Genomic DNA, 144,179 nt, shown 5'->3' with positions numbered 1-144,179 from the left:
TGATTTTTTTCAGGATGTTTATTGATTTACTTAGCTGAAATCGACATGAATTCACAAAATATTTCTGTCATCCTGAACCTGCATTTTTCACCAAAAAAAAGTGTCAGTTAAAATCTTTCATCCAGTTTCACACAGTGGCAGTTAAAAACTTTCACTGTGCAATCCTACACCCAGTGCTTAACAGAACAGCATAAAGATGTGTCACTTGACACAGGCATCTCTCCAGTATCCAGCTGCAATGTCCCTCATTTGTTAAGGGCCAAAAACAAAGGTTAACCTGATTTATTTTGCTTGAGGCAAAGAGAAGCGGGTAGTGCAAGCATTGACTTCAAGCTCAGTAAGGACACTTTGTACACATAATTCCAGGAATGAAGCCACGTGCGTCTTGTTCCTTAATGCTATTTTCACTTTGGTATAAAAATGTTGCTCTCAATATTTAGCTGCTGCAGTGAGAGAAGAGGTACTGTTCTCTGGTAGAGATGGGGCCAAACCAAAACCCCAGAGCCAAGGACCCAGTAGATTTGCACAGCAGGCGGGGTTGTGATCTAGATCTCAGTGTTGCAGTCTGACCTAATTCCTATTGTGTGACGTCAATGATGTTCTCATGCACTGTTCTGAGTACCTGAATATTTCTCTTTGTGCTAAGTCTAAAATGAATGGTGGTTGTTGTCTTGTCCCTTGATCATATTAGGCCATGAAGTTTGAGAATGAATTTGGCAACTCGTACAGGGTCCTTTGTAAGGGCTCGAAGCAAGGTATTCAATCCAAAAAGTTTCACTTTTCCTTATAATATTGCATTCAAAAGCATGGGCAGATGTAAAAGCCTTCTCCTGCCACATCTTGCTGAGTGGATATATCTTGGTCTCATCTCTACTGATTTTCATTTCTGCAGCGTGCTGCATCCACAGTCTCACAATAGTGGATATTATTTTCTGAGTTGCTTTGATGTCAATCAGAGAATCTTTCATCTTTTAACCATTTATTTCCGCTAACATTTCCCTTGAAAGGATATGACTATCCACAACAGCTGTCATTCCAACCTGAGTTTTCAATCTTCCAGTTTTGGCCTGGTCCTTAGCTAGCTCACTCCCATGCACACCAACATTTGATGGAATCCACTGAAAAGTCAATTTATTGGCTCTCTTTCCAATCATCCGAGCCTCCTTGTGAATTGCGTTGTTGCTAATGTTCTGATTTCTTTGAAAGGAACAGAGGATCACCGACTGTAAGTCAACAAACATCACAACATCTGCCTCTATTTTTGACCTGTTTATTCCTTGCAGTACAGTGAAAATAGCTTTCAGTTCAGCCGTATAGTTCGAGCTAATGTATCCTGAACTAGCACTCTGTATTGTACGCTCTCTATGAGGCCGCTAGATGAAGACACTACAACTACCATTCTTGAAGGATTTGTCTGATGAACCATCAGTGTACACATGAATCTGTTTGACTCGTGACTGATACCATTGGTTAGTCTTAGCTACAATTTTCCCTAGTGTGGCCAAATCCATGTGTTCCTTTGAGCAAGGTTCCAAAAGGGAGAGATATTTACTAAAGCAAATAGTCATGCGGAGGAATTACTGGGCATACAAACTTCTTCATGTGCTCTAGTTTCCTAACATCATCAAATGCTTCCATTTCTTTAGTAATCTTTACATACCTTTTGAAACAAGATGATCATTTCAGCTTAATTTGGCTTTCCAATTTCTGAACAGACCTGAGTGGTGATGACATTCAGGTAGGGAATGAAGACAGTTTCTGTACTGAATTTGCTGTTCTTTTCTACAACTGAACATCAGACCCTTGTTCATAGATTGCTTTTGGAGTGTCTCTTACTGCTCCAATTATAATGAGACCTGCAGACGACAGCACAACATCAGTCTTAGCAACATTACCGGGAGCAGTACATGACCAGACAGGTAATGGATATTCAAGTTTTGGGCGAGTTATTAAGCAGTGTGTTGTTTTCAGTGTCTTAACATGTGAACCCCAGTTGGTACTGGCAATACAGCATAGAAGATTATAGCCTATAGAGCTAGCTTAAGCTATTTTATGTAGCAGCTACACAAGAAACCTATAGGCCTACATCTTGTAAGATATTTAGCTTAAGTAGTTAGCTTAAGGCTTTGAGGCCTATCTTCTTAGCATATGTGCAACGTGCCTCAGGTGGCATGTGACCAGGATTCATCACCAAATTTGGTTCCCTGGTTGGATCATTAGGTTCCCCAGCCCAGGCCGGGTACTAATGGGGAGCACAACATGAACGCTGATCCATGAGGCCTATGAGCCTTAGCATAAGTGAGTTACCTAATAGTGGCAGCCATCTTTCCGACTTGTGGTCCAAACCGTAGTTCAGTGTCCAAGGTTACTCCAAAGTATACCAGGTTCCTCTCAATGGCAATACCTTCTCCAGCTAGTGTCAATTTTGGCCTGTAGTTGAACCTCCTACAAAGTTGTGGTAAAGTAGGTGGACTTTATTTTTGCTGGATTCAGCTGGAATTGATGTCCCTTTGCCCATCTAGTTATAATGTCCAAGTCTTCATTCAATTCATTCTCCAGAACATCTATTTCATGATCCATGATACGAAGCATAATATTGTCTGCATATGGACGTACAGATGATTTCAAGCAGCCTGACTGTTCACAGGAGTACAGCAGGAAAAAGAAGGGGATTTAAAACTTAGCTCTGAGGAACTCCTACCCTGACTGGCCTTGTCTTCAAAAAAGTAGCATTTAATCTTACCGTTATTTTCCTATGCTATAGGAAATCTGACTTTCCCACTGATTTCCATCTCACTGAATTTCACTAAGAGCTTATCATGCCAAACTCTATCTAATGCCGCACTGAGATCCAATAAGCCTAAGTGAACAGCATGAAAGATTGAGTTGGGCACTGTTATGCAACCTAGGGAAATGTATTCTAACAGCCCTTATAGACACTTTTCAGCTTCAGAGCACTTTATGCCCATAATAATTATAGGAATATAAATGTTATTGTCTGTCTTTATGTTCTCTCTTAAAATTAGATTTAGAGATCAATTTAGATCAGATTATGCTCTCTCTCGCTCTCTCTCTCGTACAAGCAAATGGGGCACAACCTTGCTTCCACCCCATCCCATCCCAAACACAATAGTACAGCCAAATCACTACCCTTACTTATCCACTAGACCAGAGGTTTTCAATCTGTGGTCTGTGGACCCCAAGGTCCACAGACTATGTCTAAGATTTCCATAGGGTTCCACACCTCCATCTGAAATTTTTTAGGAGTCCACAAATGAAAAAAGGTTGAAAACCAGTGCACTAGACCACCCCTCCTACCAGTGCTATCTCACAGTGACATCTTTGTAGTTGTGCACATATAGGCTCATTAACACAGTTGTGTTTGGCTTCCTTCCACAAACCCACCGTGCACAGAGCTCCCTCTGACTTCAGTGGGCATCCCATGCGCAGAACGGGCCCTATTTTATACCTTGAGCATGGGGTCAACTCAGGACCCCAGCAATGGGTTTTTTTCACACTTAAAAAAAAATACAGCCCAAGGTGACTGTTAAAAAGGAAGACATGTGAGGAGGAGGGAGATCAGGGATCAGATCTGAGTGTTTTTTAAGGCAGTTCAAATTAGTGATCTTTAAAGGATTAGCTGTGTTCCTTTGGCTATCACTGGCTGATCTATAAAAGCACAGAAAAAGCTTCAACAAAATACTTCTGCCTGAAAACCACCAGGCTCTGAGTTATGAAGATGGGCCTGGCTTGTGTCCCGTTTTCTGTAGATCACAAGGCAGAGAAGTCACGTTACTGGCTGGGATCGAGTGGTTTTTTGTCTATCGCCTTTTGCCTTACCACAGCTAGGGTGCTAGCGTCAGCCTGAGACGAGTCTGATCAGATCTGCTTTCCACAGGATTATGCAAGGCACTGGGTGAGGTGCAACGTGAGGAACTACAAGTAAATGCGAACCGAACCCACTTGTATAACACAAATGGGATTGCAACATCCGTGTGACAAAACCCAGCATGACTCATCACTAAAGTGGAAACTTTCCTTTAATCACAGTGGCTGACAGTTGGTTTCTATGCATCCGAAGAAGTGAGCTGTAGCTCACGAAAGCTCATGCTAAAATAAATTTGTTAGTCTCTAAGGTGCCACAAGTATTCCTGTTCTTTTCACAGCTTGTGGAAAGACAAGGCACCATGCTGAGGTAAGGACAGATACAGGAGATAGCCTTAGATTTAAATGTGAAAAAAAATAGCGGTTCTGGTCCACTATCTTCACACTACAGAAACCATCCCTACAGTAGGCACTGCCTGGCCCCAAGGCTGGCAGCCTCATTAGATAGGCCAGAATTGATTGAGCACAGAGATGGAGACATCTCATGCATGGTCCCTCGCGCTATCTATGACTTACATGCCCTGGATAAATAGAGGACTTTGGTCACCCACGAGGCTATCAATCCAGCAATTTACTTACAAACAGGGTGACCGGATGTCCCAATTTTTTTAGGGACAGTCCTGATTTTGGGGTCTTTTTCTTATATAGGCTCCTATTACCTCCCCCGACCCCTTGTCCCGATTTTTCACACTTGCTGTGTAGCCACCCTACTTACAAACAACCACCATATTTACTTCCAGAGAGCTTGAATGATACTTCTGCCCATTAGTAATAAGAATAATAATAAGTATGAGATTTCTTCCTCACTGACTGAGTTCTAATCCAGCTGGAATCTCCTGCAGTGGTTGGGTGAGAACATTGATTAGCTCTAGTTAAGTGCTAAATTACATTATTGGAATTCAGAGGTTTGCAGCTTACATGGCAAATAGCGAGCAGTTTAACAGCAGCAGCTGAGACTGTTTTCTTAATATCTACAGACTGCAAGAGGGTGCTGGATGGGATGTAGTTTAATGACAATCAGGAGTTTAGATACGATCATGGCTGACACAGTGCAGAGATCTAGGCCAAACAATTTCTATATACTGTTTTAATTGCCTAAGTACATGATCTGCAGGCTTCTAGAGAATGCTTCCGGATCGGAGTCCTCGCTGTTTTGAAGAGAGAGTCTGGTTTCATGGCTTGAGGAGGGGACTAGGATCCAGGGCTCCTGGCTCTGCCTCGATTTAATTAATCACGTATAAGATGCCAATCGCTGTAGTATCTAGGCTGACTCACTGTGTGATCGTGAGCAAGTTACACAGGATCAAAGTCTCAAGAGCAGCCACTCACTTTGGCAGTGCCCAGCTTAAGATATTTTTGGCCGCGTGTCCCAAAGGGCTAAGCATCCCTGCATAGGGCCAGGTTTTCAAAGGTGCTTGGCTTCCATTTCGGCAACCCCAATGAGCAGCCGGCTTTCCAACAGAGGCCAGCATGCTGCGGGCTGAAGGGTTGTGAACTCCTGGCCAAAGATGCACAATACATCACTGTGGGGTGCTCAGCAGTTCTGAAAATCTGGCTTGATTTTGTGCCTAAATTCGAGCGGAGTTCTTTTGAAAATGGGCCCAAGGGTGCCCTTGAAGGGCCCGATTTGCAAAAATGGTGGGCAGCCAGAAGTACTGCTGAAGCCCATTGAAGCTGAGTCTTCAAGAGCCCTGAAACATGGGGGGAGGGATAGCTCAGTGGTTTGAGCATTGGCCTGCTAAACCCAGGGTTGTGAGTTCAATCCTTGAAGGCCCCATTTGGGGATTTAGTTGGGGATTAGCCCTGCTTTGAGCAGGGGGTTGGACTAGCTGACCTCCTGAGATCCCCTCTAATCCTGCTGTTCTGTGATTACCTCATTGACCCCTTCCCTCCCATTTCTGTACAATGGAGTACTACTTATCTCCAGCATTGGTATGTGTAATTCCCACCAAGATCCTTGGCTGGAAGATGCCACCTGCAGCTAAGTGAGTTATTTCTTGTCCTTTCTTTACAAAGGAGGGAGTTGAACCAGCTCCTTGGCTGGAGCCAGGCCTTTCTCCAGTTCTGTTCCTGTTCATAACCTAGGTTTCAAAGGGTGGACCATAGGGCTGTCAATTAATCACAGTTAACTCACACAATTAACTAAAAAAAGTTAACCATGATTAGTTGCAGTTTTAATCATACTGTTAAACAATAGAATACCAATTGACATTTATTAAATATTTTTGGATGTTTTTCTACATTTCCAAATATATTGGTTTCTATTACAACATGGAATACAAAGTGTACGGTGCTTTATATTTTTATTTTTATTTTATTTTTACTTTATATTATTATTTTTTTTCTAAATATTTGCACTGTAAAAGTGATAAACAAAATAAATAGTATTTTTTCAATTCACCTCATACAAGTACTGTAGTGCAATCTCTGTATCATGAAAGTGCAACTTACAAATGTAGATTTTTTTGTTACATAACTGCACTCAAAAACAAAACAATGTAAAACTTTAACGCCTACAAGTCCACTCAGTCCTACTTCTTGTTCAGCCAATCGCTAAGACAAGCAAGTTTGTTTATATTTATGGGAGACAATGCAGCCCTCTTCTTGTTTACAATATCACCTGAAAGTGAGAACAGGTGTTCGCATGGCAGTTTTGTAGCCAGCATTGCAAGGTATTTACGTGTCAGCAGGGCCGGCTCCAGACCCCAGCGCGCCAAGCGCGCGCTTGGGGTGGCATTTTACCGGGAGGGTGGCAGGTGGCTTCGGCGGACCTTCCGCAGTCATGCCTGCGGGAGGTCCACCGGAGCCGCGGGACCAGCGGACCTCCCGCAGGCATGACTGCGGAAGGTCCGCCGGAGCCGCCTGCCGCCCTCCCAGCACACCCTCTGCAGGCATGTCTGCAAGAGGTCCCCCGGAGCCGCGGGACCGGCAGCGCGCCCCCTGCGGCATGCTGCCGTGCTTGGGGCGGCCAAATTCCTAGAGCCGCCCCTGCGTGTCAGATATGCTAAACTTTTGTATGCCCCTTCATGCTTTGGCCACCTTTCCAGAGGACATGCTTTCACGTTGATGACGCTTGTTAAAAAAAATCACGAGTTAATGAAATTTGTGAATGAACTCCTTGGGGGAGAATTGTACGTCCTCTGCTCTGTGTTACCTGCATTCTGCCATATATTTCATGTTATAGCAGTCTAAGATGATGACCCAGCACATGTTATTCGTTTCAAGAACACTTTCACTGAGATTTGACAAAACGCAAAGCAGGTACAAATGTGAGATTATTAAAGATAGCTACAGCACTCGACCCAAGCTTTAAGAATCTGAAGTGCCTTCCAAAACCTGAGAGGGATGAGGTGTGGAGCTTGCTTTCAGCAGTCTTAAAAGAGCAACACTCCGATGCCGAAACTACAGAACCCGAACCACCAAAAAAATAAAAATAAAAAAATCAATCTTCTGCTGGTGGCAACTGACTCAGATGATGAAAATGAACATGCATCAGTCCACACTGCTTTGGATCGTTATCAAGCAGAACCCGTCATCAGCATGGACGCATGTCCTCTGGAAGGGTGGTTGAAGCATGAAGGGACATATGACTCTTTAGCACATCTGGCACATAAATATCTTGCGACACTGGCTACAACAATTCCATGTGAACACCTGTGCTCACTCTCAGGTGACGTTGTAAATAAGAAGTGGGCAGCATTATCTCCCATATTTTTGAGTGCAGTTACTTTTTGTACATAATTCTACATTTGTAAGTTCAACTTTCATGACAAAGAGATTGCACTACAGTACTTGTAATGGGGGAACTGAAAAATACTATTTTTTGTTTTTTACAGTGTAAATATTTGTAATAAAAATAAATATAAATATACTGCACACTTTGTATTCTGTGTTATCACTGAAATCAATATATTTGAAAATGTAGAAAACATCCAAAAATATTTAAACAAATAATATTCTATTATTGTTTAACAGCGCGATTAATCGCGATTAATTTTTTTTAATTGCATGATTAATCTTAATTAATATTTTAATAGCTTAACAGCCATAGTGGACACTAATATTAGACCTGACAAACACAAGCAGTTTCCTGTAACATTTTAGGTTATAGCCTCAAATGGGTCTTTAAACCACGATTTGAGGACTTCAGTAGCTCAGACATAGGATAGAGATTTGTTACAGGAGTGGGTGGGTGAGATTCTGTGACCTGCGATGTGTAGGTCAGACTAAATGATCATAATGGTCCCTTCTGACCTTAAAGTCTGTGAGGTCTCTGGGCACTAGGACATAACTTTGCCTGTTATTTTACATCTGACAGCAGAAACTTTAGGTGCAAAAGCCTGCAGCTACAGTAGAGCTTTCTGTGTCTACGGACTTGTCCATTGTGTGTTCTGTTGTTGAAAGGAAGAAGGGATTTATCGTGTCTGATCCGAACCGTTGTGTTTCAGGTTCAGTATCGTGCTTTCTACAGTGCCAACCTGCAGTACAGAATGCCAAGGCTCCTACCACCCACAATGCACTTTTGAAATTTTTCATCATGCGGCATACCTCTCTCCTGACCCCTGCAGCTTTTGCCCTGAAGCACAGGATTTAATCATGTCTACCACAGCAGCCAATCTTGCTTCCACTTGCTTCAGTGGCAGACAGATTGGGCCATTAGGATGTGTAAACACGTTGTGCATGGTCATGCAATTTGCCAGCTCCCATACCATATTTATCTGTAGGCCCAGCACTGATGCCTGCTGCAATGTGTGTGTATTCACTGGACGTGGTGAGAACCAGCATTTGCAGGGCAAAGGCAGCATGTTTTATTCTATCAGATGTAATTGTGAGTGTTCTCATTAGCTATATAAATATCTAATCCTACTAACCTCTTATCTACAATGATATCTTGTGACAGTGAGTTCCGCAGGCTATTTGTGCTTTAGTTAGAAAAATTTTCCCTTTATGAGTTTTAAATCCCTTTTGGCTTCCGCAGCGAATGAGGCAGGCATCCTACAGACAACAGCCTCATTCACTACACAAATTCAACTCACCCCAGAGCAGGTTCATCCTGGGCACTGAATGAGGCAGGGGTTCTGTGGAAAAAACAAAATGTGATCGTGTAATTAAAGACTGTATCCTAATACCTGAATTTGCAACCTCAATGTTCCTTTAACACAGGTTTTTAGGTAACCCCACCCTTCCAGATTCTATTGGGCTAAATTTGGGGGAATTTTCACAGGGATAGCAAAAGGCACACCCCTGACACCAGGGCAGCCACCCCAGCTCCCCTTCCAAAGAATAGGGGCACTAGAGTTTTTCAACCAAACAGCTGTAAAACAACATATTTCTCCCTAATCTTGTTTTCTGAAACAGCTGAGCAGTTTAAGGTGAAATTTACCAAAATAATTCAGTCGGAGACAGACACTCAGCATTGAAAATTTCAGCCCAAGCAGTTTAAATTTGGCAATGTTTTAAGAAACTGTAAACAGGATCTTCTAATGGGAAGTGTTAGGCAACTCCATCTGTAGACAAACACCATCTACCCCAAATAACAAGCAGAGAGCTTGTTACAACCTGAACTCCAGCTTGGCCTTTTCAAACCAACAACCTGTCTAGGGTGATTGCAGTTCCCATCAAGGAGCCCAGGAATGCCTTCTGTTTAAAGGCTCCAAGCGTCTCTTCCCTTTCAGGTCATTGCCTCCCAGACTAGTTATGAATTAGTGTGACGCTTTCCTCAGGGCAGCCCAGATTTGTAAGCCACTGTGTTACCGCTCTGCCTTAGCAAAGAGCGAGCTTTGCTGGAGATTAGCTTGTGTGTCAGCTCCCTGCCACACCAGTCTGGCCACTTCACCAGCAAACTCCTTGAGATGCTGCCAGTCTAAACCTTGCTTTGCAGGTAACAAGCAGTGAACCCCAGTTCCCAGGGACGTCTCCCTGTACCGTTTAGTTGCTCATTGGACACTCTCAGAAATTACTAAGGTCGCTGCCTCCGAAGAGACAGTGTGCTTGTCAGCCTGTTAGGTTAGCTGAAAACTCACTCTGTGCTTCAGTATAACAGCACTGAGATTGTTTATAGTAAAACTAAGAATAAGTTTGTTAATAAAGAACGGAGATTTAAGTGATACTAAGCGAGAGTAAGGGTCCATGTCTTGCACGCATACAGAAAAATGGAGATGACCAGTGCGTGCAGCAGTTTCCGTTTGGATTCCATGGAGATGTTCTTGTTTCTCCAGATTGGCTTTAGCTTTGCCACTGCTGCTGCTGCTGTTTGTACAGTTCTTGCCAGAATTTCTGCCTTTGATCCGTCATCAGTGACGATTGCCCCCAAATACTTGAACTGTTTCACGGTCTCCAGCTCTTGTCCACTGACAGTGATTTGTGAGCTGATCCCGTCATGTTTGTTTGTCATTGGCTTGGTTTTCTCTGCACTGATTTCCATACCGTATTTTGCGACAGTTTCATCCAATTGTTTCACAAGGTTGGCAAGTTCATCTTCGCCTCCTGCCAGGCCGTTAATGTCATCAGCAAACTGAAGATTCGAGATTGTTCACACACCCCCAGAGCTGACTGTGCATATGTGATCTTTTATGGCATCAGTCATTATGCTCTCCAAATAGATGTTGAACAGTGTGGGCGAAAGAAGGCAGCCTCGCCGGACTCCAACAGTGGTACAAAATCACTCTCCTATTGTGCCATTGATGAGACCTGCACTGCTGGCCTTGGCATACAGTTGTTTAATGGTAAGAATAAGCTTACGACCAACATTGTACTTCTTCATGGCTGCCCAGAGAGCTTCATACCATACTCAGTCAAACGCCTTCTTGAAGTCAACAAAGATGTGGTAGATGTCCTGCTGGTGTTGTAAGTACTTCTCACATAGAACATGAAGATTGAAGCGAAGGAGGCATTGAGCAGCTCTGCCTTCCTATCATTTTCCATAACCACTCACCTTCTCCATTGAGCAGTGGGTTCACACCATCCCTGATCTTTCTTTTTTGTCTGACATATTCTTTTGTCTCTAACATTTCTTGCCAGCTGTAACTCATTCTTTGCCTTTGCTTTCCTGATTTTGTCCCTACATGCTGGCACTATTCCTATGCATACTTCCTTGGTGACATGTCCCTCCTTCCATTTTCTGAATGTATCCCTTTTGGCTTTTTAGATCACTAAAAAACTCCTCTTGCAGCCACATTGGACTCCTGTGGCTTTTCTTATAGTTCTTCTGCATCAGAATAGCTTGATATTGAGCCTCTAATGTTACATCTTTTAGGAACTACCAGCCCCCTTACACTCCTTTTCTTCCCAATTGGTCTTTCCATGGGACCTTGCCTACTGTTTCTCTGAGGTTGGGTGAAATCCACCTGTCTGAAGTCCATTGTCCTTGTTTTGCTGTTCTCATGTTCTCCTTTCCATAGGATCTTGAATTCTATCAGATCATGATCACTTCCTTTCTTGAACCTCCAAAATTTTGAATTTTCCTCTCTGTTTAGAACCTATGATCTGTGAACAGGTTCTAAATGTGGCAAAACAACTTCTCCTTGCTTGGACACAGACACCTTTAAAAATATTTTAAAGATTGGGATAACACTCAACAGTGAGAACCCAATGACATCTGCCCCTGCACAGGGATGTCAGAAGGAGCTCAGAGAGTCCCTTCCACCTCATCCAGTCTGGCACAGAAGGCAGATGTAATTTAGCTAGAGGCTGTATGTATATGTGTGTGTGTGTGTGTATTGGCTAGCACTGATACAATGCTCCAGAAGGGGGGTGGGTGTCTAGGTGGGATCATGGCCCCGCCCCCAACTGCTTCCCTAGCTGCTTGCCGGGAGACAGCTAGCTGGCTGCAATGGAGTAAGCCCCATTGCTCCCCAAGGGGAGGGCTAGAGTCTTTCGAAAGCATAATGCATCCTGACACTGACATTCCAGCTGTCACCTGCTCCTGCTCTCCAGAACAGCTTTGCTGCTGAAGAAGCATAATTAAGCCCTTGGTGATGGAGGTTTTTTATTTGGGGCTATGGGCTTGATGACCAGGATAAGCAGGTATTTATTGTCTCTAACTTTTCCCCGCTGGGCTATGTAGTGACTCTGTTCTTTCCCTTCTCCCTTTAGGGAGTTCCCTCCCCACCTATCTAATGGAGGAGGCTTTCCCAACCCCTTGTACGGCAGCATCTGACATATGGAAAGGACAATGATGTCAAGAATGGTTGTCGAGGCAACAGAATGTCCGAGTGCACGTGCCCTGTAAAGAAATGCAGTGGTGGCTCAGGCCTGGCCTCTGGCTTAGTTTTGCATGAGCATGAATTTTTCCTGAGGAGCTAAATGGGATCCAGACCGTGGGTGAGATGTCTGGAGGCAGGCGTCAGCCAACTCTAAAGGGAGAACCACTCCAAAAACTATACTGGACACAGGAAAATGATTTTTAGACAGATAAGTGACTTCTGTATACAGGAGTAATTGGATCTCTATGATGGTGGGACCTCATCTTGGAAAAATGCAGTGACTGACAGCATCTGCATCTCAACAGAACCAGAGCAGAAAGAGAAAAGGGACAGAGACCAACAACAAAATGATTGCAGGCGGGGGGAGGTTCTGTAAGAGTTTGTAAACAGAGCTGTTCAGGAGCTGATCCTATGGAAGCCCAGCCCCTCAAGAGAATAGCTGAGTGTCCTCAGCTCCCATAGACAGCAGTGGCCCTCAGCACCTCTCCAAGAAATGCTTAGGTTCTTGCAGACTTGGTTCCATTAAACAGGAATACCCAATGGTATAGGAGAGACTAACTGGGTGTTCCTGAAGTCCCCATCACATTATGTAAGATTAAGAGACCACTCAATAAAATTAAAAGGGCAACGAATTTCAAAAGGGTAAACGAGAAACATTTTTACTAAGTATGTTGTAAGGAATCGGCTAGAGTTTGTACCACTGCTCTCTTTGCAGGAGAGAGAACGAGTCGAGCTGCTCAGCTGTGTGACATCAGCCTTATGTGGCTAATAACGAATGGAAATCCTTGGTTAGGGCAGGAGCCGGTGCTTTTGCAGTAAGAAGGATCCGAGTTCTCTCCCTGCTGTAGCCTTGAAGTTCCATGTGGCCATGATGGTGTACAGAATGCTGCTACCTGGGGAGGCTGCCAGATGGCCATAGCTTTATTATAGCATAACCTGTGGAACTCCCTGAAAGCTACATTGATGCAAATACTGAAGTATCATAAATTTCCAAAAAAGATCCACCGTCTATGAATAAGAATAGTGTCCTTCAGTTGCGTTAGCTCACCAAAAAATGATGAGGGCTATCAACAGTCCTCCTTTGAACTGTCAACTACTATCAGCTGGAATCACTGAGGAACCCCCAAGGCCCAGTACAAAATGTTGTTAATATGCTGTACTACAGGCTCAGCACTGTTTGTTTTTTACACATTTTCCACAGAAACATTTGATACTGGCCCCTGCTGAAGGCAATACGCAGGCCTAGCTGGAGCACTGTCCTGCAGCACCACGACCTAAGACAGTAACTCATGATTGCTTTTTAGCCTGAAAAGTTCTCTGGCTACTTCTCAGGACAATGTTTTACAACTGTGACTGGTTTCAGAGTAGCATGTAATTCGCCCCCATGGAGAGGGGTCATAGTAATGCTTAGGTCCCAATTTACTAGGCGCCTACATCCAAATCCACAAAGGGACTTGGGTGTGGTGACATTCAACCGCTATACAACGAATGGGGGGAGAGAGGTGCTTAAGAATGTGACGCACAAAAGTCAGCATGCTAAGTGGGGAGCTGCCTAGAGTAGCCAATGGGAAATGCCAGCAAGAGAGGTGTGTCCTAAGTCCCAGCCCTTTCTCAGAGTTAGGCATCTAAGTCCAGGGTAGAAGGGGGTGCCTCACTTTGCTTGTGATTCACAACCTGGACCCAGGGCGGGTGCAAGGATGTTTCGTCGCCCTAGGCAAAACTTCCACTTTGCGCCCCCCCCAGGCCTGTGGCAGCTCTCCGCCCCCCCTTTGCCCTGAGGGGCCCCCCCCGGCAGCCCCCCCCCGGCCCGGGGAGCCGTGCGGCAGCTCCCCGCCCCAGCTCACCCCTGCTCCGCCTCCTCCCCGAGCACGCCGTCGCAGCTCCACTTCTCCCGCCTCCCAGGTTTGCGTCGCCAATCAGCTGTTTGGCGCCGCAAGCCTGGGAGGGAGAGAAGCAGAGCGGGGCGGCGTGCTCAGGGGAGGAGGTGGAGCAGAGGTGAGCTGGGGTGGGGAGTGGTTCCCCTGAGTGCTGCACCCCCCCTTACTTGCTGCAGGTGGCCCTCCCCATGCCCCTCTGCCCCAGGTCCCTCTGCCTAAATGCCGATGACGACTGGGGTGGCCGAAGATCCGGCTACCACGGTCGCCACCGAAGGACCTGAAATGCTGCCCCCTCAAATGCTAGTGCGCGGTCGCCTAATGGGTTGCACCGGCCCTCCCTGGACCCCCTCTCCTGGAGTCAGGCACTGTAGGTGCCTAAAGTGTTTCTTGTGAGAATGACTTAGGCACCTGCCTCACTCTACCAAAACAGTAATGCTGCCCACCCTGTCACTGTTAGCCCTGTGGTTAGTGCACCCACCCCTGGTATGGTGGAGACCTAGGTTCTATTCCCCCTCCCCTACAGAAGATTTAGGAGAGTATGTGCTTAGCTTCAGCTACATTTTAGTCAATGGGATTTAAAAGTTAAACATGTGGTTCAGTGCACTGCTAAATGCAGGCCTCAAAGGGCACCCAGGGCAGGGAGGGGCAAAGGGCAGCTACAAATCTCTGATTCGGGTAGAGGAGAGTCAAACTGTTGTGTGTTCTTTACCCAAAAGACAAGAGAAGCTCCACTCGAAATAGTACAAAAAATCAGAGTCCACTCAGCCCACCCCTCAAAATACCCCTCACTTTGATACATTGATGCAGTGGAGGGTGAAGGCATTCTCACAGTTGCTCCAGTCTGACAAACGCGAGACAGCTTTTGTTAATGGAAAACACACGTGTTATGGATGCAATTGATCTGATGGCTATAGCGGAGCAAAGCTGATTAGCTCATTGTAACTATATGCAGTGAAGTGTCATTCTTGCTTTTATAAATAAAAGTCAAGCGCAAGGCACTTCCTGTTACTCTTGCTGACATGCGGCTGCCCTTTAATGATTCAGAGTCTCTACACGCTGCTTGGCAAACAGATGGGTTGTTGGTTTGTTTTGTGTTTGAAACAGTTGCTGACGTGTACAAGCACAACGCAGGATCTTAAAAGGACATGGTTAGAGCCAGGCAAAGTGCAAAATGTATTCCAGAAAACCTATTCACAAAAATCTAACCTCAGTAGAAACGAATCCGTACAATTGTTTACACTTCTAGGGAGATTTACTACTTTTAAAAGAATAACTTTTCCCTGCAGTGTTTGCAACACAAGCATTACATCAGCAAAAATGCTGTATGAGAACCAGAACCCGAAACTGATTAGAAACAGACAGCATCAAAATATTAATATCTTGCAGTTTACATAATGCTTTCATTTATATATCTTAAGGCTGTCAAACGATGAAAAAAATTAATTGTGATTAATCGTGTGATTAAAACAATCACGATTAATCGCACAGTTAATAATAGAATACCGTTTATTTAAATATTTTTGGATGTTTTCTACATTTTCAAATATATTGATTTCAATTACAACACAGAATATAAAGTGTACAGTGCTAATTTTTAATTTATTTTTATTATAAATATTTGCACTGTAAAAAACAAAAGAAATAGCATTTTTCCATTCACATAATACAAGTACTGTAGTGCAATCTCTTTATCATGAAAGTTGACCTTACAAATGTAGAATCATGTACAAAAAATAACTGCATTCAATAATAAAACAATGTAAAACTTTAGAGCCTACAATTTCATTCAGTCCTATTTCTTGTTCAACCAGTCGCTCAGACAAACAAGTTTGTTTACATTTGAAGGAGATAATGCTGCCTGCTTCTTGTTCGCAATGTCACCTGAAAGTGAGAACAGGCGTTCATATGGCATTGTTGCAGCTGGCATTGCAAGATATTTACATGCCAGATGCGCTAAAGATTCATATGTCTCTCTTCATGCTTTAACCACCGTTCCAGAAGACATGCGTCCAGGCTGATGACAGGTTCTGCTCGATAACAGTCCAAAGCAATGTGGACTGACACATGTTCAGTTTCATTATCTGAGTCAGATGCCACGAGCAGAAGGTTGATTTTCTTTTTGGGTGATTTGAGTTCTGTAGTTTCTGCATCGGAGTGTTGTTCTTTTAAGACTTCTGAAAGCATTCTCCCCACCTCATCCCTCTCAGATTTTGGAAGGCACTTCAGATTCTTAAAGCTTGGGTTGAGTGCTGTATCTATCTTTGGAAATCTCACATTGGTATCATCTTTGTGTTTTGTCAAATCTGCAGTGAAAGTGTTCTTAAAACTAACATGTTCTGAGTCATCACCTGAGACTGCTATAACATGCAATATATAGCAGAATGCGGGTAAAACAGAGCAGGAGACATACAATTCTCCCCCAAAGAGTTCAGTCAAAAATGTAATTAACACATTTTTTTAATGACAGTCATCAGCATGGACGCACATCCTCTGGAATGGTGGCTGAAGCATGAAGGGGTATACGAATATTTAGCATATCTGGCACATAAATACCTTGCAGTGCCGGCAACAAAAGTGCAATGCTAACACCTGTTCTCACTTTCTGGTCACATTGTAAATAAGAAGTGAGCAACATCTCCTGTAAATGTAAACAAACTTGTTTGTGTTAGTGATTGGCTGGACAAGAAGTAGGACTGAGTGGACTTGTAGACTCTAAAGTTTTACTTTGTTTTGTTTTTGAATGAAATTATGTACCAAAAAAAATCTACATTTATAAGTTGCATTTTCACGATAAAGAGATTTCACTACAGTACTTGTATGAGGTGAACTGAAAAATACTATTTATTTTATCATTTTTACAGTGCAAATATTTGTAATAAAAATAATCATATAAAGTGAGCACTGTACACTTTGTATTCTGTGTTGTAATTGAAATCAATATACTTGAACATTTCAAAAAACATACAGAAATATTTAATAGATTACAATTGATATTCTATCGTTTAACAGTGCAATTAAAACTGCGATTAATTGTGATTAATTTTTTTGAGTTAATCATGTACGTTAACTGCAATTAATTGACAGCCCTAATGCTGTCTTAACGCTTAACAAAAGTTTATAAGCACTGCTGTTTCTAACATGCAGATGACAAAAACAGAGGCACAGAGAGGTAAGAATGAGTTGCCAAAGTTCCCCTAGTGTGTCAACAGACTCAGGTTTCCTGATTCCCAGCCTGGGCCTTTGCCACAAAGGTAAAATTCACGAGATTGATTTCATTATCCAGGCAGAAGTGCAAAAAGCTTGAATGCAGATTTTAAGCTTCTTATGGGTGGGACCATCATTTTGTTCTGTTTGCACAGCACCTAGCACAATAGAGTCCTGATCCATGACTGGGGCTCCTAGGGGCTCCTGCAATATAAATAATAAAAAGCAAGCAAATGACATTAGTAGTGAAGAGTACATTTGTTTTTAAAAAATTCTATTGGATTTGATATCTGGCGATACTACTAGTGACGTAAGTAATGAAATCTTTTCTTTTAAAAAGTTGATATTTGATCCCAATAGTAGCGATAGTGCAAAACTGTGGGCAAAAAGTCTAATGCAATCCTTGGATACGTAAATAGAGAAATCTTGAATAGGAGTAGAGAGATTATTTTACCTTTGTATTTGGCGCTGATGTGACTGCTTCTGGACTGTTGTGTCTGGTTCTGGGGCCCAGCATTCAGGAAGGATGTTGATATATTGGAGAGGGTTCAGAGCAGAGCCGCAAGAATGATTAAAGGATTAGAAAATGTGCTTTATAGCGATAGACTCAAGGAGCTCAATCTATTTATCTTAATAAAGAAAAGGCCAAGGCGTGACCTGAGTACAGTGTATACATACCTTCCTGGGGAAGAAATAGTTAATACTCTTTGATCTAGCAGAGAAAGGTTTAACACGATCCAATGGCTGGAAGATTAAGCTAGACAATTTCAGTCTGGAAATAAGGCATAAATGTTTGACAGTGAAAGTAATTAAGCATTGGAACCACTTACAAAAGGTCATAGTAGATTCTCCATCACTGACCATTTTTAAATCAAGACTGAATGTTTATCTAAAAGATCTGCTATGGCCTGTGTTACACAGGAGGTCAGACTAACTGCAATGGTGGTCCCTTGTGACCTTGGAATCGATTAATCAAATTTAAATGATTAAACTTTAATTTTATTTGAAAAAAAAGTTTCCATTTTATATTTTAATTTAGGGTCCCTTACAGTAAAAGCTTTTTTTATCTGGCATGTTGGGAGAATGGGGGTTGCCAGTAAGTGAAAAATTCCAGTTAACTAAGAGGAAAGGAGTTTGGGTGTGGGAGGGGGTGCGGCGCTGGTGGTTGGGGCATGGGAGGGGTGTGGGGCACAGGCTCTGGGAGGGAATTTGGATGTGGGAGGGAGCTTGGGGCAAGGGCTTGGGGTGCAGGAGGAGGTGCAGGGTTGTGAGGTTCCGGATCTGGGCACGCTTACCTCAGGTGGCTCTCCGCAAGTGGCAACCTGTCTCTGCTGCTCCATGGCAGAGGCGTGGCTAAATGGATCTGTGCACTGTCCCCACCCCACCCCAAATGCTGGCTCTGCAGCTCCCATTGGCTGGGAACCACGGCCAATGGGAGCTGTGGAGATGGTGCTTGCGGGCGAAGGCAGCACGCAGAGCCACCTAGCCACGCCTCCGCCTAGGAGCAGCAGGGAGAGGTCGCAGCTTCCAGGAGCCACGCAGAGCCAGGTAGGGATCCTGCTGGCCCCACGCTAACCGGACTATAAACTGGCCTTTCAACGAAGATCAGAAATGCCGGTTTATCGATCTTTCCCGGTGTTAAAGTGCCGGATAACACAGCTTTTACTGTATATAGTGGAAACACAAGCTGATTATGATTTAAAGCTAACTGAATTAGGAAGGGTGTTCTCCCTTCAAATAAGTAGAAAAGCAATGACCCCAAACACTGCAGTAAACAGTGCTTTGAACAATTAGCATTTTGGATCGTGACTGACTGCAGAAGACGATAGTAGCTCTTTTTATACAGCATCAACATTTTCATTATACCATGACAAAACTTTGCTACATCTCTTATTCTGATAAAAAAAAACAAATGAGTTGATCCTAAACTTCCTTGCTGAGGGAGAGGTGCTAATGAGAACTGGGCTCAGATGCAGGAGCTGGGAACTGTAGGTGTGAACATTAATTCACATATGAACCATAATTTCTCTGTGATGTTTGGCCCTTTTAATTCATTTTTGTAAACAATGTTATTGTATTTTATTTTCTGTCTGTTCACTAGACTGTTCAGGGAAGTAGCGAGAGCCATGATTTCTCATGCAAATGCTTTCGGGTGAATGTTCACAGCCCTTTTATTTTATTATTACGGACAAAGGCCCCATTGTGCTGGGTACTATATAGACACATAATGAGACACAGTCCCTGCTATAAAGAGCTCACACGCTAAATAGAACAGGACAGAAAAAGGGTGGGAGGGGAAATAGAGGCGTGAGGAGCTGAAGTAACTTGGCCAAGGTCATACAACAGGCCAGTTGCAGAGCTGGGCACCATGGCCCTATCCACTGGATCATGCCACTTCAAGTAACTTATTCAAGGCTGCTTGCTTCCTGGTTAGGGAGCAGAAGCAAATGCCATGTGGTTAGGTCACAGAATGCAAACATCACACTAGAAACAGCAAATCATTGCAGCAATTCGAATAATCCATAGGCTGAAACTTAGTCGCCTAAAACACGTCCAACAGCTTGGACCAACTAACACATCTGTAGAAATCCAAGTCTATTTTTGCAACCTTTGTGAACAGGTTATTCCCTATACATAGTTTGCCCAACTCTAGTATTAATCCGAGGCCCCCAGTTAGTGATGGTGTTTGCTGAGATCACATCCCCATTCTTGCTGACCTGAGGTTCTTTTTGCTGTTGGCAGAAGAAAGCCGTTGGGATAATGTTTACGTGCTGTTTGTCTAATGTCACGGTAACAGGATGCTCAGCACCTAAAACCACCATGTTTCAACAGCCTTTTCTTTTACTCTGAAACTTAAAGCAAAAAAAAAAAAGTTTAAACCAAAACATTTAAAAAAAGCAGATTACGGGTATGTCTACACTGTGATTAAAAAACCCATGACACTGAGTCTGCGTCAACTGATTTGAGCTGGTGGGGCTCGGGTGCAGGGCTAAAAATAGCAGTGTGGATGTTCAGGCTCGGGCTGGAGCCTGGGCTCTGAGATCCTCCCCCCTCACGCGGTCTCATATGCTCAAGCCCAACCATCTACACTGCTATTTTTAGCCCTCCAACCCGAGCCCCATGAGCCGCAGTCAGCTGACCCGGGCCAGCTGCAGCTGTGGTGTGGGTCTTTTATTGCACTGGAGATGTACCTTTAGCGATATATGATACATAGACACTTGGTCAAATTCTAATCCAGCATAAATCTGGACTTAAACGGGTGTAACAGAAAACATAAGTTGGCCCCTAGTAATAATGATACTTTCTAGTAGGCTTCAAAGTTTACATTCCTTGTCACCCTTTTATCTGCCTCCGGATACTGAAGGATGTGTCCAGCTGAGGACTACGCTGGAATTTGGGCCCAATCCAAATTGAGTCAATGTCAGAATTTCCACCGACTCCAGTGAAATCAAGACTGTAGTGGTCCAGTCTACGGTCTGAAAAAGAAGAATAGAATCGGCCAAACTTTCATCCCTCCCTGACATGGAGTCAGAATTGATGGGGATTTTCAGGGACCCTGCATGCCTTGCCCCGAACTGTGTCCCAAGCTAAGCTAGCAACAGTAGGCCATGGCAGGCCAGCTTGACATTAAGGCATAGAAAAAATTTTGTAAGGGCTTGCTTGTGTGGCACAATCAGGGGCCTGTATGGCTTAATCAAAAGGCCAACAGGAGAAAAAGGGAACCCATGCCTACTGGTAATTGGGTAACCTGACCTGGGATAACAACATTTTAGCAGAAAAGTCTTGTACAATGAAAACCGCAAGCAGATGGGCATACAGTTAAAAAGTGCTTATTGTACAACTCTATTGGAAAATAATTGCATTAGGTAATTTAGTACTCCATAAAATATGCAAGAGAAGGTAACGCAAAAAGGAGGACGTGACGAAAGCAGGAGCCTCTAGGTCCAATAACAGGAAAACCCCTAGATGGTAAAGGATCCGAATCACGGCCCCAGAGGGGCTCTAATTGGCTTGCTGATAAAAATTATACCAAATAAGGCTGATAAAATTTGTAATGTATAATTACGCGTTGTGGTTTTTACCTTTATAAGCTTAAAGCTATGCGATTTATGTAAGGCGGCTGACCCCCCCTTGTATGGGGACTCGCCGACCTTCCCTTTATGCATAATTGAAATAAAGGTGCATCAGTGTGTGTCTGACCTAAAATCAAAGGTGTGGTCAATTTTTCCACGACAATTTGGGGGCTCGTCCGGGATTCACAGATGACATCCCTGGACCGGAGGACCGCGGGCAGTTCCCTTCCAACCCCGGGGCCCATCTGAGAGGTAAGAGACCTTTTGAAATCTCTGCTGCTAGGGGCTTGGGAGAGGACTGGTCCGTAGGCTCTGCCTGGGGTAAGTCACAAGCTGGATCCAACCTTGGGACATAGTCAGACACACTTGATGCCCTTGTTCAGGTAGAGTTTTCCGAGGTAGAATTTCCGAGGTAGAATTTCCACGACAGTACTAAATGAATGTCCTAGCACAGTGTCAGGGGCCAAGAAACAGATAGCAAATTGAGATCATGACTCCTTGTGGCTATTAAGGAGCTCATAAGGATTTTTATTTCTACAAGAGTAAAGTTGTCCTGATGTCCTAGCCAAAATCCAATCTGGGTAATTACCAGCAGCGGCTCCAGGCACCAGCGCTCCAAGCGTGTGCCTGAGGCGCCAAGCCGCGGGGGGCGCCCTGCCAGTCCCTGTGAGGGCGGCAGTCAGGCAGCCTTCGGCGGCTTGCCTGTGGGAGGTCTGCCGGTCCAGCGGATTCGGCGGCAATTCGGCGGCGGGTACGCCGAAGCTGCGGGACTGGCAGACCTCCCGCAGGCAAGCCGCCAAATCCACGGGACCAGGGACCTCCTGCAGGCGCGCCGCCGAAGGCAGCCTGTCTGCTGTGCTTGGGGCGGCAAAAAAAGCTAGAGCCACCCCTGGCAATTACATTCTATCTACCTAGAAATCCCTCTTTGGTTTCATTTGCACACAATATTCTTCCCTTCTTGACCTATTCTGTAGTGTGATGCTGCTTTCTGTGTCCCACTCCACCTGGCAATAGAAGAAGAGCACCAAAGTCCCAGTGTCCTGGTCTAACCGCTAGGCATCACTGCCTCCTTTTTGCACCTTCCTGGGAAAACATAACCACTGTAAAAAAAATTCTAGCAAATGTGTCATTCTTATTTTACCAGTACTGCTGCTTTTTCCTTCCTTATTCTACATGCTGGACACACATCAACACAGTCTGCAGCTTCTGAATTATGTTATAGAGATTTTAACGTCACAGCAGGCTAAATAGTTTAACAAAGGAAAATTGTGTGCCTACTTTAAGGAGAAATAGCTTGCTAATGTTCCCTTGGGAACCAGCCATCAATCTAGCTTGCTGGATTCCTTACTGAAGTGTGTGTGGGAGGGGAAATTCTACTTAGAAACAGTTCTGGTGCATAGGAGGGATGCAAGGTTCTTCGCCCTTCCCTGGTTTTTCAGCTGGTTGATATGGACTGGTTTTTGATCCTTGAAGTGCCCCTCTTTAACAAGTGGGAGGGTGATGCTCTGACATTTACTTACGGTGGCATTCGGCCGTGTTGCTGCCAGCGTCTAACCAGTGTGTGTGATGGAAGAGCAGACTTCTATAAATAATTAATCTTTTGGGGGATTTTAGCTCCAGCTGCCAGTATGAGGAAACACTGGAAATCCATTGATACCTGCTTTTTGGTGCTATAAACGAACTTCTGTCCTGGAGGTCAAGCACCGTCCCTTCCTAGCTGCCCTGAGGGTCATGTCGCAATTACTCTATTTCCACATTTAAGACACCTCCTGTTGCTTCTGTATTTGCTGTCTTTTTGTTTCCTCCATGCACCTGGCCCCTTTATACAAGGGGTAGCCTGTCTGGATGCTATTGCCGTTCTCCTATGTTGAATTTGGCTGGCTGGTTCTATTCTTCTGCCTCTCTTTTAAAATTCAGTAATGTTTTTATTGGGTCAGGTTCGTGATGCCTGGATCTGCCATTTTCCAGGTAGGGGAGCTGCTTCTACACCTCTGTGTCCCTTCCCATTGCCCCACACGGATGTCTGATTGGCCTGGATGCAGCATCCCAAATCTCCTCCCAATGGAGGGAGGAAAATGCTGCAAAGAGAATTTCAAGAGATTTCCTCCTCCCTTGTTTGTTTCAACCACAGGGTGACTTGAGCCATTGTTTGGTATTTAGATGATTTATCATTGTTAGATTTATTTACAATGCACTATTCCATCACTCTAGACATCTTGCAAAATGGTTATTGAATAGTAGTAGGGATTAGCCTTCCTTCATATAGCTGAATTACTGTAGTTGTGTATGAAACGGCAGATCGTGTAGAAGGCCTTTGAACAAAGGACAGTCAGTCTCTGTGAACAAGGTTTTTGGAACTAATCATAACTTATTTTGGGATATGCTTCACGTAGGATTTGAATGAAAAAAACTTTCAAAGAGAGACTGCCAGGTTTTTCAGGTCCCAAATGTGGGTGTTGTAGAAATATTGTCATGAAATTGCAGGAGGAGGTGGAGAAAGTCAATGAGAACTGGTTTTTTTTTGGATGGTCAATGTTCCACTGTTGTGTTTGTGACCCACATTCTGTAGCATTGTGCTAAGTATTCATCCATTAGCACTGCCTCAGGAAAAACAAATGTAGTAGTAGAATTTTGTATCTATTTTAGAATATTTCTCTCTAGCACACATTTTGTGGTGTAGCACTCTGCTCTACTTTTAGGTTTTGTCTTATAAGTGCTGTGACACGGGTAAATGAAGTGCTCTGGCTCTGGCCAAGGGTGTAGGCGTTCGCTAAGAACTGACAAACTCATAGCTGGAGACCACACCAGCTCACCTGTATGTTAGTTTTGTTCAGAATAGGTATCAGTCCTGTAAGAATGTATTTAGTGCTTAGATTCTATGAAACGCTTGTAAGTTGCTGTGTGCATTAATCTCACTTGTAATGTCTGTATTCCATGTGACAAGGTAAAATATAAGGCCAGGTTTACCCTACAAATTTACATCAGTATAACTATGTTGCTCTGGAGTGTGAAAAATCCACACGCCTGAGCAACAGTTATATTGACCTAACCCCTGATGCAGACGGTCCTATGTTGATGGGAAGGCTTCTCCCGTCAAGGTTGCTACCGCCTCTCGCAGAGGTGGATTAACTACGCCAATGGGAGAAGCTCTCTGTATTAGCGTCTTCACTGATGTGCAACAGCCGTGCAGCTACAGAGTTTCAAGTGTAGATCTGCCCTTAGTTTGTTTTATAATTGTAAAAATGCCTGCTCTGAACTTCTGAACTCAGGGCAGGTCTGCACTTAAAATGCTGCATCATCCAGCTGCGGCTTAATGAGGATGCTCTAAGCAGTGGTTCTCAAACTTTTTTTTTCCGTGGACCACTTGAAAATTGCTGAGGGTCTCGGCGGACCACTTCATGATCTTTCCGAATATTGTTGGTAACGTTAGCTAACTATTGTAAAGCGCTTTGGATAAAAGCGCTATCTAAAAAACCCTTAGTAATTAACAGTTTTTTGTTCTACAAATAAAAGCACACAACTCATATTTTAATATCAGTAGTCTGACCTTTTTAATGTGATGGATGTGCCCTCTCTCCCCCCGCTGCGGCAGCCCCTGGGCTGGGGCTCGGAAGGAGCGGGGTGTCTCCCCAGCCACAGAGCTGAGGCTGAGAAGAGGGTCATCTCTCCCCGGCGGCCGTGGCCCTGGAGCTGTGGAAAGTTGCCTCTTTCTCTGGCCACTGCAGCCCTGCACATCCCAAATCCCCGCCCTGCCTCTTTTCACCCCACTGCCCCCTCCCACCTACCCTCTATTCCCCTCAAGGCCACCATCTCACCTTACATGTGCATCTTCTCCAGGGTCCAGGCACGTAATTAGTAAAGCCATGCCTGCACGGCTCCAGTAATTAGGTGGGTGGCCCTTCATTCTCTTGTATGCAGCCGCCCAGGTGCGCACCTTAGAAGGAACTGTCCGTGGACCACCTGAATGGAGCTCGGTCCGCGGACCACAGTTTGAGAACCTCTGTCTAAGCCAACAGGAGAGCTCTCCTGTTGTCTTAGTTAATCCACCTCTGCGAGAGGCAGTAGATACATAGCACCGTCTACACCAGTGCTTAGGCTGGTATTAGTACGTTGCTCAGGGGTGTGGCTTATTCATGCTGCTGAATGATGTAGTTATACAGAAGTAATTCTGTAGGGTAGACCAGGGCTCAGATGGGAAGAGGGGCTCCCTCAGCCCATCCAGGAGGACTTTAAAAAATTAAGTGGGCCATCATAGGACAAAAGCTTTGTTAACTGCCTCATCCACCCACTGGGAAGTACAGGGCCGGCTCCAGGGTTTTTGCCGCCCCAAGTAGCCAAAAAAAAAAAAAGGCCGCGATCGTGATCAGCTCTACCGCCACCGTTTCAGTCTTCGGCGGCAATTTGGCAGCTGGTCCTTCCCTCCGACAGGGAGTGCGGGACCCGCCGCTGAATTGCCGCCGAAGAGCCGGACGTTCCGCGCCTCTCCGTTGGCCGCCCCAAGCACCTGCTTGCTGGGCTGGTGCCTGGAGCCGGCCCTGGGGAGGTATGTGCAGAAGGCCTCATCCCATCAGTTTGAACCCTGCAAGAGGGAAATAAAAATAGTTGACATGAAAATGTTTCATCTCTTTGCTGTTTGAACTCTCACAGGGCCAGACACACTAAAGTAAGGCAGAGATCCCTAGGAGTTACCCCTGGGTCCACCCTGAAAGACATTTTGAATTGACAGATTACTACCTCTCTGTTATCCTTCGGAACCGCTGATGGTAACTCATTTGTGTGTGTATGCTTGCTTGCTTTAACCTGTAAGCAACTCTTGTTTCTTTTTCTTAGTTAATAAGCTGTTAATTAGTTTATTACAGAACAAGCGCTGTTGTTGGTGTTTGATGTGAGATACAAATTAATTTGTGGTATTTGACTGGTCCCTTGGGACTGGAAGTAACCTGAATATTTTTCAGAGTAGCAGCCGTGTTAGTCTGTATCCGCAAAAAGAACAGGAGTACTTGTGGCACCTTAGAGACTAACAAATTTATTTGAGCATAAGCTTTCGTGGGCTACAGCCCACTTCTTTGGATGCATAGGATGGAACATATATTGAGGAGATATATATACATACAGAGAGCATGAAAAGGTGGGAGTTGTCTTACCAACTCTGAGAGGCCAATTAAGTAAGAGAAAAAAACTTTCGAAGTGATAATCAAGATAGCCCAGTACAGACAGTTTGATAAGTGTGAGAATACTTACAAGGGGAGATAGATTCAATGTTTGTAATGGCTCAGCCATTCCCAGTCCCTATTCAAGCCTAAATTGATTGTATCTAGTTTGCATATCAATTCCAGCTCAGCAGTTTCTTGTTGGAGTCTGTTTTTGAAGCTTTTCTGTTGCAAAATTGCCACCTGCAGGTCTGTCACTGAATGACCAGACAGGTTAAATTGTTCTCCTACTGGTTTTTGAGTGTTATGATTCCTGATGTCAGATTTGTGTCCATTAATTCTTTTGCGTAGAGACTGTCTGGTTTGGCCAATGTACATGGCAGAGGAGCACTGCTGGCACATGATGGCATATATCACATTGGTAGATGTGCAGGTGAATGAGCCCGATGGTATGGCTGATATGAATAGGTCCTATGATGATGTCACTTGAATAGATATGTGGACAGAGCTGGCATCGGGCTTTGTTGCAAGGATAGGTTCCTGGGTTAGTGTTTTTGTTCAGTGATGTGTGGTTGCTGGTGAGTATTTGCTTCAGCTTGGGGGGTTGTCTGTAAGTGAGGACAGGTCTGTCCCAAGATCTGTGAGAGTGAGGGATCATCTTTCAGGATAGGTTGTAGATCTTTGATGATGCGCTGGAGAGGTTTTAGTTGGGGGCTGAAGGTGACAGCTAGTGGTGTTCTGTTATTTTCTTTGTTGGGCCTGTCTTGTAGGAGGTGTCTATTTTGTGATCTTTGGTATGGGAGACCAGTTATCATGTCCAGCTTGCCTGGGTAGCAGGATAGACTGGAGACCCTAAGGGGACTGCCTGTGACTCCATGGTAAGACTGTTATAGTGATCCAGGAGTTTATATTTGTTACTGGGTTGGTGAAATCTAATTATAGGACATACCACCAATTTGGCGTGTCTGCCATTTTTGACAGACTGTCATGAGGTTGGCACCCACGGTCATGCTCTAATACATCTGTTAGTCTATAAGGTGCCACAGGACTCTTTGCTGCTTTTACAGATCCAGACTAACACGGCTACCCCTCTGATACTCGTTCCCTGTTTTGTATTTGTGCATTTGATTTTTCCTTCCCACATGTAGAACTTTCCACTTTTTATTGAATTTCATGTTGCTGATTTCAGAGCAATTCTCTAATTTGTCAAGCTCATTTTGAATTCTAATCTTGTCCTCCAAACTGCTTGCAACCTCTCCCAGCTTGGTGTCATCCATAAATTTTATAAGCATACTCTCCACAGTGTTATCCAAGTCATTAATGAAAATATTGAATAGTACCAGACCCAGGACTGACCTCTGCACGACAACACTAGATACACCCTCCCAGTTTGACAGTGACCCATTGATAACTACTCTGAGTATGGTCTTTCAAACAGTTATACACCCACCTGAATAGTAATTTTCATCAAGACCAGATTTCCCTAGCTTGCTTATAAGAATTCATGTGGGATAGTGTAAAACACCATACTAAAATCAAGATATACCACGACTACGGCTTCCCCCCATCACTAGGCTAGTACTGTTACAGAAGGTAATTAGGTTGGTCCATGGGAGTGGGGGTAGGATGAGTTATTTGGGGGACGGTGGTTCAGGATCCATTGGGTATTGGTTGGATGGTGATATAGGGACTATAGAGGGCTGGACTCGGAGGGTGTATTTGGGGAATGGTGGTATAGGGGACTTGGAGGATGGGGATGGTAGCATAGGGCAGGGGTTCTCACCCGGGGGTCCATGAGCCCTTTCAGGGGGGCTGCGGGGCCTGCGGCTGAAACCCAGCACTGGCGCTGAAGCTGGGAGCAGCGCGGGGCTGAAGTCGACACCCTCCCCGTCCCAAGCTGGGAGCAGCGCAGGGCTGCATCTGGCGCCCCCCCCCCAGACAGGAGCAGCGTGGGGCTTGAAGGCGCCCTCCCCCCCAAAGCTGGGAACAGCGCCCTCCCAAAGCCAGCACTTCCCCCTCAAAGCTGGGAGTGGTGCGGGGCTGAAGCTGTCGACTCCCGCTCCGAAGCTGGGAGTGGCCCGGGGCTGAAGCTGGCAAACCTCCCGCCACCCCAAGCCGGGAGCAGTGGAGGGCTGAAGCCAGGAGCTCCCCTTCCCCCCCATACACAGCCCCTAGATACCCTCTGCCTGCACCCTGAGCGGTTTTCAAACTTGTTGAACTGAGTCCTCGCTTTGAGTTATATTTTTTGGTTGCGTCCCCTCACAGCCCAGACATGCTCAGTGGCCCCTGAGTGAGTCGGGGGTGGAGGTGGTGCTCCCTCTCTGGATCCCGCTGTGCAGAACGGGCTCGAGCCCTGCCAGCCCTTGCTCGCCTCCCCGAAGTAAAACTATGCCTAAGGGATCCCCCCTTCCGCCCCGGAGCTCTGAGTCACCATATGCCCCCATGGCCCCTAAACAAGGGGTTCTCAACCTTTTTCTTGCTGAAGCCCCCCTCATGCTATAAAAACTCCAGGGCCTAGCAGAGAGCGGGGGCTGGGCTATGGTACCGCTGGTGTAGGGGCCATGGGGAGGCAGGGACAGGGCATGGGGGGGGGACCTGGCACTGGGAGGCTGGTGGCGTAGGGGTCAGGGGGTTGTACCAGGGTATCGGGGGGACTGAGGTACGGGGGGGAGGGTGCTGGGCCGCAGGGGCTGGGAACAGGGTACAGGGGGCAGGGTACCAGGAGGATGGTGGTGTAGAGCAGAGGTTCTCAACATTTTTCTTTCTGAGGCCCCCACAACATACTATATAAACTCCACGGCCCACCTGTGCCACAATAACTGGTTTTCCACATATAAAAGCCAGGGCCAGCGTCAGGGGGCAGGAAACAGGGCAATTGCCTGGGGTCCCCTGCCACAGGGTCGCCCACCAAGCTACATTCTTCAGGCTTCGGCTTCAGCCCCAGCTGGCAGGCTCACAGCCCTGGGATTCAGACTCATGTGGTGGGGCTCTGGCTTTCTGCCCTGGGCCCCAGCGAGTTCAACACTGGTCCTGCTTGGCGGACCCCCTGAAACCTGTTTGCAGCCACCCAGGGGGCCCCAGACCTCTGGCTCAGAACACTGAGGCTACAGGGCTGGGCCGAGGTATTGGGAAACTGAGGTATGGGAGGGCTGGGCCTGGGTAGTGGTTTTGTAGGGGCTGTGTGGGGGCAGGGTACCGTGGGGATGCTGGTGTGGGGGCTGTGGGGAGATGGTGGTGTAGGGGCTGGGCTCGGTATTGGGGGACTGAGCTATGGGTGGGTCTGTGCCAGGGTACCAGTGGTGTAGGGGCTGTGTGGGGGCAGGGTACCGGGGGGATGGTGGCATAGGGGCTGGGAGATTGGGGGACCGAGGTATGGGGGGCGCGCGGGGTATTGCACGGGGACTGGCTGGGGTACCAGGGATGGAGAGGCCGTGGGGAGAGGGGCATTGGGGGGGCAAGGTACTGGGGGGATGGTATTCTAGGGTACTGGGGGGATGTCGGCGTGGGGGCCAGGGGGCTAGGAGACTGGGGGACTGAGGTATGGGGGGGGCGCTAGCCAGGGTACCAGTGGTGTGAGGGCCACGGGGTACTGAGGGGGCAGGGTACGGGGAGATGGTGGTGTAGGGCCTGGAGGGCTGGGCTGAGAGATTGGGGTACCAATGTATGGGGGGGCTGGCCAGGGAAGCAGCGGGGTAGGGGTTGTGGGGTATTGGGAGGGGGCTGGCCGGGGTGCCAGTGGGGTAGGGGCTGCGGGGGGGGGGAAGGGTATGGGGGGGTTGGTACCGGGGGGATGGTGGCGGAAGGACCGGGGGGGCAGGGTGGGGACCGGGGGGGGATGTGTAGGGGCTGCAGGGGTGACAGGGTGTGGGGGGATAGGTACCGGGGGGATGGTGGCGGAAGGACTGGGGGGGGCAGGATGGGTACCGGGGGGGGATGGGTAGGGGCTGCGGGGGGGGGCAGGGTGGGTACCGGGGGGATGGTGGCGGAAGGATCGGGGGGGGGACAGGGTGGGTACCGGGGGGGGGGATGAGTAGGGGCTGCACCGGGGGGATGGTGGCGGAAGGACCGGGAGGGGGGGCAGGGTGGGTACCGGGGGGGGATGGGTAGGGGCTGCGGGGGGGGCAGGGTAGGTACCGGGGGGGGGATGGTGGCGGAAGGACCGGGGGGGGACGGGCAGCGTGGCCGGGGTGCCGGTCCGTGCTCCGGGCGATGTCTCCCGCTCGGTGCGGGGCGTGTCAGCTCCGGGTTCCCGCTCCCCCCCGCGGCCCCCGAGGCAGGGCCCGGGCCGGGCTCCCGCGGGCTCCGGGCCAGGCTGCCCGGCCGGCCGGCAGCGGGGGGCGGGCGGGCGCAGGGCCCGAGGCGGAGCCGGGGCGGGCCGAGCCGAGCGGGGAGGAGGCTGCGGAACAGGCCGCCGCTGGTTGTCGCCTCGCAGTGCAGCAGCCGGGCGAGCCGAGCGCCGAGCTGGACAGGCTGCAGGAGCCCTTCGCCGCCGGCCCCCGCACCGCCAGGTACCGCCCGGCCCCGCCCGGGGAACCCCCGCCGGCCCCCGCGCTTCTCGGGGGCGGCTTGGGAGCGGGGCGCAGCCTCGGACCCCCCCTTCCCAGGAGCAGCTCAGACCCCGGGGCCCCCGGTTCTGCTTGGGAGGGGGGAATTGGGGAGCTCTGCCCTGTAACCCCCCAGTCTCCCCTAAAGGACCAGAGACCCCTTCCCCCAGTACCCCCCAGTTCTGCTTGGGAGGGGGGAATTGGGGAGCTCTGCCCTGTAACCCCCCAGTCTCCCCTAAAGGACCACAGACCCCTTCCCCCAGTACCCCCCCAGTTCTGCTTGGGAGGGGGGAATTGGGGAGCTCTGCCCTGTAACCCCCCAGTCTCCCCTAAAGGACCACAGACCCCTTCTCCCCAGTACCCCCCCAGTTCTGCTTGGGAGGGGGGAATTGGGGAGCTCTGTCCTGTAACCCCCCAGTCTCCCCTAAAGGACCACAAACCCCTTCTCCCCAGTACTCCCCCAGTTCTGCTTGGGAGGGGGAAATTGGGGAGCTCTGCCCTGTAACCCCCCAGTCTCCCCTAAAGGACCACAGACTCCTTCCCCCTAGGACCCCCCAGTTCTCCTTGGGAGGGGGAAAAACTGTGGTGACCTGTGTAGTAACCCCCCCACCCCCAGTCTCCCCTAGAGTACCACAAACTCCTTCCCCCAGTTCTGCTTGGGAGGGGGAATTGGGGTGATCCATCCTGTAACCCCCCCCATTCTTCCCTAGATAATCCCCTCCCCCTTTCCCTAGAGGCGCGCATATCCTGTCCCCATTGGGCACTGATGTTCTGTCATAGCTTCAGCTGCCCCAGGAATTGGGGGGAGGGGGAGCTTTCACCCTGGGGACCTACATATGAAACAGCCTGTGTCGATAAGGTGATCAGATAGCAAGTGTGAAAAAGCGGATGGGGGTGGGGGGTAATAGGGGTCTATGTAAGACAAAGCCCTGAATATTGGGACAGTCCCTATAAAATCAGGACATCTGGTCTCCCTACTGGTAGATGTTATTCCTCCTCCCCACTTTTCAGAACCCTGCTTTGGTGTGTTTGTTTCCGATTCTTCTTGTGTCAGAGTCAGACTCCTGCCATGCAAAAGCTGTGCAGTTAGTGCTCACTGAGGTGCCTTTCTTGACCTCTTTATGGGCTTCTGTTGTTGATGTTGCAAATTGATGGATGGAAAAGCAGTGAATCCTGAAACAAAGCCGGTTCCTTTTCCCCAGTCACGTTACTACACAGGGTTTCGACACTGACTGCCGCTGTGTCTCACTGCAGTTTGAGATGTGCCCCACTTAGATAATGCACAGTGAACTCTGTTTGTGCATGCACACTCCAAAGTATATAATAACCATAATAACAATGGGTGTGTGTATTTTTTGGTGGGTTCATGTTTCACTATATAGAAGTAGTGAGAAATCTGTGTAATATCCAATGTAGTTCAAGGCCAGACTTACAAAATTGTCTTGGAAATTTACCAGGCACCCTCCAAAATTTCCCAACTCTTCTGTGCTTAAGCTTGATAATATTAAGGAAACAGCTAATTATGTTTTGACTCATGTGTTTTTGAAAAAAATTGCTCCGGGCAAGTAGAATTGTGCAAAGTGGGAGTGAGACAATTATTAATGGCTTCAACCTTATCTTTATGTCAGATCATAAAATAGTTATGTGGGGTTGGTTATATATGTATGCTAGTATATTTATATTAAGGAGTTTTTTCTGGTAATAGCACGACAATAAATCTCCAATAATAAATGTCATCGAAACTTCAAGATTATTGATGTAAATTATGATCTGCAAATGCTTCAAGTGTGCGTTAGGTGTTTCTTGTTTGTACATGGGCTTAATAATGCTGTGGTTTTGGCACTAGTTTCTGATCTCATGTACTCAAGTAATATAATTGACGTCAGTGGAATTACTCCAGTTTTACATTGGTGTAATTGAGATCAGAATTTAGCTCCAAAGCTGTAGTATTATAATACCTTGGTAGCATTATAATGCCAGAGTCATCATAAAACACCATATATAAATTACTGGCTACGAAAGCTTTGTATTTATATCAATAATCTCAGGATTATGGTGACATCATGAGAATAAAGCTCAAGTAGTATCAGCAGAAACATCCCAATAAAAAGTGTGTGTATTTGATATATCTATCTGTCTGTCTGTCTGTCTGTCTGTCTATCTATAGATAGATAAAAATAATAATACCCCACCTCCAAATCCACTTTGTAATCTAAGCAAGATAAAGTTGACGCTTATCAATAATTGTCCTCCTGTATATGATACAATTACACACACATATTAAAATTCATTTTGCGTATATATGTATAAAATTACACTCACCCACTTTCTGATCTGACATAAAGACAAGGTTGAGGCCAAAACGCTGTCCTTACCTCACCCTGGTGATGCAAGCTTTACTTAATATGCACAATATAGTATGCTGTTCTGAGAGTAACCAGGCTGGTTGAGTTAAGGACATGATGTCAGCCTAGAGACATCATAGTGTATTGTGTAAGAACAGTGTGTGTTTTGAGACTCCAACAAACTCAGTTTATTGACATACTGATAATACTTAGCATTTATATAGCCCCTTTCCTGCTTTTAGTGTTAACCAAACATTCATTAATTCCTTACAAAACCCTTAGGAGTTGGTGAACAGTTGTTACCATTTTATACTTGGGGACATTAAGACATGGAAAAGTCAGGTTCATAAATGGAGATTAGAGCCCTCTTTCCGTCATTACCCCTCTGGACCATGCCTCTTTATTGAAAACAGTCTGATATTGCCAGTCCTGGACAGGCCTGCCCACTGTTAAACTTGTATCTTAGCTGCTGCTGCTGCTTTTTTTTTTTTTAAAATATCTGTAGTGCTGAAGGTTGGCAAAGTACTTTAACAAGTTAATTACATTACCACGGAAATGCAACCACCTCTGCGGTGGAGGACAGCAACCAGCTTGCACATAATGTTGTCTGGGGTGTGGAAATTGTTGATGAACTAGTTTGAAAAATGCCACGGGATCTCTAATGTCCGCATTGAGCAGACAGAACATCTGCTTTTTATGGGTTCATTTGCAGGACCCTCTGCTTTAAATTACATGCATGGAGCTAACTTATCCACCTCAACCAGAACTAGCCTTAACGTTTTGGGTTTGGCCTCTGAGACAAGTTTTTGTGAGTCCCCTCTCCTAAAACGTACCGGAATGGCCTAAGAAGGTTGGAGAGGGTTAGTAGGGTGTCTCCTTGGGTACATGTACTCTTGAGCTGGTGGCATAACTTTCAGCATGGGAATATGTATATACTTTAGCTTTGATAGAGCTAGTGTGCTAAAAATAGAAGTGTAGCAGCAGTGGTGCAGGCAGCAGGGTAGGGTATGTGCCTGAGAAAGTACCTAGGGAAGGGGTGGCCAAACTGTGGCTACGGAGCCACATGCGGCTCTTCAGAAGTTAATATGCGGCTCCTTGTATAGGCACCGACTCTGGGGCTGGAGCTACAGACGCCAACTTTCCAGTGTGACGGGGGGTGCTCACTGCTCAACCCCTGGTTCTGCCACACACCCTGCCACCCCTTTCCGCCCCTTCCCCTGAGCCTGCCATGCCCTCGTTCCTCCCCCTCAGAGCCTCTTGCACATCACAAAACAGCTGATCGGGAGGTGCGGAGAGGGAGGGGAGGTGCTGATCGGTGGGGATGCCAGTGGGCAGGGGGCGCTCTGAGCCGGGGGGGGGGAAGCTGATGACTGACGTATTACTGTGGCTCTTCGGCAATGTACAGTGGTAAATTGTGGATCCTTCTCAGGCTCAGGTTGGCCACTCCTGACCTAGGGTCTTGGGGTGAGGGGTGGGGGGGTTGTATTCAGGCAGCTAGCCCATGTTGCTGCCTGCACTGTAGCAACCACTTCCATTTTTAGCACATTTTTAGCTTGATCAAAACTAGTGCACGTACGTCTACTTGAGCTGTAAGGTACACCTTCAGCTCAAGTGTAGACATACCCTTTGGCATACGTAACCGGCTCATTTTATACTAATGGTGGTTTGTCCATCCCGCTGCAGAAAACTGTCTTTCCAGGGAAAATGACTAGAGAATTTTTTTAAAACGAAAGCTGAGATTCTTTTTTTTATTTCAAATCAGAGTGGGAAGGACAAAAGCTTTGACCTCTGAAGGTTGAAGCAGTGAGTCAACCCTGCAGGGTCTTAATTTATGAGAGTACGTATTATATATCAAATGAAATATAAATAAAAATGCATCTCCCATGCACTGGGTGCCTTTGACAAAATACTAAAGATTCTACCACATTCACAGATCTACCTGCCTCTATGACCGCCATTAACCAATCAGAAAACTAATAAATGTAGAAATATCCTCACCCATGGCCATAGCCACCACTCCTTATCATGCTTTCTCTCCCCAAAAGGAATGAAAATATATTGAAATATACCTCTACCTCGATATAACGCTGTCCTTGGGAGCCAAAAAATCTTACCGGGTTATAGGTGAAACCGTGTTATATTGAACTTGCTTTGATCTGCCGGAGTGTGCAGCCCCCTGCCCCCGGAGCACTGCTTTACCGCGTTATATCCAAATTTGTGTTATATTGGGTGGCGTTATATCGAGGTAGCGGTGTATTGGGTTTCACAGAGTCCAGGTATTCCATACCTTGGAGCAGGGGGTGTATTTGGCTATGGATAGTAATAGTTGTACTCTTACAGTGGTCACCATGGCAAGTCTTTGCAATTGCCACTTGCAAGTAGCTAACATTATTCCTATGGTATTTCCTGTAACAAATTCCAGGAATAGTGTGGGTGGTAATGTGAACTATTTACAACAGAGGATTTTGATGGCACCCACTGCTAGAGCCAAAGCCCCACGTGCTGCACAGTAAACTAGTAAAATAGTGTAGCAAGATCTTTGGCTTCTGTATTACAGCAGCTTCATTTAAAGTGAGAGTCTACTCTGAAAAATGCCCTTGTAAAAATATTATTGTGGGGTTCTTTGTATCTCGGTAACTTCTTTTTCAGCAGTGCTCTGTATACATGTAAAAATATTTTGAGATGTGTGGTTCTCTTCCCTCCTCCCTCACCTCCCCCCCCCCCCAAAACCCTGCTAGCTTTGCAAACTCAGCCTGAGCTCTGTTTGCGCATCACACCTATAATAAAAGTCCCGCAGCTTAAAATAGCTCCTCATTGACACAAGTGCAACCCCATTGTCTTCAACTGGAATCGGTACCAATCACTTTTTGAATAAACTGGTGTCTTTTTTGTTTTAACTAAAAACAATTTAAATAAAAAGGAGGGTCTTTAATGAATTTAGTATCAGTGGCCTCTGTTCTCTGGGTATATTTATTTTGCATTTCCCCCACACTTTCAGTTCTTGATGTGCTGCAGATTTTTTTTCTTGACAAGCTGTAACTGCATCACAGAAGTTGTCAAGGGAGATGCTGCAGGGAGTGGTTAGGCAGCTGGGTGGAAGACATTTGGGGGTTTTGGCACTTGGTCAGTATAACTGCATTGACTTCAGAAGAGCTACACCAATGGTCTCCAACCTTTTTAAGCACAAGATCACTTTTTGAATTTAAGTGCAACCCAGGATCTACCTCAAAGAAAATGTAGAAATAACAGTAATCACACAAACCCAAACACACTTGCCCTGTCCCTACCCTGCCCCTTCTCCGAGGCCCCACCCTGCTCACTCCATCCCTCCCCCTCCGTTGCTCGCTCTCCCCCACCCTCATTCACTTTCATCAGGCTGGGACAAGGGGTTGGGGAGTGGGATGGAGTGCGGGCTCTGGTCTGGGGAGGAGGGGTTTGGAGTGTAGGTGGGGCTCCGGGCTGAGCCTGGGGCTGGGTTTTGGGGTGCAGGAGGGGGTTCAGGGCTGGGGCAGGGAGCTGGGGTGTGGGAGGTGGTGTGGGGTGCTGGCTCTGAGAGGGGGCTTTGGGCTCAGGCAGCAGGTTGGGGTGCAGGCTCTGGGAGGGGGTTGGGGTGCAAGAGGGAGTGTGGGGTACTGGAGGGGATCAGGGCTGAGACAGGGGGCTGGGATGCAGGCTCTGGGAGGGTGTTTGGGTGCCAGAGGGGGTTCAGGGCTGGGTCAGGGAGCTGGGGTGCAGGAGGGGTTCAGTGTGTAGTCTCTGGCTGGGTGCCGCTTCCCTCAGCCGGCTCTCGGGTGACAGCGCAGCTGGGCTAAGGCAGGTTCCCTGCCTGCCCTGGCCCTGTGCTGCTCCCGGAAGCGGCCGGCATGTCCGGCAGGGGCTCCTGGGTGGGGGGAAGGGCAGGTGGGCCCCCCCCATCCACAGGCACCGCCCCCGCAGCTCCCATTGGCTGCGGTTCCCTGTTCCCAGCCAATGGGAGCTGCGGGCGAGGGCAGCGCGCAAGACCCCCTGCCTCTCCCCCTCAGGAGCTGCTGCTGGACATGCCGTCCACCTCCGGGCGCGGCACAGGGCCAGGGCAGGTAGGCAGCCTGCCTTAGTCCCTCTGCGCCACCGGACTGTTAGCGTCCGACCTCCCTGTTTCGCCGTAGGAGGGTTGGCAACCCTATCGCGATCGACTGGTGGATCTTGGAGCTTGTGACGATCTCAGTCTCAGTGACTGAGACTGAGATTGACTGTCAGAGGCTCCATGATTGAGATCTGTCGGTTGGTGACCACTGAGCTACATTGATTAGGGGGATATGGTCTCATGAATTCATAGTTCAGCTGTGTTAAATTTCTGATTACAGGTTTTTTTTTTAAAGTGCCATATCGACTTTGTTGACATCCTGTACCAATTTCATTTAAATCTGCTTTCCTTTTCAAAATTAACAAGGTAAAGGTGTGTGAAAGGAGAGGAACCACCTGAAATAGAAAAATCGTCATAGTCTCACAGTTGATATAACTGCAGAACTGACAGACAGTGGTAGATCTCTTCCAAAGAACTGATAATTGTGCGTTTTGTTCTTCATGGTTCATTATTTTGCTGTGTAATGACAGATTTGTTTAAGATGTTTCTCCATAATCAGCTAAATTTAATTCACTGAAGGATATTATTGGCCTGTTTAGAATTACATGTTTTCATGCCATGAAGAAAAGAATAGGTTTTATTTTTAGGTTTAGTTCAACACTGAAGTGAAATAAACATGCAATTCACTAATGCAGAAATAGTCAGTTGCAGCTACCTTGTAGCTCAGGTGTCAAGAGAATAATCTATGTTGTCTCAGCAGAGAGAGCTGAAAGCAGTAGAGTCTTACACTACCCCTAATCCAGGTCTCCTGTACATAGGGAGTACTTATTCCTCCCCCATCCCCAAGAATTTAGGATCTGTAATGTAGATGTGCCTATGGCAGCCTAACTATGCCAGCATAATCTGCTAGTGTAGACAGCATATGTCAACAAGAGGAGTTCTGACAGCATAGTAGCACCACCCAAAGGCGGGGACTTCCTCTGTTCCTGGGGGTGCTCGACCTCCGCTCTGTCCCAGGCCCTGCCCCCACTCCACCCCTTCCCCCAAGCCCCCACCCTGCTTCTTCCCGCCCCTGCCTCGCCTCTTCCCTCCCCCTTCCCCCACCTCTTCCTGCCCCCACTCCTCTTCCTCCCCTCCAGCACCTCCGGCACACTGCTGAACAGCTGATTCGCGGTGTGCAGGAGGTGTAGCGAGGGAGGGAGAGGAGCTGATTGGAAGAGGGAATGGGCAGCACTGATCCGCGGGGCTGTCAGTGGGTGCTGAGCACTATTTTTCTTCCGTGGGTGCTCCAGCCCCGGACCACTCATGGAGTCGGCACCTATGCCACCACCTCCCTGAATGACGTTAGCAACACCTCATAGAAATTATATGATAAGATTATATGCCTCTGTTATTTCTAGTTTATTTGGTCATTCAAAAAGCATTTGACAAAGTTTCTTATAAGAGACAATTAAGAAAACTAAGTCATGGAGTGAGAGGCAAAGTACTATCCTGGAGAAGAAACAGGCTAAGGCAGAACACAAATTATGGCTAAATGTAAGCTTTCAATATGGCAGAATGTTAACAAGATTTCCCAAGGTGCTGTTAGAACAAATGTTGAATATAACAATGATCTGGAGGAAAGAGATCGTAATAAGCTATACCTCTAATACCCACTTGGTTAGTGGGTTGAGCACTGTTCCTGTCTTGGAGTCCAGGGCACACATTGACTTAACCGCGTAGTGTAGACCTGCCCCAAAAAGCAACCAAAATGGTGTGCTGCTTAAGGAATAGCATAGAAAATACCACTGAAAATACAAATGTTGTTGTAGCTGTTTTGGTCTGAGGATATTAGCCCTGGTCTACACTACAGAACTACTTCGGTATAACTACGTCGCACAGGGGTGTGGATTATTGAGCGACATAGTTATACTGATCTAAGTGTTGGTGTAGACAGCGCTGTGTCAGCAGGACAGCTTCTCCGCCGACATAGGTACCGCCTCTCGTGGAGGTGGAATTATTAAGCTGATGGGAGAGCTCTCTTCCATTGGCTTAGAGCAGGCGTAGTCAAATTTTTTTTTTCAAGGTCCAAATTTCTTGGTCAAGGTATAGTCAAGATCCAGCCACCAGAGAAATATTTTTCACACTGCAAGTGCCCCTGTTCAATGAATGCATACATTGCTGTGTAATATACCGAGGGCCTATTGCTTATTTTTAAGTGCATTACATGAAAAATAAAATCAAACCACTGTATAACCTGAAAATAACCTTCAAGAAATATGTAATAAATTACTTTGAGAAAGTATGTAGGTAAAATGTCAAATAGATGCAAATATTAGTATTAAAATACTTTCAGACAACTGTTTTAAGTTTTGAATGTGTTCTGTCAAATAAAATTATTGTATCCATATGTGTATATCGAGAGATAGATAAACATATTCAAAACTTTCAAGACTTTTGTGGTTTATTTAATATAAGTATCAGGGTTTGAAAGAAAATAACCCTTAGTACACATGAACTCTTTATCTTTTATGATTCGGGTCTTTCCAATAACAAATACACACCCACCTACGTGTGTATTAAGCAAAAGAATCATGAATAATTACTGTGAAGTATCTGTAAACACTGTAGTGTTACTACTGAAAATGTAATTTTATACGGCAATAGAAATTTAAAATAAAATATGTGTGAATAATGTATAATTATACTACTTGCCATCAGTGGGGAAAAGTGACAGGTCCTCTACTAGACAAGGGCCTAGAAGTTTTGCGTGAGTTCAATCAAGACAAGATGGAGGCAATTGCACAGATGATTATCAGTCAGAACGGAGCGTAGGAAAGATCGGAAGTATGGCAAGAGACCACCCTGGCTTAACCAGGAGACCTTCAATGATCTGAAACCCAAAAAAGAGTCCTACAAAAAGTGGAAACGAGGTCAAATGACAAAGGATGAATATAAATAAATAACACAAGTATGTAGGGACAAAATTAGACAGGCCAAGGCACAAAATGAGATTAAACCAGCTAGAGACATAAATGGTAACAGAAAAAGCTTCTACAAATACATTAGAAAGAAGAGGAAGACCAAGAGCAGGATACGCCTTTTACTCAATGAGGGGGGGAAAACAATAATAGCAAATGTGGAAATGGCAGAAGTACTACATGACTTTTTTGTTTCAGTTTTCACCAAAAAGGTTAATAGGGATTGGAAATTTAACATAGTGAATGCCAGTGAAAATGAGGTAGAAGCAGAGAATAAAATAGGGAAAGAACAAGTTAAAAATTACTTAGACAAATTAGGAGTCTTTGTGGCACCTTATAGACTAACAAATTTATTTGAGCATAAGTTTTCGTGGGCTACAGCCCACTTCATCAGATGCATGGAGTGAAAAATACAGTAGGCAGGTATAAATATACAGCACATGAAAAGATGGGAGTTGCCTTATCAAGTGGGGGGGTCAGTGCTAATGAGGCCAATCCAGGAAGATTGAAGTGTTCTCCTACTGGTTTTTGAATGTTATAATTCTTGATGTCTTATTTGTGTCCATTTATTCTTTTGCGTAGAGACTGTCCATTTTGGCCAATGTACATGGCAGAGGGGCATTGCTGGCACATGATGGCATATATCACATTGGTAGATGTGCAGGTGAACAAGCCCCTGATGGTGTGGCTGATGGGGTTAGGTCCTACGATGGTGTCCCCTGAATAGATATGCGGACAGAGTTGGCAACAGGGTTTGTTGCAGCGATTGGTTCCTTGGTTAGTGTTTCTGTTGTGTGGTGTGTAGTTGCTGGTGAGTATTTGCTTCAGGTTGCGGGGCTGTTTGTAAGTGATGACTGGTCTGCCTCCCAAGATCTGTGAGAGTGAGGGATTGTCTTTCAGCATAGGTTGTAGATTCTTGATGGTGCACTAGAGAGGTTTTAGTTGGGGGCTGCAGGTGGTGGCTAGTGGTGTTCTGTTACTTTCTTTGTTGGGCCTGTCCTGTAGTAGGTGACTCTGGGTACCCTTCTGGCTCTGTCAGTCTGTTTCTTCAATTCCCCAGGTGGGTATTGTAGTTTTAAGAACGGTTGATAGAGATCCTGTAGGTATTTGTCTCTGTCTGAGGGATTGGAGCAAATGCAGTTGTATCTCAGGGCTTGGCTGTAGACAGTGGATTGTGTGATGTGGTCTGGATGAAAGCTGGAGGCATGTAAGTAAGTATAGCAATCAGTAAGTTTCTGGTATAGGGCAGTGTTTATGTGACCATCACTTATTTCCACTGTAATGACCAGGAAGTGGATCTCTTGTGTGGACTGGTCCAGGTTGAGGTTGATGGTGTGGTGGAAATTGTTGAAATCCTGGTGGAATTCCTCAAGGGCCTCCTTCCCATGGGTCCAGATGATGAAGATGTCATCAGTGTAGCAAAAGTAGAGTAGGGGCGCTAGGGGATGAGAGGTGAGGAAGCGTTGTTCTAAGTCAGCCATAAAAATGTTGGCATACTGTGTGGCCATGCGGGTACCCATAGCAGTGCTGCTGACTTGAAGGTATAAATCGTCCCCAAATCTGAAATAGTTGTGGATGAGGACAAAGTCACAAAGCTCAGCCACCAGGTTTGCGGTTACATTATTGGGGATACTGTTCCTGATGGCTTGTAGTCCATCGTTGTGTGGAATGTTGGTATAGAGGGCTTCTACATCCATAGTGGCTAGGATGGTGTTTTCTGGAAGATCACCAATGGATTGTAGTTTCCTCAGGAAGTCAGTGGTGTCTTGAAGATAGCTGGGGGTGAAAGAATTGTAATTCAAAAACCAGTAGGAGAGTACTTCAATCTCCCTGGACACTCAATAACAGACTTAAAAGTGGCCATTCTTCAACAAAAAAACTTCAAAAACAGACTTCAATGAGAAACTGCAGAACTGGAATTAATTTGCAAACTTCACCCCATCAAATTAGGCCTAAATAAAGATTGGGAGTGGCTGGGTCACTACAAAAAATAATTTTCCCTCACCCCTTCTTGTCAACTGTTGAGAATGGGCCACATCCACCCTGATTGAATTGGCCTCATTAGCACTTAGGAAGGACACATACAAAATGGGAAGTGACCCTAGGAAGGAGTACCGTAGAAAGGGATCTGGGGGTTATAGTGGATCACAAATTAAATGTGAGTCAACTGTGTAACACTGTTACAAAAAAAGTAAACATCATTTTGGGTATGTCTACACTACTCACGGATTGGTGGGTAGTGATCGATCTATCGGGGATCGATGTATCACGTCTCGTCTAGACGCGATTCATCAATCCCCGAATGCACTCCCCGTCGACTCCGGAACTCCACCAGGGCGAGAGGCGTCGATGTAGCGCAGTAATGAAGACAAACCCTCACATGGTGAAATGGAGTTGTGAAGAAGCTGAGTGATTTGCTCAAACTTACAGAGGAGGCTTTGGGACAGCCAGGAATGAAATTGTGGTGTCCATATACGCATTCATTTGTTCTAGTAAGCCCATGTATCCTGCATTTACAGGGGATGGATTTAATAATAATATAATATAACAATAATTTGAGATATACCTATCTCATAGAGCTGGAAGGGACCTTGAAAGGTCATTGAGTCCAGCCCCCTGCCTTCACTAGCAGGACCATGTATTGATTTTACCGCAGATCCCTAAGTGGCCCCCTTCAAGGATTGAACTCACAACCCTGGGTTTAGCAGGCCCATACGCAAACCACTGAGCTATATAATATTACTATTATTGTTTGTGAAGCTCCATACCTATATATGGTGCTTTATTGTTTGGCAAGAAAATAAGGGCTCCACCGCCAAGAGTTTAGACTGCAGACATTGCTGGAGGGGAGGTCAGTGATTCAGTGCTAAGCAAATGATCAGTTATGTGTTAAGCACAGACAACGTGCGCAGGGCTGTACAAGACACAAAAGAGGTCCCAGCCTTGTAGATCCTTATATGCTGAAATATTTAAAGAAGGAGCAGCGAAGAGATTGCTTGGAGCATGGGAAAAGGGACGTTGCTCCAAACACAGGGTGTAGTGTGGAAATAGGCTCCAGATCAAAGGTAGGAGAAGGACAGAGAAAGAACAGTGAGTGTAGAGCCCGGGCACAGCACAGGTGGTGCAAGAGTGCCCTGACTACTATGGTCCTATGAAAATCATTGTAATAAAAGGAGGGGGCACTCATGAACTGCTGGTTTTCTAACTGAATAGTGGGAGCTGCGTGCTAGATTTTGTTCCTGGTATTCAAATGCAGGATTTCATAAATTCAGGTCATTTGTATTGCAGTGGATATTTCTCCTCTATTCCTCTTTTCGGAAGCAGAGAAAGAATAACTCCCAGTATTTGGTCACTCACAGCAACTATTACACACTTCTTTTCATATGGTGCATGGAAGTTTGCATGAATTACTGTAGAAACATTGAGGAGAAACCTTTTATTCTGGTGTCACTGCTCCTGTGTTTGTGTATGTGTGTGTATATATATATATCTTATGACTTTATATCTTTTGATGCACTATAAACCAATGCACAGAGTGGGTAGGGGTTTCACAGTTCATGGGAGCCAGGTGCTGCAGGAAATAGTGTTGGTAACGCTCTTCTTTATGAACTGGTATTGAACCAACTCCTTAACATGGTCCTCTTCTGCTTAAGATGCTGTCTCTTCTATGGGATGTAAAATGTAGGCCCCGACCAGCTGTGTCCAGTTAGGCTCTCCTGGCACTCTTCAGACTGTGCGGCGGACCAAATGATACAGAGTTACGAACACCTTGGGAATAGAGGTGTTCGTAACTCTGAACAAAATGTTATGGTTCTTTCAAAAGTTTACAGCTGATCATTGACTTAATACAGCTTTGAAACTTTACTATGCAAAGAAGAATGTTGCTTTCCCTTGATGCTACTAGTTTACATATAACACAGGACTGTACTGTGTTTGTTTGTTTTTTGTCTCTGCTGCTGCCTGATTGTATACTTCAGGATCCAAATGAGGTGTGTGATTGACTGGTCAGTTCATAACTCAGTTGTTTGTAACTCTGAGGTCCTACTGTAGTTTGGATAACTATGTTCTGCCCATCTAATCTCTCCTTTCAATTTTAGTTGGACAATGATATTCTGCTTCACTTCCTATCCTAAACTGTTACGTACCATAGTGTCACCAAGTGCTGTTAAACAGCTGATGTATCTCACTCCAGAAGTACATTTCAGTGGTGGGTAAAATTATTGCTTTGCATGTACAGTTGGTAATAGTTTGGCATTTGGGGATGAAAGATGCTATTTAAACAGAAGGCATTATTACACAGAAAATGTACGGGGACAAATGTTAGAAACATTATTTATGAAGATAAGCCACTAAACCAAGGCATGTATGAAATCTGTAACATATAATTGCAATTAAACTACATTTAAGCACATCATTTGAAATCACAGCTGTCCTTTAAATGTACATGATAACTTAAAATCTCAGCCAACCTCAACAGTAACATATTTAAGTGGTGTTTGATAATTGTCATTGCTTGATTATTATGTCTTTAGTAAAATGATTCTGAGAAGCAATTGAGTAACAAAGGAAGCAATTGGAGTGGTATTTGATGGCTGTTGGTGGTTCTATGTGAAATGAATTTGGTCTTTTCTGGTTCCAAATGGACAGGTGTCCACATCACACAACACCTCAGTGGCACTAGTTGAAATCCACGTGGGACATCTTGGATATTATGTTCATATAAATTATCATGGGGGTTTAAAAATAATTTTAATTATTCATGCACAAGGTAATAGCCCCACTGTAAACTGAAAAATTTAGATATATCCATTTGAAACTAAAGGGGAAATTTTATATAACAGAATGTCGTTATCCCCGTTGAAATTTAGCTGCTCCCATTTACAAGATTAACCTTTAATTCAGGTTAATTTTCCTATGTGTCCCTGGGTAGACAAGCCTCAACAGTGTACAAAGGTGTTTTTATGGGATTAACTGAGGGAGCTAACCCCATTGTAAAGGCTAGCCTGGATATTCCTGAAACATGCAAGCAACAAATGTTTGTGGTTTACCCCTGGGATTAGTTTATGTACATCACTTACTTCCACCCCCCTCCCCCTTCTTGCTATCAGGGAGGATTGATTTAAATCAAAGCAATTTAAATCACCAATTTTAATTGTGATTTCCATCAGCAAGCAGGAAATCTTGATTTAAATAATTAATTTTAATTGTTTAGCGTTTGTACTTTTTAGCTATTTTCCTAAAGAAAGGTGGATTCTCATTGGTTGGTAACTATTAAAAATATTGATTTGCAAATAAATATAGGCTTTACGCTAAATTTGGTGGTGCTTTTTGCTAACCAGGAGAATATACACATTTATTTAAATAAATCTATAGCTTAACATATATTTATTCAAATTCTTAATTTTTACATTATTATTATGTTAGAAAATGGTGAATGATGCATTTCTTATTGACAAGATGATTAATTTTGTATTTGTGTCAAGCTGTATTTGGATGGACATTCAAATTCCTTAAAAAATGCACAAAAACAGCATTTTAAAATTTTATTATTAAATAAAACTACATTAAAAGTTCTGGATACATAAGAAAAAAGTTTATCAAAGAGTTTATTAAAACAAGTTTTGCATTTAAAAGTAACTGATTTACTGAACAAAGGAAGTTATTGAATTGAACTGATTGTTTCTGGTCCCCATGTCCTTCAAGATTTTAGAAATAGAAGATCTCATAGTCTCTCACACCTAGTTTTTATTCATAGAAAGGAAGAGGAAAACAAGCTTTCCTGCTTTTTCATCTCCCAATTAGTTTCTTAATTGTGATTGAACTAGTCATTGAACTGAACTAGCTGAATAAACTGAAATGAAGAAAATATTCTCTCTATACCAGCAGAAGTGGCTACTGCTGTCAAAAGCTGGTTTAGCACTTCAGTAAACTCTGGTTGCAAGTCAGTGACTTCCACCAGATCAGTGGCTTGAGTTTCTTTAAAGCAGGGATCGGCAACTTCTGGCATGCAGCTCGCCAGGGTAAGCACCCTGGCAGGCCGGGCTGGTTTGCTTACCTGCCGCGTCCGCAGGTTTGGCCGATTGCGGCTCCCACTGGCCACAGTTCGCCGCTCCAGGCCAATGGGGGTGGCGGGAAGCCGCGGCTAGCACATCCCTCAGCCCACGCCACAAGTGATTTTAATTGTTTATCCAAAGGTTGCTGATCCCTCCTTTAAAGCTTCAGCAGCAAACATGTACTGCTTAATATTTTTTGTATTTAATTTAAATGACTTTAATGGATTATAATAAGTTGAGCCCTTATATAGGTTGTCAATTTCAAATTTAATTTTAGATATGTGTATTTTAAAAAATAAACTTTTATTTAATTTAAATAAAAAAATCCAATGTAAAATTTTTGAAAAGTTGTTTTTCTTTTTCTTCTTTTGTTTTTAATCCACCTTGCTTGCTGTTAGTTCTTATGGAGCTTTATGTGTCTTGTCTAAGCAGATGTAAGCTTTTCATATACATCTTTTATATGGTATCTTGTCCAATGTGTGTCTCCAGCTTTCCTAGAACTTTGAAACATCTGGCTGTGGTAGCCAACAGATACACTCTATTTTCTCCTTTTAAAAACATTGTTTTAAGTGAACTTAATGCTGGCAAAAGTAATTTTATTGACGATTTTTTTTGACACCAAAGTCCTCTTTTTCTCACCGAATAGGTACAGCACAGGCAGCTGCTGTGCAGACTTCCTCACCAATGTGTCTTTACCCTGATCTGCCGGGAGAGGTTGGGTGGAGTCCTTCTGACACGTTCAAACCTTATGCCTCTGGAGACTTGCTAACAAGGGTGTCGGTTAGGATGTATAACAGGAGAACAACTCTGGGCTTAAGTATCAGAGGGGTAGCCATGTTAGTCTGGTTCTGTAGAAGCAGCAAAGAATCCTGTGGCACTTTATAGACTAACAGACGTTTTGCAGCATGAGCTTTCGTGGGTGAATACATCGGCTTGCATCCGAAGAAGTGGGTATTCACCCACGAAAGCTCATGCTGCAAAATGTCTGTTAGTCTATAAGGTGCCACAGGATTCTTTGCTAACTCTGGGCTTGTCTACAGAGGGAATGTATTCTGGAATAAAATAGGCTGTGAATTTAAAAAGCAATAGCTCCCGATGTGGATATTTAAAAAGAAGAATGCCTTTTACTGATTTAGCTAATCCATGTGGATTCTGGTCAATTTCCCTGTATAGACAAGCCTTCAGACCACAATTGAGTTCTTATATGCCACCGAACAGCTGTCAGATACATGAGACTGTGTTGCAGCTGACTTGGCCAGATTTGAATTTTTGACCTACAATACAAGTGAATTATAGCTGTTGTGCAGTGCGAGCTTGTCTGAATTGGGTTGAGCAGATGGTGGTTACACAGTTTGCCATCAGAATTTAGTCTGATCGTTTTCTCCCCTCCCTTTCCCAACAGCCCCCCACCCGTGCCTGACTAATTGGCCTGCCTCGCTCAGCCCCCACACCAACTCTCAGTAGTAATGTAGTACACTCTGAGCGGTTAGTCTACAGTGCTAGTAAGAGAAGAGAAGAAACACTCTTTCCAGCCAGTCTAATGAAATTAGGTCATTTGGACAATTTAAAAATCAATTTCATTTATGCATTCCCTTATTGATTCTACATACTGGCAAAGAGTTTCTCCTTCTGCCTGTGTTGTTGTCTGGACACATAACCTGTTTACAGATGTTTAAGGCCTTAAGGGACCATTGTGATAATTTTATCTGGCCTCCTGCATAACACAGGCCAAAGACTTTCATCCAATAATTTCTACATCAAGCCATTAACTTTGTAAGGCAGGTTTTCTAATCCTTTAATCATTCTTGTAGCTCTTTTCTGACTCCTCTCCAATTTATCAACATCCTTTTTGTATTGTGGGCACCAGAAGTGGACACAGTGTTCCAGCAGTGGTCACACCAGTGCCAAATACAGAGGTAAAATAACCTCTTCACTCCTATGTGCGATTCCCGTTTATGCATCCCAGGATCACATTAGCTCGTTTGGCCACAGCATCACACTGGGATTATCCACCACGACTCCCAAATCTTTTTCGGAGTTATTGCTTCCCAGGGTAGAGTCCATTAACCTGTAACTGTGGCCTCCATTATTTGTTCTTAGATGTATACATTTACATTTAGCCATATTAAAATGCATATTGTTTGCTTGCGCTCAGTTTATCAAGTAATCCAGATTGCTCTGTTTCAATGACCTTGCCTCTTCGTTATTTACTGCTCCCCCAATTTTTGTGTCGCCTGAAAACTTGATCATTGATAATTTTATGTTTTGTTCTAGGTAATTGATGAAAATGTTAAATACCGTAGGGCGAGCAACCATCCTTGTGAGACTCCCCTGGAAACACACCATTTTGATGACGATTCCCCATTTACATTTAGGCGTTGAGACCTCTCTGTTAACCGATCTGTAATCCATTTAATCTGTGCCAATTTTATATCATTCTAGTTTTTTAATCAAAATGTCACTCTGTACCAAGTCAAACGCCTTACAGAAGTCTATTACATCTACACTATAGCCTTTATCAACCAAACTTGTGATCTCATAAAAAAAAAAAAAGATACCAAATTAGTTTGACAGGATCTGTTTTCCATAAACCCATGTTGATTTGCATTAATTACATTACCCTCCTTTAATTCTTTATGAACTGAGTCCCATATCTGCCACTCCATTATCTTGCCTGGGATCGATGTCAAACTGACAGGCCTATATTTACATAGGTCATGTGGTGGTAAGAACCATGTCTTTGCTACTTAGGGTTCCAGTCCTGCTTCTGTTGAAGTCCATGACAAAACTCCCAGTGGCTGGAGTGAGAGAAAGAATAACTTTATCTGCTTCTGTTGTGTAAACTTTGCTTGAAGTCACTGGGTCAGGTTCTGTTCTCTGTTAGACCAATGTATGTTTGTCTGAAATGTCCATAACAATTGGCTGGTGGGGAAGCGTCCTAGAGTTAGTTGAACATTTTTTGATACAACAGTTATCCATTGAAAAAGGCTGTGTCATTGACATTGAAATTTTTGCGGGAGGGTGTTGATTTCAATATAATTTTTGATGGTAAAATTGTTTAAATTATTTGAAATTGAAATGGGAGTATTTCATTTCCACTTCCTTGTTTCAATTTATGTTTTAAAATGTAATTTTAATATTTCGGTATTTACATTTTGACATCAGAACCAAACATTTCTGTCAGGGTTTTTTTTTTCATGTTTTCTAATTGAAATATTTTTGGAATGTCCATCCTGCACATTTTGCCATTTCGTACCAATTCAGGTTGAAGTTTTTTCGAAATGTCAGAATTTCCCATGGGAAGGAATTTCTGTTTTCCCACCAGCTGTAATTTGTCCATAAATGACTATGATTTTCAATGTGGGAATAAAAGGTAGGAGTAGTTGACTTCTTAAGCCACAGTGTGATGGGGTGTACAAACCCTACACTGAGCAACGAAGACTTAAGGGCTCATTTTGGGCTCAGCCAGCCCCGCCCTGCCACACCTGCAGAAAATGCTCCATTTGCTGGAGGAATGAAAAGGCAGCAAATTAGCTCAGTTGGTGAGCAGCGCTGAAGGTGAGCAGACCTGCAGCCCGCAGCTCCAGCAGAGCAGAGTGAAACCTAAAGGTTCTGATGCAGCTGCCCAGAGGGGCCCTCCGTGAGGGAAGGGAGGACCCTCCCCAGAGACCAGGAGAGAGGAAAGAATCCTGTGGCCCTGGACAGTGGCGACTCTCACTTTCTTCTCTTTGATTTGGATTTTCCCACCAGGTGAATGCCTTGGACTGAGGTGACCCCAGGTGGGGGAGACAAGAGGAAGAGGCCCAGGGAGGACAGGTCTTGGTTGCCAGGTTACTGGTAGCCCAAAGGGCCATGGGTCGAAGACTGGTGGAGTGGGAGGGCCTGGGCTCCCCTCTCCACAACAACCCATGGCAGTCTGGGGTTGTGGCCGTGACCACTAGGCCACGCTTCTCAACCAGACCCTGAGTGGAGACAATTATACACAGGCAGTCGGAGCCCAATTCTCATCTCACACTGGTGTGAGCTGGGAGTAATTCCATTTTCTTCAGTAGATCTACTCCCGATTTACAATGGTTTAAATGAGATCAGAACCAGGCCTCCATCTTTATAAAGAAGCACTGATAATTAATCAACTTTTTTTACAGTTGTGCCCAAAGACCCCATTCAGGATTGGGGTCCCATTCTTCTGGGTGCTGTGCAAACAACGGCATGGAGTCCCTCCCCTAGGGAGTACACAGGAGAAGAAAGTGAAGTGGTGGAGGCTGTGGGGCCATAACTTAGTACTCTGCTGCCTGGCTTGTCTAGTTTATTTGTTACCATTTGCATGCCCCTATTCCAAGGCAGATTGACTGTGATATACTGATGCAGTTATGAAGTGTACTTTCTATTATCCAATTAAACAACTAGCTAGACATGAGTAGCAGCACGTAGGCACAGAGGACAGTAGGCTGGTCCAGACTAGACATGTTCCTTATTTCTCCTGCACTTGCAGAAAGTGGTTTGGGGTTAGTTCAAAGACTGCTTTGAAGACTGATTTTGTATAACTGTTTAATTTCATTTTAGGCCCATAAATGCATCATGTTTGTTTCCTTTTGAGTTGTCACATGGCAGCTGTTCTGTTATGAAAAAGTTCTGAAAAATCTGGTTTAGCTCACATTTACGCTTCCAGCATCGACAGGGCAGACCTCTCAAATAAGTCTCTCCAAAGTCGGGACTGCCAATAATAATAGACCCTGTCTATGCTAGCAGCATAATTATGTTTATAAATGCTTACCTGTTGTAATCGTTAAACCCCATTTTAAAATCTTTTATTAAAAGATTAGCTATTTAAAATGGTTAAAACTCAGTTTAGACCCAAGGGTGTTTCAACAGTGGGAAACTACCATATAATAACATGGAACTCTGACATGTAGCAGAAACATGATCTCAAAAAGCTATATCATAATATGGAAGAAAATGCAGTGTAAACAGGGTCAGGAAGCTTGCAAAGACCAGAGTACGGTAATTGGAACAAACAATTCAGTACTCGGAAAAAGTGAACTTTTTAAACCTCATGAATGCTCCAGAAGTCTTGCTTCCCTTACTGAGAAGGAAAAAAGGGTGGTACAATAAAGTTGGCCCAGGAACAAATGGGTATAAACTGTCTATGAATAAATTTAGGCTGAAAATTAGAAGAAGGTTTCTAATCATTAGAGAAGAGAGGTTCTGGAACAGCTTTCTAATTGGAGTAATGGGGACAGACAACCTAACTAGTTTTCAGAGAGAGCTTGACAAGATTTTGGACAAGATTTTGTGATGGAATGCATGTGCTGGCAGGGGACTTAGTGACTCAGGAGATCCCTGCAAGTTCCTATGTTAAGGAGTTTTACCTCTTTGAAAAGGTTTGTAGATGGAATGACTTGTCATAAAATGTAAGAATCTCTATAGAATAGAAAGATATTGTAATATCCACGTCTTTTTTCGCATCAAGCTTTATTCTTTAGAGGTGCTTCCTTGGGGTTAGAGCTTTAATCTTGGTAATTAATGTAATAATGGTCATGATTTTCAAAAGTGACTAGTGATTTTTGAGAGTGTCTCTTTTTGGATGTCCAGTCTAGCATCTTAAAAGGGACTGTGTGCTGAGCACCCAACCTCTCTGAAAATCAAGTGCCATCAAGATGTCTCAATTTGAGCATACAAAAATCACTAGTCTCTTTTTTTTTAAATATTGACCTATATTTCTGAAGATGACATTGTAAAGAGGAGGAGGAGAACTTCAAATAGTGTGTTCCCAACCAAGTACTTTCTATAGAAAGGCTTGGTTGAGAATGTTAATCAGGACTTTTTATAAATTGAGGAGACTTTGCTTCCGCCCAAGTTTTCAAAACAAGCTTTCTAAAACCAGGGACTGTGCTTCATTCAAGTGTATTTTTTTTCTTTTTAAACTGGAAGCTAGCCCAGGGGGGAAAACAAACAAACAAACAAAACAAACCTCCCCAACCTTCTCTGTAGGACAAACCCTCATGGTTGCAATGGAAAAATGAGATGGGTCAGACTGGCAAAACAGGAAGGGGAAATAAGGGAAACTCTCTAATCTAAGTTTAAAAAAGAGTCCTCCTGTGAAATAACTTAGACGTGTGTTGTCTTTGAAGCATTTTACCTTGGTTGACATTTACATCTGTCTAATCTTACTGTATTTCTTGTGGACATGTCATCTGACCTGTAGTAACACATTCGCCCTGTAGTTTCGGGCTTGATGTAAGAATTAGTAATTGAAATTATATGGTCCTGTGTTAAGGAGATGAGTCTTAACATCTTAACTGTACACTTAAGGCTTTTGGAGCCCTTTACAAATATGAATGAAAACACCCTTTTGACGTAGCTAAATATTATCCCTTTATTACGCACGAAGAAACTAAAGTGTAGAAAGGATAAAGTGTGACATGCTGAATGCAATCAGCTCTCCTCAACATACATAACTTATTAGTTATGGTTAGAATTTTATGTTTATTATCCCCGATCACACAGGAAATCTGTGACAGGGCCAGGAATAAAACACAAGTCATCTGATTCCTAGTCCTCTGTGTTAGCCACGTGACCATTCTCCCTGCCCTGCTAAAACTTCCCCTATTTCTAAAATGTCACTTTTCTTCTTAGCCTATGCTTAATTTTTCTCTTTCTGCATAATTATTTACTTCTGGAAGGTGGGTTGGGATACAGTTTATTAAAGATGTGTAACACAAGATAAAGTTCCATTTGTTTAAAATGCAGTATATATTGGTAATCATTAAGAAATGTCACTCTGATTTAACCAGTGTCACTCTGATTAAGCCATGGTGGGGAAAACGGAAAGCTGTATTGTACAGATAAATAATCCACAGTTTATGTACTTCCTAGTGTACATAAGGCTGGGATCCATTGATCTCAATCCAAGAGCTCAGCTGGAGCAGTTTTACTGTCACCAGAGCCCCAAGATAGAATTTCAGCCGTATGTTCTGTTTTGGTGTACGTAATAATATGGAAACAAAGAACTGTCAGTTGTTACCATGCATTACTATCTCTTCCACTCTTCTCCTCTCTCATTTCACCAGCTAGGTCTTCTCTCTGCTCTGGGTCCAGGCACTAGTAATCATGAGGGCAGTGCAGAATGGCTTCTGGAGTTACAGCAGGGATAATTTGGGTTCTTCAGTATAAGATGATTTTTCTTCATGGTAACATAGTGATGAGTTGTCTTATTTCTGACAGCTGTCACCAAACAGTTAGAAGTTAGACATCAGCTAGCTAAAAGCTTCTACGTGCCTTTGCCACAGAAACATCTGTAAGATAAAAGGATGTGCATTTCATATTCAAAAACACACCCTTTGATCAGCACTGGGGAGATGCCTTAATCTTCAATAAGAGGCTCCTTGATTGAAACGTCATGAAAAAATTGGGAAGGAATCTAGTCATGGGTGTATCATAAATCTCAGAAGCCCATCCATCAGTTTTATCAGAGAATTTAGGTCTGGTTTACACTAAAGTGTTAGGTTGACCCAGCTTTGTCATTCAGGGGTGGGAAAAACCCATCCTCCTGAGTGATATAGTAGAGCCCACCTAACCCCCAGTGTAGACAGTGCTAGGCCGATGGAAGAATTCTTCTGTCAACTTAGCTACTGCCTCTCAGGGAGGTGGATGACCTATACTGACAGGAGGACCCTCCCATTGATTTAGTTGGGGTTGGTCCTGCTTTGAGCAGGGGGTTGGACTAGATGACCTCCTGAGGTCTCTTCCAACCCAAATCTTCTATGATTCTATGGTGTTGGTAGTGTCTACACTGAAGCATTGCAATGCTGCAGCTGTAGCATTTCAAGTGTGGACAGGTCATTTCAGGAAGCCTCTTCCCACCCCACCCCACCCTTCTTCAACAAATTGACCTTGTACTGTATGTTCTTCCTCTACACACTACCTTTGTGACACTTGCTGCAGCAAGAACTGCTTTGGATTAATGATAATTTTCCTCTGTAAGAAAATAACAGACTTTTGAAATAACATCTGCTTGTGTCTGTTTCTAGTTAATTATATCAGGCCTCCCTTCCTGTCTCACACCTGGAATTTTAAAGTGAGGTGGGGAGTGTTAAGGTTTATGTTGTAGGTGTTGCACAATCCTTAAGTTAGTCTCTTGTGTGGGGCTAGTGAGAATTTAGGATTCTGCTGCTTCCTCTCATGACGGTACTTGATGGGCAATTAGAATTCTAGAAGAAGTCAGGCAAGGGAGCCCTTCTAAATCCGTATCCAGCCAATGGGTCAAATTCTGCACTGATTGACTTCAGAGAAATAGGCGAGGTGTGAATGATATTGCTGTGGGGGTGAATCATTGTAGAATTTGGCCATGTATATCTTTGGTTAGAAGCCAGGGCTTCCATTACATTTAATTATTTTTTTTCCTGTGGTTTGCAAGGGAAAGGTGTGGTTAACTGCTTAAGGGTGGCTTTCAGTCAAAGACTCAGAATGTGTGCGGCTTTCAAATATAGCGTACTTGATGCTGTTTAGAGAACTGCTGCTACTTCATTGCAGTCTGTAATGTCTGGATTCTAAGAAGTGGTTCTTTTGATGTAGTGTCCTTAATGCGGCGTGTCCTGAGTAGGTGGTCCTGCCTATGCTGTAGACACAGTGAACATAGCTTCCTTAATTGACTCACCTCCCTTTACATTGGTGAGTTGTACTCAGAACTCAGGCATCGCTCCTTCGCTTACTGTAACTCGTTTACAAAACAGTCAAAATCCCAAAGCATTCAGAAGTGTAATGCGAATATGGGCATCGTCATTTATTTGATGCAGACCCCAGTTTGCTCAGCGCTGTATGAACATTATAACTGAGGTCAGGAATCTGATTTTAAGACTGATCTTATTGAGGTAATAGGAGAGAGAACAAGAGTAAGGGTAATAAAATCATGTGGTTATGTGGGCTCAGTAGTGCACAGCTGTTCCCTGGCTGTGCTACTGATACAGTCACCTAAGGGAACCTAGCTGCAGCACTGGTCCAGTTTATCTCAAAACATGGTTCCAGTTTCTAGTGTAGACTGACCCTCAACCCATTCTCATATTCCCACTTGGTTTATTCTCCAATTTACATAAGTTGTCTCATGGACCAAATCCCCTCCTGTTTGCAATTCCCAGGTGTTTTCCCTTCTGTTCATGATCTCATACCATCTCCATGACAACTACAGCATTTAGCATATCTGCCTACTTTACTGATCCAGGGATTTCCTGTCTCCTTTTAACGTGTCTTAGGCCTGGCCTATACTACAGAGCTAGGTTGGCACGAGGCAGCTTTTGTTGACCTAATTATGGAAGTGTCTATGCTTAAATTTGGCTCCCATCGACATAAGTACTCTGCTTCACTGGCTTAATAACTCTACCTCCACGAGAGGCGTAGAGTCAATGTTGATGTAATTAGGTCGACGCAGTATCAGTGTAGACACTATGTTGCTTATGTCGACTGTTACTGGCTTTCAGAAGCCATCCTACAATGCCCCACACAGGCAGTACAATCGATACAAGCGTTCCTGTTGAGGATGCGCACTGCCGACACAAGGAGCATAGTGTAGACACGCACAAGTGATGTAATTACTGCAGTATGCCACCGTAAGTTAGGTTGACTTAATTTTGTAGTGTAGACATGCAGCTAGAAATGAGGAGGAGAGTTAGCACCATGTGAGCTCAGAGCAGACCCCTAGGGTCCATGGACTGTAGTCTGAGGCATGCCAGCGTGTAACATAGGCTTAGGAATCTGGGGCTATATCATCCTTTTCTTCTCCTGAGGTAGAGGGGGAAGCTCCCCATTTCCTGTGGCAATGGGGACACATTGGAATGGTCTAGGAGTTGGGAAGTGCCACTTCTATGGCATTATTGCTGCTGCTTCTCCCATAGAAAACCACAGGTATTGAGCTGTAGCAGGAGATGATGTAGTGGGAATGGGGGATGGCTGCTCTGTGTGTTACTGTACCCTTCCCATCTCATAGGACTCTGACCCCTCAGCATTATCTTACTTGTGTTTTCCTGCTCCTTGTTGTGGAACTTTGGGGTTGAGGGGGAGCTGGGGATTCACTGGCAGCATTTACTTTCCTTTCAGGAGACACGTCTATAGAAGGATGTGGGAGAAACATAATTAACAGTAAAGGTACTCAAACAGTAAAGGCATTCAGAGTGAGGTGGGCTTTAAACTAGGCTTGATGGGGACAGGAGACTAAAGCCCATGGGTAAGACAAAACATGGAGACCTGGGGGAAGGGTCAGAATTTGGGGGGACCATGGGCAATCATAGTAGGGACAAAGGAGCGACAAAAGGGAATATAGAGGGGAAATCCAATGAACATCTTAGATGTCTGTGTCCTAACGCAAGAAGTATGGGGAGTAAACAGGAAGAACTAGAAATACTAGTGAGTAATCATAATTACAACACACAAGGGGCTTCACAGAAACTTGGTGGGATAATTCACCTGACTGGAATATTGGTATAGAAGGATACAGCTTGTTCAAGAAGGACAGGCAGGGGAAAAAAGGGAAGAGGTGTTGCCTTGTATGTCATAGATGTTTACACTTGCTCTGAGGTTGAGATAGAAGTGGGAGGCAGACCTACTGATTGTCTCTGGGTAAGAATAAAAGGGGTAAAAAACAAGGGGGATGTCATGGTAGAACATCTAACCAGAAAGAAGAGCTGCAAGGGAGGTTTAGGTTGGACATTAGGAAAAACTTCCTGACTGTCATGGTGGTTAAGCATGGAAACAAATTGGCTAGGGAGGTTGTGGAATCTCCATCACTGGAGATTTTTAAGAGCAGGTTAGACAAATGCCTGTCAGGGATGGTCTAGATAATACATAGTCCTGCCTCCGTGCAGAGGACTGCACTAGATGATCTACCGAGGACCCTTCCAGGGCTACATTTCTATGATTCAGTGAACTGTACCAGGGAAAGACCACACTCTGCCCAAAGTTATACCCTTGCTGCAATTGTAAAATTCTCTTTAACTGCATCCTGTTTAACACTGAATCCTCTGGCACATTACTCAATGAAGGACCATTGCATAAGTATTCTGACCTCATTAGCTGGGTGGACAGGGGAACATTTGTAACCCAGGCCACAGAGCATAGGAGAACTGTTGTCTCATTCCAAGACAAGCCAGCAACCTTTGGACGTTCAAAGAGCTAAAGGTTGCATAAAATGGTATTGAAGGGTTGTGGAATTGAAGCTTCTGCAAGAGCTGGTTGACAGCAGCTAGTCCATCCCCTGCCAGTGCAGGAGGCCTCTGCAGTATGGTCCTCAAACCCTATTAGGTTAATTCTTAGCTCATACCTCTGGGAATCATTGCAGGATGGTCACTAACATCTGTGCATATGGCTCAAGACTTCGTATCATGGAGGAAAAATCCTCTAGGATTTACCACCTTGGTTTAACTTCATCCCCACTTATCCTCAAGCTCTGCATGAAGAAAGCTGTCCCTCTGGCTGAGCTCCACTCCAGGAGCTAGTAAGAGGGGTATTTAGAGAGCAGTGCAAGGTGCTCCGCTCACCCGCTGGAGCTGGCTGAGCAAGCGGTATCCGCAGCACTCCTGAGCCTCAGGAGCAAGTTGAAGAGCCAAATGTGGGCCACCCAATTACTTTTTTTCCCTCTCTCTCTCAGATCAGAAGGTGCTGAGAAAACACACACAGGCAGGTTTTAGGAGTGTTCTAAACAGACTTGAGTCACACTCTGAGCACCTGGCATGATGTTCTTCAACTTATTTTTTTGCTATTCTGCTAGTTTGGCGCACTGTATGGAAGTGCCCTTTGGCAGACAACCTGCCCTGCCCATATGTTAGTTTTTGTTTTGTTTTTTTTAAAACAACAGGGAAGTCTTTAGACTGCATGCCAAGATGCTTGGGAGCTTGTTAAACATCTTCAACTTAACAAAAACTGAATTAAATAAGCTGCTTTCATGTGAATCAGCTTCAGATGAGTTCATTTTACCCCCGTGATGTTTGAAGGCAGTAAAACAAGTCCAATCACACGTGGTAAAAATGTGCAGTGCTTTGATGATCAAAAGCTCCATCAAGTGGCCTTTGTTTAAAAAAAAGAAAAACAGTCTGGAGCAGGGATATTTTACATTTAGCAACTTTCTGGTGATGTTTGGGAGAGCGGGGAAGGTTTGTTGGGTCAAATGCTGCTTAGCAGATGCTAGGAAATTATTAGAACCATATGCTTAGTATTGACTATTGTAGCTATCGTCACCCTTCTTCTAGGGGGATCCCAAAGCACATTACAGTCTCAGTAAAGGCATTGCTTCACTCAGCAGTGGCCTGTGGATTGCAACACGGTAGTTCTTTTTGATGCTCAGCAACATTACACAATGATATAAGGAAGCAAATGAGGAACCGTTACTTATCTGACTGAAACTGCATGGAGTGCTCAAGTAGGGAAGAAGTAATTACCCTGACTGGGACTTGTGTAAGATGCCAGGTTAGCCTTTTGCTTGCAAAAAATATCACAGTGTAAAAAGCACAAAGCAATGGCAAAGTCAGGATCCCCGGTTGCTCTCTTGTCCTAAAGACAGCAAATCAGCAGCCCAGTACCCATTGCCATGCTGATTCGTGGGAAATGAATGCCAAAAACTGTATCACCGGTATCCAGAGACTGCTTTGAGGTTTCCCATGCGAGTATTAGCTGTAGCCAACTCTGCTTATCTGAGAGCACCTATAGCCCAACGTCACGTGGAAGTGATCTGAAAGATTCTTAATGTGATCTTTAGTCATTAGAGATGGACTAGGACTGCAACCTGATATTCTGATTTCCTGTTTGTTACTGTACAGGTTTGTGACTGCTCGGGAGAGCCTTCAGATAAACAGGCGTAACTCCATTGGAAGGGAGGGGCTTTTTTACAGGAACTCTGTGTTACTATTCAGTGGGATTCCCTCCAGGACATGAGATCCCCAGCAGCGTAGGCGGAACTTGCAGGCTCCAGGTGGTGGTTGATCTGTTGTACTTGAATGCTGTAAAAATGATAGATTTGTGTGAATGTGTGATGCTGTTGTGATTTTAACATCTTGTTTTGTTGCATCAGCTGCTTTGAAAATTAAATGGAAAGCGTCTGTATTCAGAATCTCTTTTTGTAAAACAATATTTGTTCATAAAATTCTGTTGCGCATTGTGCTCTTTGTTGCTGTGTTCACCTTCCCAGCCACCCGCCTTGTTAGCTGTGCGAGTCATCTTGCTGTGACGAAGTTTGCAAGCATTTGATAAGCCTAGGAAGTGAATCATTGCAACACAATCCCACCCTGTCCCGGGACATTTTGAAGACCATGTCATCACCCAGGGGAATGTTGTTATATTTAGGTTTCACTTATTCTATGGCTTGTTTTACTGATTAGTCAGATACTACACGCTATCTCTAACTCTAGTTGCGATGAGATTCTGCGTAGCATCTGAGTAATCAGTGAAACAATCCGAAGAAAGGGTGAGCTAGTGGTTACTGGCTGGTGGTAGGGCCTGCCTGAAGCCTTTCACATCTTGTTTGTATAGCTGGAGATACCTTTAAAAATGTAGGATTTCAGTATTTAGCTTTCTCTCCCTCACATTTTTCATTGATGATGTAGACAAGGGAAGATGACGTAGGGAAGATGATGAAGGGAAGATGTAGGAAGAGACAAAGGGAATGGCTGTCTTGGATCACATTTACAAAAATATATCTTAGTTTTTTTCCGAAGAACTTAAACATTTATGTTTATTTTTCCATGAAGTTTAAAAACTTTAAGTGCTACTCTTGATGTATTGTGTTGAGGTCCTTTGTCTCTATAGTATCTAATGTTCATTAGTAGAATACTTAAAACTAGAAAAGCACTTTACAAAAATGGGTCATTGTTATACCTATTTGGTGAGTGGGGGAAACTGAGGCACAGAAGTGAAGTAGCTTGCCCAAGGTGACACAGTGTGTCAATGGCCCAGTCTGGTGCCCTATTCACTATGTTAATAGGAATTGTATGTATGCATTGACGGAGCAGGTTCTCAGCCTGGGAGCGTCAAACACGTGTCAGGGGATTGCAGTGCCCCTGCCTTTCTGATAATGTTAAATGGGGGTAGAGGATGGCTAGATGGAAGTAGGGGGACCTCAGGGGTAGGGAGGGTGCTGACATGGAAAAGGGGGTCCTGGTCTAGAGAAAATGGGGATTCACTGTAGGTTCCCTAGACGGAGGGCCCTGTGCTGCTCCCCCTTTGTAGACCCTGGCATGGGGGGAGTGCTGAGGCAGGCCTGGAGCTAGGGAGGCAGGACGGGTGGCATGCTTGTAGCTTCACTTCTATGAGGAGTCTAGGCTGCAGAGCAAGTGACATGCCATCCTGGTAAGCCTGCCTTTTTAGGCCCTCAGGGGTCCAGAATCTGGGCAGGACGAAGGTGGCTTAAAGCTGTGCCACCCTCCTTCCCCCCTCCTTCTGGGCTGCATCGCTCAGGTGACACAGCACACAATCTAGCCTGAGGTCTCCATGCTGCCTCCAAATAGGCTGGTTTTGAGGTGATGTTGGGGTGAGTTGGGCTCAGGGCCATAGGATCTACAAGTGTACAAATCCAGTGGCCTGAAAAGCATGCGTGGGGGACGTGGGAAGGCAGCGGGAGCCGCTGCTCCAGCCAATAGGGGCATACGCTCATATCATCATCCTAATTATCCTTCCTTGTCTGTTTGTTTCATCCGCCTATTGTGTCTTGTCATTAAACAAGACTAAGCTCTTCGTGACAAGGACTGCCTTTTTGCTGCAAACTTGTGCAGCGCCTGGCACAAAGGGGCCATAATCCCTGGTTGGGGCCTCTAGGGGTTAATGTAATACAAATACAATTGATTTGCATTCCCTTCTGTCCCCATAACATCTGCTTAGCACCCCGCACAAAGCCCGATTGCTTGGGCATTGTGTGGGGAGGCTGACTTTCACCGAAGATTAGAATCTTAGGAAAGTCGTCTTTTGATTTAGAAATCAAGCCACCTTGTTTCTGCGTCTTGAGTCGTTGCTTTGGCATCTGTAATGGGAATCGAGCCAGTGATGCATGAAGCAGAACAGGTCACGCAGTGCTATCAGGAGTAAAAACTTGTTTCTTTCACTTAAATAAGTGGATATGACTACAGAGAGGGAGCTGATGTGAGTAATAATACCTTGCACTTGTATGTATCACCTTGCATCTGAGGATCTCAAAGTACTTTACAAAGCTGTAAGAGTTATTAAAGTTTGGAGATGGGACACTTGCTGGTGATAAGATATCTGTGGGGCAAGGCAGGAATGAAACCCTGGAACGCAGTCCCTTGCTGTACGTGCTAGGCAGTGCTGCTTTCAAGTAAGGAGGTGCTACTTTTTATTCTCCCTGCAGTATAACAGCATTTTAATGTTTAATTATGTTTAATTATGCTCATGTAACTATTTGCAGTGTATGTATTTATTGCCCACAATGAAATGCTAAGTACAGAGGTGTGAGTATTGACAATGGAGAGTAAAGAACCAAAGTTGAATAAACAAAGTCTGATGTCAAGGATGAAGATGGTGAAATGACACTGGTGTTGGAGGTGGTGGTGTTACAATTGGAATTCAACACAAATGTGTAAGGTTGCAATAGTTAGATATGTAGGAATTTCATAACAGCAGCAAACCCTTGTTTCAGATTGATGTGGCGTACTTGAGTTTTATGTATTACTTATTCTGCCTTCAGTGAAATGGTGCTTGTACTTAACCTGCGCTGGTGTAAACAGTAGTGCTGAAAAGCATCGTGAATGGTCTCAACAATTTAGCTGCCAGCCTGGGAGCTTGGGAAAGGGGCAGGGGAGGGGTGGGAATCAGGATGATATTTCAGTTGGGCGAATATAGTTTTGAGAGCGCTGACATCATGTTTCAGAGCAACAGGCAGCAATGCTTAATGCACTTGCTGTTAGAGGACTAATTAGAGTGTACAAGAGGGAGAAATTACAAAATGCTTGTTTATTGTTCCGGGAGACAGGATGACTGCAATTAAGATGCGGGAGGTACTGGCGATAGGCAGTTTTGCAGCAAACAGTACAATCCTCCTGCCACTCTGCCGGCTACTTCAAGCGTATTTTTTATCTGTTTAAAAGCACACACTGTTCTGTGCCGGGCAGTGTATACCCAACGGACAGCCTGAATTTTCAGAAAGGGGGGGCAGCCTGAAGATGTTTATTATCCTTCCAAACACTTCCTTGCCCTTACTTGGTTTAAAAAAAAAATGTACATTAGAGAAGATAATTGAATACTTTCTCACTACAGTTAATTAGATAAAGGTTACTCATTAGGGCCTGGCTTGTTATGCGTTTGCTTGATTCGAGTAGTACTAGGCTACTTAATGAGATAATGGCCACACTGTGCATAATCTTTACATCTGCTAAATATGTTGTCATTCCTGCTTCTGTTGTGTGAACCTTCTGTCTATGGATTCCATTAGCTCTGCTTTCAGATAACAATCTGGGTTTTTTGGCAGGGCGGGGGGAGAATAGCCTGTTGAAAAATGGATTTTCAATCCATTTATCTAAGATTGTTTTGGATTGTTTGGAGAGGAGGAAGCATGCTTCTGGGTATTGTGTAATCCTTTTTTATTCTTTAAGGGCTACTGAGACAGCACACACTCCCATATGTGTCGGTATATTATATGGATACAAATTATACATATATTATTATACATACTTGCACGTTTGTGTGCGTAGTTATAGATTTCCTAGATTAAGGCCAGCAAGGGCCATTATGATTATCTAGGCTGACTTGCATAACGCAGGTCATAGAATTTCCCCTAGTAATTCCTGCATCAAGACAATCACTTCTGGCTGAGCTAGAGCGTATCGTTTTAGAAAGACATCTTGCCGTGATTTAAAGACTTCAAATGATGGCGAATCCACGGCAGCCTCAGAGGACCTGTTCCAATGGTTAATTACCGTTACTAGTTATTATTTAGCAACTTGGTGTCCTAATCATGAGCCAAGACCCCACTGTGCAAGGTGCTGTACAAACACAGAACGAAGACAAACAAAAAATGGTCCCTGCCCCAAAGAACTTACAATCTGAATGTAAACCAAGAGACAGCAGATTAATACAGACCGGCCGGGGAGCTCAGGTAAACAGTGATACAATACAGGTCATATTCCTAGTCTGAATTTGTCTAGTTTCAGCTTTCAGCCACTTGCTATGCCTCTGTCTGCTTGGTTAAAGAATCCTCTGCTATCAGAAATCTTCACACCATGTAGGTATTTTTGGACCAAAGCATCTCTTAAGTAGTATATACAATGTATGCGTGTGTGGTGTCCTTACCAGTATTGATGATGTCTTAGATCATTAAAATTACTTAAATGTAAGGTCCTTCTTTTTGTCTTATGCGTACCGTGTTTATCTCTTGTTCTTCCATTGGCCTGTACAATGAAAACTGAGTTAGTCTGTTTCATTTTGCTGTTCCACACAAACCCAGTGCTGGTGTCTAGGTTTCCAGTGCAGGATTAACCTTTAAATCCTGTTTCATTGAAATTAAAAAATACTCTGTGCAACTGACTGTGTTAAATTTGTCCTTTTGCGCTTGAGGGAGTCTGTGGGTCAGGAGGGATTTTTTTCCCCTGCTGGTTGGATATAGCTTTTGTTACTTTTAGCACCTCAACAGGTACCTTTCGTAAGCGCTAAAACGTTCATTTGAGAATAGTGTCTAAAAAACCAAACCCGCACAAATGAGCCTGGGAATAGTATGTGGACACACAACTGAGAATGTGTCCCATTTGTCCATTATTACAGCACGGTAGCATGCAGGTACTTCAGCATGAAGCTCGTACTTGTGGCTTGTGCATATTCTACAGTCTACTTTAGGTGAGTTAAGGACATTGTGGCAGCGTTGGCTCAGAATTGCCTTGTTTGCTTTTTTTTAAATTTTGTTTGACCCTTGGTGATATTCCTGCCAAGTTTGCTTACTTACCCCTCAGGGTCCTAGAGAAACCAAGGCCATATCAGGAGAGTGCCACATTCCGAGAAAACAGTGAGGAAGCAGTTATGGACTACCGTAATCCTCTGGGCTCACAGCTGGAATATAATTGTCTCACTTGCGTACCGCAGGATTTTGCTGGCAGAACTCTAATAAGATGAGAGGAAGTTTATAAAACGGATAGATCTGTAGGCTTGTTCTGCACTGTAGCTGTGGCTGCTGAATTTGGAGCACAGAAGACTAGTATCGGTTTTTGCTGGGGTGGACTTCTGTGTGAATAAGTTGGCAGTGCAGAGAGTATGGATGCCGGGGGTTGTCTTGCATGTGGAGGAGGGCATAACTTAGAGAAACCTGTTATATTTTCTTTTTAAGGGAAATGCTGCTGGAGCAAACCTTAACCAAACAGTCAGTCCTGATTTATACACAGAGTTTTATACCAGTATAACTATTTTCAGTTAGGGGTGTGACCTTTTTTAACCTAAATAGCTATACCAGAGCAACTTCTTGAGTGGATGCAGTTAAAAGGCCTTTTTTACTGGTTTGTCTTACTTCCCTTCCCTTATGTGAATAAGCTCTACTGGTAAGAGCATCTTTATACTGATGTAACTGTCCACATTAGGTGTGTTGTACCGCTTTAACTATACCAATATAGTTAGTGATACATCTTTTTGTGTGTAGAGAAGGCCTAAAGATTTGTCTCCACTGTGAGGTAGACACACACTATAGCAACGAAGGGGTTCTTCCACTACTATAGTAACTCCACCTCCATAAGCGACAGTAAGTAGGTCAAGGAAAGAATGCTTCCCTTGATCTAGCTGTGTCTACACAGGGGATTGGGTTGGCATGTCTGTGGCACTCAGCGGTGCGGATTTCTCACACTTCTGAGTGCCATAGCTAAATGGACCTACATTTCAAGTATAGACAGGGCATAAGAGTGGGTAAGAATTTGAATGATAAGAAAAATGAGAAGCCCAAGATATGTTCAGCTTGTGCGTTCATTCTGGAAATGTGTATTAGCCTGATTTCTATAAAATGTCTGGGTATGACTTCAGTAAAACGCTGTGGTTATTTATAAGGGTGTGGGAGGAAAGGGTTTCCAAGGCAAAAGGCTTAAACTCATGGGCCTCTACCAATCCTTGGGCCACATGCTGACGTCTGCACTCAGGTAGAACTTCCGCTGGAGGAATGTTGAGCACCAAGTGCTCAGTGGGAGTCTGCTTGAGGAGAACAGAGTATGGACTTCAGAATTCGATTGTAAGCTCCTCAGGACAGGGCGAGTCTTTTTGTTCTTTGCTTCTACAGCACCCAGCACAATGGGATCCTGGTCCATGACTGGGGCTCCTAGGTGCTACACGGCTACCAACCACATCATGGGAATGTGGCTTGCCTAGGATTAAACGTGTTGTGCTGTACCGTGCTCAGTTTGTAATGATTATTTATTTGGCAGGCCCCATTATGCTGGACACTGTACAAAAAGAATAGAAGATAGTCCCTGCCCTGAAGATCTTGTATTCTAAAAGAGAAGACCGAGAAACAGAAATAGACAAGTAATTATTAATAGCTATATTAATTATTTATAGTGGGACCAAAGTAAACTAGTTGCCTCTCAAACAAATAAGACTTTTCCCCTGCCCAGGACGCTTACAACCTAAGATCCTGATCCTGCCACTGGATCTACTTCTTGGACTTTTCCTTGTGCATGATGTCCCGCTGGAAGTGAAGAAGGCTCTGCACAGGTGCAAGGGTCCACTCAAATGGAACCAGTTGCAGGATCAGTGGCTTAACTGAGACGACCACCAGAGATAAACGTGCAGGGAGTCAATAGGCGCCGAAGAGAGCAAGCATTGCAGTTACAAGCCAATGAGTTTGCTTTGGTGTCTCTGGGCCTGTCTCGGTGATGGATTTATTTTTGCAGACATGTGCTGGTACTTCTTGGAAGCAGGATCATGGCTTGTTTAACTCTGCAAAGGAGGAATAGAGAAGAGGGCAAGCGGCGAGGGGAGATGAATGAAAGTAGGTGGAGTGGGTGAGGGAGTCCGGAGTGGAGAAACAGGCTGAGGAAGGCGAGCAGGAGGTAATTAAAAACAGAATGGAGGCAGCAGTGGGTAGATGATGAGGCTAAGGCAGAAGTGGGGAGATGGTGAAACTAAAGGCTCTGTCTTCCCTGCAGAAAAGTTGGGTGTTTTTACAGCAGGATAAAAATCCTAGTGGAGACAAGGCACTGCAGTTTGACTGTAAGGTGGCTGGGGGAGGTCAGCACCATACTTGCCTAGTTTACCTTGCGGTCAAACTACAGATGCCTTGTCTCCACTGGGATTTTATCACAGGCTGGCTAATGTGCACTAGTTCTTCCATGGAAACCCCCCTCCCCATATTTTTTTTTGCAGTCAAGACAAAACCTAAAAGCCCATATCTTGCGAACTTCTTTCTGTGTTGGAGTGAAGGGTGACACTTACACATTGGCTTGGGTGCTGTCTTGCTGCCTGGCAAATACTGAAGGTATTATCTCTAATACACTCAGGTTTCATGCACTTCTCTTACTTATGAGCCCGACACACTGTATTAATTGACAGTGAAATAATGTGCAGTGCGGAATTACAGATTTTATATAGTATCTTCATTTCACTGCATATCGTGATTTAGAAGCGTAGGCTCCTATTACTTTGTCTTCCTCTCTGTAAGTTGTATAGTAAAATTTGAACTAGCTAAATAATGGTGGTTTCTAAATTGTACATGGCATATGAAATACCCTGTTATTGTCTCATGTGTCTAGACAGATCTTATATTCCAAAATTAAAATGCTGAACAGAAAGGGAACGCACATGTTCTTTAAGTTTTTGGTGGCGTGAGAACATCCTCTGTATTAAGTTCAGAATGCTGCACTGGAGATCTGAGACAGTAGTTCCTGTTTAAAGCTTACAGTATTGTAGATGGTAGAGGGGACTATTGCATATCTAGGCCTTTATAACGCTCATCAATACGGTATCTGACAGTTCCCAAGGCTTGGCATGGAGAAGATGATTGTTTGAAGAATTTTTAAAACTCATGTTGGATGCATTAAATCCTAAAATACATCACCATATTTTACCTGAGTAAAATAAAATACTCAGTTTTAATTATAGTATAACCTTTAGTAACAGGCATTACTTTGCACTTCGTGCTTTACAAACAGTAATTAAGCTTCAAACTACTTCTGTGAGACTGGTATATCCCTAGTTTGCAGATGGATAAACTGCAGGACAGGGAAGTGATATAATTTTCACACAATGATCCAGTGGCAGAGCTCTGTGGATTGAACCCAAGGATCCTGGCTCCCTGTTCCTTTTGTAGTTCAAAGAAACTAGGGCTGTGGATTAATCGCAGTTAGCTAACGCAATTAACTCAGAAAAATTAATCGCACTGCTGAACAATAGAATACCAATTGAAATTTATTAAATATTTTGGATGTTTTTCTGCATTTTCAAATATATTGATTTCAGTTACAACCCAGAATACGAAGTGTACTGTGCTCACTGTATTTTATTACTTTTTATTACAAATATTTGCACTCTAAAAGTGATAAAAGTACCTCATAAAATTACTGTAGTGTAATCTCTTTATCGTGAAAGTGCAATTTACAAATGTAGATTTTTTTTGTTACATAACTCCACTCAAAAACAAAACAATGTAAAATTTTAGAGCCTAGAAGTCCACTCAGTCCTACTTCTTGTTCAGCCAATTGCTAAGACAAAACACGTTTGTTTACATTTACGGGAGATAATGCTGCCCGCTTCTTATTTACAATGTCACCTGAAAGTGAGAACAGGTGTTTGCATAGCACTTTTGTAGCCGGCATTGCAAGCTATTCATGTGCCAGATATGCTAAACATTCATGTGCCCCTTCATGCTTCGACCCCCAGCAGAGGACATGCTTCCATGCTGATGACGCTCATTAAAAAAATGTGTTAATTAAATTTGTGACTGAGCTCCTTGGGGGAGAATTGTATGTCTCCTGCTTTGTTTTACCCATGTTTGGCCATATATTTCATGTTATAGCATGCCATATATAACGTTATCGATGATGACCTAGCACATGTTGTTCGTCTTAAGAACACTTTCACTGCAGATTTGACAAAACGCAAAGAAGGTACCAGTGTGAGATTTCTAAAGATAGCTACAGCACTTGCCCCAAGATTTAAGAATCTGAAGTGCCTTCCAAAATCTGAGAGGGACGAGGTGTGGAGCATGCTTTCAGAAGTCTTAAAAGAGCAACACTACGATGCGTAAACTGCAGAACCCGAACCACCACCACTAAAAAAAACCCAACAAAAAACCCCCCAACCTTCTGCTGATGGCAGCTGATTCAGATGATGAAAATAAACATAGAATCATAGAAGATTAGGGTTTGGAGAGGCCTCAGGAGGTCATCTAGTCCAACCCCCTGCTCAAAGCAGGACCAACACCAACTAAATAAGGTGTAGATCCATAGTGCTTTGGATCATTATCGAGCAGAACCCGTCATCAGCATGGACAAATGTCCCCTGGAATGGTGGTTGAAGTGTGAAGGGACATAGGAAATGTTAGTGCATCTGGCACGTAAATATCTTGCCACGCTGGCTACAACAGTGCCATGAGAATGCCTTTTCTCACTTACAGGTGACATTGTAAGCAGGAAGTGGGCAGCATTATCTCCTGCAACTGTAAACAAACTTGTTTGTCTGAGCGATTGGCTGAACATGAAGTAGGACTGAGTGAACTTGTAGGCTCTAAAGTTTTACATTGTTTTATTTTTGAGTGCAGTTATTTTTTGTACATAATTCTATATTTGAAAGTTCAACTTTCATGATAAAGAGATTGCACTACAGTACTTGTAATAGGGGAACTGAAAAATACTATTTCTTTTGTTTTTTTACCATGCAAATAATTGTAATAAAAATAAATGTAAATTGAGCACTGTACACTTTGTATTCTGTGTTGTAATTGAGATCAATATATTGGAAAATATAGAAGACATCCAAAATATTTAAATAAATGGCATTCTATTATTGTTTAACAGCACGATTAATCACACAATTAATTTTTTTAATCTCTTGACAGCCCTAAAAGAAACCAAGAGTGTCTGACTTCTTACCTTGAGCAGTTTAAGATTCTTGAATTTGTTTGTTTGGAATTGGTAGGAATGGATCCTTGATTGATTTTCCAGGCCACTGGTACATATTGGAACATCAGGAATTGAGAAATCTCCTAGACACCTTCTATCTGGAGGTGGGTGAGAAAGAAACGGGATATGGGTGAGGGGTTGGTGTTGGGGGAAAGGGGAGACACGCCATGGTAGGAAGCCTAGTCCCCCTATTACTTACAAATAGTGAGAAAGTGGAGGGTGCTGTTATGTTTACCCAGTGCTGTCTCTAGACCCTCTTTACAGGGTGTACATGTGCTTCATCTTTCATATCAGCCGCTGGCTCGTAAGTGCCTAAAACCTGAAGCTGCAACCCACCCCCAGCTGCTGAAAGAAAGGAGTTTTGTGTCTTTTCCCTGCTCAGGATCCTGTATGCGAAACAGAGGAAAGAGTTTTCTGCTACTCCTTCAGCCTCCGATGTTCAGATCCAACTTCCCCTGGATTACTCCAGTGCACGCCCCTGCTGGCCCATAGCTCGCAACACTGCCCAAAAGGTTCTAGATAACAGCAATGAAATTGACTAGAGTCTTGTTAATTAAACACTGCTGCTTGGAAATGTGTCCGCACCATGAAGACCAAGTCTGCGCTACAATCTTTTTCTGGCATACTGATGTTGGTCAGGGGTGTGAAGAGGTGTGATTTGTGACAGACCCAACAGTACTGGGAAAAGCCTTTAGTGTAGGTGCAGATATACTGGTAATACTTTCCTTTTGCTGTTATAGCTTATTACGCGTAGGGGGACTGGATTGAACTATACTGGCACAAGCACTGTTTTGATGGTATAAGCTGTGTCCACACTAGGGTGACCAGATATCCTGATTTTATAGGGACAGTCACTATAGTTGGGGCTTTTTCTTATATAGACACCTATTACTCCCCACCCCCTGTCCCGATTTTTCACACTTGCCATCTGGTCACCCTAGCCCACACTAGGAGTGCTTTGATGGTATGGAATAGCTATGCTGGCAAAGGCTGCCAAGTATAGACCTGGGCTGAAGTTGCACCAGTTTAAAACCAGTTTCTAAACTGATTTAAAATGGCAGTTTTAAGAAGTAGCATCTGGATGCTGGATGGATGCAGTTTTGCTATTTATACTGCCATTTACATGACTGCTGAACTTGGACCATCGTCTGTCTCCTCCATATCTGATCCCTGCGTACCTCACAGAGGTGAAGTTCAGTTAATATGTGCAAAGTGCTTTGAGGTCCTCACAGGAATGGTACCTCAGAAGTGAAGAGTAGTGTGGTTGTTTTGTGATCATTAATGCATTTAGTCACATTTCTTAACAATGCAATAATCAAATAGCTCTCTAATGAGCAAACCCTAGATTCTCCTCCCCACCCCCACTTTTGGTTCAGCTATTGGTTTGATAGCCGGTCTTCCTCCTTTGAGCTAAGTCCCATTTACCTAGTATCATATTTATATGATCTAAAGCTTATGCTTTGTGGTTGCCACAGAAGCAGAATAAAGTTACATTACTTCTTTGAACAGCTAGTTATCACAGGGTGTGTGTTTTTGCTTTACCACAAAATTGCCACCTCAGTAGGTTATATAAAGAGACAGGAGGTCAGAAATCCTATGAATTTGCTGGAAATTGTTACATGGTTACAATGTAGAGGGTGGAGACTGCAGAAGGCTCAACTATTGATGCTCCAGAGTCGAGACCAGAAACTCTTACATCCTTCGTTGCCCTTTCTGTGGTTCCCATTTGAAAGGACTTGTTCTAGTTCATAGGTTGACTTTCTTTTCTGCTAGTCATATATCTAGAGACTCCCTCAAATTTGCTTCTGTGCTGAGAGAAGGAACCCTCCTGAAGCGTGGAGAGTTGTTGGCTTAGTTCCTTGAACCTGTTCATTTGCTTTTCCTTAGATTCCTTAGAAAGAGAGCTTGGACGGCATGCAAAGTTGTGAAACATCTTCAGACAGCACTGATGATCCTCTTAGTAGTGGTCTACGGAGAAAACGACAGCCTCGAATAGTAGTTATTGGTGCTGGCCTTGCGGGCCTGTCAGCTACAAAATCTCTCCTGGAAAACGGTTTCACGGATGTAACAATCCTTGAGGCGTCTGACCGAATTGGAGGCAGAGTGCAAAGCGTCAAACTTGGTAAGGAAAATGTTGTTGTACTGTTGTATCGGACTCTCGTGTCTCGCACTTCTGGCAAGGGTTTGTATTATTACAAGGGTTAATTTGTTAGATAGCCTCTTAAAGCCATTTCCTGGTCATTTGTACCTGCAAATGGATATTTTACCCTGCAATTACCAGGCTTCTGGGTGCGGTGGGTTATTGTTCATGTGAGGGGCACAGAGCTTCCCAAGCACTCAGAGCTTTAGATGAAAGGCTCTGCAGAAATGTAAAGTATTTTTGTGAAGTTAAGGTGTTGGTGATCATTTGGCTTTATAAAGAGAGTTCAGCGTGGCTGAGGGTGGGGAAGGGTATTTTTCTCCAGTAACTTGAGTGCGTGAACTAGGAATATTTCTCCTGTGGCATCCAACCTTTGCTCTTGGCTAAGAACATTCAGTAATCTGCTGACCACAGAACGTAGCTATCTTGGGGTACATACACTGCAGCAGGGAGTGAGTTTCCCAGGGTGAGTAGACAGACACGCTACCTGTCCTTGTAACCTGTCCTTTAAATTGGCATCTGTACCCAATGACTGGAAGTTAGCTAATGTAACACCAATATTTAAAAAGGGCTCTAGAGGTGATCCCGGCAATTACAGACCGGTAAGTCTAACGTCGGTACCGGGCAAATTAGTCGAAACAATAGTTAAGAATAAAATTGTCAGACACATAGAAAAACATAAACTGTTGAGCAAAGGTCAACATGGTTTCTGTAAAGGGAAATCGTGTCTTACTAATTTATTAGAGTTCTTTGAAGGGGTCAACAAACAAGTGGACAAGGGAGATCCAGTGGACATATTGTATTTAGATTTCTAGAAAGCCTTTGACAAGGTCCCTCACCAAAAGCTCTTACGTAAATGAAGCTGTCATGGGATAAAAGGGAAGGTCCTTTCATGGACTGAGAACTGGTTAGAAGACAGGGAACAAAGGGTAGGAATTAATGGTAAATTCTCAGAATGGAGAGGGGTAACTAGTGGTGTTCCCCAAGGGTCAGTCCTCGGACCAATCCTGTTCAACTTATTCATAAATGATCTGGAGAAAGGGGTAAACAGTGAGGTGGCAAAGTTTGCAGATGATACTAAACTGCTCAAGATAGTTAAGACCAAAGCAGACTGTGACGAACTTCAAAAAGATCTCACAAAACTAAGTGATTGGGCAACAAAATGGCAAATGAAATTTAATGTGGATAAATGTAAAGTAATGCACATTGGACAAAATAACCCCAACTGTACATACAATATGATGGGGGCTAATTTAGCTACAAGTCAGGAAAAAGATCTTGGAGTCATCGTGAATAGTTCTCTGAAGACGTCCACGCAGTGTGCAGAAGTGGTCAAAAAAGCAAACAGGATGTTAGGAATCATTAAAAAAGGGATAGAGAATAAGACTGAGAATATATTATTGCCCTTATATAAATCGATGGTACGCCCACATCTCAAATACTGTGTACAGATGTGGTCTCCTCATCTCAAAAAAGATATACTGGCACTAGAAAAGGTTCAGAAAAGGGCAACTAAAATGATTAGGGGTTTGGAATGGGTCCCATATGAGGAGAGATTAAAGAGGCTAGGACTCTTCAGCTTGGAAAAGAGGAGACTAAGGGGGGATATGATAGAGGTATATAAAATCATGAGTGGTGTGGAGAAAGTGCATAAGGAAAAGTTATTTACTTATTCCCATAATACAAGAACTAGGGGGTCACCAAATGAAATTAATAGGCAGCAGGTTTAAAATAAATACAAGGAAGTTCTTCACGCAGCGCACAGTCAACTTGTGGAACTCCTTACCTGAGGAGGTTGTGAAGGCTAGGACTATAACAGCGTTTAAAAGAGAACTGGATAAATTCATGATGGTTAAGTCCATTAATGGCTATTAGCCAGGATGGGTAAAGAATGGTGTCCCTAGCCTCTGTTTGTCAGAGGATGGAGATGGATGGCAGGAGAGTGATCACTTGATCATTGCCTGTTAGGTCCACTCCCTCTGGGACACCTGGCATTGGCCACTGTCGGTAGACAAGATACTGGGCTAGGTGGACATTTGGTCTGACCCAGTACGGCCGTTCTTATGTTCTCTGCTTGAGCTAGCACGCTAAAAATAGCAGTGTGGACATTGTGGCACGAGCTAGTCACCTGAGCGCAAGACCACCTGACCCCCTGGCTCGGCACTCAGGTGGCTAGCTTGGGCTGCTGCCCAAGCCACACCATCCATGCTGCTACTTTTAGCGTGCTAGCTGGAGTAGAGCTAGTGCATGTCTGTCTACCTGGGCTGGGATGAGATGAGATTAGAATTAGTATTCCCATCCCATTAGCTAATACATGGTAAGTAATGTGAAGTAAATGCCTAGTGAAGACAAGGCAGTTTGTAGCATTAACGTTTCTCTTGGGGGAATTCTGTGCCACTGTGCATGCACAGAATGTATGTCCCCTGCAGATTTCTTTGCTTCCCTGCAGAAAAATGACTTTCTGACACTGAAGCAAAGAGTAGCCACAAGAGTGGTCATGCGATCCTCCCCAGCAGTATGTTTCGGGTGCCCAGGGCAGCCGGCAGAGAGGTAAATCACTGTGGGGTAGGGGCGGGACTGGGGAAGACCCAGCTCCCTACCTTGCTCTGAGCTCAGCAGCTAGTCCTGGCTCGTCTGGGGAGGACGGGACTTGCTCTTCCCCTGCACAGCATCTAGGGCAGGGGCAGGGGCAGACCCACCCCCAGATTTCTCCCCCCGCTGCAGGAAGCTTTGCAAACATCCCCTGCTTCCTGCACCCATCGCTCTTCAGCTGCAGGGGGAGTGATCCCTGTACAGAGAGCTGCTCCCCCATCCGCCCAACCCCCGTGCATCCAGATGCCTTCATACCCAGACCCTCCCGTCGATCCTCACCCCCCACATTCAGAACCCCCTGATAAGCCCCACTCGCCCTGCACCTGGACCCCCCTGCAGAGTCCCATTACAACTGCACCCAGAACCCCCCAACAAGCCCCTGTGCATCCAGATCCCCCCCACACCCAGATCCCCCCCACTGAGCCGCCTGCACCCAGATTACCCCACACAAAACCCTCTCAACCCACACCTGGATCCCCCCACACTAAACCCCTCCGTACTTGCATCCTGCCTGCCCACACCTGGTGCAACTGGCATGGGGTGGGGCGTGTTTCTGGGGCAGGCCCAATCCTTGTGCTGTGTCAGGATCGGGTGCAGCCTCACTGCTGAGTCCGTTTCCCAGGGGTGGGGGTGTTGCAAGGTGATCTCCCACCTTCGTGCAGCCAGTGGCCTGTGCTCCCTAATGCCAGGCTGAGCCTCCACATTTATTTAACAAATAAAATTCGCAGAATTTTAAAATCTTGTGTGCAGAATTTTTAGGTGCAAAATGCCCTCAGGAGTATAACGTGTATTCGTTGGTTGAGGTAAACCTTAGGCTCCAAATTGCCTGTCTTCCCTAGGATTTTTCCTTGTGTTAGTTACCGTGTGTTAGCTAACATGAGGTAAGAACACCCTTTTCTTCCTAGAGAAGGCAAGATCACAGAGTAACATAGTGAACAGGGAAGGCAAAATTAGGCCCTATATTAGTATTATACAAAAAAATCCACAGGGAAAATATTGACCCCTTAATATTCAAACCTTTAACACTTCCCTCCACTCACACGCATGATCAAGGATATTTTGGACACAGCCCACGGGGAGTAAATGACACATTTCCCATTCCAATCTCTGTGCCAAGTCTCGCCAGCGTTTGAAATGCCCTATTCAGACTCCAAAGTTTAGATTTGTCAAATAGCCTTTTCATTCATTTCCCTTCTGAAAGGTCACAGGCACTCATGTTTATTTACTGTGGTGAGTTTATAGAGTAAAATGCAGTAAGTGATGTAAGGCCGGGCTAAATAAAGTGAAAGAAGAGCAGATAGAGGCCGAAGTTAATGAATACAGAGAACATGGTCAAAAATTAAACTAGTTAGTTAGCATTAGGGAGGTGATTCCATAAGGCTGACTGGTAGCACAGAATGTACCTTCTTATCTAATGTAGATACACCTGTGAGTATCCCCTTTGCTTCTGTACAAGAGCAAGGCTGGCAGATTCTGGCTCATGGCCTTTCATCTCCAGATCTCCAGTCTCTTTGAAAACATTCCTCACGGTTTAAATATCCAAAGCCACATCCTTAGCTGGTATAAACTGGTTTAGGTTTGACTTCATTGGAGTCACGCCTGTGTGTACTAGCTGGTGATCAGGCCCACCGAATCTGAGGCCATATTGTTCCTGGTGGAGGGTTCTTGGCTGTTGAATTCTTTGTTACTGGTGATCAGGCGGAGCCTGAGTTTTCCTCCTATTAGGCCAGGTTGCAAGGCCTTTATACGCAGCCCCTCCTCCTCAGTGACAAAGCTAAGGGGTTACCCAGTGATCTCTTCCTTGGGGTAATGTCTTCACTGCAGAGGTAACTCAGGGTTTTACTTTACTGTTGCCCCAACCCCCCTCGTGTCCACACACAAAACCCTCTCATCCGAGGTTGGTAGTGTTTTAAACCTGGGCTAGCTGGCCTGACTGGAGGTGTAGGCTTGAACCTGAGTACCACTTTCACTTGAGCGGGTAGCCCGTCCACTTGACAATGAGGATGCAAGCTAAACCATTCAATTGCTGATAGTCCTCCAGTGCCTTCCCACAATTCCCCTAATGTTCTCTGAAGGACAGACACGTTTTTCCACAAGTCCACTGGGAAACAATCAGAGCAGCTCAGCTTCCTGCAGCACAAAGAGATGCCCCCTGAAGTCCTAGTGACACACACAGGGGAGCATAGCACCAGTTAAGACACAGGCTTTGCAGTGTGTTTGCTCACACCTGGGTGAGGTTAAGCTGTGTGCATAGATCTGGGTGCTGATTACCTGAGTTATCTGCAGTGAAGACATACCCTTGAAGATAGTTACTTAAGGCCTAAATTCAGATACACTTACTTAGTCTCTGCAGTTCCAATGAGACCACTCATAGAGTTAGTTGCAACTCAACATAGACGAGTTTTTCAGAATTCCACTCAGGGCAATAACAAAGAGGAGATGGAGTGTTCTGCTTTAGTTATATATATATAGTTTCCCTGTATATATATAGTGATAGACCCAGGCCAGTTGGGTACAACAAAGTAGTCGAAGTCAGATATACTGGCCACTGGATTAGCAGTTTTCTGTTCCCTGATTGACCAGAGCAGGGGCTGCTCCAGACTAATGAGAACACCTGACTCTAATTAACCTGTAAAGAGTCAGGTGAGGCCATTCAGTTAATGTGACCACCTGACTCTAATTAAGGCCCTTTTGATACTATAAAAGGGCTCACTCCAGTCAGGCAGGGGAGAGCCAGGGAGCCAGAGGAGAGGAAGTGCGGCTGAAGGGCTGGTTAATGAAGACACCCTCAAGCCATCATTAAAGGAGCCCTAAGGTAAGGGTGAGGAAGGGAGAAGCAGGAGAGCTGTGGGGAAGTGGCCCAGGGAAATGTAGCAACTCTGGCAGTGAAAGGTCAGCTGCCAACAGCTGCTACCATTAGGGTCCCTGGGCCGGAACCCAGAGTAGAGGGCGGGCCCGGGTTCCCCCCAACCCACCACTACAGGAACATCTCCTGGGAAAGGAAGACAGGCCCCTGTTAGGACAGGAGGCTAAAGTGTTCTGAAATAAGCCCCCAGGGACAGCAGAGACTGTGGGAGTTCTCTCACCAACCTCCTTGCTGGCCTATGATGAAAAGGACTCAATAGACTGTAACCCTGGCCCTAGAGAGAGAAGGACTACGTGGAGGGTCGTAGTGAGCCACTGAGGCTAGCATAAACTGCCTAGAAGCGCGGGACCCACAGGCACAAGGTCGGAGCTCTGCCACTATATATATATATATATACGGCTTCTGCATTGGTCTGATATATGTATTGCAACAATCATCATAACATCCAGGTGCTACATCACAGTGATGCATGAGAAATACATATTATAGCTAAATAACTATGTTAATGGGACTAGCAGACCCATTTTATGAGGACTGTATACTACTATCTTATTAAGGGCTTGTTTACACTTACGGGGGGATCAACGCACAGCCTTCGATGCATTGGCGGTAGATTTAGCGGGTCTAGTGAAGACCCGCTAAATTGACTGCAGATCGCGCCCGTCAACTCCTGTACTCCACCAGATTGAGAAGAGTAAGGGGAATTGACGGGAGACCACGTCGACATCCCATAGTGTGGACCCCGCAGTAAGTAGATATAAGCGATGGCGACTTGAGTTATGCTGTTTACATAACTCAAATTGTGTAGCTTAGATTGACTTTATCCTGTAGTGTAGACAAGGCCTTATTCAAATGAGATTGGTATTGGAACTACTTGATTTTTCAAGCCCTGAAGGGCCCTGGAACTAAATGGAGTATCTGTGTAAAAGAATGTGATTAACTTCACACCTTTAAAGAATTTATCATGCCACTTACTCCAGGAAATAACTGGCTTATCTGCTTTGTGTAATGTCGGTTAATGGGTTTCTAAATATACAGGTGAGCTAGACTATTTTTAGTTTCCCTGTACAGTATTTAATTACATTCCTCACAACGGCTCCTATAGAACACAGGAGAAAATGGCTTTTCCTTTTTTGTTTGTGCTGTGACAGTAAAGTAAATGCTATCTGGCAAAAATAAAGAAGAATACGCTAGTATTTTGTGTTACTTTAAAAAATGCTGATAATTGAAAGAAAAAGAGCCAGATTCTATTTGGATGTCAGTATTAATGCCAATTCACACTAGTGTAACGGTGACCACAGACCGGCCTACGTGTTTTATATACTATTCCTGCTAATAACCTTGTATGCTATGAATTGTATGAAGATCCCAGGTAATAAGATCACTGTCACTTTAAACCTGAAATATTTATGAGCACTATACTGTTGATTGCTGGACTGAATCATTTCCACCAAACTGCATGATCTATGGGTATGTTCAGAAGTTGCAATACCTTAAATATTAACACATTTAGGCCCTGATTTTGCATCGACATGAGCACATGCTTTATGTGCCGATGTAAGTCTTTGCACATTCAGGGTCTTGATGGATAACTTCCACTGGCACTTTATTTCCTTTTGAAATAGTTCTTGGCTTGGAAACCCAAATGTCTTGGGATTTGCTTTGAAATGGTGACTCATTTGATAGCATCACTTATAACAGTGAACCCACTGTAAATGTTATCATACTTGGAATGGCATCGTGATTGTATTTACATGTTAAGCACTATGTGATGGTGTAATTTAGTTGTTCTCAAACTGGGGGTCGGGACCCCAAAGTGGGTCGCGACCCCATTTTAATGGGGTTCCAGGGCTGGCATTAGACTTGCTGGGACCCGGGGCCGAAGCTGAAACCCTCGCCCCACCGCCTGGTGCCGGGGCTGAAGACCGAAGGCTTCAGCCCTGGGTGGTGGGGTTCAGGTTGCAGGCCCCTTGCATGGGGCTGAAGCTGTGGGCCTGCAGCTTTGGGTCCCCCTACTGCTAATTCCTAATAAAATATCCACATAAACTACAGGACATGCTGCATTGCATGGGGTTGATTCCATGATAAGAAAAGAACAGTGTTGGGTCAAATTTTGTCCAAACTTTTGGTTTTGTACAAATGAGCTTTTACAAAACCTAACTGTGGTAAGAAATAGTCCCATAAGTTAAGATAAAATCTGCTAGAAACAATGTTTCTTTTTAACCTAATAAACGTGCCCCTGTGTTATCTGCTTAAACTTTGCAGAATTGGGCTAATACGTGAGAGTCTGAGGGCAAAACTGATTAGACTTAGACTAAAGATAACCATGTAACTGACTAATCAGTTTGCATTGTCCAAACTGAGAAATGCAAAAAGCAAACAAACAGCAATAGGTAGTGAAAAATAAATGATATTTCTTAATGTGACAGTGCATCTTTTTAAAGAAATCTTTCAAAGGCACAAATAATAAAATATGATCTATTTCCACCTTATGGAAATGCAGGTAGCTTGAGTCCTTTTGGTAAACAACACACATGTTTAATTGCAGAAGGCGGCTTTCCTGCATGCTAAAGTAAGCAGCCTCAGGCTGCCCTTACAGGACAGTCTCAGTCTTTCCTGCATTCCTCTGCGTTAGTGGAACAGATGCCTTTTTGCCCTGTACTTGAATAACAATCACCTTCCCTCCCCTTCCCTCAGACTAAATTTGATGTTTGAAGGCTTTGGGTGGCCTACCGATGCTCTTATTCTTTCCCTACCACTTCTTCAATATTTATGTAAGTATTCATTTATATTCTGTTTGCAGTAGTACAGTACAGAGAGCCAACCCCTCTTTTCCTTCCCCTTTCTGAGCAAGAGAGATCAATATACCCTCTGGTGCACTAAATTCTAATGATGTTTGTAGGGTAGACACCATTGCATTCTGCTGTTACACTGCTCAGAATCTGATACCGGGATATAGAAAATACTCATATAGCTCTTTTGAAGATATAAAGCACTGTACAGAGGTCCTTCCAGCATCCTTGTGGTAGGTAAACGAATAGTATCCCTATTTTATAGGTGGGAAGGATGAAGTAGAGAGGCTAAGTGGCACCTGTTGAGCTAGTGACAATCCTGGATTAGGACCTGGAGTCAGGGATTCTGCTTTGTTCTTGAACTATTAGATACCATTGCTGCTGCATACCTTGGAATCTCTTTAGGGAACACCCCTCTTGTGATTGATTCCCTTTTGTAGAACTGTATGACTCTGTGGTTCTGTAGAGACCTACGATGAACAAATATTAGTATCAAGTATCAGAGGGGTAGCCGTGTTAGTCTGGATCTGTAAAAGCAGCAAAGAGTCCTGTGGCACCTTATAGACTAACAGACGTTTTGGAGCATGAGCTTTCGTGGGTGAATACATGTAGTCTACATGCATCCGACGAAGTGGGTATTCACCCATGAAAGCTCATGCTCCAAAACGTCTGTTAGTCTATAAGGTGCCACAAGACTCTTTGCAAATATTAGTATGACACTTAAACTTGTCCTTAAGTGAAAGCACTGCTTCAGTGTTGTTTTTTTGGTAATGTGGCATCATTGGGCAAATGTCCTATTTGTGCTCTATTTACTGCTCTTCATTTGTAGACTGGAATGTGACATACAACATCTCTTTTTAAACGAGTTCATCGTACTGGTCTAATTGGATTGTTCCCCCCTAGAGAACGCCACTTTTGAACTGGGAGCTACGTGGATCCATGGTTCAAATGGAAACCCAGTCTATCATCTAGCAGAAGACAATGGCTTACTTGAAGAGACTACTGATGGTGAGAGAAGCGTTGGCCGTATCAGTCTTTACTCCAAGAATGGGGTGGCTTATCACCTTACCAACAATGGGCAGAGGATTCCGAAAGATGTGGTTGAAGAATTCAGTGATTTATACAACGAGGTTGGTATTTAGCAGCCCCCTCTGGTTGCACATTGGTCTGAAAACCCACTAGACACTTAGTGGTGAGACAGTAGAAAAACTTCAGTTTCTCTACTTAAAATAAGTTTTGGATTTTAAAAAATAACAATATGGTGCCTTCTACTTAATTCGGTCACTGGTTAATGTGATCAGAGCTCCTGGAACCAAATCACACTCAAGGAGAATACCCCTTCTGTCCTGTCTTATGATCAGTTCTCATCACTTCCAGCAAATATTGTGGGATAATTTAATCAATAGCTGTAGACTTGCCATTTAGCTAATAATAAGGAAGGGGCCCAAACGAGGCAGAACGTAATAACTTAGAAAGATCCAACTAAAAGATGTGGCAGTGAGACATTGTTATTGACATTATAACTACTATGCTGTGCTGTGTAAGTTATGACATTCATCCTAGTATGAATTACAAGCTCAATTGCATCACAAGTGCTGTGACAAATGCTACAAGGGTTAAATATCATTTCTCTCTTGGCCAGAGCTTTCATTTTTATGATTTGGAAGCTACCTGTAATGTTCATTCCGCTATCTTAAATGATTTTCTCCAAAGAGCTATGTAAAACAGTGCCTAAGCTCATGGTAGAGACTCTAGACCAACGAAAAATAGAAATGAAAGCACTAAAAAAATTAATAAATGGAAAATTGCAGAATAAAAGTGGAAATACAGGTTCAGTAATAAAACGTGACCTAAGCAAATACCCAAGGAAAAAACGATCTTCGGTTTCCTAGATAAGTAGGGTCAGTCTCACTTTGGTGTAAATGGGCACCATTCCACTTATTCTAGTGGAGTGATGCCTGCTTCTGCTCCGGGTGAATGTGTTCCCTGATAATTAATGGCTGAACAAATGTAAAATGACATTACTTTTGTACTTTTATAATACCAAGACTTAGGCTATATCTACAGTACCGCGGTAAGTTGACCTACACTATGCAACTCCAGCTGCGTACCTTAGGTCGAGTTACCGCGGGGTCTACACTGCGGGGGGGGCCAAGGGGAGAAAATCTCCCGTTGACTTATCTTACTCTTCTCGTTGGGGGTAGAGTACAGGGATTGACTGGAGAGCAATCTGCAATCGATTTGGCGGGTCTTTACTAGACCTGCTATATCGACTGCCGGTGGATTGATCTCAGAACGTCGATCCCTGCTGTAGTGTAGACCTGCCCTTAGACTTGCCCTTAGACCAATGCTAAGACAGCTTGCCAGGTTTCACTCTAATTATTCTCCTGATTGGTTTCCTCTATTTCTAATTATATTTGGGTGAGGGGCCAATATAAAATTTCCCCAATCAAAAGGCTCTCCGAGTGGGTGGGGGCGGGGAATCATCCTTGCCAAATTGTAGCCCTTTGTAGAGCCCTCAAAGTTTGCGGCTGGATCTGAACTTCACCAACACTTGTTTGGGTAAATCTTTTTTATAATGTCACACCCCTGGGATCAGCCAGACATTGTATAATATATATTTAAAAATATGTACTTGGGTATTCAAATCCTTCACCAGAGGCCATTAAGGAAACAAAATAGTTATGGGATAAGAGCTAAGTGCTATCATGGATCAGAGACAGAGTGGCAATGCTGATTTCCAACACAGAAAGACATTTAGCATTGTGCTCATGAATACATGGCCTATAATTAATTGAGTTAATAGAGAGGATTGTGGGGAACATCCAAGGGCTCTAGGTAAGATAGGCAACTAGGCAACGCAGTGGCAGATGAAATCCCACTTGGACAAGTGCAGGGTGATGCACTTTGGCAGGAATAGTTTGAGCTGCTTTTCCTTATTACTAGGTTCTAAAATTAACAGTAGCCCCTCAGAAAAAAGAGCTGGGCGTCACCATGATGAGCTCAGGGAAAACCTCAGTTCAGAGTGCAGCAGTGATCAAAAGAACGAATAAAATGTTGGGCCAGATCAAAAAAGAGAGAGGGAATAACACTGGATATGCTGTAATGACGTTATAGAAGTAAACAGCATGCCTTTGCTCTGAATACTGTTTTCAGTTCTGATCATCCCATCTCAAAGATATAGAAGTACAGAAAGTGTTTCGCAAAGGGGAATGAAAATTACTAGAGGCCTAGAATGACCTGTTATGAGAAGCAAACAAAAAGAGGTGAGAATACAGTTTAGGGAGAAGACTAATACGAGTTTACAGAGGGATACAAAGTGAATGATGAAGAAAAGTCAGTTTTGTGCTTGGAGTTATCCTTTCTCATAATACAATAACAAGGGGCCTGCCAGCGAAACTAGAAAGCAACAAACTTCAAGCTGATCTTTTTTTATGCAATGCATAATTAGCTTGTTACTACCAGAAGATAACCTTGTGGCCAATAGCTAAGAGTCATAAAAGGATTTGACGTTTTTATGGGTAGTTGGGAGAGGGATAGCTCAGGGATTTGAGCATTGGCCTGCTAACCCCAGGGTTGTGAATTCAATCCTTGAGGGGGCCATTTGGGGATTGGTCCTGCTTTGAGCAGGGGGTTGGACTAGATGATCTCTTGAGGTCCCTTCCAACCCTAATAATCTATGATAAACACATGTGCTGGGATAAAAATGTATAAGGGATCTCAGCCCTCTTACTTTAAGACATAAGCCAACCCTCAGTTGTCTGGGACTAAGAAGTGACTTTCCCCACACCCGTGTTGCATCATTATTGCCTATAGTGGGGGAGTTAACACTCATCTCTGAAACTGCTGGTACTGGCTGCTCTCAAAGGTGGATGCTGGATTAGGTGGATGATTGCACTGGTCAGCTATGGCAAGTCCTGTGTTTCTCTCCTCTCTCTCTATTTTTGGGAACAAAAATAAGAGAAGTTATTAGGATCTCTTGAAAACCCAAATTGCAAAAGAAACCAAACGTGCAATGTGGAAACACACTCGCTGTTGGATGAAGTAAATAGGAAAGTGCGTAATATGTGTGTGCGGCTTCAGGAACTTTACTCTTGCACAATGCACAGACGAGAATGTGTTTCTCTTTACACACAGACTGAGTTAGCATGTTGCGTTACTTCTAGCTTGTATATTTTTGGTTCTGTTGGTTCCTTACGGTTTTACTGCTCTGGATGATTTGCAGGTTCTTGTGCCACGTTTATAATTAAAGGGGACGGGGAATGAAAAGTGGGCACTCAGCCTGCGTCAGTTTCAACCTCTTCTTTATTAGTTGGTGGAATTGTATGTTGGGGCATTTTACAACATCCCTAAAACCACTCTGAGTAAACAGCCACTACACTAAATCAGTGGCAAATAAGGCGAATCTGAAAACTGGATGCACGTGACATATTTAGCTTTCCCTCACAGTCATCTCCAGGGTCCTGACATACCTTTCCCTCACAGGGTGATCTCCAAGCCACTTTCTGAGCCCTGAGAGTCCCCTACTGTGATCAGGGTCCCAGGGGGGCCACACTGAGATTGCTTAATCAGGGCAACCTGCAAAGAATGGGGAAGATGATTCCCTAAACTGGTGGTTATTCTGATACTTAGATTTACCAAGCTAGCAACAAAGCAGCTTCTACAACACTTTACTGGTTACCCAGAAGCCCAAAACACACTTCCCTTAAAACAATTCAGCCCTGGGCTTCCACCCAGACAGCCAAATCAAATATGATGAGGATTACTGAAAATCTTATTCAGCATATAAAAAGTTCTACCGATCCCAAAGGATCGGACACATTGCCCACCAGGTCAATGAATGTTTCAGATCTTACCCAAATACACGCTTGCAGCCAATTCTTATTAACTAAACTAAGTTTTATTTAAAAAGAAAAGAGTATAGGTTAAAACAGGGTCGGCAACCTTTTGGAAGTGGTGTGCCGAGTCTTCATTTATTCACTCTAATTTAAGGTTTCGCGTGCCAGTAATACATTTTAACATTTTTAGAAGGTCTCTTTCAAAAGTCTATAATATATAGCGAAACTATTGTTGTATGTAAAGTAAATAAGGTTTTTAAAATGTTTAAGAAGCTTCATTTAAAATTAAATTAAAATGGGGGAGGGATAGCTCAGTGGTTTGAACATTGGCTTGCTAAACCCACAGTTGTGAGTTCAATCCTTGAGGGGGCCACTTAGGGATCTAAGGCAAAAATCAGTAGTTGGTCCTGCTAGTGAAGGCAGGGAGCTGGACTCAAGACCTTTCAAGGTCCCTTCCCGTTCTAGGAGATTGGTATATCTCCAATTACAGTCGAACCCATTTATCTCGACCTCGGTTAACTTGCCAACCCTATTAAGTCGACGTTTTACAAGTGGAACCGCCAAACTCCCTCTTTGTCTTATGGGTTTCTCATCCCTTATGTCGATTCCCCGAACCCTAATATCTCGAGCCCGGCTCCCCGCGTCCCTGACCCACCGTGTCCCCAGCCGCCCGCTCCCCGGCTCTCCAGCCGCGCGGTTCCCCAGCCGCCCGCTCCCCGCGTCCCCAGCCGCCCGGCTCCCCGCGTCCCCGACCCACCGTGTCCCCAGCCGCCTGGCCCCGCATACCCGGTCCCTGCCCGGCCCCGCCCGGCCCCGCATACCTGGTCCCTGCCCGGCCCCGCCCGGCCCCGCATACCCGGTCCCTGCCCGGCCCCGCCCGGCCCCGCATACCTGGTCCCCGCTTCGCCTGCCGCCCGCCCACCCGGCTCCGCTTCGCCGCCGCCCGCCCGTCCGCCCGGCTCCGCTTCGCCGCCCGCCCGCCCCGCATACCCGGTCCCTGCCCGTCCCCGCCTCCCGGCCCCGCATACCCAGTCCCTGCCCGTCCCCGCCCGCCCACCCGGCCCCGCATACCCGGTCCCTGCCCGTCCCCGCCCGGCCCCGCATACCTGGTCCCCGCTTCGCCTGCCGCCCGCCCGCCCGGCTCCGCTTCGCCGGTCCCCGCTGGGCCGCCCGCCCCTCCGCCCGGCTCCGCTTCGCCGCCCGCCCGGCCCTGCATACCCGGTCCCTGCCCGTCCCCGCCCGCCCGCCCGGCCCCGCATACCCGGTCCCTGCCCGTCCCCGCCCGCCCGCCCAGCCCCTCTTACCCGGTCCCCGCTTCGCCTGCCGCCCGCCCGCCCCGCTTACCCGGTCCCCGCTTCGCCTGCCGCCCGGCCCGCTTACCCGGTCCCGCTTCGCCTGCCGCCCGGCCCGCTTACCAGGTCCCGCTTCTTTGGCTGCCCGGCTCCGGGTCCCCGTCCCGCTTCGCCGGATCCAGCCACGTGCAGGCACCGCGGTATGGGGGCTGGGTGGGGGTGTTGGAGAGAGGGCAGGGGAGTTCAGGGGTGGGGGGGTGGATAGGGGTTTATCTCGATCATCGGTTATCTGGACTATTTTTGGCAAACCCCTAGGCCGGCGACATAACAGGGTTCAACTGTATTATAATTTTATTATTATTTATGCAGAGCCCCCCAGACCAGTGGCCAGGACCCAGGCAGTGTGAGTGCCACTGAAAATCAGCTCGCGTGCCGCCTTCGGCACCGCGCCATAGGTTGCCTACTCCTGGGCTAAAAGATCATTATACATACAGGTCTGAGTAGAGTTATTAGGTCAATTTCATAATAGAGATGGTGAGTTTTAGAGTTGCAAAAGGTTCTTTCAGAATAAGTTTCATAGGTTATAGCTCAGTGTCCAATATCTGGGTGATCCTGACTAGAGCTGGGGACCTCAGTCTTGCGACTCAAACTTCCCCCGAGGAAGCTGAAGCAGATACGTGATAACAGGATCAGGGCCCAAGAGTTCCTTTTATAATTCTCTTGCAGCCTCTTGACAGCAGGTGACTAATAGGTGAAGCATTGTGGCTTTGAAGTAGAACTCCTATTTCCTCAGCATCACTGATAATTAGCTACATGGATCTAGGGTGACCAGATGTCCCGATATCGAGCCGTTTGTCCCGCGCCCTGACTGAAGTACAGTTGGGATGCCATTTGTCCCGATATTTTGTTTCGGGCTCTTTTTTTTTTTTCCCCTTGTTGCTTAGGCGGCGGCGACCGGCAGAGGGAGTGCCTTTTCAATTGTTACACTCACCCGGCACGTCCGGGTCTTCAGCGGCATTTTGGCGGGGGGTACTTTCTTCTTTGGCGGCAAGGTTTATTACTGGCTGCCGAAATGCTGCCGAAGACCGTCAGCGACTGAAGGACCCTCTGCCGAAGTGCCGCTGAAGACTCGGACAGGTGAGTGTAACAATTGAAAAGACGCTCCTCCTGCGGTGGTCCTGATATTTTGGAATTCTCATCTGGTCACCCTACATGGATCAGCATAAGGCAACTGCCCATCTCCCACCATTTACAAGTAGTTTATTACATACTTCAAAGAGAAACGAAGACAACGATATTACCACATTCACAGTTCATCTAAATGTTAATATTCCCTTTTGATCTTTGAATCAATGAAACATAGTGTGAGACAGGAGCCGTCTGGTTACACTGTTAACATCTAACAAGATATAGGTAAACATAGACTAGTACAATCACTATCTTTTCCCAATTCTTTAACAATACAAGTCTACATTTCAAAGCTCTCCTCTATCTAATATGGCTTTGCTAGCTATTCATAAGGAATATCCTTAATTACCATTTACATACTTTCCTAATATGTCTTTAAATGTAGAATTTGGGTCATTTAGCCTTCAAGTTGCTTAACCCTTTCTGGCTCAGTATCACACCCACTTTTAGCCCTTTTAACTTCATTAGTCTCCCAGGATGTGGTCTTCATTGCTGGGAAAGGTGTGTTTTACATTGATGTAAAATTCTGGAGGAGACAAGGCACAGGTGGTTTCCACTTTGATGGAGCTAGGCGAGGTAAACCCTGGGTGAGGGGGTGGTATAGTGTTGTCCTTGATTAGCAGCCTCAAGGTAAAAACAACAGGGCCTTGTCTCTGTAGGATTTTACATGATTAACAATAATAATGTAAGTACCATAGTGCCTAAGAGCCCCATCTTCAGTTTCAAAACACGCCTACCTTGTGCAGTGAAAACATAGCACAATCGGCCCCACCTCAGTGACCCTTTTTCTGGTTACTATAGTTAATGGTCTCAGCGTCAGTCAGCATTCCCCTGTGTGGTGGATGTTGGTGGGTGAAGGAGGTAGCTGGAGAATGATTAAGTTCTCTTTCCCTGAGGCTCCCACCCTCTGCTGGGCTTTATGCCAGCTCAGGACTAAGCTGTGGTCCCCTGCATCATAGTCTATCGTACTTCCATTTGCCTGGCCCACTAGATACCGAGGGCCTGGTTTGTACTGGGGTTGCACTAGCGTCAGACTGGCATGAGACAGTGGTATAAATCAAGCCTTTCATTTTAAAACCGAGATAGAAAGAGTGCTTGAGGTGAGTTCCGACAAAATCCTTAGGAAACTGCACAGATTGAGATGTGCCATCCTGGCCTTCCTAATTCAAAACTGAATACCTTTTAAAATTCGCTTTTCAACATCTGGCTTCCTGGAGAGACTTCTTTCCCTGTGGTATGCAGCCAGGGTTGCGATGAGTGGAGATGCTGATGCAAGTCTCTGGAACGCCATAGAATCATAGAATATCAAGGTTGGAAGGGACCTCAGGAGGTCATCTAGTCCAACCCCCTGCTCAAAGCAGGACCAATTCCCAACTAAATCATCACAGCCAGGGCTTTGTCAAGCCTGACCTTAGAAACCTCTAAGGAAGGAGATTCCACCACCTCCCTAGGTAACCCATTCCAGTGCTTCACCAGCCTCCTAGTGAAAAAGTTTTTCCTAATATGCAACCTAAACCTCCCCCACTGCAACTTGAGACCATTGCTTCTTGTTCTGTCATCTGCCACCACTGAGAACAGCCGAGCTCCATCCTCTTTGGAACCCCCTTTCAGGTAGTTGAAAGCAGCTATCAAATGTCCCCCCTCATTCTTCTCTCCTGCAGACTAAACAATCCCAGTTCCCTCAGCCTCTCCTCATAAGTCATATGTTCCAGCCCCCTAATCATTTTTGTTGCCCTCCGCTGGACTCTTTCCAATTTTTCCACATCCTTCTTGTAGTGTGGGCCCCGAAACTGGACACAGTACTCCATATGAGGCCTCACCATTGTCGAATAAAGGGGAATGATCACGTCCCTCGATCTGCTGGCAATGCCCCTACTTATACAGCCCAAAATGCCATTAGCCTTCTTGGCAACAAGGGCACACTGTCGACTCATATCCAGCTTCTCGTCCACTGTAACCTCTAGGTCCTTTTCTGTAGAACTGCTGCCTAGCCATTCGGTCCCTAGTCTGTAACAGTGCATGGGATTCTTCCGTCCTAAGTGCAGGACTCTGCACTTGTCCTTGTTGAACCTCATCAGATTTCTTTTGGCCCAATCCTCCAATCTCTCTAGGTCCCTCTATATGCTATCCCTACCCTCCAGCTACCACTATCTACCACTCCTCCCAGTTTAGTGTCATCTGCAAACTTGCTGAGGGTGCAGTCCACGCCATCCTCCAGATCATTAATGAAGATATTGAACAAAACCGGCTCCAGGACTGACCCTAGGGGCAACCCCGCTTGATACCAGCTGCGAACTAGACATGGAGCTATTGATCACTACCCGTTGAGCCCGACGATCTAGCCAGTTTTCTATTCACCTTATAGTCCATTCATCCAGCCCACACTTTTTTAACTTACTGGCAAGAATACTGTGGGAGACTGTATCAAAAGCTTTGCTAAAGTCAAGGAATAACACATCCACTGCTTTCCCCTCATCCACTGAGCTGGTTATCTCATCATAGAAGGCAATTCGGTTAGTCAGGCATGACTTGCCCTTGATGAATCCATGCTGACTGTTTCTGATCACTTTCCTCTCCTCTAAGTGCTTCAGAATTGATTCTTTGAGGACCTGCTCCATGATTTTTCCAGGGACTGAGGTGAGGCTGACTGGCCTGTAGTTCCCCGGATCCTCCTCCTTCCCTTTTAAAAGATGGGCACTACATTAGCCTTTTTCCAGTCATCCGGGACCTCCCCGGATTGCCATGAGTTTTCAAAGATAATGGCCAATGGCTCTGCAATCACATCTGCCAACTCCTTTAGCACTCTCGGATGAAGTGCATCCGGCCCCATGGACTTGTGCTCATCCAGCTTTTCTAAATAGTCCTGAACCACTTCTTTCTCCACAGAGGGCTGGTCACCTCCTCCCCATACTGTGCTGCCCAGTGTAGCAGTCTGGGAGCTGACCTTGTCTGTGAAGACAGAGGCAAAAAAATCATTGAGTACATTAGCTTTTTCCACATCCTCTGTCACTAGGATGCCTCCCTCATTCAGTAAGGGGCCCACAGTTTCCTTGACTTTCTTCTTGTTGCTAACATACCTGAAGAAACCCTTCTTGTTGTTCTTAACATCTCTTGCTAGCTGCAACTCCAAGTGTGATTTGGCCTTCCTGATTTCACTCCTGCATGCCTGAGCAATATTTTTATACTCCTCCCTGGTCATTTGTCCAATCTTCCACTTCTTGTAAGTTTCCTTTTTGTGTTTAAGATCAGCAAGGATTTCACTGTTAAGCCAAGCTGGTTGCCTGCCATATTTACTATTCTTTCTACACATCAGGATGGTTTGTTCCTGCAACCTCAATATTCTTTAAAATACAGCCAGCTCTCCTGGACTCCTTTCCCCCTATGTTATTCTCCCAGGGGATCCTGCCCATCAGTTCCCTGAGGGAGTCAAAGTCTGTTTTTCTGAAGTCCAGGGTCCGTATTCTGCTGCTCTCCTTTCTTCCTTGTGTCAGGATCCAAACTCGACCATTTCATGGTCATTGTCTCCCAGGTTCCCATCCACTTTTGCTTCCCCTACTAATTCTTCCCAGTTTGTAAGCAGCAGGTCTGCCCTTCTGTTTCTAGTCTGAAAGAACCCAGATTTGCTGATTTGGGGCACGCAACAGGACCCATTTGTTCTTCCCATCCTCAGAGAAGAGTTTGGCCAGTTCTTCACTCTGCCTTGTTTGCTGGTGTGTTACCGTTTGTATTTCGAGCTGCCCCTTGGTGGAAGGGGTAAGATGACATTAATATTTGACTTTGGAGTTTTTGCTAATTGGCCTGGTGCTGTCAGATCCTGCGTACGTGTGCTTTCTAAATGGAAAGAAAATCAGTAGAATCTTGTACACGGTGCACTACATCTTGCCAAGCTCTTTGAAATAAACCTTGTTTGGAGTCTCTTGAGTATGTTTTGATAGCTATGTTGTCGGAAAAAAATAAATGTAGGTGTTTTTCTATGTCCCGTATTTCAAAAGTGCCATTTCCCAGTAACTTTAAATGGAACCTTGTACACTCGTTGATGTTATAGTTTTTTTTCAGGTTTTTGATTCAAGAGACAGCCTCGAAGTATCTCCAAATGGATGAATACAGTTCTGTCTCCCCTTTATTAGAAATTCTCATGAAGCGCACAGTCTTGGTTTAACCTTTGTATGGTCACTTACAACAGATTTTGCTCTGTGTGTGTATGTATATAAAGGATACACTTTCATTTTTTTGTTTGTGTGTATGTGTGTGCACATTCTTTCCATTGTTAGAAGCATAAATATCCCTGTCCCCAAGTAGATTTAGGAAGTGTGTTTAATCCTAAACTTAGTCAATACTTGATACGTTATTAAGAGATACTTCATTGTAAGATTCTCTTGGCATTTCCAATCTCGCTTCTTTGCATGTTGCTGCTGAATGAGCTGCCATTCACAAAATCTTTTAGCAGTGCAGGCCCGTGACTGGGGCTCCTTGGTGCTACCATAATAAATACAGATGATGATATTTTCCTGTTGTCTGACCAGTTGGATCACATACTTAGGGGAAAAAAATTCATTTGGTGTTTTCCCCACTGAGGGAGAAATGTGTGTTTCTCTTCTTTCCTCTGGTGCCTAGTGAATACTACAATGGACAATGAAAACATGCCTATGGCTAATTTAGTCTCTGGGCCAAGTGGTAACTGGATTTTAATACAGCTTTGCTTGTCTTGTGAATGTGTTATCTGCTTATAGTCTGCAATCAGCTTATGAAAGCTGAGCTGCATTATGCTGAGGCAAGGTCTGCGGCAGCTTTTAGCAGCACTTGTTGGAAGTGGTTAGACCTCAGAAATCTGTGCCATAATGTAGGCCCATGAACTGCCGAGTGTTGAAATTCCACAATACTTCTGATGTCGGGGTGGGGGAGAGAGACCATTCCCGCCCCTCCACTGAGAAGGACTCCCAACCTCTCTTGTTTTGAAATCCCTGTGCTTTGGGGCAGCTCTGTGCCTCAGTCAGTACCCCAGGGCCCTTCTCTCTTCCTGTTTTCTCCCAGTTTCCTTATTCTCTTCTGTGTGTCTTCCCTTCTTATCATTTCTTTTTCTATGTTTTGGTTTTTTCTGGTACTGCTCCTTAATTTTTTTTCCTCTCTCACCCCAGTTCACGTCCTGTCTCTTTTCTCTCTGTTCATGTTTATTAAATAAAACTTCAAAGCAACCCCTGCAAATTACAGTCACAACAGGGGTGCAGTACACAGAGGTAAAAAGAAAACATCAACTCCCTCCCCCTAACTTTTTGTTCTGAGAACTAAAAGGTCAATTTGATACCATAGTCCCCAATACCGATTGCCATTTTGCCAAACTCATCTGTTTTTTCTCAGACGTTTTTAGCAGCTGAATGACTGCACAAATAGCTCGAAGTACAGTTTCAGGTGAGTCATTCTGTGCCTGGAAACGGGCAAACAGCAACTACTGCATTAACAACTGCGAGGGTCTCAAGGAAAATACATAGCAAATGTCTGTCCTTCCTTATCCAGGTAGATGCTGAATCCCCTGGCGCCTGAAAACTCCAAAAGCCAGTTGTCTATAAGTCTGGCCACGTGACAGCAGACCTCTGAGTTTTGAGGCCAACAGATCCTTTCTCTCCCTCTGCAACCACTATCTTGTGTTTTGTCTCTCACGCTGCCCACTGGCAGTCGGGCCTTTGTAGTGCACCGAGGGACTGGGATAGAACACAGGGACCAGCTGTGGTGTGTGGGAGAAAGCATGTGGCCTCTAGTGGCCCCTGCAGCTTCTTATTACAAGCCACAGGGATGGATGTGGCAGGATCTTCCTACCTCTCTTCTGGCTGGGAATTGCAGCGATATGGAAGGTGCAGGGGGCAATCAGTTTAAACCATTTTCCATAATTACTCCTCAACACTGGTATGTTGAAATCATGAATATCCAGTTCTGTCAGAGAGGTCAGTAGTTTTAATCCAAATACCTTTGATGGGAAAAACTCTCCAACCAGAGATCTTGTCTCTCCGCTTATAAAGCACTATGCTTCCCTGTGGTGCTAGATAAATGAGAAGGTGGCACAGATTCTAGACAAACAAGTTATTCCTGGGATTGGTTGTACTTCTGTGATTTATCTTTAAGGGCTTTCCTGCCTGTCTTTGTTCTGATACGTTTTTCATTTGATATGAAGTACCATGAATCACAGTTGAGCAGTTCTCAGAATCATGCAAACAAAAGGCTTGATTATTCCAGATGGGCACAAGCGGTTGGTGGTGATGGTTGTGTTTTAATAACTGCTTCCTCCTCACCAACTGTAACAATGACACAATTTGTTGGGTCATCTTGTTATATGAAACACCTTCTCCAAAAAAAAGAATTCTAACTTGATATCTTTTGATGAGATTACAAGGTTGGTCGATAAAGGTGATAGTGCTGAAGTAATGTACTTAGATTCCTGTAATGCATTTGTCTTGGTACTGCATGACATTTTGATTAAAAAATTAGAAAGTTATAAAATTGACATGGAACACATTAAAAGGATTAAAAGCTGGCTAATTGATAGGTCTCAAAATGTAACTATAAATGGGTAATCATCGTCAAACGGGTGTATTTCTAGGGGGGTCCTTCAGAGATCAGTTCTTGGCCCTACGCTATTTAACATTTTTATCAGTGACCTGAAGAAAACAAAGTCATTACTGATAAAGGTAAATTTTGGGATTGGTAAATAATGAAGAGCACGGGTCATTATTGTAGAGCGATCTTGATTGCTTGGTAAGTTGGGCTCAAGCATCTAGGAACAAAGAGTGTAGGCCCTATTTACAGGATGGGGGATTTTATCTGGGGAAACTGTGACGGACAGAGATTTGGGGGTTGTGGTGGATAATCATCTGAACATGGGACATGCTGAACAGTGAAATATAGTAGCCAAAAGGGCCGATGCAGCCCTTGGATGCATAAATGGGAATTTGGAGTAGGAGTAGAGAAGTTATTTTACCTCTGTATTTGGCACTGGTGCGACCAGTCCTGGAATCCTGTGTCCAGTTCTGGTGCCCACAATTCAAGAAGGATGTTGATACATTGGAGAGGGTTCAGAGAAGAGCCATGAGAATGATTAGAGGTTTAGAAAACCTGCCTTATAGTGGGAGGCACAAGGAGCTCAATCTATTTAGATTAACAAAGAAAAAAAGGTTAAGGGGTGACTTGATTACAGACATGGGGAAGAAATATTTAATAATGGGCTTTTCAGTCTAGCAGAGAAAAGTGTAACACAATCCAATGGCTAGAAGTTGAAGCTAGAGAAATTCAGATTGTAAATATATTGTAAATTTTTAACAGTGAGGGCAATTAACCACTGGAACAATTTACCAAGGGTTGTGGAGGATTCCCCATCACTGGCAATTTTAAAATCAAGATTGGATGTGTTTCTAAAAGCTATGCGTTAGGAATTATTTTGGGGGGAGTTCTGTGGTATACAGAAAGCTAGACTGGATGATCACAATGGTCCCTTCTGTCCTTGGAGTCTCTGAATGTATGAAATGGAGGAAGATTCAGCCAGTTGAGCAATATCAACTGGGAACTCTTGGGTGCTTCATGACCGTATATTAGTGATCACTAGTGTACAGGGTGGCCACTCACACATTCCCAGAATACCAGACATTCCAGTACTTCTGGGAATGGGGAAGGGGCCACCCCTGCTGGCATGTGCATGCAAGGTCATGCTGCTTGGGGGACCTCATTTTGAGGAGCGTGCTGCCTCAGTCATGCAGGGGAGGGGCAGCGTGCTCTTTAGAATGGTGTCCTTCATTTGATACCAGACAAAACCATGTGCAGTTTTGTCTCAGTACTGGATGGGGGACAAACCACCCAAAAAGGGAGACTGTGGTTTAAAATCAGACGAGTGGCTTCCTTACTTGTGAATCATTCACACTTGTATATATTGATTTCAACATAGGAGCCCCTGTTCCAGAATATTGGACTCCTGGATAAATAATTTAAGAATACAGTCTGTTAGAATTTGGGGGATATGTATTGGTCAACCTATGGATTCCATTTTTGTTTTGTGAATGTCATGTTGTATTTCAAGTATCAGAGGGGTAGCCGTGTTAGTCTGGATCTTTGCATGTTGTATTTCAACCACCATTTTGAATGTAACCTATAGCGTGGCTTTGAATGTTCGTTTGTAGCAGGAACTTGACACCATAGAGGACAGTCTAGGAAGCTGGGACAGCGTAATTAAAGGCCATCAACATTGAATGGCTTATACCCCGGTGGAACAATGGGTTTGCTATGAGCAGTGCCATTGATTTTGGACAACTCTCTGCCTAGAAACTTGGCGAAGAGGGGGTGTTGGAACCTGGAATTCCCTAGCAGGGGCAAGAAAGGTATCAGAGGCTGTCTTTAAACCTGGAATGCTCTGTCCAGCCAGAAGCAAGGATAGTCAGGCTAAGGAAGCTAAGGCTGCCTGGCCTAAAAGACTGAGCCCAAGGCCAGGACTCTCAAGGGTCGTGAGGACATTGAGGGGAATTGTATTTATGGAGTTTATGGAAAACGATAGATTTGTAATTTTTGTGTTTATTAAGAGTAAAGTATGCATGTGTGCATCAGACCTTCCTTGACCAGGTGGACTCTGCAGAGAACGTGGGGGCTCCGGAGGACCGTGGCGCTGGTTCCAGGGTCTAGGCTGTTGAACTGTGGGATCCCACTGCCTAAGGAGGGTGTCACACATGGGGTCTACACCTGAGAGCATGCCTGAGAGACCCATAGCTAGGTACAGTGGCCAGTCACTGTCCAGACCCAGGGGGCTTAGAAGTGTGTGGGATTGAGTTGATGGATCCACTCACAGCAGACTGGTATCTGTCCAAAGCATGTGACAGGGCCAGGTTGTGACAGTCTGAGAAACACAAAATCAGAAATAGCAAACCCAGTCACTCTTCCTACAAAAGAAGCCAGTCCCCCAAACCAAACATTCTCCAACTCTATTCTCACCCTAACAAAAATCCAAACTTCAACCCTGCCTGTGCAGAAGTAGTGTTCGGGTATAGGTGCTCTCTGGTCTGCCACCGTTCGAGGGCAACTGGGCCACAGACAGTAGCAATATTAGTACTGTAGCTTGAGTAGCAGGATTTAGCCACTTGAGGGTGTCATGATTGCACAAGAAGCTCTGTCCCTTCCTCCAGTGGAAGGTAATGGTGAAATGCCCATATTTTGGGAAGACCGACAGACATAGTGTGTTCCTAAATAGCTACCATAGAACATTTGATGCAGGTCAGAGCTCTTCCAATTTGTCTTTGACCCTCTGATTTTCTATCCTCTGCTGACTGGTAGAGCGGTGGGTAGAATCATAGATTATCAGGGTTGGAAGGGACCTCAGGAGGTATCTAGTCCAACCCCTGCTCAAAGCAGGACCAGTTCCCAACTAACTCATCCCAGCCAGGGCTTTGTCAAGCCAGGCCTTAGAAGCCTCTAAGGAAGGAGATTCCACCACCTCCCTAGGTAACCCATTCCAGTGCTTCACCACCCTCCTAGTGAAAAAGTTTTTCCTAATAGCCAACCTAAACCTCCCCCACTGCAACTTGAGACCATTACTCCTTGTACTCTTGGTAGATCTTGTGAAGGGCAACATGTGATCAAATAAATTCCTAACGCCCTCTGACAACTTTTAGGCTTGTGCCTCCAGCTATGGAATTTGTTCCCCCACACAATGGGGTGGCTTGAGTTTACCGATCCTGGGTGAAGAGGAGTGCGCACACTGCTCAGGGCTTGGATTCTGCACACTCGAGCTACTTGCTGCGAGTGACTCTCTCCCTCTTTCTGTCCTGTCTCCGGCAGGTCTATAACCTGACTCAGGAGTTCTTTCAACGTGGTAAACCAGTCAATGCTGAGAGCCAGAATAGTGTGGGCGTCTTCACACGGGATGTGGTGCGCAAACGCATCAAAGCCGATCCAGATGACCCGGAGACCACCAGGAGGCTAAAACTAGCCATGATCCAGCAATATCTTAAGGTATGTTTAAAAAGGCAGTTCAATCACGGGACATTAGAAACCTGGCTAAGAGTTATGTCCTATCACTAGGGAATTAGATTGGTCATCTTTGCAGCTGGGATATTTCTGGTTCATATATTAAATTTTCCTCATAAGCTGGACACCTCCACAATGGGCTGGCAAGTTATGAGATGTCTCATCAGTTCAGTTAAATTCTTCTGTGTGGTGTTATAACATTCAATCCTCTATCCTGCCACTTACCAGCCAAAGACAGCATACTGCCAGCTCCATTTAGGAATGGTATCTTTTTGCCCCATACCATGGACCATGTGCTGCAGGCACAGTGTCATTTATCCCCTTTTGCCTTTCTCCAGAGCTTGGAAACCAGGAAAATTAACTCTGATAATACAAAGCTGTTGGGGCAATCCCTGCAAAATAAATCATAGAATCATAGACTATCAGGGTTGGAAGAGACCTCAGGAGGTCATCTAGTCCAACGCCCTGCTCAAAGCAAGACCAATCCCCAACTAAATCATCCCAGCCAGCATCCCCCCCCAAAAAATCCCAAAGCATCTTAGCATTCATTTGAAAGGGGAGAGAGAATCAAATCAAAGGTAAACTGTGTTCATTAAAAGCAGCAAAGAGTCCTGTGGCACCTTATAGACTAACAGACGTATTGGAGCATGAGCTTTCGTGGGTGAATGCATCCGACGAAGTGGATATTCACCCACGAAAGCTCATGCTTCAATACGTCTGTTAGTCTATAAGTGCCACAGGACTCTTTGCTGCTTTTACAGATCCAGACTAACACGGCTACGCCTCTGATACTTGTGTTCATTAGTACCTCCATGCTACTTGCCAAGTAGATCCTGCCTTCTCTGTATCTTATCTTGAGGATGGGACTTGTGCAGCACCAAGCAGTCAACACAGAATAAATGTTAATCATAATTGGGCAGTTTGTGCTTTGAAATTGTCATGTGAATGAAAGGCTTATGAAGGAAGGCAGGGGAGCCATACGCACAACATTCTGGCGCAGTAGGTAAGTATATGTATCCACTATGGGAAACTGAGGCAGAGAGAGACCTGAGGTCACACAGGGAGTCTGACAGCTGCTGTGACACTCTTCCCTCTGAGTCATTATTGAATCAGTAATAGCCACTCGTGGTCATTAAAGAACCCAGGGGCCTTTCTGGTAAGAAAATGGGCTTTAACTCTGGTGTCCTGGCCAAATTCTAATCTGGATAGTTGCATTTTGCCTCCCCAAGGTTCCTTCTGTAATTTTGGTGCTGAATCATTGTAATAACTTGCTTTTATTTATTTAGATTTGATAAAGCTTTTCCACCATAGCCAGAACAACTTATACAACTACCACCAATGCTCTAGCCTCAGACTGTAGATTGTCCTATAACCAGGGAAAGGAGAAGAGCAGGGACTTTAAAGTCCACCAGGGACCTCTCAGCTGCAGATCATTAGCTAGTTGAATGTTAATGTTCATGGTGTGCTGAGATCTGCCTCCGAAGGGGTGGCTTTGAAACCCTTTTTTTCTTCTAATGTCTCAGTATAGAATGTGAATCTCTGTCAATGTTGGCTAGTGAAAAAGGTGTTTAAATAAGCATGGCATCAGCCTCAGTTTGAGCAGCACCTCAGCTGATCCGTGTTCAGCACTCCACCCCTTCTCTAGCAGAAAAGTTCAATGGGATTTGTACGTGATCAAAAGTGGCCAGGGCCTTGGTCCAACATCATGCGGAAGGGGCATCGGAGTACTATAGCAGAACACACTCAATTGGTCCTTAGAGAGAGAGAGTTGGTGAGCAGTATAACAAGTGATCTGTTTTGTCTAGCTCTTTGGCTCTCAGGTGCTATATTGGTAAATGTCAGTGTGGCCTAGTGCAAGGGATTGGGACTCCTGGGTTCTATTCCTGTCTCTGCTGTTAACTTGCACTATTCTGTCTGTACCATGGTGAGGTGGGTAGCTCTTTGGAAACTTGGTTTTGTGTTGCTTTCGCTAGGTCGAGAGCTGTGAGAGCAGCTCCCATAGCATGGACGAGGTCTCGCTCAGTGAATTCGGGGAATGGACTGAAATCCCTGGGGCCCATCATGTCATTCCTTGTGGCTTTATCAAGATTGTGGAGATCCTGGCCCATTCCATTCCAGAGTCAGTCATCCAACTCCGCAAGCCAGTCAAGTGCATCCACTGGAACCAATCGGTCAGCAAGGAGATTGAGCGTGTGGCGGACCACAACAGCGACAGCCCTGAGGAGGACCAGGGCTACCATGTCTTAGTGGAGTGTGAGGACTGCGAGTTCATCCTTGCCGACCACGTCATCGTGACCGTATCGCTGGGGGTCCTGAAGAAGTACCATGAGAGCCTGTTCCACCCTGGCCTGCCTGAGGAGAAGGTGATGGCCATTCAGAAACTGGGCATTAGCACCACCGACAAAATCTTCCTGGAGTTTGAAGAGCCCTTCTGGAGTCCTGAATGCAACAGCATCCAGTTCGTCTGGGAGGATGAGGCGGAGAGTGAGAGTTTGACTTACCCTGAGGAGTTGTGGTACAAGAAGATCTGCAGCTTTGATGTCCTCTACCCACCAGAGCGGTATGGCTATGTGCTGAGTGGCTGGATCTGCGGGGAGGAGGCTTTGATCATGGAGAAGTATGACGATGAAACTGTGGCAGAAACGTGCACTGAGATGCTGCGTAAATTTACAGGTCAGCAAAGCTCTCGTTCCTTTTGTTGGTGGAGAAGAAAGGGGGGACCGAGAGGAAGGAAATGCAGTGAAAGTAGTCAATAGCTCCTTGGCCTTTTGTTCCTTTTGAAAGGAGGTGCAAATGCTTTAGAAGCACCTGCTGCAGAGACGCACTCTTTGTATTTATCTAAGTGCCACTGCTCTAAAGGCTTGAGTGTGTTTTGAGACTCATTTATATAGAGATGATGATGAAGAACTGGAGCACACTACATCAAATGGTGGGTTGAGTGCAGTCAGACTCCAAATGCTTTTTAAAAAAAAATCTCCAATATCATTTTATCAGCTTTAACAGCTTCAGAAACGCATTGACAGTCAGGACTCCCAGGGCCAGATCCTCAGCTGGTGTAAATCAGCGTAGCTCCATTAAAGACAATGGAGTTACACCAGTTGAGACCAGCTGAGAGTCTGACATTTTGGATTCTGTCTCTGACTCCCACTCACTGCACGTGTAAGTCACATAGGACTAAATTTAAAAAAATGAGCCACTCCGGGCTTCCCTTTTTCAGAGGCTCTGCCACACTTCTGTTCAATGTTAGCTGCCAGTAGCTTACAGCAGTGAAAATCAGGGAGCACCCAAAAATGAAGGTACCCCAAATTAGTCATCTTTTAAAAGTTCAGGCTGTAACAAGTCTGTTTGTCAGTTCTGCATTACCTGTCTAGCTTAGCTGAAGGAAGGGATATATTTGTGAGGTGTAGCTCATTCATGCTGAAAAGCTCGGTGAGATCCTCAGAGGAAAGGTGCTGTGTAAACATGCAAATCATCCCTGAGTCAGTGTGTTTCTAGTGGGGATGCCCAGGGATTAGTTCTTGGCCTGACGCTATTTAACATTTTTATCAGTGACCTGGGAGAAAACATAAAATCAACACTGATAAAGTTTGCAGACGGCACAAACATTCGGGGACTGGTAAATAATGAAGAGCTCAGCTAATTGTTATATATAGCAATGCGGATTGCTTGGTAAACTGGGCACAGCCAAACAATATGTATTTTAATACAGTTACATGTAAACATGTGCATCTAGGAACAAAGAATGCAGGCCATACTTTCCCATATAATCCCCCATGGGGGATTCTATTCCAGGAAGCAGTGACTCTGAAAAAGATTCGGGGCCTATGGTGGATAATCAGCTGAACTTGGACTCCCTGGGTGATGCTGTGGTCTAAAGGGCTAATAAGATGACAAGTTAGCAAAGTTCTCTTACCTGTCTATTGGCTATGAACCATATTCAGATCTTCAGCAATGTTAGTTGGATCAGCTATGCTGATGAGTACTTTCTAATTAGTTGCTTGCATTCAAGAGGCAAATAACTTCTTGTGTATGTAGCCTCACTTGCACATGTAGACATAGAGTCTAAACTCCTGGGGTAGAGACCAACTATCATCACCACTTCCCCCTTCTCCTTTTTGACTCCATCTGCAGCCAGAACTGCCTTAAGCACAAGCAAGACAATGGTCCTTCTTGGGGCCCAGTGAAGTCTGAGCAACTCATTATTTATTTCCCACCTCCATCTGTTTAGGGGGAAAATACTTACAAGGCTCAATTTTCCATCCTCGGGACCTTCGAATTGCAAGGTTAATCCAGCCTAAACTCCACTCCACTGCACTCCACTCTTCTCCTCTTGTTCCCATCCCAGCCTCCACTGAGATTATAAACAAGAGTGCAGTGGTACCTTCAAAACATCCATATAAATTGAATTGAAATCACTGTTCTTACTAATTACAGCAGGTCAGCTCCAACCTTCCATAAAGACAAGAGAAGGCTCTTTTCTTAACATCAAGTTGTCTTAGTGCTCCATGATGATGCTTTCCAAATCTTATAAATAATCTTGATTGCCATTGTTCCTCCTATTTAAAACTGTTGGGCTTCTTTTTCTAAATTATTTTATTCGGTGGGAACTAAATTCTTTAGCCTTCCTCCTCTCCTACTTTGAACCTACCCTCTTACAAGTAAAGTTAGTTACCGAACTCTCTCTCTCTCTCCTCCCCCTCACTTGTCTTTTCAGGGGGAAATAGTTTGAAATTGGATTTTCTGTGTCCACTATGGTTGCTGTTCCGCATGATCCAACACCTGCTCAGTGTCCATCAGGTTCTCATCCATCTCAGCTGTAACCCATCTTCGTGCTGTGTAATGACCTAATCCTGGGTCAGAATCTCTGGTTACATTTCCTAGGTATCTAACTCAAATCTCCACAGCCAAACTGATCTGATCTCTCTCTCAGGCACTCATCACTGCAGGGAAAAGAGGGTTCTTGGAGCATTTCCATTATGCCTTGTGTCCAGTTCCACCGGTGAAATGTTCATGGTTTGATTCATTCCCCCCAAGCAAGTCTTTTTATCTGCGGGAAAGTTTTTTCACAGTGTCCATAGCTATTCCTCCAAACCTCCCTGGGATAACGAGGCATTTTTTTCATTTGTGTTTGCTGGGTGAATTTTGGTGCTCCAAACCCATAATTGGATAGCTAACTAAGAAGCCTGAGCTCCTTCAGCCACTGTTAAAGCTCACCCTTTTCACAGTCAAACCACTTATTCAGGTGCTTCAGACACCCAAGTCTGGAGATTTGGGTCTTAACTGCTCGGTGTCTGTTTAAAATGACTGCACCCCTCTGCACTACTTCCCTGCCTCACAAGAGAGTTGAGACACATAATCAGTGTTTTGAGATGCTCAGAAGAAAATGCTCTATATGTCCAAATAATTATTACTATTGCAGGGAATAGCACTACTTGTGATCTAACTCAGAACTTGCCACCAGCAATCTAGAAATAACCATAACCCTCTGCTCCATCAGGCCCCACCAGTAATGCTGTTGATTTTTATACCTCTGGGTAGCTTTCACACAGGGGGGTGGGAGGGCATTGAAGGACATGGCAGTGCTATCTCATGCTCCTTTATAAACAGAATACAGGAGTCCCTAGGACTCCCCTCTTCAGCTGTACATTTAAGTTACAGGGTCTGGTCCAGTGCCCACTGAAGTCAGTAGGACTCTTCCTATTGACTTCAGTGGGTGTTGGGTCAGGGCCATGTTCTATTATATTAGGCTCAGCATAATTTTACTCTCGTTATGTTTCTTGGAGGAGGAGGAGAGGAGACTATCTGCCTCTGGAACCTTAAATTTCACATGTAAATTAGAGTAGTGGATTATCTGTGTTTGCTGTGAAAGCCCTCTAGGCTGTTGCTGGTCTGACAACCATTGACAATTCCAGTAATTCACAACTGGGTAGCTGAAAAATGTAGCGTCCTCTAAATCTGATTAGAACAGGGTGGCTCTAGCCCATAGGCCTAGTTTGACTGCTGTATTTGGGGTGGGAGGCAGCTCGAGCCAGGCCAATAGGGCCGCGTGTGTGTGTCGGGGGGGGTGAGGAGAGACATGTTCTCTCTCTCCCTCTCGCTCCACTTTCGCTGCCTCTCTTCCCCCTCCTGGAGTGGTGGGCACTGCGACGGGCTGCACGCTACCTGGGCTGCCGGGGCTGGGGGGTGGAGTGGGCTGGCTTAGCAGGGGAGCTCTGGATGCTGAGGCCGCCTGCCGCGCTGACCTGAGCGGGGGAGCCGCGACCACTCTGGCACCAGCTGCTGCCGCTGGACTCGATGCTGCCGTTTTCTGGTGACTCCCGGTGCTGCTGCGGCCGCCTTCCTGCCGGGGCTGCTGCTACTGCTGAGGGGACATGGCATGCTGGGCTCCCGCTTCCCGCTGCACTGCACAGAGACACGCGGCAGCGTGGGCCCCCCAGGACTACCAAACAGCCAGTACCCTGGGCTGCTGGGGGGACGAGGAGGAGAAAGTTGGGAGTCAGGGAGCTGCTGGCAGGGGCCCAGCTAGGTGCATTAAGTTAAATGCACCGAGCCTTTCCCCCGACTGCAGCGCCTCCCTATAAGGCTGGCCTTCTTTGTGGGGGGGGCAATGTCCCCTCCCACCCCCCCAACTATGCCCATGCTCTCGAAGTCTGAGGCCTTCTACCCATTACTGTGTTGAGAATTTGGATTTCTGAGAGCCTGTGGCCAAGGCGCTCACTCAGCCATGCAGCGTTTTCCTAATGCTGACGCATGCTGTATTAAATCTGTAGCCTCCCTGTGGAATGTGCTTTGTTCTTTCTGCATCATACATGCTTCAGCTTTTAGACTTCCACGTTTTCACAGTGTTTGTAAGTGCAAAGTCTAAAATAACGTTCAGCTGTGCTCATGCTTTTCCGTTTAACTTTTGGTTAAAGGTTTTGAACGTTACTGGACTTCCTGCGATAATGTACAACCTGCATGGAGTTCCACAAGATATTCAAAGCTACAGCTGAAAAGCTTGACCCTTCCATCTTCAGGAACTTGGATCCTGATCTGTATTTTGTGGGTGGCTCCTAACTTTACAATGGACCAAACAAAGGGCTCAATATAAAGCCCATTGATATGAATGAGGCTTTCCGTAGACTAAAGTGATCCCTAAATCCCCAGATCAGAACACTTCTGAGGAAGGTAGCTCTAGACCCAGTTCTAGGAGGAACTGATCCAATGGAAGTAAATCAGCTCTGCCTACTCACTCTTAAGCAAGCTACGAGGCTGACTGACTCTGCAAAACACACAGGCAAAACTCCACTCGATTTCAGTGGGAGTTACTTACTTACGTGCATGCACACACATTCATCCCTCACCAGACCCTAAAACTATGATACTCTGGTTTGTGTATTGTAAATCCACATACCCTTGCTTCAGAACTAGTAGTATGAAAACAGAATAAAGAGAGGCTGGTTTGGGTTCCATGGATTCCCCCTCCATAGATTCAGAAATATGAACCTTGGTGGTGTAATAATGGGTACACTCTGTGACGCTTCTCAGGAGTACTCGGAGTTGGGATACACCTCACTACCACCTGCCCTAAGCATGAGGGAGCCTTGTATGTACCTACCCGGGGTCAGCGCCCGGACACTGCCAGCCACAGGCAGCATGAGCGCACTCAGCCTACCCAGGCTCTGTCATCCCTTTGCAGGTTAGTGATACATACACGCCAGTCCCTGAGTCCTCTGAGCATCCGCTGGAGTATCCAGCCCCTGATCCACTGGGCACTCACAGAATTCACAGATCCACTACTCCCAAGGGAACAGTATGTACTGGCCTATCAGTGTCACCTCAGGATCACTGCTCCGCTTAACACACAGCACTTAGATATGTTTATAGTGCAAACAGGAATATGTTCATTTGACAAGGAACAGTGATTGGAGAAGAAGAAAGTAGGATTAATGGAAATAAATTATTAGAAATAAAATAAAATCATAACACACATTCTAGAGCTTAATCTCATAACTAGCAAGTTGTCCTCCTCACTCAAAGTCCTTCTCACAGTGGTTTTCAACTGGATGGCTGAGCACCTTTTGTAAGCCCAAGCCCACTGGCAACTTGTCTCCCCAGATGGAGGATGCCAGGGTGTCTCTCTTTGCACACCTCCATGTAACAGACAAGTCCTTTGCTTTTCGCCTGTAAATGGATTTCTCTCCCTGATGTTCACTTCTTCCAATTAATTTCTTCTGAAGTTCCGCAATCTCCTTGTTAGCGTATGACTCGGTATGCAAACGTACTCCTGTTGTAAAACACACAATGCACAATGGTCAGCCAAGCATTTAAGAACATAATTTGCAGTATATATACACGTCTCCTTACATAGTATCCACTCATACATTTTGCAAAGATTAGGATGACCAGTGTGACACAGGCTTTCAGTAGAGACCTGAAGTGATACTCTTCAGTGGAGTGGTATGTAAATACCACACCCAGGATATACTCTAACCCTTCTGCAGCCCTCTGCCAGAAGTCCTAGGGTCATACGCTCCTACGTTAATGATAGTCAAAGTATTTGCATAACCATCATCTATTTGAATAGCGCATCTGTGATCCTTTCTTAGCGGTTTCCACATCCACATCAATGCATTTATTTGATCTGTGGACAAACAGAAGCAGCCCGACTATCCAGCTATCTATAAAAAAAAGTTATGAGAGTATCCTGTTAGATGAGTTTCTTGACAGATTTTCAGCTGAGTTTTGCTTCCCTACCAAGCTGAGTTAGCATTTCTAATTGGCTTTCTTCCCCTACAAAGGAGCAGTGCAACATTGAGGCTTGTAGAGTTTGTCTTGCGTGTTCCTATTTCCCTTCAAATGGAGCCTCCCTCTATCAGTCTGCCGTGACTGGCCAGGTGGAAGTTAAAGATACTATAGGATTTCTGTTGCAAAGTTGAGGGATAGTCTGTTTCTTGGCCAGCATTCCCCACCCGCCACAATTTCTCACCCCAAATGTAACAGGTTTCTAATACTTAAGGTGGCGTGAATGCATAATAGATACTGCTGTTTACCTACACCTCCACGGTACTGCAAAGAGGAGGATGGTCTGGGCACAAGCCCAGGGCTGAGAGTAAGGAGGTCTCAGATCTGCATCTGGCTCTGCCACAGATACTTCGGGTTGACCACGGGAAGTCACTTTATCTCTCTGTGTTTCAGTTTCCAGTTAGTGATATGGGAATGATGCTGCTTCAGTCGCAGAAGGACTGAAGCTTTACTCATGAGGGTGGACTTTTGGAGATCTTCAAAAAGGAAACACAAAGTTGTTTTTTTACACAAGTATCCGAGTCATTGCTTTGCTAAGCCCACTGATTTTATACAACTGCCGTTCAGGCTAGAGAGACCCCAAACTCTCTTCCTTTCACAAATTCAGTAGCTCCCTGGCTTCTGTAATATGTTTGCATGCTCCCTAACAGCCTCTGAATTATCTCTTTCTAATCTCTGTCCCTGCTTTTGTATGATTCTCAATTTAAAATTCAGTACTCGTAAGGGTAACGTCATGTTCCCAGCGTTATCAACTTTTTATTATTGTTCTGTTATGTATTGACGCCTGCACCTAAAGACCACTGGGCACCTTGGCAATCTAAAATGAGAACATGCCCCCTTTACAATGTGAAGGCAACAAAGGCTCATTTCTAACCACCTCCTCTTATTTGGATTGGCACCGTACAATACATTGTGTGGCTTTTGTGTAAGTGCTTTGGAATGTGCTCTGTAAGAAGACTTTTGAGTACAACAGTATTTGCATTGTGTTATGGCACTTGCCACATGCTCTCTTGGGCTTATGCTCAACCTTTTCAAAATAAAATGTGACAGCAATTTCCTTGACAAATCTGATATCTTAAAATGTGGCTTCCTATTTCTGCATGGCTCAGACACTTATCAGGCTTTTCATTTCAAACCCAAGTCATTGCCTGGAACCCTTGCTGGTCCTGCTCCTAATTTTCCTGGAAGAGCATATTATTAATTCCTTTGTTTTATCCTTGAAATTTTACTAAAACCTACAAATGGCTGCATACATGTTCCTTGACTGTGCGGGTTCAAGAATAAAGGTCTTGCTTATTTGTCCGTCTGTACTATACTTTAGTCCCGTTGGTCATCAGTTCAACAATACTACTATGCCCCAACGTATGCTTCTGTGGAGGAACTTTCTGTTGTACGCCCACCTAATATTCTTACAGCGTTGTAAGCATACAAGGGGTGAGCTGTAACCAGAGGACTAACCAGCCCCTGTCCTCAAGAGAACTATTTTAGGCTTGTTACATATGGTTGTCACGCTGACTATGGCTAGGCACTTATAGTTGTATTTTAAAAATGTGAAGAAATAACTAACTGCATGGGCAGGTTGCAGAGCTCCCCGGTGGTCGCCTCCCATGCCTTTGGCACATCGATGTTGCAGCCGCTTTTCTCTGGACTGTGTTTTCTCCTTTGGTTTTGACCCAGGGAATCCAAACATTCCGAAACCTCGCCGCATCCTGCGGTCCTCATGGGGCAGCAATCCCAACTTCCGAGGATCCTATTCTTACACCCAGGTTGGGTCTAGCGGGGCTGACGTGGAGAAACTTGCTAAGCCACTGCCTTATACGGAAAGCTCCAAGACGGTTGTAAGTATTGAACACTAGGATGGAGAGAGAGATGGTTTGGCTATGACTTTATTAAGGGCACTTGCTATTTTCCAGCTCGCTGGGTTCCATGGTTTGTAGCCTACTTTCGATACAATATTTATACTGATCTGCGCGGGCCTCTATTCTCCTCTCCTTGCAGTTCTTTGTTTCTTATACCTACTGGAAATCTGCCCTCAAATATTTTAAACCTATTCTTGGGATGATTTTATTCAGAGAGGTTTTACCTCCCTGCTTCACTGCCTGTTCTTTTTACTACTGCTTTTGGGGGTAGCAGGGGGGCATTCAGGGGTGGCTCTAGCCATTTCGCCACCCCAAGCACAGCGGCACGCGCTCTGCCGGTCGCCGGTCCCGCGGCTCCGATGGACCTCCCGCAGACGTGCCTGCGGAGGGTCCGCTGGTCCCGCGGCTCTGGTGGACCACCCGCAGGTGTGCCTGCAGATGCTCCACCGAAGCCACGGGACCAGCAGACCCTCCGCAGCCACGCCTGCGGGAGGTCCACTGGAGCCACCTGCCGCCCTCCCAGCGACCGGCAGAGCGCCCCCCGCGGCATGCCGCCCCAAGCACGCGCTTGGCATGCTGGGGCCTGGAGCCGCCCCTGGGGGCATTGAACACACAGAGGCACCTTCGGACATTTGCTCCCCATCAGCCGAGGCAGGCACCTGTAAAAGAGAATCTCAGGTTGGTCCTGATTGGCTGATGCGTTTTTAAACACTACTTTCTCTGTCTATGCTAGGGGCAAAGTCCTGTTTGAAACGATGGGTGTTAAATAGCGATCCTTTACTCATTTTAAACACAACCCTTTTTTCATAGTGTTCCTGGGAAGCAGTGACTCTGAAAAACATTTGGGGGTCATGATCGATGTGCTCCCCAGTGTGATGCTGTGGCCAAAAGAGCTAATGTGATCCTGGGATGCATAAACAGGGGAATCCTGGGGAGGAGCAGAGGGCTTATTTTACCTCTGTATTTGGTTCAGTGCGAACGGTGCTGGAATCCTGTGTCCAGTTCTGGTGCCCACAATTCAAGAAGGACGTTGATAAATTGGAGAGGGTTCAGAAAAAAAGCCACGAGAATGATTAAAGGATTAGAACAAAATCATGCCTTATAGTGAGAGGCTCAAAGAACTCAATCTATTTAGCTTAACAAAGAGAAGGTTAAGGGGTGACTTCATTACAGTCTGTAAGTATCTACATGGAGAGCAAATATTAATAATAATGAAGGGCACTTCTGTCTAATAGAGAAAAATGTAACATGATCCTAAGGCTGGAAATCGAAGCTAGACAAATTCAGACTGGAAGTAAGGGGTACATTTTTAACAGTGAGGGTAATTAACCATTGGAGACCGGTAATTTTTAAATGAGGATGTTTGTCTGAAAGCTCTGCTCTAGGGATTATTTTGGGGAAGTTGCCTGGCCTGTGTATACAGGAGGTCAGACTAGATGATCACAGTGGTCCCATCTGGCCTTAGAATCTGTGCATCTCTGAATGAGTGTTAAACATGGCCTCAGTAGCGACTTATCCTGAGGGCTAATTCAGAATATGCCAGAGCAATGTGTTGAGAACCCCTTCTGTGGCTGTGCTAGTACATTAAAGAGCTCCTGCCCCTTGTCGTGAAGCTCATGTGTTGGGAGTTCAAGTCTGTGTGATAAAATGTTCTTCTCAGGCAGTCCCAGTTCTTTGAATGTGGTGCTAAGAAGACATGTGAGGTGTCTGCTATGTCCGTGCAATTTCCCAGGCTACTTGCTTTGTCTCAGAGTCTAAACCCCCTTCCTAGAGAGATGTTGACTTGTCAAACTGACTTCTGTGATCCTGTCTCTTCTTTTGGCTATGCATTTTTTGTTTAATTATGAGGGGCAGAGGTGCCTATTAAAAGGGGAAGATGAGATTTTGAATGATTTGAATTCTGTGAACATCTCTACTTCCTGTGGAATTCACCACCTCAAAGCCCATGTAGCCTTTTCCCCTTTCATATCTCTCACGTGTGGGGGAATTTAATTAATAAAATCTCTGGATGAACCAGAGCTTTTTCATATGCGATCCCCTTAACAAGCACATAGATATTGTGATGAGAGACGCTATAAAATCGAGAGAGATGCCACTGTTCTCTAAGTCCAGGAATCTGGTGGCTTTGGGATGTATCTTGTCATACTGGGAAAAATTAAACTTAACCCTCAAAAAGAATAAAGTGAACCTGGCATCGTGTGGGATGAAAGAAGCAGAAACTGAATCCGCAGAGAAGGTAAAGCTTTCAAACCTCCTCTAGGGTAGATGTGCTGCAGTCGGATAAAAAATGATTTGCCCCAGTACAGCTGCACTGGTGTATCCATGCCCTCAGAGGATGGTGCTACACAGTCACGCTAGCCAGTACATATTTGGTACTCACAACTGCATGTTTTGCATGTAGCTGTGGCACAACCCTTTGGAAATTTCACCTGACGCCCACAAGAAATTTGGCTGTTAATTTTGAGAGTGTAGAAGGGCAATAGAATGTTGGACTCTTTCCCGGAGCTACAATGGATGGAACCCTGTAACTTCCACTGATTTTTTTTCTTATCTCCAGCCTATGCAGGTGATGTTTTCGGGGGAGGCCACTCATAGGAAGTATTATTCCACTACCCATGGTGCTTTGCTTTCTGGCCAGAGAGAGGCTGCTCACCTCATTGAAATGTACCAAGACCTCTTACAATGCAGGAACTGAAAGGCTTAATGTTTGAGAAGAACCACTAACTCGTGATACCTTTTACAGTTGTGTGTAGGTTTTTTTAAATTAATAGTAGAACAATTTTTATCTTTTTATATAAAAAAGCCCTAACTGTTTAAAAACATAGTCACCTGTAGCTTATTTCCTTTATTGTATTGTTAACAGAGGAGGGTGCTCTTTCTGTATGGTAAACTTTGTGTGCGTGTGTGTGTGTGTGTGTGTCATTTTAATTGCACTTTCAGTGCCTCTTCAATTTTTTTTTCCGTATTGTAAGTGCCTTCTCTTCTAAAATAAATGTTGTAATAAAATATCTGAGTGGTGTGGTACATCCTGTGCACTTGTTTGGGAGCTTCTGCTCAATACCTTATTTTTCTCTTTCCAAAAAGTTTATGGATTTCTGTTCCCTGCCATGGGATTTTGAATAGGAGGGGTCTTTTCTCTTAAGGTGTGTCTTCACTGCAGAGGGAACTTGGGTGATTGGCACGGCTTAGCCTAGCCCCGTTGTGAGCAGTCACATTGCAAAGCCCTGCCCAAGTTATTGTGTCTTCACTGGTGTTGCACTCCCATTGGACTTCTAGGGGCATGTACCATGGGGTTTTGTGCTGCCGTAAGTTGAGTTGCTCTATGATTTTTCCCAGTGAATTGTGGGAGAACTTGTCTGTCCTTCTGGGAACACAGGGGGAATTGTGGGAAGGCGCTTGAGTGGTTTAGCCTGTATCAGTGTTTCACAAACTGGGGTCGCCGCTTGTGTAGGGAAAGCCCCTGCTGGGCCGGGCCAGTTTGTTTACCTGCCCCGTCTGCAGATCCGGCCGATCGTGGCTCCCACTGGCTGCGGTTCGCTGCTCCAGGCCAATGGGAGCTGCTGGAAGCGGCGCAGGCCGAGGGACGTACTGGCTGCCGCTTCCAGCAGCCCCCATTGGCCTGCAGCAGTGAACCACAGCCAGTGGGAGCCATGGTCAGACGGGCCTGCAGACTGGGCAGTTAAACAAACTGGCCCGGCCCACCAGGGGCTTTCCCTACCCAAGCGGCGACCCCAGTTTGAGAACCACTGGCCTGTATCCACAGGGCAAAGTGGTCAGGGTATCAGCCTGAGTGAAAGCAGCATTAGCCTATATCCCCAGCTAGCTTGGGTTTAAAGCACCACCAAACTCAGATGAGAGCGTTTTGCACATGGATGGGAGCAGGGTCAGGGGAACACCCGTGTAAGAGCCCAAGCTAACGCTGCAGTGAAGACAGATACTTAATTCTGTTTGTTTGGTGGCAGTGCCTCAGATACGCTTTCCAAACAGAAGACAAGGGACCAAAGTCATTTGAAGCCTGAGACTACCACTCACAATAGTAAAGGCCATGCCTAGCAGCAGTTGTTTGCAGGATTGTGGATGGCTGGGTCCAATCACGTTATAACAAAACCAGGTGTTGTTAAAAGTATTCTGAATGCTCCAAATACACTGGTAGACATGGACCTGAGCTAGATCCCCAGCATCTAACCATCAGGAGGCCCGATCCAAGCTTTGCAGCCCAGGCCTACCTGTGCACAGCATATCCTCAGAGCGGGGGGGACCAGCTTCCCTCCTCGGCCTGTTCCATCTCTAATTCCCTTGGCTCTGTGAGAAGGACTATTCTGCTCGTTCACTGTAGGCGGTACCCGTATGAGAATACAGAGCATGGGCGCTGTTGTTTGAGGCGGATGCTTACTGTACACTCAGGTTGGGGCTAACTGTGTTTTAAACACCTTTGGGTTGCCCCCTAGCTTAATCTTGTAATATATGTGGGGGTAGGAGGATTTTGTTTTTTGTGTGTCTCGGTGATCCCTTTGTGAGGCCAGCTTTCTGCAACAGGCCTAGGTTCTGGGGCAATCGGATAAAACAATGGCATGACACCTTCCCCCCACTTTTGTTTTATGGAAAGCTCATATTCCATTAGGCCTCGGACTGAGAGCCTGGCACTGATTTAACAATCCAACTCCACGTTCCGTGAGGAGCCTAAACATCATGCAAAAGATTAGGGAATCTTTCTGCCAAGGTTTGTTTATGGTGTGCTCTGTCTCCTCCTTTTTGCATGTCTGACCCTGGTGTCCAGCACTGACTGGGGTAATACACTTTTATCAGGGGAGCATCCCAAGGCCAGTAGTAATCCAGCACAGCTCAGCCCTAGCCAGTTGGCTTATTTGAAAAAATGGTTAAAACTGAAGTTAGATTAAATTTCTAGCCCACAGTACAAAGCCTTGAAAATGTAATTAAAGAGGGAGAGAGCTTGAAAAAATGATACAACCATCTATTGCACCTTGGGCCTCTCAAAACATCAAGGACAGCTGAGCTAGAACTTTAATTTTCCAGCACCAAAAGGATAGACCTTTCCCACTTCAGCTAAAGGGGAAGCTCGTAAGAACCTAAAAAAGGCCACACTGGGTCAGATCAATGGTCCATCTAGCCCAGTATCTTGTCTTCCAACAGTGGCCAATGTCAGATGCTTCAGAGGGAATGAACAGAACAGGGTAATTTGAGTGATCCATCCCCTGTCACCCAGTCCCAGCTTCTGGCAGTCAGAGGTTCAGGGACACCTGGAGCCATGGGGCTGTGGCCCAGACCATACTGGCTAATAGCCACTGATGGTCCTATCCTCCATGAGCTTAGCTAATTCTTTTTTGAACACAGTTATACTTTTGGCCTTCACAACATCCCCTGCAAATGAGTTCCACCGGCTGACTGTGTGTTGTATGAAGAAGTACTTCCTTATGTTTGTTTTAAACCTGCTCCCTATCAATTTCATTGGGTGACCCGCTGGTTCTTGTGTTATCTCCATTAGCAACTAGCCATATAAACCATGTGACATACAGTTGAACAGTTCTGTTTGCATCCAGGAGAGGTCAGTGTAGCACATAGAGCCCTGCCCAGATACAACATTTATATCCACATCCGATCTGCGGCCCACAACAATGATCCGCAGATATCTGCATACTTGCAGGTCTCTACACGTAGTCATTCCTCAGTGTACCAAATTGTTTCTGAAGGGGCACCTCAGTGATCAGGTTTTCCAGCTGTAGTTTGTATTCCAGCAATGCAATCTGGACCATGAAAATCTGTTTCATTGTGAAAGGAGGAGGGCACCAAATGCATAATTAGTAGAAACCATCTGTGCCAAATCCCCAGAGCTACTTATCAGTTTAACAGAGAATTCTCCTAAGGTCTAATTAGGCTTCTCAAAAAGAAACTCACTGTTTATTTTAAAAATGCGCTTAATTGGGTATTAGCATTAGCAACAGGCTGAAGCATATGTGTGCCCGTGTGTGTCATTTACTTCTCTTGAAGTTTTTCCCTTATTTGTGTACAGCAAATACTTGCCAGAGCATATGTTCCTTTTATACTGTAAACACAACTGGGCCATAAAACATAGCCCGACTTTTCAGCAAATATCGAACAGGGATCTGGGTGCAAATGCAGAGAGGGGTTTGGTTTATGCAGATTGTCGTTGAGGGTTTTTCGGCTCCCCTGAATTCTGTGGGCAGTTTGGCTAAATGGGTCTGGTTTAGAACCTTTACTGCAAAACCAAAAATCTGTAGTTGAAGCCTGTAATGTCACTCTGGTGATCACACACCCACATCCACCCCCTGTCTCCTCTGCCGTCGGGTTAGAACACCAGGAATTACCATAGTGGGTTAGACCTAGGATCCATCTAGTCCAGGGTCTTGTCTCTCGGACAGTGACCGGTATCAGATACTTTAGAAGAAGGTGAAAGAAACCCTGTGGTAATGAATCTTGAAATAATGTACCCAGGGGTCTGTAATTTTGGAGTACAAATAATTTTGTTTTTCTGAGAACTATACATCTTTTCTTTTTAAAGATGAATGAACAAAAATAGACGTGAGATTATCGTTAAAACTAACAAAAATGCTGTTCTAAACCAAACTTGTGGATCTCAGACAACACATGCCATGTGCTCCTGCTTAACCTCTTAGCCTGTTGTTGCATTCTTGCCACTGTCTGTCTACCTGGACAAGGGGATTATGCTTTGGCACTAAAGTGAAGCACATGTGCACATACTTGCAGGATTAGGAGTTTAAACTATTAACTCTGCTAGATGGGGATCTTCTTTTCATGCTTTTTTGCAAAGTACCTAACTTTCTGTGACTAGTGGGTAAATAATGCCACTGCTGTGAAGGTTCTGAGGGCCGGTCTACACTGGAGGGCGGGAGGGGAAATCGATCTACGATACGCAATTTCATCTATGTTATTCACGTAGCTGAAGTCAAAGTATCTTAGTTCGACCTACCTGGCCGTCCTCACGGCAGCAAGTCGACTGCCGCGGCTCCCCCGTCGACTCCGCTTACTCCTCCTGCCGAGGTGGAGTACAGGCGTCGATTCGGGGATCGATTTATCGCATCCAGACAAGACACGATAAATCAATCCAATAGATCAATTACTACCCGCCGATCCGGGTGGCCTGAGTGGCAGCAGAGTGCAACATAGCGTGATTCTTCCTAGGTATGTGTATAGTGAAAAATACCCCTTGCAAAATGAAGTTGGAAAATGTCGCCATTTCATAGGGCTGCTCCAGTTTTGCAGGAGTTTTGCACCTAACAAAACAAGTTAATTCTACTGAGCTCCACAAACAAGACATGTTCATGATTAATATTTCATCCAGTCCTAATATGGATGCCAGCAGAAGAGCCGGAACAAGCCACACCTGGGAAGTTTATTGTCTCCGCGCATGACACGCTCTGTACGTCACAATGACGCTTTAGGATTATTTCCTAGCGGTCAGATCTATTAGAGGGGAATAATCTCCCAAATGAAGTAGTGGAAGCCCCATCACTTGAACTCACAATGTGGGGAGGCATCATGTCTCTGGTGATTAGCTAGCAGTTTGCAGGAGGCACACTCAGTTGCTACAGCATAGATTTATTGACTCCATTCAAAGACTGCACCTGCTCCCTCTGTGCTTCTGGATGCAATTTATGGTGCTGTCTCTCACCTGTAAAGCCCTGTGAATTGGGCCTTAGGTACCTGGCTCTTTCCCCATGTGCCAGCATGGCAGCTGAGGAGCATTTGCAGCAGTCAGAGGGCATGAAATACCTAACAAAAGATGACCTTACAACTCCCCCTCCCCTACAACCTATTACATGATCCAAGATACACACAGCAGATAAACAAACCTACAGACTCACCCAGATGGGCACTCGTTACTGAACCAAACACTGGAGGAAAAGGGGGGATGATGGCTCTGATCACAGGCAATCTCCCAGCAGCCCCCACTTACAGAGAAATAATTAGGGAAAGTTCTCCCTTAGTTACTAACTCAGAAGAGCAACACAAAGTCAGAGCTGAGCCTTCAATGGCTGTTTGCTGTCAGCCTTCTAGCTGGTATAACATTATGATTAAAGCTGACCTAAAAAATGACAGCAACTGATTCAGGCAGCTGTAGTGCTGCTTGATGTGTCACTTGTCAATGGAATCATCCAGTGCCTACATTTCACTCCCTCTGCAGCATACAGAACTGATAGATTTAAGTACCACCTGGTGATGAATGATTTATGTGTCTGGCCTCTGCTGGGTAGAATATGTAGTGCACCTGATTGTTGGCTCATTCTACAGGCTGGAAGAGGAGACTTTCTGTTTGAGCTCAATAGCTAGATGTAGTTTTGGTTTTAATGGGTAAATATCAAGATGGTCCCAAGCCACCAAGGCTGGGTCTGGATCCAAATTTCCCCAAAGTTCAGTGGGGCTGGAATCTAGTTGCCCCATCTCAAAAAAAGATATATTGGAATTGGAAAAGTTACAAGAAAGGACAACAAAAATGATTAGGGGTCAGGAACAGCTTCCATATGAAGAGAGATTAATAAGATTAGTCGACTCTTTTCCAAACTGAAAAGTCACAAAGGGGGATATGATCGAGGGCTATAAAATCATGACTGGTGTGGAGAAAGTAATTAAGGAAGTGTTATTTACTCCTTCTCGTAACACAAGAACTAGGGGTCACCATTTGAAATTAGCAGGCAACAGGTTTAAAACAAACAAAAGGAAGTATTTCTTCACGCAATGCACAGTCAACCCGTAGAACTCTTTGCCAGAGGATGTTGTGAAAGCCAGGACTATAACAGGATTAAAAAAAGAACTAGATAAATTAATAGAGGATAGGTCAATCTATGGCTATTAGTCAGGATGGACAGGGATGGTGTCCCTAGCCTCTGTTTGCCAGAAGCTGGGAATGGGTGACAGGAGATGGATCATTTGATGGGCTGTGGCTGGGGCAAGAAGCCTGGGCTGATTGGAGGAAAGTAGGCTCAGCTGGGGCCAAGCCCCAATCAGGCCCAGCTGGCCCCTATAAAAGGCTGTGAGCCAGAAGCCTAGGCAGGTTCCTGCTGTCTGTAGAAGGAGAAGGGATTGGCTGCAAGGTGCTAAGCAGGGAACCTAGATTGGAGCAGGGCTGGGGAAAGGCCAAGGGAGCTCTGGCCTAGGAAAGCCCCAGGCTGAAGGCCTGATAAGGCCTATTAGGTACTGGGTTGCAGGGGCAGCAGGTCCCAAACCCCCTTTGCCTATGATGAGTGGTGTACACTGCAGTCCGCCCCAGTGAGCGGGGGTTAGATGGGGACTGGCAGTAGCCTAACACTGAGGTGAAGTGGGGATAGTGGGTGGGGGTTCCCCTGGGAGGGGGAGACTCTGAGGCTGTGAGGGGTTACTGCCAGAGGGGCAGCACCCCAGGTAAAAGGGGCACTGGGTCCTGGGAGGGACATGGGACAGCGGTAAGGTGGATCACTGGCCTCTAGAGGGCCTCTGGATGCTGGAAGAGCTAATTCCCCGAGACAACCAGCAGGAGGTGCTGCAGGGGTGAGTCCACATGGCTACAATCAGTCTCTGTGCTCTTGTATCACATTGGGGGTGTCTCTTGCTCTGCAGAGAGACTCTGCAATCTACCCCTGTTCCTGGCCACCTTAAATAGGGGGCCTACAAAGGTCATATCATGAGTTGTCTCTCCTCAGCTCCTCTCATTCTCTCATTCCTCCTGGTTATATCATCTGCTGGATCCCGTATCAGCGCTGCCTTCCTGGGATTCCACTTCGTGGGACCCTTTGCTCAGCAAAGCAGTCCCTGAGCACCATCTCCTGGAGAGCCTTATGTAGTACAGCTGGAGGATATTAAACTGAGCGTAGAGGTGCTGGCCGCAGCTTGATCCTCTCCGGGCAGCGAGGAGCCACACTGGCTCACTGCATGCCGCTGAGGTTTGGGGAATTAGTCTGGCCATGGGCGCCTTCCCTAGCAGCCCTTGTGGAGGCAGAAATAAGTACAGTTATGCTGGGGCCTTAGGTCAGGGTGGGGGAACAATGACTCAGACCCTCAGGCAGGGGCTGAGCAATAATGCTATCGCAGTAGCAATATAAACAGTAGTGAACCCCAGCCCTAGGTCAGGGCGGGGCCATAATGAGTCAGGCCCTCAGGCAGGGCTGAGCAATAACAGTAGGCCCAAGCCTCTAAAGGGCCTGGGAGAGGGGGAGACGGTCACCCACGAGGTGGGTGGCAGGGGGGACGCAGGCCCACCCACTCCACTGCGTCCCAGCCCAGGGCCCTAGCAGCGGCAGATGACCCGATGCTGTGTCAGTGGGAATCCTGGCCACAACACACTGACATGGGGCTCTGGCAGTGCTGCAGCCCGACTTGGGTCAGCTGCCCCCGGGCTACTTCCTACCCCCCCAAGGTACTGAGTCACAGCTCCTCCGGGTAGCGGGCACCAGGCAGGTCCAGCCAGTCCTGGTGGGCACCTTGGGCCACAGGGGTTTCCCTCTCACAGGCTAGGCTGGAGGCGGCTGGCCTCCCTGGCGGTTGGCCCTCTACTGAGCGCTGAGGTCGGGCCTTTATACTTCTGGCTCGTCACCTGACCCTCTTAGGGGTGGGCTCAGAGCTCCCTAGCTCCGCCCACCCCAGCCTCTGTGGGGTGGCTCCCCGAGGCGGCGGGGAGCCACATCGCCTCACTACACCGATGTATTAAATTAGTGGCACTAATGCAGTCCTGCGGTTGATAAATTATATATTGGGGAAATACTTAAAACAGCGCACAGGTCACACTAACAAGCTGGGGACTGAATTTTGGAAAGCAGTGACTCTGAAAAGGCCTCGAAACAGAGGTGACACATGGGGGGGGGCAAGTGCTTCCCTTTATCCCCCCCCCAGATTTCTGCGAACACCAAGGTGCCCTTGCAGGGCTTGCCCTGTTCGCATTGCTGGGGGTGGGGACAGGATGCTCTGTCCTTCTCCCATTGTACCTCCCCCCTGGATGTTTCTGGGGGGGGCTCACTCAGCCCCTGTCCCAAGCGCCTCAGCCTGGGCAGGGAGCGGAGGGGGTGGGCCACCGCTGTCTCCCCAGCCAGGCTTGCTCATAGACAGCCATCATTAAGGTTAAGAGTTTGTTATGGATATTTTTAGTAAAAGTCAGGGACAAATCCCGGGCAATCACCAAAGATTCACAGAAGCCCGTGACCTGTCCCTGACTTTTGCTAAAAATATCCCTGATGAAATGAGGAGGGGAGAGGATCCATCACCTCCTGCCTGCAGGAGTCCCCTTCCCATCGTGGTTGGGAGATCTGGGGTCCCCCCCCCCACCTGCTGAAGGGAATTATGGGAGGGGCCCCAGCCACCCACGGTGGCTGAAATGTCCAGGGTCTCCACACCACCCACAGAGGCTGGGAGCTGCAGGGTCCCCCTGCTTGCCAACTGCTTGGAGCTCTGGGGGACCCCCACTGCCTGCCACAGCCGGGAGCTCTCATAAGGCACAGAGGCAGCAACCCGGAGCGGCCACCCTCAACAGGTGTGAGAAGCGGCTCCATCCTGACTCCTCCGCTTCCTGCCCAGGCCAGGCCGCTGGGGTGAGGGGCTGAGCAAGCTGGAAACATGCTGGGGGTGGGAGGGTCAGCAGGACAAGAACAGAGTTCCCCCCCCTGCAGGTAACTTTGGCAGGGAGAGCGTGGCCGCTTCAGGCTGGGCGCAGGGCAGGGGGGTCACAGGGGAAGGTGCCGGGAGTAGGTTCCCTCTGCTCAGCGCCAGTTAGGAGCATTGCCCATGCCCCTCCCCTTGCTGAGGGGTCTGCAAGGGCCTGGGAGCTCTGGGGAGACACTGTGGTGTTGTGAGCCTCTCCCCCAGATGGGCCCAGCCCAGAGGCATGTGCTGCCTGCTCCTCTGGCCCCAGCCCCCCAGGAGTTGGTGGTATTGGCTGCCCTGGCCCAAGGAGATGAGGCTGGAACTCTCCTAGAGTTGACATGTGAGGCGGTCATGTGCCCCCCCCCCCTTTACCTTTAACTCCTTGCCCCAGTATCAGCAGGTCTGAGGTATCTCTGCCTTGAAGGCAATGGTGGATGGACTGAATGTGACACCCCCCCTCCCCCCTTCCCACTGTGCTGCTAAGAGAGCACATGTGAGTAATCGAGGTAGAAGAATTTCAAGCAGGGGTAGGGAGGTGGGCTTAGCTCTGTACACAGCCCTGGAGGGGCCACGGCTGGATGCTGAGTTCAGTTTTGGTGTCCCCACCTCAAAAACGGTATAAAACTGTGAAAAGGATTCAGAAAAGAGCTATCAGAATGATTCATGGTCTGGAAAACCTGCCCCAGTGTGACAGACTAAATAAACTCTGTCTCACTAATCTATCCCAGAGACGGTTAAGAGGTGACTGGTTCCTGGTCTGTAGGATCTACAGGGGGAAGAGGTTTGTGATAGGACAGGGCTCTTGAGAGGTCTGGCAAAGGCAGAACCTGTTGTAACGGTTGGAAGCTGAAGCTAAGCAAATTTAGGCTAGAAAAAAGGTGCAGTTGTTTTTGAACCAAGAAGGTAATTAAACAAACATTGGGCACATCTTCTCCAGGGCCAGGGTGGATTGTCCAGCACTTGAAGACTTTAAATCAGGATGGTTGGTCATAAGAAATGCTCTGGCTCACCCACAAATCAGGGACTTGACGCAGAAATCACTGGGAGAGAGTCTCTGGCTCGTGTTGTAGAGGAGGTCAGATCACAATAGGTCCTTCTGGCTTGAAAACCTATGAATGCAAATACAGCTGCACTCAGAGAAAAGCTTTCATGAAAAATGTCACCACTTCCTCAACTGAACGACTCCCGGGATGAAATTCACCCTGTGCTGTGCACAGAGCCAGCAGGTCCCTGCATTGCTTAGCTTCCACTTCAGTCCTCACATCAGGACTTCAGTGGTGCTCAGGCAACATGCTGGCCCTCGGCCCAGGGTGAACTCCACCCCGTGTGTCTTTAGAGTCAGGTCCAGGTGACTTTCTTGTCCCAAAAGAGCCTTGCCTCTCGCTTCCCCTAGGGAGCTGGAGCCGCTCTGGGAAAGCAAGCTGTGTTTTCTGTGTTTATGTAATGTTGTTATTTCAATGTATTGAATACACACATCCCAAAAGTTATTGGGGTATGTGTGATGGTGCCACCCATAAGGCTTTATGGAAATATGCTTATGTATGTATATTATATAACATAACTAGAATGTGTTTTATGCTACATATGTCATGTAACATCTCTGTAAAGGTCATGATCTACTGAATCTATTAATCCTATTTGTATGCACGTATCATTTTTGTATTCAAAGTGATGAATATTGGCTGCATACTTGTTTGAGTCTAAGTAGGGTTTAGTGAAGCAGTTGGTCAGCTTCCTGAGAAAAGACTATTCTCAGTAAGTACCCCATCAAGAAACACTTAAGCCAACAAGAACTGGGAGACACCAATCCACATCTGGACTTTCCCAGGAATGTGGCTTGGCTGGTAAGGAACTCAGTCATGCATGGACATGTGACTTGCCCAGGTGACTCCAATACTCCATTTTGTAGCTGGACTTTGCATAGGAGAGAGGACAGGGTCTCCACCCACAAGAGACAGTCTATTTAAGACCAGGGGAGATCCCTCCATTTTGTCTTCAGCTGGCTAAAGAGAGAGCCTCTCCACCCCTAAAGATACCTGAAAGAAACTGGAACAAAGGACAGTGACTGCAAGGGGTGTGAGGGATTGCCTAAAAGGAGATTAGTCTGTAAAAGGGAGCATTCTGGAATTGGTGAGATTATCTATTCAGTCTGATTAGACATAGATTTGCGTGTTTTATTTTATTTTGCTTGGTGACTGACTTTGTTCGGTCTGTTACTATCTGGAACCACTTAAATCCTACTTTCTGTTTTTAATAAAATCACTTTTTACTTATTAATTAACCCAGAGCATGTGTTAATACTTGTGTGTGTGTGTGTGGGGGGGGCGACAACTGTGCATCTCTCTCTATCAGTGTTATAGAGGGCGAACAATTTATGAGTTTACCCTGTATAAGCTTTATACAGGGTAAAACGGATTTATTTGGGTCTAGACCCCATTGGGAGCTGGGTATCTGAGTGTTAAAGGCAGGAACACTTCTGTAAGGTGCTTTCAGGTAAGCCTACAGCTGTTAGGGGATATGATTCATACCTGGGTGTGGGTTTGCAGCAGGCTAGCGAGTCTGGCTCAAACCAGGCAGGGCACTGAAGTCTTAGGGTGCCAGGGCAGGAAAGCAGGGGCAGAAGTAGTCTTGGCACATCAGGTGGCAGCTCCCAAGGGGGGTTCTGTGATCTAACCCGACACAGTATGTACATCTATTGGACAGAAACTGCTTAGCCCCACGTAGATTACACAGAGTAGGCCAAAAGGGTTCCTCAAGGAAGCATTGGCGTGGCAGTTTTGTTACTATCATAGATAATATATTGGATAACCAGTAATATCTGGTTATATTTACTGACTACTGAGGCCAGAGAGTGGGGATTACTTGGCCACATGCTCTTTTACACAGATGCTTAAAATAACTTGGGCCCAAGTGATTTGCCCCTAGGCATAGTGCAAATCAGTGCAGCAAAGGGGCCAGATTCTCAGGTGAAGCTTGGGGGAAGGGATCACAAAGGTGGGTGTTGCATGCCCTGATCCTGGGACCACTCTGTGCTGGTCTGGTCCCTGGGCACAGATCTCTAACCTGTACTAGCTGTCAGTAGCCACAAGCAGCTGTTACAGCAGCTGGGGATTGTTGAGATGCAGTGACACATGCTCCCTGGGCTGGCTGAAAAGCTGGATGTGGGAAGGGTTGTGGGAACTGCTATGGCATCTCTGCTACACCTGAGCAACCCCCTACCTGTGGAGATCCTCTGGGGACTGCATCTGCTGAACATCGGGCTGCTCTTAGGATTGTTTTGCGAATTTTTGGACAAAGTGGGGGGGTTTATTGCCCAAAAATGCTGATTTGTCAAAACCAAAACTGTTCATGAAATATCATCAGTTTTGACGACGCTCCCAACTCCAAAAAATCAAGGGTGTGTGTATGTGAAGGAGTTCTACCACTTTTGGAATGTCTTGTTTCAGTAGTTTTGACCTGAAAAATCAAAACTGTAAGGAGCAATCTGACACTACTTAGGAGAGGGCTTTAATGACTGAATAGGTCTTTTCCATCTCTAACATTAGAGGCTCCATTACAGCCATGTTAATTGGATTATAAAGTGACTGAACGCTGCCATCTTGTGGCAAATTTAGATAGCTATGAGATCTGGTTACCAAAATGAAGAAAACAACCAAACAACGGGGGTCAAGTCGGGCATGAATTCCTAGGGCTTTGGGTCAAGCTGTTTATTTGCAAATAAATGATTCTTGTGCCAGGTGCTGATATTCACAGCATCATCTCGCACATAACAGTCAGGTAGGGCCGAGCATGTTCCGATTCGGGATGGTTTCACTTATTCGTTCTGGAAGCAAGTCCACCCAGTGAGCGTCTCATTTTCTAGGACAGGAAGATGAAGAAACCTTAACCTGTTTTGGTCAATTTGGGTTAGCTCATTATCTGGTTAAATATACAGTCAATTTTCATTATCTTTATCTTTGTATATGCCTGGTCATCACTACAGCAAAAAATTGGTATTTTGTCTCATTTTTAAGTGTGTATTTTTAAAGTAAAGTTTAGTTGTTAATTAAAAAAAAAAAGTTGAGTTTTAGTTTCTTTAGTTTGTTTGAATAAAAATACTGTCCTTTATGATTGAGTATTCAGTGTTCGCCTTTTAAAAAAAATAAAATTCCCTAGGTGCACATCCTAATGAAATGTGCTGCACACGCCTATGCTCTTATCCCTAGATGTGGTGCCCTCCAAATCCAGACAGGAGAACCATGGCAGGCCAGTGTAGGTGAAACTTGCTCTCCACCTGTTGACAACAGAGGATTTCCCTCTTCAGGAGCCGCAATCCATTGCCTTTCTTTACACAGTCTCCCATTTACTCAAAGCAATGCAAAATCCATGCCTAAATCAACCTTTTGTAATGATTTTAAAGAGGCTTCCTGTCTGGGCTCTGCCTGGGCACTTCAGCATTGCCTTGTTTGCTTTTGGTATCTGGAGAATAAATGAAACGACAGAGCTAAAACAACATAAAACAGAGATAAAATGGTCAGAAAACTATTATGTACCCAGGCGAAACAACTGTAAACAAGTTCTCCTGTGTAATGGGAGCCCAGCCAGGTGGCTGACAAATTGCAATTAGCAGCATTACCTCATGGACAGGCAAACCCAACAGACGTGATGAAGGCACTGGAGGGATTTATGGTGGAAGATTAAAAAAGAAAAGGAGCAAAATATTTACAGCTTGGCTGAGCAGCAGCTAAGGGATGAGATGAGGGGCCTACATCATTTGAAAACGTGGCGGGCGTTCCCATCAGGGAAGGAGAGGCATTCTTGGTTGCAGTGCCAGGGGGAGCTAGTAGTGATGGGATAGAATTAAAATAAGGAGGCTGTAGATTAAGGGTCACATCCTCAGCTGCTGCAAATCAGCATGGTTTGCTTGTCTTCAGTGGAGCTCTGCTGAGTCATGCCAGCTGAGGACTTGACCATAAACATCCAGGGAAACTTCTTGACAGAAGGGAAGTGGTGGAAACCTCCTGATTTGCAAAAACTAGGTGGCTAAAGCATGAGAAAATGTACTTAGTGAATTATCAAATGTTTGACAGTGCTCTGGAGATGGAGGGCCAGGCAGAATGCAGCTGGGCTAAATCAGCAGAATGCTACCGAGCTCCACGGGAATATGCCATTTTAGCTGCAGATCTGGTCCTGAAGGTGCTATGTAAGTGCTAAGTCATCTGATGGTGCTGTTATTTGTCATGTAGCCAGGGAGCAATCCTGCACTGGCATAAGCGCCGACTCCATGGGTGCTCTGGGGCTCTAGCACCCATGGGAAAAAAATAGAGGGTCCTCAGCAACCGGGAGCCAGAGCTTGTGTGAAATATGATGAGTTTGGTGCTGCTAATAGCTTCTGCCCTTGGGGCAGGGCGTTTAAGATAACAAAAGGCTTGTCCTTAAATTAAATTAAGGAGCGTTAGATGATCCTGAAAGCATTGCCAGGAACTCCAGTTAAGAGATAGGAAACAAAGGGTAGGAATAAATGGTCCGTTTTCAGAATGGAGAGAAGTAAAGAGGGGTATTCTCCAGGGGATTGTACTGGGATCAGTTCTGTTCAACATATTCTTAAATATCTGCAAAAGGGGAAAAGAGTGAAGTGACAAAATTTGCAAACGATACAAAATTACTCAAGATAGTTAAGTCCAAACCAGAGTGCAAAGAGTTACAAAGGGATCTCACAAAACTGGGTGACTCAGCAACAAAATGGCAGATGAAATTCAATGTTAAATGCAAAGTAATGCACATGGCAAAATATAATCCTATCTATATGTACAAAATGATGGGGCCTAAATTAGCTGTTACCCATCAAGAAAGAGATCTGGGAGTCATTTGCAGTATTCTGGAAGGGCAGAGTTCTGCAAATTTATAAGAATCCTTCTCACTGTGCCTGTATCATCCTGAACTGCAGAATACTCATTCCCCAGCTTCAGAAGAATTAAAAATTATCTCCAGGCATCAGTGGGACAGACGCAACTGAATAATATGTCGCTGCCTTTAATGTCCATTCCAGGGAACTAGATGTAAATAAGGGTATGTCTTCACTACCCGCCGGATTGGCGGGTAGTGGTCGATTTATCGGGGATCGATATATAGCATCTCATCTAGACACGATATATCGATCCCCGAACGCACTCCCGTTGACTCCGGAACTCCACCAGGGCGAGCGGTGTTAGTGGAGTCGACGGGGGAGCCGCGGCTGTCGATCCCGCACCGTGAGGACGGGAGGTAAGTCAAAATAAGATACGTCAACTTCAGCTACACTATTCCTGTAGCTGAAGTTGTGTATATTACATCGACACCGCCCCCCCCAGTGTAGACCAGGCCTAAGATTGCTGACAGTTTCATCCAGAAAGCTATAGTGAGACAGTTCTTTAAACTGAGACATTAGTGAAGACAGCTTGTAGGTGATTGCAATGATTTTAATATACTGTAAGTCATGTAGGGGGTTGGACTAGATGACCTTCTGAGGTCTCTTCCAACTCTAATCTTCTATGATTCTATGTAACATAATTATATAGTTCATAACCATTTAATTATTATTAAAATAGCAAAGATACCAATGATAGACACATTCAATAACTAGAATATGAAAGAAGCGTATAAATATGCTGAAAATAGCCTCCTCCCCAAAACTGGCAGAGCGCCCTCTCCCCCTCCAAACAAACACACACATCTTCAAAAACACCCACCAGCAAAACCAAAAGTCAGCGCCTACGTACGCTGCCACGGGGGAGCAGTGGGGGACTTAGCAGTTTTTCTCCATTGCTAATGTCTATGACTCAGTTGTGTACATTAGAGACAAAATGGAAAAGCCTGAGGACAAATACAGCAGCTGCCTCCCAGGGATGGATTTGTTTGTGCTGATGGATAAGTCACAGGACAGCGCTTAGGAACAGCTGTGTCATATTGGCCACCCTGCTGCACCTTGGTTTCTGAGTCCTTACCCGGCTTCATGTTGGAGTCCATAGGGCTTATGGTCCTGGCTGACTTCGGTGCGCATGCAGATGATAGCTCTTTGGGGTAGACTGGGGATCGCTTGTAAATCATGTCAGCTGAAGGGTTACCCAAGAGGTGTTCAGACTCAATGCACAGAGGTGGTCACACTCTGGACTGGGCTTGGAAATCAAGGTGAGGTGAGGAGCAGGCTTTTGCCATGGCCTGACTAGCCTTTCCTCCAGTTTGCAGTCAGGGATCACTTCTTCTTCAGCCAGGGCAGAGGGCCCTCTTGCATTAGTCCACTTGTGGAGAATAAGGGACCTTGTCAGCTTCTGATCTCTCTAAGGGAAAGCGTGGTACAGCCAGCTCGCCATTCTGTGGATGGTCTGGTAGGACATCAGTATGGTGGCACCTACACGTCCTCTCCCCACACTCTGTTCCCGTACATCAAAGGGGTATGTAAATAGCCTGCAACAGATGGAAGGCTCAGGGGGGAGTCATTCCATTCTGGAGTTGACCGACTGCTGCATGATGCTTTTAAGAAATCTTCTCTGTATATGTTTAAAGGTGAAGAAAACATCCTCCTCCCCACTGCCCAAGAGCAACTATTGTCTAGTGGTGCCGTTCTGGGTGCAAAGCAACGGTGGATGCACTCCAAGCTTTCCTTCCATTTCCTGTGGTATTCTCCATTCTCTCTCTCTAACTGGGTGTGACTGTGAGGTTTTCCTGGGACTAGCTGCTGGGTCCGTGGGACAGCCAACACCTCCACATCACTACCCAACAGCTGTGATACAGTCATTTGCATTATCACATAGACCCTGGGGAGATAAACTTCACAGGAAGTACTGCCTTGGAAGGCTAGACTGACAACTTCCTGTATGGCCCCTGATTGGTCCAAGCATCCTATTTAAGCTCAGGAGACATTCCAAGAAGTGTCCATGCAAGAAGGTGGACACCTCTCCCATCCCACCTAGAGATGGACCTGCCTCTCCGCTCGTATTCCTGACCTTGGTTCTGACTCCTGGTTCCTGGCTTTGACCTTTGGTGCTGTTCCTGGTCTCTGACTGCCACTGCTCTAACTAATTAGGCTGATTGCCAATGCTCTGACCATTAGGCCTGACTGTCCAAGCCCAGGTCGTGACAGCAACTTTCTGAAACAGAAGAAATATTTAAGTGCTACTCCTCTACAAAGCAACAAGGATTTCCTGGAGAGATTTCAATCCATAAAGCTCTGTGCCTAATGGAATGACGCAGCACCATTCTTCCATTGGGATCATCTTGATAACCTTTTTCTGGTTCTCTAAAACCTCTTGTATGGCTCACTGTTGGAGGCAGGACCCCAGACTAGCTGGAAGATTGATCTCTCCTAGAGTGGCGATTTCTATACCCTTGCAAAGTGAGACAGGCAAAGAAAGAGTGATAAACACAGGTATGCCCTTAACAGAAGAACTCACTAAGGGATTAATACATTCAGAACAGGAGAGTGGCTGGGGGGAAAAAAATCTTTAAAATCTATTGTTGAACGGCCTAGGAAGTTTATGCTATTTCTGGGCAAAAAGGCTTTTTAAAAATAGAAAGCAATTTCCAAAGGCATTTATGGCGACGAGAACCAGGGGAAACAAATTCAGGTCAAGCACATATTGTGTGTTGGCTTTTCAGTGGAAAAAAGAAGTTTTATGAAAAAATGCACACACTGGACCCAATCTTGAGCACTTTACTTTGTTTTTAATCTGTCTCGCCAAGGTTCTTGGATACCACAGTGATGGGCACAGTAAGGATGCCAAGCAACGCAAGGACTCAAGCAAATCTCTTCTTAGGCACCGATCCTGCAAACCGCCCTATTTCACTCATCTGTCTCTTATCACATTGTCTCCTTGGCCCCAGGGCCGTAACAAGGATTTTTTGTGCCCGAGGCAAGGGCTGGCTCCAGGCTCTTTGGCGGCAATTTGGCGGTGGGTCCCTGAGTCCCTCTTGGAGAGAAGGTCCCGCTGCAGAATTGCTGCCGAAGACTGAATGAAGCGGCGGCGGCAATTCGGCGGCAGATCCTTCCCTCCAAGAGGGACTCAGGGACCCGTCGCCGAATTGCTGCTGAAGAAGCGGCAGTGGTAGAGCTGTGCCCCTCAGCTTTGCGTGCCCGAGGCAAGTGCCTCATTCGCCTCGCCCTTGTTACGGCACTGTTTGGCCAGTGAGGCCAGCTTTGATTGCCCATTAGTAAGGCTGCGAGGGGAGCAGTGAATCCAGCACTCTGGGCAGAGGCATCATGCAGACCTTCCTGGTCACGCCTCTGCCTAGCAGCTGAGCAAGGGAGATGTCGCCGCTTCCGGGGAGCCCTGCCCCTCCCCCGGTAAGCGCTGCCCAGAGCCTGCCTCACCCCATCCTGTGACCCAATCTCCTGCCCCCTCCCACACCCAAACTCTGCTGCTGGTAGGGCGGGGGAGGCACAGAGCCAGGTAGGGAGCCTGTTGGCCCTGCTAACCCCCACCCCCAGCACCAGCGGGGGTCCCGGGCCACACGCTGCCACCCGTCCCCATTCCCAGCAGCGGGGCTGCCCTCCTGCAGCACCTGCGGTTCCCCCGGGCAACCCCCCCCTCCACCATGTTTTAGTCACGGGTATTTTTAGTAAAAGTCATGGACAGGTCATGGGCCATGAATTTTTGTTTACTGCCCGTGACCTAGCTTACCAAATGATCCAGATCATTCCTGTGCCAGTGACGTGTCCTCTTCTTTATTCACCACTCGCTCAGGCCAGGTCTACACTACACACTTACTTCAGTATAAGTGTGAAAAATCCACACCCCTGAGCGACGTAGTTATACCGACTGTAACCCCCTGTGCAGACAGCACGACGTTGACGGGAGAGTTTTTCCTGCTGACATAACTACTGCCTCTTGCGGAGGTGGAGTTATTAAGCTGATGGGAGAGCTCTCTCCTGTCACCTTAGGGCATGGCTATACTTGCAGATGTAGAGCGCTGTGAGTTAAACTAGCCTTCGCAGAGCGCAGTAGGGAAAGCGCTGCAATCTGTCCACACTGACAGCTGCAAGCTCACTGGCGTGGCCACATTTGCGGCACTTGCAGCGGCCTTGGGAGCGGTGCATTATGGGCAGCTATCCCAGCATGCAAGTGACTACAATGTGCTTTTCAAATGGGCGGAGGGGTGGAGTGTGACGGAGTGTGATGTGTGTATGTGGGGGGAGAGAGAGTGGGTTTTTGGGGTGCTGAGTGTGTCAGCATGCTGTCTTGTAAGTTCAAACTCCCCCCCGCCTCTCTCTCTCTCACTCAAAGCAAACAATAAATGTTTGCTTTTTTCAAAGCTGATAAGCAGCCAGCTTCTCCAAAACAGAGCTTTGAAAGGGCATTCCTGCAGCCAGATTTCACAACATTCACAACAATGACAAGAGTGGCCACTTGACTTAAGGGGATTATGGGACGTTTCAGGAGGCTGATCACAGCGCAGTAACGCAACACCTCGTTCACATTGGTGCCGCAGCACTCCAGCGGGGGTGCAGCAAACGTTATTCCACTTGCCGAGGTGGAGTACCAGCAGCGCTGTAGCTATGGAGTCAGAGCACTCTACGTGTCTTGCCAGTGTGGACAGGGAGTGAGCTAGGGTGCCCAGGGCTGCTTTATTGCGCTGTAACTCACAAGTGTAGCCAAGGCCTTAGAACGTCTTCACCAGACACGCTACAGCTGCGCAGCTGCATCTGGGTAAGTCTGTAGTATAGACCTGCCCTAAGTCTTTGCATCACTTGCAAGCTTTATCAGTGATGATTCCACGTTTTCCACCAGGTAACTGATAAAAATGTTGACTAAGAACTGATCCCTGTGGGAGTCCATTAGAAACACATCTGCTCAATGCTGATTCCCCATTTATAATTACTTTCTGAGATCTGTCAGCCAGTTTTTAATCTATTTAATATGTGCCATGTTCGTTTTGTGGGCGACAAGGTGGGTGAGGTCATATCTCTTGTTGGGGAAATAGACGAGCTTTTGAGTTTACACCGCTCTTCTTCAAGCCTGGGAAGGGTACTCAGATTGTCACAATAGAAGGTAGAAAAGATAAGGAGTTAACACATGTTGCAAGAGACTATTCAAGGTGAAGTGGGCAATTAAGCTCTACAGTCCTAGGACAAAAGAAGGTTAATGGGTTACAATTTGTTGTAATGAGCGACCGTAAACCCAGTGTCTTTTTTCAGTCCATGATTTTTGCTGAGAAGTAGAGTTATGAATATGAGAGCTCCCAGGCTCCTCATTTGATGGAGCTGTGCGGGTTTCCTTTGAGGACTAAGAGGTCAGATAGTGAGTGATGGTTTTGTGAAAAGTGTTCGCCCATGGGGGATAGGGTATTTGTGTCTGGTATCCTTTTTCTGTGTGAGTTCATTCACGAGCATAGTGAATGTGGGTGAAACCAGACATGGTTGCTACTGTGTACACTGGATAAGGTACATGTGATAGGCATGCGTAGGACCCATGGATCCTGAAAGGTGTGTTGTGGGGGGATTGATCATCATAGCAGTAGAAATATATTTGAAGGTTTTGCATCTTTTGTCTGCAGGTTTTGTTACGACAGGGTCTGGTGCCGCTTTGAGTTGGTATGTCCTGCTCTGTGGGGAGCCATCCTAGTACCTGTGGCTGTTTCCATGGTTTGGACAAAGTGTTCGTTTGTTTGAATGAAAGGGTTATGGGTGAGGATGAAATGGATGAGTTTGGTGATGTGTTTGGGGTGGAGATGTGAGTGTCTTGTAGATCTCTGAGGCGAGCAGTGATTCCGCCATTGCGCGAGTTGTTGGTGAATAGGGAGGTGACATCCCTGTTGGCCAGGATGGTGTTCTGAGGGAAGCTATTAGTGTTGCAGAGTTTCTTGAGGAAATTGGTTGTGTCCTGGAGGAACCTGGCCCTTTGTGTGGTGTGAGCAGCGACGGCTCCAGCTTTTTTGCCACCTCAAGCGGCGAAGCAAAAAAAAAAAAAAAAAAGATAAAGCCGATCGGTGGCACTTTGGTGGCAGCTCAATCGTGCTGCTTCATTCTTCTGTGGCAATTTGGTGGTGGGTCCTTCGCTCCCTCTCTTCCTCTTCGGTGGCACTTTGATTGCAGCTCAAAGAGGAAGAGAGGGACTGAGGGACCCGCCGGCAAAGCCCCTGGCCATGCCGCCCCTTTCCATTGCCCCCCCCCAAGCACCTGCTTCCTTCACTGGTGCCTGGAGCTGGCCCTGGGTGTGAGTCCCGATATAGTTGTTCAGTAAAAGTGCTATGACCAGATACAAAGGGTCTGCCTTGTTTGTGTATCTTGGGAAGCATGGAGAAGGTCCCTGGGGTGGGTTCCTGGGGGATGAGTTTGTAAAGTTTGTAAAGTTTCTCTTGGAGTTATTTGGGGAAAGATTTGACGACACCATACATATGACTAAATGCCGGAAACCCACTGATCTCCACGCTTATCTTCACAGATCTAGTAACCACCCCAAACACAGCAAGAAATCTGTTCTCTAGAGCCAAGGACTTAGATATCTCAGAATGTGCTCCGAGGAGAGAGTCTGGGATACACACATTCACATGCTTAAAATCACCTTCATCAAACAAGGACACTCCACCAGAGAAGTAGATTGCATCATGGAATGGGCCACGCAGATACCCTGAAAGGACATGCTTCAATACAGGACAAAACCCCCTCTGGCAGCACACCCCAATTGCCATCTACCACCCCACACTGGAACCCATACAGGTATCATTAAACAGTTACAGCCCATACTCGATGGGGATGACATCCTGGAAGAAATCTTTCCTGAATCCCCTCTTCTGGCCTTCAAAGAACCCCTCAACCTTAAAGCCCTATTCAGAATGAAAATAGTCTTAATTCGGTTTAGCTTAATTCACTTAAACTAAATCACCTTCATTCTGATTAACAGCATCCATGCAGGGATTTAAAGCAGTTTAACTAATCTACTTCAAATTCACACCTTTAGTTAATTCAAATTAATTTTCCTGGATATCCCCATGTAGACAAGACCAGATATTTGTTTTTAAACAGGCTGCTTAGTATCTGGGCCTCAGCAGAATGGTGTTTCTTGGAAATTCATCTAATGAAAATTCTAATGGTGATCATTTAACAGGGGCACCTCCGCCTCTATTTATCCATCCATCAATCCGCATGGAATCTGAGCACCTTTTCTAACATTTTCTCATATTAATATTACAATGATCATTTCATTCTACCACCAACGTTCACACACTGTATCCACACACTTTAGGAAATGAAAAATAGAGGCCCAAATCATCCCATCTCATGGAAAAACCCATTGGAGGAGGCTCTAGTAAAGGAAATCTTTGTGAGGATCCTCCTCAGCAGCCAGTGGTATTGGGGTTTATATTGAGGTGTCCACATTCTGCCCAATGAACAACTTGTCAGGAGCCCAAAGGTCATCACATAAATTACATGAAATGGATAAGATTATAGATGGAGCAATACATGATGGGACTTGTAGTCTCCCCAGGCCCCATCCTCATATTAAAGATTACAGCAGCTGTGGGTTTAAGGACTCCATGTGCTCCATGTTTGCTCACCCCTCATTCTAGCCCATCCACTGGGTAGGCAGCTAATATCTCCGGAGCAGGGTTGAGTCTGTCCACAGGGGCGGTGGTAGCATGGCACATACCAGCCTGTGTGTACATTGCCCTCTGGGGAAAATGAAACTGCTCCCACTCTTGAAAGATGTTTTTTCTGTTGCACGTGTCTCTGTTCAGACAGCGCTCTGCCAAGGAGGCTGCAAAATCACCCCGTGAGTTTACTTCAGTGCTTGTCATCTAAAAATACCACACGAATACTGACAGCGGCGCCTTTCTGCAGCTCTCTGTTGGCCGAGGAGATGGCGTCTGACGTCTCAGAGTTCAGCACAGCCGTAAAAGTTCCTCACCACGGGCTGCATAGTTGACCCAGAGCATTTTTTAAAGACACTTTGTCCTAAACATTGGCCCTCTTCCAACATCGCACACCCTTTGGTAATAGGAGGAAGACTGGTCAGCTTCTCTGCATTTTTAGCAGTGGCCATATCACAAGCCTCGTTAATTCTATTTTCAGACGCCCTCTTGTCCTAGGCACCCGTAGGGACTGAATGGCTGTGGTGGATCCATAGCGATGTTGGGTTTTTTTTAGTCTGCAGGCCCCTGCATTGGGAATATTTGTTCCTTATTGTGTCTTTGGCACCAGCAATTAGCTCTGTGGTGAGCAAGATGCCAAGGTAAAGTCAGTACCTACCCACAATGGGAAAGACCCTCCGAGCCAAACCCACCTTAACCCTGCTGCTTGAGCCTCATTTCGTTTTGCGGCCCGTGAGGAAGGGGTTAAGCACCCATGGCTCAGAGGCAGCTGGTTCAGAGGACAGGTAGCAAGCTGGGAATGGGCGAGAGGGGATGGATCACTTGACGATCGCTTGTTCTGTTCATTCCCTCTGGGGCACCTGGCATTGGCCCAGGGCTGGCTCTACCATTTTTGCCGCCCCAAGCAAAAATAAATAAATAAATAAAAGGATGCTCAGACTGCGCCACCCCAAGAACGGACGGAGTGCCGCCCCTTAGCATGTGCCAGCCCAGGCACATGCTTCCTCCGCTGGTGCCTGGAGCCGGCCCTGTATTGGCCGCTGTCAGAAGACAGGAGATTGGGTTGGATGGACCTTTGGTCTGACCCAGGATGGCCGTTCTTAAGCTAGGCCCCCCATTATCTCTAGGCCAATGGCTTGAATCCAGGAAAGCTCAGGAGAGTAGAAATCCTTGTCAGCTGTCTTGGTGGCCTGTGTGAACTGAGCTTTGTTGGTCTCGGCCTAGTGCTTAGGGCCTTTTCCAGGTCCCCTTGAAGTCAGTGGGCATCTTCAGTTGACCTCCAGGGGAGTTGGATTTGGCCTTAAAGCTGGGATTGCTTAAGGAAAGGAGGTGCCTGTCTCCCATTGGCTTTCAATGGCAGAGGAGGCCCATTACTCTCTCTCTCCCCTTAGGCCCTTTTGAATAATCGCAGCCTGAGTGAACAAGCACAGCTGTCACTCATTGGCCTCCTGGCTGGCAATCTCAGCACAGACGACACCAGACTGGGCCATGGTCTGAGAGGTGATCAGCTCCGGGATGCAGCTCCGTGGCATAGCGTACAGGGTGGCCTCCATCGTGACGGTACAGGCAGAATCTGTTTTTTAATGGGAGGGTGGGGGGGGAGGGAGAGAGGCCCCCACGGCTGTCCTCATGGCACCTTTCCCTGGCAATAACTCACTGTGAAAACTACAGACATAAATACAATGAATCAAAACAGCTTTTTCTAACCCCGCGGCCAATTCCCAGGAGCAAAAATAGCTGCAATGGCCCTTGGTGGATAGACTGTAAAACACAGAACCCAGAAGCTAAACATAAATAAACAAATGACTGAAACTCTGTCAAAAACAAGCCAAAGTGTAGTTGTCCCTGGAGCTTCAGAATGGCAGCAGGTAACTCCCCTGGCCAGGTAAGTCTGCTCGGATGAGCAAAGCAGGCGTGCTCTTCTGGCAATGCTTCCTGTGTTCAGTAGGATGTACTGTCCATCCCCTAGGCCAGGTATAGATTTATAGATTGTTCAGGACAGAAGGGACCATTATGACCATCTCATCTGACCTCCTGCATAAAACAGGCCAAAGAACTTCACCCAGTGATTCCTGCATCAAGCCCTTAACCTCTGTGTGAGCTAGAGCATATATAATGTAAAAGATATCCAGTCCTGACTGAGAAGTCAAGTGATGGAGAATCCACCCGCTCCATAGGCAATTTGTTTCAGTGGTTAATAACCCTCACTGTTAAAAATTGTGTCTTATTTCTGGTTTGAATTTGTCTCGTTTCACCTTCCAGTTGCCGGATCTTACGTGTTTTTCTGCTCAAGAGCTACCTGTCAGAAATCTCTTCCCAGATACTAAGAAGTAGCCTTTTTAAACAGTAGTCTGTGATGAGACTAACTCAATAGAAACACGTAAACATCCCACATGAATAGCAGTGTGCTAAAGCACGGGTAGGCAAACTTTTTGGTCTGAGGGCCACATCTGGATGGGGAAATTGCACACAGGGCCATGAATGTAGGTTTGGGGCAGGGGGTTGGGGTGCGGAAGGGCGTATGGGGTGGGGGAAGGGGTGTGATGTGCAGGAAGGGGCTCAGGGAAAGAGGTTAGGGTGCAGGAGGGGGCTTAGGGCAGGGGGTTGGGGTGCAGGAGGGATATGGGGTTCAGGAGGAGGCAGTGCAGGAGGGGTGCAGGGTGCAGCAGGGGGCTCAGGACAGGGGGTTGGGATGCAGGAGGGGGCAGTGCAGGAGGGATGCGGGGTGTGGCAGGGGGCTCAGGGTGGGGGTTGGGGTGTGGGGTGAAGGAAGGGTTCGGGATGTGGGCTCCAGCCTGGTGCTGCTTACCTCGAGCGGCTCCAGGGTGGCCGCAGTGCTCAGCAGGCTCCCTGCCTGTCCTGGCCCCGCACTGCTCCCGGAAGTGGCCAGCATGTCCAGCAGTGGCTCCTGGGGGTGGGGCAGGCAGCTCCACCGTGTGCTGCCCTCGCCTGTGGGTACCACCCCTGAAGCTCCCATTGGCCGCCGTTCCCCCTCCCTGGCCAATAGGAGCTACAGGGGGTGGCCTCTGCAGCCGAGGGTAGCGCACAGAACCCTCTGCCCCCGCCCCCACCACGGGGCTGCAGGGACGTGGTTCTGCCCGCTTCCGGGAGCGGAGCGGGGCCAGGCAGGGAGCCTGCCTTAGCCCTGTTGTGCCACAGGTCTGGCAATCCCACGGGCCGGATTGAAAGCCCTGATGGGCTGGATCCACTCCGTGGGCCATAGTTTGTCCTCCCCTGTGCTAAAGGATGGATTGCAGTCTAGAAGTCACTGGAAGGCTGGACTCCTCGGTTCAATTACTGCAGTAACTCTACCATTGATGTTACAGATCAAGAATGAGCTCTTCAATCTGCAGAGAAAGGATCCATTGGCTGGAAGCTGAAGCTAGACCAATTCAGACTGGAAATAAGGCATACATTTTTAACAGTGAGGGTAGTTAATCAGTGGACCAATTTACCAAAGGTTGTTGTGGATTCTCCATCACTGATAATTTTAAAATCAATATTGGATGTTTTTCTAAAATCTCTGCTCGAGGGATTATTTGGGGGGAAGTTCTATGGCCTGTGCTAATCAAGAGGTCAGACTAGATGATCACAACAGTCCCTTCTGACCTTGGAATTTATTAATTATAAATTTAATACATATCTTCCATTAAAATTGATGTGTCTAAATCTCCTAGACTGCGTTGAAAATATCTGCCTTGGCTGCAGGCCTGATTGCCAATTCCATTTCACACAGGTCACCGAACAACTGTTGAGGTTGAGGTTACTATTACCCAGACCTGGAATCAAACCAGTGACCTACATGAAAAAAGCTTTTTAGCCCATTACTCACCCCTGAGCCATTGAGCTCAATCTTTGGTTTATATGAGTGATTATCAATTTTTTTGGCAGAATAGTTTTCCATCGGAAAATGCAGTTTTGATTAAATTGAAATATTTTGCAGGAATATGTTGATTTCAGCAAAATTTTCGATGAGAAAATATTGACACAATTCCTTTCGACTGTCTCACTTTGTGAAAAAATGTCAAAACATTTTGCTTTGACCTTATTGTTCTGTTTAATTTCATGTAGACTTTTACATTGTTATATCTCAATATTTTATTGTATGAATATCTTTAATTAATATTAAATATGATGACAGTGTTTTGACATTATCAAAACAAAACAGTGTTACCTTTGCAAAATTTATCAGGTCTATATTATGAGCATGACATGATTCAATCTTTACAAATTGAAAACTTGGAATTTCTGTTCATGGAAAACTTTGACTTTTCCCCCTGATTTGGGGGTGGAATTTTTTTTGAAATGTTGGAATTTCCCATGGAACAGAAATTCCATTTTCCAACAAGCTCTAGTGTCGACAGAGTTGTATTTAAAAAAAGAAATGAATAATAACCTTGGTCATATAGCTGCCATGAGATCTTTATTGATGCTGATTAACATTTGAGGTTTTATAACTCTTAGCTGGCAACCAAAGGGTTGAGAAGTAAAGATGCTCATTATTTTGGTCCGATAACATGCAGGAACTGTCCTTTGGACCTTGCTGAGCGGAGACATCTTTCAGCTACTGCTAGCAGTGGCCAGCAATGAAAAGATGCTTCCTATTTTCCCTGCTACACTGTGTCAATCATCATGTTTCTGGATATAAGTTTTGTAATAGTTCTTTTGCTGGTTGAGATGTGCTATATGTCCCAATCCTCTGAAGTGCTGATTATCTCCGATGCCCCATTGACGTCTATGGGAACTGACGGAGCTTAGCTCTTCACATAACCAGGCCAACACTTATTAATTTGGCTGACCAGTGTATGTGGTTCTGGCATTCGGAATCATAGCACTGCCTTCAGCAGGCTCTTGGGAATTGAGTGAGTTTTTGTCTTGTTTTTGCCCTGTGCATCAGGAGAACCATACAACACATCCAGGTGCCAGGCAGACGTGCTGTTCAAAGGACAGCCACGGGCGATCTGCCTTTGAGCCTCTGACTTAGCAGCTAACACTATGTAACTGTTGGTGTCACTAGGCATAACCCTAGGTAACTCAGGAGGGCGGAAAGCCATAAGTGTCAATAAAGCCTTCTGTAGTAGGCCTGAATAAACTAAAGTCACTCCATGTCTGACCAAAGCGCTTCCATGTTTATGTTTGAACTTTAATCAACTTAGCAGGCCAGTAACCGAGAATGGAATGTGTGGCAACTAGTTATCAGTACCAGGAGGCAATTATACAGCCTGCTTGCACCTGGCTGAAGGGAGTGAAACAGAATGACCGGTCAAGAAAAGTTACTAACGAGATAATATGTTTGCTGCCAAGTCTTTATAATGTGCTTGCTGTATGGGAACGCGAGGGGGAGGAGGGGGGGTGAGTAGAGGGAGGGGTAGGTAGTGGGGGGTAATAGAGATGCTTAGCTAAAATCATGTATAAAGAGAGAGAGCTGTTTGTATCGGTGTGCAGGATTTGAGATTGCTATGTCTCCCTTGCACCACCTTATTTGGGCTCAAATAAACCTTGGTTTTGCTTCTCCACCTTGGTGTGTTTATTGGAAGCGAAGCACACCGGGCAACGAACCACTGTTGCTGTCGCCTCGGGCCTCTGTGCCGGCAACAGTTTTGGCGTCCCTGGGTGGGCTCGAGGCAAAATTGTGCCTTGCCCGGACTCCTCCAATGGCGGCGGACGATGGTCACAGCCGACGCCCAGCGTGCACCGGTGCCTTTACCGGGGGCCTCGGCAGAGACGCGTCAGGCTGACCTTGGAGGACACAACAGTGCAACGCGCTCAGATAGTGGAGAAGCAGCTGCGGGCGACGGTGAGGAACCGGTCCTGTGGATAAGGTAGGAACAGTCCAGTGCTGTTAACCTTTTGTTTGCCTGTTAAGACCTGGGGACGCCCAGTGTCTTCCCATAGGTATGGGGCAGGAACAGAGTACAGGCAGGGTATGGTGTACACCCTTAGAATGCATTCTGATGAATTGGAGAATGTTTGAATCAGATCCATTGACTAAAAGCAAACTGAAAAGGTTTTGTACAGTAGACTGGCCTCAGTATCAGCTAGAGAGCCAGGAAAGGTGGCCACCAGAAGGATCACTTAATTACAACATGATCCTTCAATTACTCCTGTTTTGTCAGCGAACAGGTAGCTTCTGAAGCTGTTTGTATGTAGAGCTCTTGTAAAAATCCCTCATCATATGCCCCAGAGCTGCACTGGGAGGAGAACTGTCCGTGCGGACGTCTGTCTCTGTGGGCTCACGCAATCTGAACTTATTGACTGTGCAGCAAGATAAGATGCATCGTGGTAATAGGAAATAATGGTCTTGGTGTGTGTGTGTGTGTATACCAGTGTGAGTGTTCGTTACCGGAAGACGCCCAGACTACCCTGTGAAGCGATTGCTAATGATCAGGAGTATTCTAACACAAGCCCGGTAACTAGTGGATTTTTAGGAGATCCGACCCACGGTGGGCTGACTCAGCCTGGCATCGTCCGGCGAGGAAGCTGCCTGGGTCTAGGAATGTGTGAACCCATCTTCCCTCCTCCCCCCTTCCTTTCCGTGTGGGCTACTGACAGTCTGATCATCTCACTGGATGCAATCAGAGTACGCGGCGCCGTGTCTCCCAGAGACTAGCCGACGCTCTTTGCTGAAGGGAGGTGTAGGAGAGTCGTGGTCATCCCCGTTAGTCTCTCCTGTGTGAGTGCCCTGTAGGGAGAGATCCTTAGTTTATGAGCCGCTAGCGCGGACAGGGCACCCTCTCTGTGTGTGTAAGTGGAAAATGGGGGAGGGACAGTCTAAACATTCCACCTCACCCCCTAAGGGTACCCCAGCATGTTACATGTATGTACATTATGGTCCTAAACCTGCAGGTATTTAGAGAATTGGAATCTTCACATGCATGAAAATCCATCTAAACAGTGCCCATTAGAAGGTATCTTCAATCTAAATAAGATCATACATCTCAGAGGAGCTTTTAATCACAAAGAAAAGCCTCTGACACAGTGTGAGCAATTTGTCTAGGAACGGGTTAATTTGAAACTCGGCTAACCCCAGAGATAAAGAGAAAGCTGCTCTGCTTACTAGGTCAAGAATCAGTACAGACTATGTTAAGTGCAAAGAAAAACTGCTTTCAGCCCCAGCTGGTTGTGGAAAAGAGAGACAGAGGAAAACCAAAGGCAATACAAGTTACAGAACTGAGATTGCATTTGCAAAGCTTAACGGTTCAGTGAGATCCAACAGTTTTTGCAACCCCGAAGCCGGACAGGCAGCTGACCTGAACTGGAATCTCTGAAAGAGATGCCGCAGGAAAGTCCAGGGTGTAAAAGAACAGCCCTCCCAAGAGCGGAAGCATGTTGGAAATTCTGGGAAAAGCTGTATACAGGATAATCTTCCGTCCACCTATTCCCCTTCTCTGAATGTTATATACAGACATGAACAGTCTGGACATGTGTGAGTATTAAAGTGGCTTAAGGCTTGGGGCATTCATGTTCTTCCTGAGTGATGTGGGAGTGTTCCCAACACTCTCCATTGTTGTTTTATTATTTTTAATGAAGCTTTAAAATTTGGTTATATGGTGTGCTTTCTCTATCCACCCCCCTACCGTCCTGCAGTGTCAGTTTGATCACCTGACATGAGGAATTGATTGGTAACAGAAATTTGTCACAGTTTGGTGAGCAATAGAGAATGGGGGAGCCCTGCAGAATTTACACCATCTATCTGTTTTACCCTTGTTATTTTATGTTTGCTTTGTTTGGTATTGTTGGTGTTATATGTTGAGGATTGTATGATTAAAGGTGTGCCCACTCTCAGCCGCAGTAAGTCTGAGAACTGGAGGGGGGTTTAGCATTCCTCTCTCGACCCTGGTTGACCGGGAAGGGTGGCATGTGGATCTACCCCCAGTTGTAGCAGGACTGGGCAATAAAGTGGTTGGAGAAAAGGGAGGACCCGGGTAGTCTTGTGAGTAGAAATGTTTTAGGGAAAAGACCAGAAAGGTGGGGGCTAGTTGTGAAGCCCAGCCTCCTAGCTAAACTGGTTGTGGAATAAGTTGGTACCCATGGAAGCGACGGTTCAGCGAGAAAAGCAGGATCGGGCCCAGGCGGGCAGGCAACAGACAGAGACATTGAAAAACAGATTGGAACAAGTAAGTGATTTAAGGCAAAGTGCAAAGTTAACTCTATAGTTGCTAAAGGGAACAGCAGTTGAACTTTGTAAGAACACATACAAGAAAATATGGGTAATTCCCCTGTGTTGTCTGAAATCAATAAAGGTATTTGTGTATTTTAAGTAATAATTGACTGCCCAGAAGGGGCAGACCTCTGTTTTTGTCTTTCAGATAATCAAAGAAAATTAATGCCAGCTGAACAGCATTCAATATACCATGCATTTACTAATGGAGTAAAGAATTAAGTTTTGTGTTCTATGTTCTGTCTTGTGGTGTTTGTCTTGTGGCCAGAATTGTTGTGTTTAATATTTTCATGGGATGGTCTGGTTTAAAATCAAGTGAAAGGGTTGGATTGAAATGCAGATACTTATTTTGTTCAACTTAGAATACAAAGTGTTTGGATACATCAGGAAAAATGTGATATACTAAAGTCTAGTACATTTCCTTAAGAGAAAGAAAAACTTTATTGGCCAAATCTGTTAATTGAAAGTTTTTAAATTGATTGTTTAATTGAAGTTATTAAAATTTGCATATTAACAGTCTTTGGAAGCAAGGACATGAAGAGTTAACCCACTCCCCATATTGTGCAAGGGATCCTTCTGGCTACCTCAGACTTCTAGCCAGCGGGCTGGGGATGGTGGGAAGCTATTGGACTAGAGTTTGTATTGAATGAACTCAAAGTGGGTGTGCTTGTCCTGACTTGTTGTTCCAAAGCTCTATAATAAGGTTAATTTAGTAAAAGGGTATATGTGGCATACATTAAATAATAAGTGTATGTGTTCATTGTTAACAAAAGGTGTATAAATAAAAAGTAAAAGTTTCCTTTGTAGGTTAAAAGAAGCCAAAAAAGGGGAAAAGGAAAAAAGAACGAGTTAACTGAGAAAGTAAATAGTTAACATACTCAGTTTCAAGGACACTGCTCACAGCTCAGACTTGGCTAACAACCAAGAAGAAGGGGGGGGGGGCTTAAATATACCCAAGCAGCTGTAAAATCTGCAAAGACACTAATGCAATGTGTTAGGTTTCTTTTCTCACAGGTAAAGAAGCACTATCCGAAGACCCTAGCAGCCCTGCTACTCCTTGGAACCAGGATCAATGTAAAGGTCCACCAGCGAAAGACTGCTTTGGCTCCATGCTGGAAAGGCCCTTATTAAGTCCTGCTGACTACCAACACCGCTGTGATGTGCCAAAGACTGACTGCCTGGACCCAGGATTCTCACTGCAAAAAGACCCCTCCACCTCAGAAGAATTCTCCTCCTATTCCTTTTTCTAGTTCTATTGTGCTTCTGGACAGCAGGGAAAAAAGGACAAGGTGACGTGCTGGTTGAACCTCTCCCTTGTCCACGGACAAATTTACTGTGCCTTTGAACTTTTCTAGAAAAAGTGAAACCATTACAGGGTGATGTACTCGTAATCCCTCCCCTGTAGAATGCTGAACTACAACTGTTTCGGGAAAGGAGAAAAAACACTCATTTCACTGACATTGCCAAAGTCCAGGAATTCCTGACCAGAAAGGACATTGAGAACTGACCCTGGTGACACACTGGCAGGAAGAAACTTGTGGGACCCATGTTTAGGAATGTGGTATTAATTGGATTTTGGGGTTTATTCTACAGGCTGCGCCCTGTGTTTTGGATAAATCCTTCAGTATGTATTGCCCTCCCTAATTGAATTTTAAATGACATTGCCTTTATCCAGTTTTCAGATCACTTTTACATACCCAGATTGCTCACAAGGGGCTGCCATTCGATTAGCACAACAAAGAGCCTGGGTTATTTCCTCTGGAAAAAGAAGAAATTGGGCAAATCCCTGTGGGCTGGGGCTAACAGTGTAACAGCCATTTGGAATATTCTTAAAGGCCAAGAACATAATAAGAAATTGGGCCGACTAAAAAGGGCCACTAGTCTTATTTCTGAAGTTCAGCTAACCCAAGTACAGGCTGGAGTTGTTGAGTTACATGTCATTTCCACCCTTAGTTCTATGACCCAGCAGTTACTGACAGAGATGGTATTAAATATCACTGAGGCTGGGAAGGCATTGCAGTGGGATCTAGTATGTTTAAAATTTCAGGATTTCCTCAATGACCAGCTGATGGCCATTTGGAGTGATCTTGAGCACCAGACTTAACCCACTGCCCTTACAGACATATCAGGAGTACCATCTGATCTGTGGTCATAAAGACATACTTGGACACTTTCTGGGTGGAAATGTGTACATTTACAGTGCTCCTTCCAAGCATTTGGACCGGTTAGGGTGGGTGTGGGCTCCCACATACCGAATCCTGTTGGGTCCATGGGGAGCATCCATATGGGACTGAATTATTCACCGAGACATCTGGGAAATTAAACCACTTGGTATACCTACTTGATTTATAGTCAGTGCCCCAATCCCTTAGTTGTTAAATGAACATTCCACTCTTTTGTCCATGCGTTCATTCTTGGGTTGGGGGTGACTAAGCTCAAAAGAGCAGTTGTACATATTTCTGCAAAGCTTCATTGCTTTTTGTCTTTAAAGTTTGAGAAAACTCAGCCAAAAGGTTTGTTGAGTATTCTCAAAGGGGGGAGTTGTTGGTGTCACTAGGCATAACCCTAGGTAACTCAGGAGGGTGGAAAGCCATAAGTGTCAATAAAGCCTTCTGTAGTAGGCCTGAATAAACTAAAGTCACTCCATGTCTGACCAAAGCGCTTCCATGTTTATGTTTGAACTTTAATCAACCTAGCAGGCCAGTAACCGAGAATGGAATGTGTGGCAACTAGTTATCAGTACCAGGAGGCAATTATACAGCCTGCTTGCACCTGGCTGAAGGGAGTGAATCAGAATGACCGGTCAAGAAAAGTTACTAACGAGATAATATGTTTGCTGCCAAGTCTTTATAATGTGCTTGCTGTATGGGAACATGCTTAGCTAAAATCATGTATAAAGAGAGAGAGCTGTTTGTATCGGTGTGCAGGATTTGAGATTGCTATGTCTCCCTTGCACCACCTTATTTGGGCTCAAATAAACCTTGGTTTTGCTTCTCCACCTTGGTGTGTTTATTGGAAGCGAAGCACACCGGGCAACGAACCACTGTTGCTGTCGCCTCGGGCCTCTGTGCCGGCAACATAACCTTTCACATGGCTCAGGCAGAGGA

At 45.5% G+C, this 144,179-nt stretch overlaps 1 protein-coding gene across 2 annotated transcripts; it reads left to right on the top strand.

Annotated features, from left to right (window-relative positions):
• Window positions 1-30,772: 30,772 nt before the first annotated feature.
• On the top strand, window positions 30,773-110,771 carry SMOX (spermine oxidase). Of its 2 annotated transcripts, none has more exons than XM_045019945.1 (7): window positions 30,773-30,901; window positions 71,312-71,546; window positions 80,718-80,944; window positions 96,934-97,107; window positions 99,096-99,795; window positions 107,584-107,744; window positions 110,323-110,771. In XM_045019945.1, exons 2-7 carry the CDS (start codon window positions 71,339-71,341, stop codon window positions 110,458-110,460), a joined length of 1,608 nt encoding a protein of 535 aa, XP_044875880.1. In that variant the 5' UTR covers window positions 30,773-30,901; window positions 71,312-71,338; the 3' UTR covers window positions 110,461-110,771. The 2 variants fall into 2 exon arrangements, with proteins under 2 accessions (XP_044875880.1, XP_044875881.1); XM_045019946.1 differs by lacking the exon at window positions 30,773-30,901 and adding an exon at window positions 69,445-69,528.
• Window positions 110,772-144,179: the final 33,408 nt, after the last annotated feature.

The sequence above is a fragment of the Mauremys mutica genome, chromosome 5 (genome assembly GCF_020497125.1).
Source record: "Mauremys mutica isolate MM-2020 ecotype Southern chromosome 5, ASM2049712v1, whole genome shotgun sequence".
Lineage (NCBI taxonomy): Eukaryota > Metazoa > Chordata > Testudines > Geoemydidae > Mauremys > Mauremys mutica.
This window is presented reverse-complemented; position numbering and strand designations above follow the sequence as displayed.

Bases quoted from the DNA above. Each gene is read 5' to 3' on its own strand.
- SMOX (XM_045019945.1), top strand. From the start codon at position 71,339: ATGCAAAGTTGTGAAACATCTTCAGACAGCACTGATGATCCTCTTAGT. The intron at 97,108-99,095 runs GTATGTTTAAAA...TGCTTTCGCTAG, and splicing joins TGATCCAGCAATATCTTAAG to GTCGAGAGCTGTGAGAGCAG. The intron at 107,745-110,322 runs GTAAGTATTGAA...TCTTATCTCCAG, and splicing joins CGGAAAGCTCCAAGACGGTT to CCTATGCAGGTGATGTTTTC.